This window comes from Salmo trutta, chromosome 4 (genome assembly GCF_901001165.1).
Source record: "Salmo trutta chromosome 4, fSalTru1.1, whole genome shotgun sequence".
NCBI lineage: Eukaryota > Metazoa > Chordata > Actinopteri > Salmoniformes > Salmonidae > Salmo > Salmo trutta.
In genome coordinates, this window is record NC_042960.1 from 63,402,957 (window position 1) to 63,533,345 (window position 130,389).

Here is a 130,389-nt window from a genome sequence, read left to right on the forward strand (position 1 = left end):
TAAACACATCCTTAAAGGAAAAAAACTCCACTCAAAAACGATTTGTTTCATTAGTCCATTGTTGATATAGTCCCAAAATGTTTTTGCATGTCAGCGATCAAGTTTTCAAGATATACTGAACAAAAATATAAACACAACATGCAACAATTTCAAAGATTTTACTGAGTTACAGTTCATATAAGGAAACCAGTCAATTGAAATAAATTCATTAGGCCCTAATCTATGGATTTGACACTACTGGTAATATAGCTATGCATCTGTTAGTCACAGACACCTTCAAGAAACGGGTGTGGATCAGAAAACCAGTCAGTATCTGGTGTAACTGCCATGTGCCTTATGCAGCTTATGCCTGCCCATACCATAACCCCACCGCCACCATGGGGCACTCTGTTCAATTAGTTGAAATCTGCAAACAGCTCGCCCACACGACGCCATACACGTGGTCTCTGGCAACAGCTCTGGTGGACATTCCTGCAGTCAGTATGCTAATCGCACGCTTCCTCGAAACTTAAGACATCTGTGGCATTGTGTTGTGTGACAAAACGGAACATTTTAGAGTGGCCTTTTATTGTCGTCAGCACAAGGTGCACCTGTGTAATGATCATGCTGTTTAATCAGCTTCTTGATATTCCACACCTGTCAGGTGGATGGATTATCTTGGCAAAGGATACATGCTCACTAACAAGGGTGTAAACTAATTTGAGAAAAATAAGCTTTTTGTGCATATGGCAAATTTCTGGGATCTTTTATTTCAGCTCATGAAACATGGGACCAACACTTTAAATGTTGCCTTTATATTTTTGTTCAGTGTATATAACTTTCAAAATACAGAAATACGAAATACAGAAATACAACCCATTTCATTTTTCTAGTCCCAAAATGTTTTGCATGTCAGCAATCAAGTTTTCAATATCGGAAGTATTTCTGTATTTTGACAGTTATATATATTGAAAACGTAATTGCTGACATGAAAAACATATTGAGACTATTAAAAACAATGGACTAATGAAACAAATACCAAAATATACTTTTTTGTGGAATTTTCCTTTAAGTAGAATAGAATTGAATAGTCAATTGAATAGTCAGAGTTAACTTGAATACTGTAACTGTGATTTGGGCCTGCTAATCTGTATTAGCCAATACCTATCGTCTCTGGGTTTTTCAACATTTCTATAATTTCTACCAACTATTTTGTGTCTATCTGTACAGGGGGCTCCCGAGTTGTGTAGCGGTCTAAGGCACTGCATCTCAGTGCTAGAGGCATCATTAGAGACCCTGGTTCCATTCCAGGCTGTATCACAACCAGCTGTGATTGGAAGTCCCATAGAGCTCTGCACAACTGGCCCAGCGTCATCCGGGTTTGGCCAGGGTAGGCCATCATTGTAAATAAGAATTTGTCCTTAACTGACTTGCCCTAGTTAAATACATTATTATTTTTAAATACACTTAGTATACAAAACATTAAGTAAAATCTACTTCAATCAGTATAGATGAAGGGGAGGAGACAGGTTAAAGAAGAACTTTTAAGCCTTGAGACAATTGAGACATGGATTGTGTATGTGTGCCATTCAGAGGGTGAATGGGCAAGACTAAAGATTTAAGGGCCTTTGAACGGGGTATAGTAGTAGGTGCCAGGCGCACCGGTTTGTGTCAAGAACTGCAACGCTGTTGGATTTTTCACACTCAACAGTTTCCCGTGTGTATCAAGAATGGTCCACAACCCAAAGGACATCCAGCCAACATGACACAACTGTGGGAAGCATTGGAGTCAACATGGGCCAGCATCCCTGTGGAACACTTTAGACACCTTGTAGAGTCCATGCCCCAATGAATTGAGGCTGTTCTGTGGGCAAAAGCCAGAGCAACTCAATATTAGTGACATGTTCCTAATGTTTGGTATACATACTGTATAGCTGTATAGCCTTCCCTGTAGCTCAGTTGGTAGAGCATGGTGTTTGCAACGCCAGGGTTGTGGGTTCGATTCCCACGGGGGGGCCAGCACAGAAAAAAATGTATGAAATTGTATGAAATGTATGCATTCACTACTGTAAGTCGCTCTGGATAAGAGCGTCTGCTAAATGACTAAAATGTAAAATGTAAAATGTAAAATGTATAATAGACACAATATATAAACTCAGCAAAAAAAGAAACATCCTCTCACTGTCAACTGCATTTATTTCAGAAAACTTAACATGTGTAAATATTTGTATGAACATAACAATATTCAACAACTGAGACATAAACTGAACAAGTTCCACAGACATGTGACTAACAGAAATTGAATAATGTGTCCCTGAACAAAGGGGGGGGGGTCAAAATCAAAAGTAACAGTCAGTATCTGGTGTGGCCATCAGCTGCATTAAGTACTGCAGTGCATCTCCTCCTCATGGACTGCACCAGATTTGCCAGTTCTTGCTGTGAGATGTTACCCCACTCTTCCACCAAGGCACCTGCAAGTTCCCGGACATTTCTGGAGGGAAGGGCCCTAGCCCTCACCCTCCAATCCAACAGGTCCCAGACGTGCTCAATGGGATTGAGATCCGGGCTTTTCGCTGGCCATGGCAGAACACTGACATTCCTGTCTTGCAGGAAATCACGCACAGAACGAGCAGTATGGCTGGTGGCATTGTCATGTTGGTGGGTCATGTCAAGATGAGTCTGCAGGAAGGGTACCACATGAGGGAGGAGGATGTCTTCCCTGTAACGCACATCGTTGAGATTGCCTGCAATGACAACAAGCTCAGTCCGATGATGCAGTGACACACCGCCCCAGACCATGACGGACCCTCCACCTCCAAATCGATCCCGCTCCAGAGTACAGGCCTCGCGAATCTGACCATCACCCCTGGTGAGACAAAACCGCGACTCGTCAGTGTCTAGTCCAGCGACGGTGGGTTTGTGCCCATAGGCGATGTTGTTGCCGGTGATGTCTGGTGAGGACCTGCCTTACAACAGGCCTACGAGCCCTCGGTCCAGCCTCTCTCAGCCTATTGCTGACAGTCTGAGCACTGATGGAGGGATTGTGCGTTCCTGGTGTAACTTGGGCAGTTGTTGTTGCCATCCTGTACCTGTCCCGCAGGAGTGATGTCCGGATATACCGAACCTTTGCAGGTTTTGTTACACATGGTCTGCCACTGCAAGGACGATCAGCTGTCCGTCCTGTCTCCCTGTAGCGCTGTCTTAGGCGTCTCACAGTACGGACATTGCAATTTATTGCCCTGGCCACATCTACAGTCCTCATGCCTCCTTGCAGCATGCCTAAGGCACGTTCACGCAGATGAGCAGGGACACTGGGCATCTTTCTTTTGGTATTTTTCAGAGTCAGTAGAAAGGCCTCTTTAGTGTCCTAAATTGTCATAATTGTTACCTTAATTGCCCACCGTCTGTAAGCTGTTAGTGTCTTAACGACCGTTCCACAAGTGCATGTTCATTAATTGTTTATGGTTCATTGAACAAGCATGGGAAACAGTGTTTAAACCCTTTACAATGAAGATCTGTGAAGTTATTTGGATTTTTACGAATGATCTTTGAACGACAGGGTCCTGAAAAAGTTTGTGTGGTTTGTATGTATTTATTTATCTGTATCCAGTGGTGTAAAATACTTAAGTACTTGAAAGTACTACTTAAGTTGTTTTTTGGGGTATCTTTACTTTACTATTTATATATTTGACAACCTTTACTTCACTATAGTCCTAAAGAAAATAATGTACTTTTTACTCCATCAATTTTCCCTGACACCCAAAAGTACTCATTACATTTTGAATTCTTAGGACAAGAAAATGGCCCAGTTGACACACTTATCAATAGAAAATCCCTGGCCACTACTGCCTCTGATCTGGTGGACTCATTAAACACACATGCTTCGTTTGTAAATGGTGGTGGAGTGTGCCCCTGGCTATCCATAAATTTAAAAAACAAGAAAATGATGTCTATTTAGCTTAATATATGGAATTTGAAATGATTTATACTTTCACTTTGATACTTAACTATATTTTAGCAATTACATTTACTTTTGATACATAAGAATATTTAAAACCAAATACTTTTAGACTTATTAACTAACTTTACTTTATCTCAAGTATGACAATTGGGTACTTTTTCCACCGCTGTGTGTATCTACTGTATCTATTTACCTCACATGCGGTTTACAGTACATTCACAGAGAACTCGTTATTTAATTATTTCTTGGCTTGACTCTCAGTAAAAATCAAAGATATTCCAGGTGCTTTTCCAGAAGTATCAGATGTTGTCTACCTACTTCAGGAAGATCTCTACTAAGAAGAGTGCCAGGATGATCCAGTCCAACATGTCCAGAACCAGCTTCTGGATCTCCAGCTTGGGGTCCATGTTGTCAAACAGAATAATCGGGTTGCCAGATCTACTTCTAGTCCAGAGAACAACAACCAAGCTAAAGCGAAGACATATCATATGCAGACCTGGCAAACAGGCTACTGAAAGTTGTGACAAAATATGTTGTAAAAATGAAACTGATTTAGAGAGTGAGATAAATACAGTAAGAATTTTGAAATGCAGGTAGGCATTCAAGCTAGGTCCCGTGTAGCTCAGTTGGTAGAGCATGCCACTTGCAACACCAGGGCTGTGGGTTCGATTCCTACAGGGTACCAGCACCATGCACTCACTACTGTAAGTCGCTCTGGACAAGTGCGTCAACTAAATGTAGTGCAAAAATCTTATGCCATTGAAAATTCCAGTCAATGTTCATCTGTTTGTTTTTACAAGAACTGCAGATAGACTCTGTTTTGGTAATATGCATTACAAAATGTTAACGATTAATTGACATTGAATTGATATGAGGTGAGAGACTTTGATATGTTTTACCTGCTTGTATCTCCAATAAAATGGTATTCAGAATGATGAGGATGACAATGATATTCATAAATATTTTACCTGAAGAATTATGTCAAGGATACCTATGTGTTCAACCTGTGTGTGTGTGCGTGCGTGCGTGTGTGCGTGCACGTTGGCACGTTTCCTGTAATTCTATTGGCTACCATAGTATATGGGTATTTAATATAGTGGGCATGCACCCGATGATTGTCAGTTATTTTTTCAGTTTTTTATTTGTTAAAAAAGTTTGAAATATCCAATAAATTTCGTTCCACTTCATAATTGTGTCCCACTTGTTGTTGATTCTTCACAAAAAATTACAGTTTTATATCTTTATGTTTGAAGCCTGAAATGTGGCAAAAGGTCGAAAAGTTCAAGGGGGCCGAATACTTTCGCAAGGCACTGTACATATCCCAACCAGAAGCCATGGATTACTGGCAACATCCGCATCAAGCTAAAGGCTAGAGCTGCCACTTTCAACTAATCCGGACGCCTATAAGAAATCCTCAGACGAACCATCAAACAAGCAAAGAGTCAATACAGGATTAAGATTGAATCCTACTACACTGGCTCTGACGCTCGTCGGATGTGGCAGGCTTGAAAACTATTACGGAATACAAAGGGAAACCCAGACGCGAGCTGCCCAGTGACGGAATCCTACCAGACGAGCTAAATGCCTTTTATGCTCGCTTCGAGGCAAGCAACACTAAAGCATGCACGAGAGCACCAGCTGTTCTGGATGACTGTGTGATAACTCTCTCGGTAGCCGATGTGAGCAAGACCTTTAAACAGGTCAACATTCACAAAGCCGCGGGGCCAGATGGATTACCAGGGCATATACTCAAAGCATGCGCAGACCAACTGGCAAGTGTCTTCACTGACATTTTCAACCTCTCCCTGACTGAGTCTGTAATATCTACATGTTTTAAGCAGACCACCATAGTCCCTGTGCCCAAGGAAGTGAAGGTAACCTGACTAAATGATTACCGCCCCGTAGCACTCATGTCAGTAGCCATGAAGTGCTTTGAAAGGCTGGCCATGGCTCACATGAACAGCATCCTCTCCGATACCCTAGACCCACTCCAATTCACATACCACCCCAACAGATCCACAGATGACGCAATCTTAATCGCACTCCACACTGTCCTTTCTCACCTGGACAAAAAGAACACCTATGTGAGAATGCTGTTCACTGACTACAGCTCAGCGTTCAACACCATAGTGCCCACAAAGCTCATCACTAAGCTAAGGACCCTGGGAATAAACACCTCCCTCTGCAATTGGATCCTGGACATCCTGACGGGCCGCACCCAGTTGGTAAGGTTAGACAACAACACGTCTGCCACGCTGATCCTAAACACTGGGGCCCCTCAGGAGTGTGTTCTTAGTCCCCTCCTGTACTCCCTGTTCACCCACGACTGCGTGGCCAAACACGACTCCAACACCATCATTAAATTTGCTGACGACACAACTGTGGTAGGCCTGATCACCGACAACGATGAGACAGCCTACAGGGAGGAGGTCGGAGAACTGTCAGTGTGGTGCCAGGACAACAACCTCTCCCTCAATGTGAGCAAGACAAAGGAGATGATTGTGGACTACAAGAAAAGGCGGGCTGAACAGGCCCCCATTAACATCAATGGGGCTGTAGTGGAGCGGGTCGAGAGTTTCAAGTTTCTTGGTGTCCACATCACCAACGATCTATCATGGTCCAAACACACCAAGACAGTCGTGAAGAGGGCACGACAAAACCTTTCCCCCTCAGGAGACTGAAAAGATTTGGCATGGGTCCTCAGATCCTCAAAAAGTTCTACAGCTGCACCATCGAGAGCATCCTGACCAGTTGCATCACCATCTGGTATGGCAACTGCTCGGCATCTGACCGGAAGGCGCTACAGAGGGTAGTGCGTACGGCCCAGTACATCACTGGGGCCGAGCTTCCTGCAATCCAGGACCTATATAGTAGGCGGTGTCAGAGGAAAGACCATAAAATTGTCAGAGACTCCAGTCACCCAAGTCATAGACTGTTTTCTCTGCTACCGCACAGCAAGAGGTACCGGAGGACCAAGTCTAGGACCAAAAGGCTCCTTATCAGCTTCTATCCTCAGAAGCCATAAGACTGCTGAACAATTAATCAAATGGCCACCGGACTATTACATTGACCCCCCCCCCCCCCCCCCCCCATTTGTTTAGTACACTGCTGCTACTTGCGGTTAATAGGGGTGAAGTGCATAGTCACTTTACCCCTACCTACTTGTAGAAATTACCTCTAACCTGTACCCCCGCACACTGACTCTGTACCGGAACCCCTTGTATATAGCCTTGTTATTGTTATGTTATTGTGTTACTTTTTATTATTTTTTACTTTAGTTTATTTGGTAAATATTTTCTTAATACTTCTTGAACTGCACTGTTGGTTAAGGGCTTGTAAGTAAGCATTTCACAGAAAAGTCTACACTTGTTGTATTCGGCGCATATGACAAATAAAGTTTCAAAGTATCTCAAAACACCTGAGGCCAGGCTTTCAGACCAGGAAGTTGCCTAAAATATCCTTGGTGCTGTTTTGGGGATTCCTCTCTGCTTCTCCTGTAACTGGTTGAGAAGATAGAAGCTGTGGATGAGTTTGGACCTGACCATCTCTGCTCTGGGAAGGAACTTCTCATCTGTTGACTTGTCCCCTCTCATTGTGGCTGTTGTTGGAAGGGGGATTATTGCTTACCTGCGTCCCCATTTTGTCTGTATGTATTTAGTTCAGCTAATCAAACCAAAGCAGTTTGACATGACTAAACTGTTCCTTTTTAACAGAACACAAAATTGTCATACATCGACATGTTCTTCTACTATGTGTGACGTCACAACAGTATAGCCATTCTAGAACGTCATCTCTCACATGTTATGCAACTATTAGATTTATTTATCTCACCTTTATTTAACCAGGTAGGCCAGTTGAGAACAAGTTCTCATTTATAACTGCGACCTGGCCAAGATAAAGCAAAGCAGTTCGACACAAACAACAACACAGAGTTACACATGGAATAAACAAACATACAGTCAATAATACAATAGAAAAACTCTATATACAGTGTGTGCAAATGAGGTAAGATTAGGGAGGTAAGGCAATAAATAGGCCATGGTGGTGAAATAATTACAATATAGCAATTAAACACTGGAGTGATAGATGTGCAGAAGATGAATGTGCAAGTAGAGATACTGGGGTGCAAAGGAGCAAAATAAATAAATAACAGTATGGGGATGAGGTAGTTGGATGGGCTGTTTACAGATGGGCTATGTACAGGTGCAGTGATCTGTGAGCTGCTCTGACAGCTGGTGCTTGAAGTTAGTGAGGGAGATATGAGTCTCCAACTTCAGTGATTTTTGCAATTCGTTCCAGTCATTGGCAGCAGAGAACTGGAAGGAAAGGCGGCCAAAGGAGGAATTGGCTTTGGGGGTGACCAGTGAAATATACCTGCTGGAGCGAGTGCTACGGGTGGGTGCTGCTATGGTTACCAGTGAGCTGAGATAAGGTGGGGCTTTACCTAGCAAAGACTTATAGATGACCTGGAGCCAGTGGGTCTGGCGACGAGTATGAAGCGAGGGCCAGCCAACGAGAGCATACAGGTCGCAGTGGTGGGTAGTATATGGGGCTTTGGTGACAAAACGGATGGCACTGTGATAGACTGCATCCAATTTGCTGAGTAGAGTGTTTGAGGCTATTTTGTAAATGACATCGCCGAAGTCAGGGATCAGAAGGATAGTCAGTTTTACGAGGGTATGTTTGGCAGCATGAGTGAAGGATGCTTTGTTGCGAAATAGGAAGCCGATTCTAGATTTAACTTTGGATTGGAGATGCTTAATGTGAGTCTGGAAGAAGAGTTTACAGTCTAACCAGACACATAGGTATTTGTAAATGTCCACATATTCTAAGTCAGAACTGTCCAGAGTAGTGATGCTGGACGGGCGGGCAGGTGCGGGCAGCGATCGGTTGAAGAGCATGCATTTAGTTTTACCTGCATTTCAGAGCAGTTGGAGGCCACGGAAGGACAGTTGTATGGCATTGAAGCTCGCCTGGAGGTTGGTTAACACAGTGTCCAAAGAAGGGCCAGAAGTATACAGAATGGTGTCGTCTGCGTAGAGGTGGATCAGAGAATCACCAGCAGCAAGAGCAACATCATTGATGTATACAGAGAAAAGAGTCGGCCCGAGAATTGAACCCTGTGGCACCCCCATAGAGACTGCCAGAGGTGCGGGCAACAGGCCCTCCGATTTGACACACTGAACTCTATCAGAGAAGTAGTTAGTGAACCAGGCGAGGCAGTCATTTGAGAAACCAAGGCTGTCGAGTCTGCCGATAAGAATTTGGTGACTGACAGAGTCGAAAGCCTTAACCAGGTCGATGAATACAGCTGCACAGTATTGTCTCTTATCGATGGTGGTTATGATATCGTTTAGGTTGATTTATTAAACTATTTATTAAAACGTGTTTGGTGGTGTCTGTACTTCATAAATCAATCAACCTTTCCGGAACTGCACTGTTGGTTAAGGGCTTGTAAGTAAGCATTTCATGGTAAGGTCTACACATGTATTCAGCGCATGTGACAAATAATGTTTGATTTGATTTGCTTTGTCAGGCTCTCAGTTTAAAATACTGTAGTGATTTTATTTTAAGCCAGTATTGTCTCATCTGATACAGGCAGTTTTTTGGGGAAAAAACACAAATTATGAACAGATATGAATAGGCAATGAACATAAAAATAAAGACAATTTTAAATATCTGTGATTGTATGTTATTTTTCAAACAAATAACGTTTGTTTTACTGTATTTTTGATGAATTGAGCTAAGTGATCAATATCAGTCAGAATTTTTTTTTCCTCTTCAATATAATTAATGACGATAAAGCCAAGGAGATGAATGGAGATTGGTCGTGAACAAGGAAATAATGTGTGCCGGACTCTTATTGGCTGATTAAGACAGTATGACGCTGTTCAAAACGCCAATGGTAAGATGCCACACTTGGGTTGCTTTGAGAAGCCCCGGTAAGACACATCCTCTCCGCTGACCCTTTCGAACAGTGCCTCCAACATTGGGCCTAGCGAGAAAGCCTTTGTACATTAGGAGGTTTTCCCCATTAAAAAAAAACAAGCTTTACATTTCAAATTGCTCCTCTTTTTCTGTTGTTGTAGGATTGAAGACGTTGGTGCGTTTTTACAATGTTGAAATTGTTTTTCTTTGTTGTTCTCGCCGGGGCTGCCCTGGCGAGTGATGTGATTGAATTCACGGATGACGATTTTGACAGTAAAATTGGAGACCACAGGATGATTCTCGTGGAATTTTTCGCTCCGTGGTAAGTTATACCGAAACGCATAGCTAGCTACAGGCTAGGTTAGCTACATCCTGAAGCTAAATGGTTACCATTTTTTTTTATCTCCAGTGAACAGACGCAGTTAGCTAGTTGACTATCGTTACTTTGTTTGTACTGTTCAGTTACTCACATAAGAGGAATAATATTGGCTTGTCCAAAAGGTTAATGCTCCTTTTGAGGATGTGTGTGTGTGTGTGTGTGTGTATATAAACGTGTATTAACGTTAGCAAATTGTTTCCCCAACTGTGCATCTAGCTAGCTAGGTACTGCTACCTAGCTGATAATGGTTAGCCTTGCAATTCCTAACTTGTTATGAGCTATCTAATTTGCCACAGCCTAGCCTCGTTACTCTTTTCTGCTCCCATTTGTTAAATGCACTTTGCTACGCGTTATTAAATGTGTTCGCTAACTAGTTAAGTTAGGTGTCTGGACATTGCTGGTTTGTTGGCTAACTAGATGGCTAACTAGTTGAGCCTGGCTATCCAGAACGTTTCATGTTTAATAATAAATGGCCTAATTCGTAGTTTATTTGATCATTAGTTTACTAAGTTATCTTGTCTACCACTCAAACTTGGCCTTAAGGCTAAATTACTAGCTATTACTATTGGAAATTACCTTACAAATGAAGTTAACAATAAGGACGTCGGGGGCTTGGCCTGCCACTGTTGTAACCCTGTATTTTGGGTTGTCACTAGTTAACGCAGCCACAAAGTAAAAATTGGCCATCTTAAAAATGGATGAAATCAAAACACGTAGGGTTAGGTTTATGATCAGATTTTAAAAAGATAAATTATAGAAATGGGCGGGGTTTAGCCATAATTATGACTGTGGCTGTAATGACGAGGGACGATCCCCCCTTAGCAGAGTTGCCACACTTCTGATGCATCCGGATTTCAAGGATACAACTAAACTAAATGTGGCTTCTGCTCAGGCATTTCTTTTTTACGCCTGCTACGTGGTCATTGCTAGAAGGATCCAGCGTTTGTCAAAATATATATTTTTTTGCATTTTATTTAAAGCTAGTCCTAACTTTATCCTAATTCTCCCAACCTCCTGCATAAGTTTTTCTAACCTGTCAAATCTGTTAATTTGGCAAAATGCTGGATCTCTTCTGGCTATGACCCTGCTAGGTTCTATACCTCATTGACAATATTTGTTTAGTTGTAACCTTATGATTGGCCAGTGAAGCTTGGGTGGCTACTCCCGATTGGTCCCCAAAACCTTTACATAGTTCAACAATGCTGTCAAACTCGTGCAGGGCTTCCTCAGATAATCAGAGCAATCTATCCTTTTCAAGATGGTTGATCAGATTTGATAACTTCATTCAGGTTTGTATTTTTCAAGCAATATGTGGATTTCCTTTTTTTCCATTTACACATCAATTTGATCTGTCACGGTGGTATCAAATTCCACCTGCTTTTAACTCCCACTCCTCTAGATTTCAAGCTAAGGGCCTGAAGGCTTCACTGCCTGGGAAGGCAACATAAGGGCCAAGATTTTATTGTTTTACAGATATCAGTTTACCACACTTGTTTGTCCTGTAGGTGTGGCCACTGTAAAAAACTAGCTCCGGAGTATGAGGTGGCAGCCACACGTCTGAAAGGCATCGTCGGATTGGCCAAGGTACTTCAGTCACTTAATGCACCTTACATTTTGACCTTTTGGTCTGAAAAGGTTGTGTGTGTGTGTGTGTGTGTGTGTGATACCTCACACTCATGTAAAGACAGCCATGTCCATAAGGTTTCTATAAACTGAGCTAGTTGCACAGTTTGTGCCCTTGGTCACACTAAGTAATGGCCACCTGACATCTTGCTTCAGGTCGACTGCACGGTCCACAACAATGTATGCCAGAAATACGGAGTCAGCGGTTACCCAACACTGAAGATCTTCAGAGACGGAGAGGATGCTGGTCCCTACGATGGACCCAGAACTGCAGGTATTTAGCCTTAACATTCAATGTCTTCTTGTCCTGATGGGCTGAGTCACTGCCTGGCATCCACCTATTGCATGTTTTTGACCCTGTATTTCAATGGTTTCTCTGTCAGATGGAATTGTCAGCCATCTTAAAAAGCAGGCCGGCCCAGCTTCCGTGGAGCTCAAGACCGAGGCAGATTTCACAAAGTATGTCGGAGACCGTGACGCAAGTGTTGTGGGTAGGTTTTGCCTTAAAGTTGAGTTCTGCATGAATAAACAAAACCAAATGACTAAAATGTCTACGTTTTGCCTTTGTCGTCTGATATGTGACTGTATGCTGTGTTTCCTGTGTCTGTCGTGTCCAGGTTTCTTTGCTGACGATGGAAGCCCAGCCAAAGCAGAGTTCCTGAAGTCGGCCAGTGCCCTCCGAGAGTCCTTCCGCTTTGCACACACCAACTCAGAGGAGCTTCTCCAGAAACACAGCGTAGAGGGAGAGTGAGTGAGCTCTGATTACTGGCTTGTTCATCCCTGTAAAGGGATGGTTCACTCAAAATACAAACATGATTTCTTCACTGTAGGTGTAAGGTAAGTGGAAAATCACATTAACTTGTATTTTAAGTGAACTGTCACTTTAATCAGGGACACAAACTAGTCACCTTTTGGTGAAATTCGCTGTTTTGAATCCAAAATAGGTGACGTACGTGAATCGTGTAAATCTGATGAGAAGTTTAGGGGGGGCTTTGGCTCACTACTGGCTGTAAGCGAACGAGTGATGCACATTTGGAGCAATACTTGCTGTATCCAAGGCTCAGCCAATCGTTCACATAACAGAATGCAGCATGCAACTGAAGAGACAACCAATTTGCTAGTTACAGAATCAGCGCGCGCTCTGGAAAGACAGCAGTAGGGTGCAAAGGCAGTTTGCCAGTTAATTTACAGCAGCGCATCCTCTAGACGATAACGAAGAGGTAGGTGAGAAGCCTGACCACGGACACTGGGGTGAATGAAGGTGATGAAACTTTCTTCATGCGCTGTAACTGAAAAACAACTGGCATTTGGAAAGTTTGAGATGAGGGAGAAAGTGTGGTGGAACAAGTATTAGCATTAAGTATCTTGTTAGCTGGATCGAATTCTCCGTAAGCTAGCCAGAGAAATGTTGAGCAACACTAGCTAACTTAGCTGATCAAATAATTGAGTCTATTGTTTGAAAATTAGCTGGCTAATGAAGTCAGACAGCTGGCTAGCTAACGTTACAACATCAGATGAGCTAACGTTAGTAACCTAACCAATTCGCTATATTATTAACTGGTATACGACTCCTTGCCTTTCCTCAAGTTATAACGCGGTAGCTGCTTACTGGACCCTGGCAATCTGTGTGAAATGTTAACTACTATCTGTGATCTAATGTTTTCCCTCTACAGTATGTGGCTAATTTTCATAATGAGAGAATTAGGTGAAAATGACTTGTTGCTTGTTAAACAAGTGGATTCAGGGATCAAGAGTAGTTGGAGCTGGGCCTGGCTTAAGCTGGATGTCAATAGAGGTAAAAGGAACACCACACACTTTCCCTCTTTCAATACAGTGGATTAAAAGGGGTATGCCAGGTGTACTCGCTGCCTGAAATAGATAAATTATGCCAACATAGCGTATCATGCTCTGCTGGCCCATTGTAGAACAGATGCCCACAGGCAGACAGTGTACAGTGTAATAACGTGCAGTGTAGCACACAGGTATTACTTTTGTGTGTGAGGGGGTGGTTATTTCATTTTTTACTCGGTGAACTTTAATTTTGCACACATGTAGCCTTCTGCACTTGATAGATGTCTACTATAGTGGCCACTATAATAGAGCAATTCTATTTCTACTTTAAGATTTTTAAAAATTCACAAGTGCAAAATTTGTGTGTGTGTGGGGTCACAAGCGTTCTATTATAAAGGCTGTCATGGCTAGCTGCAATATTAGTGTTGTTTTTTTTCTCAAGCCTTGAGTGTCATTTGCAGTAAAGTCTAGGCAACAAATACCATTGGATTTTTTTAGCTTTGAGTTCAGTTCACATGAACCACTTTTTATTTTACACACAGAGACTGATCATGTAGATTATAGTCTTTGTTGTTTAATTAGTTAAAACCTGCATTTATTTTGCATGTTTCAGTGCAAAAATGAAGTGTCACCTTTTTGGACCCTCACCAGTTTGCTTCCCTGTTTAATAATGCTCATTATGTTTGCATTTTCTTGTTTGATGTGTTATCTGACGCCAGTATCTTGTGTTGTGTTTTAATGCAGGGGAATCATTCTGTTCCGTCCATCACGCCTCAACAACAAATTTGAAGAGGGCAGTGTCAAGTTCAGCGAGGACACATTCACCAACGCCAAGATCAAGCAGTTCATCCAGGACAACATGTGAGTTTTACCTCAATATTTTCTCCCTTTTGGCAGTGATGAATCATTTAGGCAGTTTAAGGGATTCTTATTGAATTAATTCTTGGGAGACACATGGACCAGTTGAGACCAGTTTCTCTGTCAAGAGCAGCCTTTTTTTCTCTCTCTTTCCAGTCCCACGGTCTAGAATGAGGGGGTGGTGTTTTTTCTTGACAAGTTGTACCTCTAGTCTACTGCGTTTTGCATGCTGACATTTATGAAACAAGTTGTACCTCTAGTCTACTGTGTTTAGCATGCTGACATTTATGAAACAAGTTGTACCTCTAGTCTACTGTGTTTTGCATGCTGACATTTATGAAACAAGTTGTACCTCTTACACTGTTTTTCTCTTTCCCCGTCAGCTTTGGAATGTGCCCCCACATGACTGACGACAACAAGGACCAAATGAAGGGCAAGGATCTGCTGGTAGCCTACTATGATGTGGACTACGAGAAGAACCCCAAGGGCTCCAACTACTGGAGGAACCGGTAGGGTCCCTAATAAATAACACTTATTCCCAGGAGGGAACCCTCCTTTTGTCTCGTGTGCTATGTTTTGTTAAAGTGGAATCTCTCCAGCTGTCAGTCCCCAAGACTCAACTTGTACCTCATTTTGTGTACTCTGAAGGCTGGTTTCCTAGACACAGATGGTAAAGCATGTTCAATGGAGATTTGGAACAGATTTGCATTTCAGTGGCCTATTTGGGATGCAGGATAAATGTTCCAAGGCGTTGTTATATACATGAACCCAACTCACTCTCTCTCACTGTCTATAGGGTAATGAAGGTGGCCAAGGGTTTCCTGGATCAGGGGAACAAGCTGAACTTTGCCGTGGCCAGCAAGAACAGCTTTAGCCAAGACATTGCTGAGATGGGCCTGGATGCCAGCTCCGGGGAGCTGCCTGTGGTCGGTATCCGCACCGCCAAGGGAGACAAATACGTCATGACCGAGGAGTTCTCGTAAGTGTCATCACCACGTAACTCCAAATGGCACTTGGGACATGGTATCCCTTAGGATAGGGTGATGGACATTGGTTGAGAATTTACTGGTTAACAGTTTATTGATCATACAAGTGCTTCCTGTTATTTAACTAGGGCATTTTTTTATTTTTCCAGGCAAGTCGGTTAAGAACAAATTCTTATTTTCAATGACGGCCTAGGAAGAGTTCCTTGTTCAGGGGCAGAACGACAGATGTTTACCTTGCCAGCTCAGGGATTTGATCTTGCAACCTTTCGGTTACAAGTCCAACACTCTAACCACTAGGCTACCTGCCACCCCAATTCACTTACTGTTGTGCGTGTGCTTTCACTCAGTCTAATCTTCCATAGAACTCAAGTAAGACTTTCAAGCATCCCTTGAAAAATGTTAAACCTGGGGCTTTGTTGCCAAGTTTGACATTTTATCCTTTGTTGCAGAGTTTATCAGCCAAGACCACAATTTAGAAGCAGACAAAAATTGATACACATGTAATGTCTTAGTACCAGCAAGTTAAATGTACACTTTCCACTGAATATAGCAGCTCTAACGGGTCATGGTACCCTCCTAGAGGTAGAAACTTCCTGTGTCTGGTTTTTATTTCTCTACTGATTCAGTACAATGTCTTGGGTTTTTACACAGACGTGACGGCAAGGCCCTGGAGCGTTTCCTGCAGGACTACTTCGACGGCAAGCTGAAGCGTTACCTCAAGTCTGAGCCCATCCCTGAGAACAACGACGGTCCAGTCAAGGTGAGTCGGCGCATGAGACGGACGTTGCATGCGTTTGGGTGCTCTCAAATCGGACAAAATGTGTAATCGAAGCAGTAACTCGATGGTTTCCAATTGGAGCAGTGTGTTGGGGGAGGATCTATTTTTGTGTTGCGCTGTCCGACAGATGTCCCTGTTTCACTCGATGAAGAGGCATGGGTTCTTTCACGGTTTCTGTGTAAACAGTTCTCACCAAGGCCAACCCTTTCCATCCTTTGTTGTCCTCCAGACTGTGGTGGCTGAGAACTTTGACGCCGTTGTGAACGAGGAGGACAAGGACGTGCTGATTGAGTTCTACGCCCCCTGGTGTGGCCACTGCAAGAGCCTGGAGCCCAAGTGGAAAGAGCTGGGAGAGAAGGTAAGGGCTACTGACTTGAAATGATGTGATTATGGCCGTTCTACATTGGCATATGAAACTAACCCCCCCCCTCTACCTCGCAGCTGTCCAGTGATCCCAACATTGTTATCGCAAAGATGGACGCCACAGCCAATGACGTGCCATCCCAATACGAAGTCAGAGGGTGAGTGATGCATCTCCAACTGTCCTAACTATTTAGGAAGTGTTTGACGTGCAGGCGCTGTACATGTCATGTCTGTTGCACCCTAATCATCATCATCATGCTTTTAATTTCCCTCTTTCAGATTCCCTACCATCTTCTTCGCTCCAGCTGGACAGAAAATGAGCCCGAAGAAATACGAGGTTTGTCCCGAGTATACACACAACCCCAGATAGAACAATGACCCAGATATTTCACAGGATGTATAAGTGTGAACCATCCGCTTGGTGACGTAAGGAAGCCCATTGGTTGCCGGTGGGAGAAGATGGAACCAGATGGATCTTGGTTGACGCTCTGCTCATTTTCTCATCGATGAAACAACGTTGGATCTCAATACTGTTTTTTTCTGTTCCCAAAACTAGAATCTGCTATGAACAGGGTGGACTAAGTTTTTATTTAAAACATTTTTGTAGACTTCACTCTTTGCCAAAGTATAAAAAAAACAAAATCAAAAAAATGTAATTTGTTTAGGAGTGAAAAGGCAAATTGAGTTATTGCGCACATGCTCTTCACAGAGTAGGCGTTCCCTAACAGAAATATGCAAATGTAGAATACGCAAATAGGATCTCGCTCGCTGCTGCTTGTTCTCCCCACTACAACTCATTTGTTCCCATTTAAAACAACTGCTTTGGTCTAGCTTGGTTTAGTTGTGAAAAAAAATCTTTGATATAAATGCATGTGTTATAATTTCTTGCTCATAGAATATTCCAAAGATACTCACATGTAGGACTTATTGTGTCACATTGATGCTGCAGCTAACCTGGCTTGTCAATGTTTTTTTTTTCTTCTTTCAGGGAGGTCGCGAGGTCAGTGACTTCATCTCCTACCTGAAGAAGGAGGCCACCAACCCCCTGGTGGCTCAGGAAGAGGAGACATCCAAGAAGAAGAAGAAGAACGAGCTATAAAAGCTCAACTGGAGCCAACATTCCGAGGAGGGAAAACACTGACAACTAAATTATATTCCAATCTTTAGTGAACTACAGAATGCTCTGAGCCCAGTTGAGATGAGGGTCCTGCCGCTCTGCGAACACTGTGGAAAGTGGCGGTGGTGTCCAGGGCCTGCCTGAATTATTATTTTTTTTGTCTCAATGAAATTGAGGTTATTTCCCCTGGTCTGTCTGTACCTCTGATGCACTTTGGTACAAAACCAATTTCCAGTCATCTATTGGTTTATTATTTCTGGAAGAGGGGAGTTATGGTGAATTCCTTTTATTTTGTACCACGTCTTTGTTTTTGTACATTTGAAAGGATTGTGAAATAAAAAGGCCCACAAAACCAATATGTTTTGTTTGAATTTATGAATTGCGGCTCGTTTCTAAATTCCTTGAGGATTGTTGAGGGGGAGGCGTTGTGATCTAAAGAAACCATATTCTTCCTGATTGGTGCATCGGTCTAAGGCACTGCATCTCTGCTAGAGGCGACACTAAAGGCCCTGGTTCGATTCCAGGCTGTATCACAACCGGCAGTAATTGGGAGTCGCATAGGGCGGCACACAATTGTCGCAGCGTCGTTAGGGTTTGGCCGGGGTAGGCTGTCATTGTAAATACGAATTTAACTGACTTGCCTAATTAAAGGATAAATTAAATAACACAGGACCCATTCTATAAATGTAGTGTGTTGCACTTTTAACGGGACAGTTTCCTGGACACAGTAAGCTTACTCCTGGACTGAAATGCATGCTCAACAGAGCTACTGAAAGGATGTTTTTGTCCTGGTATAGGCTTGTTTCCAGGAAACTGGCATTGATTGTAAAGAGGCCACTTCCAGACACCAATGTGCTGTCTTTGTACTAAAGTAAAGTCATGGTTTATTTTCCTCTTGTGAATACTGCCTTGCAGCTCAAAGCAAGTGAATAGTTTACATTTTGTAGATGTTGCTGTATAATTTCATTGATCCCAGAGCAGAGGTGTGAAATTCTGCTGTGACCACTGATAATCCCTAATGAAGTGAATGGTGGGGCAGGGAAGAGACACTGGCTTACTGGCAAGACAGACAAAACACCCTTCCTACATTTGACAACTGATTATTCTGGAAGTCAAAATGGAATTGATCCAGCCATGATTACCTAACCCTGGGTTTTCCCACCTAGGACAAAGTTGTTGAAAAGATGACTATGCCTGACATCTACATTTGGTAATGTCAACATTTTATTTAACCTTTATTCAACTAGGCAAGTCATTTAAGAACACATTCTTATTTACCATGACGGCCTACACCAGCCAAACCCTAACCTGGACGATGTGCGCTGCCCTATGGGACTGGGATCGATACAACCTGGAATTGAACCAGGGTCTGTAGTGATACCTCAAGCACTGAGATGCAGTGCCTTAGACCGATGCGCCACTTGGGAGCCCAAACATGCTTGCATACTCATGGACACAGTATCAAAAATTGGTCTATGAACAATTTTATTAACCATCATACATCCCTCCAGTATTTAGAAACACATTTTTTTTTACAACATTCAAGAGCTAATTGTATTTCACTGCTGAAGAAGCATGACTCAAATCACCTGATATTTCAAACATCCAAAATACATTTATTATTCCATGCCTCGTTAAGCGAATTAATGCCAATACTTATTAACAAAGGGGTTTTCATTCGGTTTTGCTATTTCATATTTACATTTCATGTAACATTTAATCATTATTTATGCAACCAACAATTTATTTGTACAATTATATTGTTTACAAACAATGGAGTAAAACAAGTTTATATTTTTACTCTTAATCAATGGCATCAACATATTGATAAACCAATGAACAAATATGTGATAAACATAAATTCAGTATATATCTTCCACCTTGTCAAAATTATACTTGATATACACTTAGTGTACAAGACATAGACACCTGCTGTTTCCATGACAGACTGACCTGGTGAATCCAGGTGAAAATTATGATCCCTTATTGTGTCACTTGTTAAATCCACTTGAATCAGTGTAGATGAAGAGGAGGAGACCGGTTAAAGAAGGATTTTTAAGCCTTGAGACATGGATTTTTTGTGTGTGTGTGTGTGTGTGTGTGTGTGTGTGTGTGTGTGTGTGTGTGTGTGTGTGTGTGTGTGTGTGTGTGTGTGTGTGTGTGTGTGTGTGTGTGTGTGTGTGTGTGTGTGTGTGTGTGTGTGTGTGTGTGTGTGTGTGTGTGTGTGTCAAGACAAAATATTTCAGTGCCTATGAACGGGGTAGTAGGTGCACTCATTATTTGGAAGGTGTTCTTAATATTTTGTACACTCAGTAAATTTAGTATCACTTTTCAACAAATCCAGTGCATTTTTGTTAAATTAAAAATGGAGAAATCAACAATACGTCAAAGGATTTAACTAAACAACATAACCTTCACTCCAAACCTACAACCTGATTTTGGACGATATTACCTGGAATGCTTCTTACACCCAAGGATTATTCCCAAACTATACAGCAAATGTTCTGGAAAACAAACAGAAACCTGAAAACACCATCCAACCTGGAACTGAGTGAGTAATGCTTAGTCTGAAGCTATTTTTTTTACTTTCAAATGCCAAGAAGAAAAATACATTACAATGATATATTTTACTTTATAAGGACTGAAAGCTACCAATCTTGCTTGGGCAAAGAGATACAACTTCAATTAGCACTTACGTGAAGCGAGAGGTGTCGAAGCCTTTGAGCCCAACAAACAGCAGGCTACCCCACCCAGACCCAGCGGCCTTGAAGCTCCCTCCTGCTGTTCAGAGACTGGCATTTTCTACAAGAAATCTGCCTCCAGAAATAAAAGCTTCTCCCAAGTGGGTGTGACACCTACTCCCATTGCCTGCTGCACTGCTGCTTGGATTCCACCTGGCGATCTGTTTACCGTCTGCACTGGTTGTCTTCCCATGTCTGGTACAGGTACAGGTGTTCTCCCCCCCCCCATTACTGACTGTATGTTTGTTTATTCCATGTGTGTGTGGCTCAGTTGGTAGAGCATGGTGTTTGCAATGCCAGGGTTGTGGGTTCGATTCCCACGGGGGACCAGTACAAAAAAAAATGTATGAAATGTATGCATTCACTACTGTAAGTCACTCTGGATAAGAGCGTCTGCTAAAATGTAAATGTAACTCTGTTGTTGTTTGTGTCGCTTTGCTTTATCTTGGCCAGGTCGCAGTTGTAAATGAGAACTTGTTCTCAACTAGCCTGCCTGGTTAAATAAAGGTTCAATAAAATAAATATTGAAAACTGAAACAAACAAAGGCAAACAGATCAATCCCACTGTTCAAGACTGCTGAAGGTGTGGTTGCGTGGTAACCATCACTCCCGGCTTTACCAGGGGCACGCTTGAGGCGGTCTCCAACAGCTCTGCGTACAATATGTCATGTTCTGTGGCTTTGCCATTGCATTTCTTGACTGCCCCTGCAACACAGAAAGAAACATTTAGTTATAGTATATAAAACACTCAAAGTAATGGATATGTGGCATCTATGGCCTCGGTTATACCCGGGCACTTAAATGCAACTTCTGTCATCCGATCACTCCAAGCTGCATTAGTTCTGGATACACGAAAGTCACATTGTGTTCGTAATAGGTTATCTGCCAGGACGGGCATTGCGTTCGGAATTTAGTCTGGATGCAATCGGGCCACTGAATATGCACAAGCAATGTACAGAGATGTGGGGAAAAGCACATTCTACACAAATTACCTTCATAATAACAAAGAACATGTGTGTGTCTGATGGAAAATAAACTTTTATACAACCCAAAGGGGCAAGAAATCACATGAATATCGGTGGACAACTTGATTTAATGTAAATGAACATAGATGATGGAACATATTCCCTCTTTCTTACGAGATGAATTGCTATGGTGACAAATATTTACCATTTAAACCATGTGTGACCTCTCACCTCACTGGCTGTAGAAGTGTTCTTCCTAACCAGTCCCTCAACAGTTCATAGAATGAGCTCCACTCTCACTGGGTCCTCAGAGGAGAGGAAGGCTGGGGAGAGATGGAGCTTAAATATCCATCTCCCACCCATGGAGAGACCTATTTACTGTATCTTACCCTCCAGACAGCGGCGCAGCGGTCTAAGGCACTGCATCTCAGTACTAGAGATGTCACTACAGACCCTGGTTTGATTCCAGGCTGTATCACAACTGGCCGTGATTGGGAGTCCCATAGGGCAACGCACAATTGGCCCAGTGTGGTTTTGGTTTGGGCAGGGTAGGCCTTCATTGTAAATAAGAATTTGTTCTTAACTGACCTGGTCAGTAGGGGGTGAGCGACTCATCACTGGTTCATACAAACACAGGACAGGGGCAAAAATGTACTTTTTGTTTCACCAGCCACTGTGGCAGGCCACTCAGATTACGTTCCCTAAAAAAAACAAAAAACAGATGTACATTCTTTGTAATGTTTCTAAAACAAATGACCAGTGTTTTATGACCAGTGTCTTTTAACGAAAATATTAGATGAGACAAAATGTTCAGCTGCCCCTTTAAGGGCGGGTGGTTACCGTGGTAACGGGGCCACTCCAGTCGTGTGAGGTGTGTCTGTGAGATTTGGGATCTGACTGCTAGGGCATCTCTTCACTGTCAGTTGCAGCAGCAGACTCAAACTAACGTTGAAAAACAATCGAGCTTGTCGACAAAACAATGTAAAGAGCCAAGAAACACTCAAACGAAGTCTCACATTGTACACTTTAGAGTATATAAGACCAACTGTTATGTCTGTGCACAGCACCTCCAAAACATGAATCTATCAGCACTTCACTCAGAGCACATAGCTCTCCTGCCAGGCAGTGTTGTCACAGATAGCAATATCCTCTCATTGTTCTGCCTGAGGTGGGATATAGGATTCGTATTTATTTGTGCAATTAGCAGCAATGAAACAACACAGCAGAAATACTTTGCAGCATTTTTCTACAATAAATCACAACTCGCACATGGGCTCATTTTTGGCTGTTGACCATTTTTATTCGCAAATGTGATGCTCGCACTGTAGAGCCCTGCAAGTTGACCACCTGCCAACCTGGCTGGTAAATTAGACATTCTTACCCGCCAATAATTAAATATGCCTGCATTTGGCTGGTGTTAATGTGATGCCCTGGACATAGAGCCTACTACTATAGAGAGAAATAGAAATGGCATCTTTTTATAGGCACTATCCCCGCCAGGGTTCGTAGGACAAAGCCTACATGGAAACGAATGGCGGGTTGTTTTTTTTAAGGTTTTTGGATAAACGCGGAAAATAAGGTCTGCGGTAAACACAGGCTTAGGATATCTTATATGTTTTGTTCTATGAGATACTCTTCATCAGCCAATGTCACTTTTTGTGGTACTGCCTGGGATGGTACAGCCTGACATGGTACTTCCTGGTACCTGAGATGGTACAGCCTGGGATGGTACAGCCTGGAATGGTACAGCCTGAGATGGTACAGCCTGAGATGGTACAGCCTGGGATGGTACAGCCTGAGATGTTACAGCCTGAGATGGTACAGCCTGAGATGGTACAGCCTGGTGTCAGATATGGTACTTCCTGGTGCCAGAGATGGTACTTCCTGGTGCCAGAGATGGTACTGCCTGGTGCCAGAGATGGTACTTCCTTAGATGGTACAGCCTGAGATGGTACTTCCTGGTGCCTGAGATGGTACTTCCTTAGATGGTACAGCCTGAGATGGTACTTCCTGGTGCCAGAGATGGTACTGCCTGGTGCCTGAGATGGTACTTCCTTAGATGGTACAGCCTGAGATGGTACTTCCTGGGATGGTACTGCCTGGGATGGTACAGCCTGGGATGGTACTGCCTGGTGCCAGAGATGGTACTTCCTGGTGCCAGATATGGTACTTCCTGGTGCCAGAGATGGTACTGCCTGGTGCCAGAGATGGTACTTCCTTAGATGGTACAGCCTGAGATGGTACTTCCTTAGATGGTACAGCCTGAGATGGTACTTCCCGGTGCCAGAGATGGTACTGCCTGGTGCCTGAGATGGTACTTCCTTAGATGGTACAGCCTGAGATGGTACTTCCTGGTGCCTGAGGTGGTACTTCCTGGTGCCTGAGGTGGTACTTCCTGGTGCCTGAGATGGTACTTCCTGGTGCCTGAGGTGGTACTTCCCGGTGCCTGAGATGGTACTTCCTGGTGCCTGAGGTGGTACTTCCTGGTGCCTGAGATGGTACTTCCTGGTGCCTGAGGTGGTACTTCCTGGTGCCTGAGATGGTACTTCCTGGGATGGTACTGCCTGGGATCGTACAGCCTGGGATGGTACTGCCTGGTGCCAGAGATGGTACTTCCTGGTGCCAGAGATGGTACTTCCTGGTGCCAGAGATGGTACTGCCTGGTGCCAGAGATGGTACTTCCTTAGATGGTACAGCCTGAGATGGTACTTCCTTAGATGGTACAGCCTGAGATGGTACTTCCTGGTGCCAGAGATGGTACTGCCTGGTGCCTGAGATGGTACTTCCTTAGATGGTACAGCCTGAGATGGTACTTCCTGGTGCCTGAGATGGTACTTCCTGGTGCCTGAGGTGGTACTTCCTGGTGCCTGAGGTGGTACTTCCTGGTGCCTGAGATGGTACTTCCTGGTGCCTGAGATGGTACTTCCTGGTGCCTGAGGTGGTACTTCCTGGTGCCTGAGATGGTACTTCCTGGTGCCTGAGATGGTACTTCCTGGTGCCTGAGATGGTACTTCCTGGTGCCTGGGATGGTACTGCCTGAGATGGTACATCCTGGGATGGTACTGTAGCTGTGGTAGAAAGTTGATTTGCGATGTTCTGCATTTATCAGAGTGCCATCAGGTAGCCTGATTTCAGATGTGTCCATTTAAACAGGATGATTTAAGGAAATAGTTTTTATTTTTATTTATTTGTATTTAACATTTATTTAAGGTTAAGGTAATTACAACGCATGTAAACGTTTTAACCGAACTATTATATTAATCTGACTATCCACAATATTCACATTATTGTGTGCATGTAACAGTACTCAGTGTTTCAATCGGTTTGAATCAGATTTGAATGGTGGAGGATTATTGATAAAGTAACTAACTGTTCTTCCTCTCCAGTAGAGGGCAACATTGTTGCGGTTTTTCAATACATTTTGTTGGCGTGGATGTTTTTCCGTAAAATGACTGACAGCGGGTCAGGAGTCGGTATTCTTCTTTGATTGGTAGAAATACACGAAACGTATATTATATAATCCAATCAGAGTTGAGCGCGAACCCCAAAGGCGGGATTTACCAGCGTACGAGCCAATCAGTGCCAAGTTATTAACATTTGTTGAGTGTTCCGGCCGGGCGCACATGTCAGTAGAGGTAATGGTATGCTACCAATGTTTTAGGATATTATTTGTTTGCAAAGCGTTTTGGTTAGTCAATGTCTTTATCATGCTAGCTAAGCATGTATCGTATGGTTGTGGTTTGACGGCATTTTGATTGTTCATGTGATTTTTGCCACGTTGGTTACACGTGGTCAGAGCAGGCACGTTAGCTTAGCCTATGATGATGTTCGGGTCATGGTAAAACACACTTGTATATTTGGCATGTCTACTCTTAAAGGAAAATACCACTCAAACTATCTTTTTAATATTTGTTTTATTCGTTCACTGATACAGTCCCAAAATGTTTTGCTTATCAGCGTTCAAGTTTTCAAGATGTAGAACTTTCTAAATACAGTGAGGTGCAAACATTTTGGGACCGTTATCATCAGTGGACTAAAGAAACAAATACTCCAGTTTTGTTGTGGTGTTTTCCTTTTAAGTAACGATGTGAGGTAGAAGTTGCAGGTTCTCTACTTGCATATCTAGCGTTTTTTAAATTATATTTTATTAATGAGTTAGCAACATTTTCTTTTTTGCAGATATGATACTACATGGCAAGAACAATGTTTGAAGCAGGGACTTCAATTGGAAGTAAAACCCATCGCAATTATTGGGGACTGATCTACAAGTATAGATATTTATCCCGGAAAGCCATGCTCCTCCATACTGTAGAGAACGCCAAAACACGGAAGAAGCATCAAAAAAATAATAAAATCAACAATCCAAGGAAAGGGACAGAGGAAAACATTGAAACGCTGGACAAATTACCTGAGAGGCACACCTGTCTAGAAGTTGGTAGCACCCTAAAACCCACAGACTCATGGACTAGTTTAGCTAAATGTGGAGTAACCCCTATTGTACAGGGTTCTCTGATAGCTGCTTCTGGGGACAACAGCCAACCTGCAGACTTCAGTAGGCAAAAAGCTGGTTGCGGCTGCTTTGAGTGAACGATGGGAGGTGGACAGTGGGTTCTTGTCTGAGGCCAGCCCACCAGCTAGTGGACACCGTTCTTCCTGCCACAACATGTGCCCGACCAATGTGGTGGCTATAGACTGAGATGGTTGGCACTGGGCTAGGTGGGCGCACTAGTGAATTGGCACGCTGTAGCTTGGTGGATTACCATGGCAACGTCCTGTACGGTAAGTACATCTGTTCGTGCCAGCCTGTGACCGACCTCAGGACCCGCTGGAGTGGCATCCAGAGGCACCACTTCCAGAACGCTCTGCCCTTCCCAGAGGCTAGGACCGAGGTGAGCAATGACACCATAACCACCTGGCTTTGGCATTAACTCTTCTTTTGAGTCCTTTACTTTGTGGGAAATGAGCAGAGCAGTCTGTCTGCTAGAAAGCCCTACTGGACATAGGTTTCAACTGTTGGTTTCAAAGGAAAGGATGTGTGCAAAGGCAGCCATTTATGATTTAGCTGAATAATTTTGGTTATTTTGTGTGCATACTCTCGTTGGTAATTATTTAAATTGAACCGTTATTAAAATAGGCAAGTCAGTTAAGAACATTCTTATTTACAATGACTGCCTATGAAGAGTGGGTTAACTGCCTTGTTCAGGGGCAGAATTACAGATTTCTACCTTGTCAGCTTGGGGATTCGATCTAGCAACCTTTCAGTTACTGGCCCAACGCTCTAACCACTAGGCTACCTGCCACCTCTACACTCTAACCACTAGGCTACCCGCCGCCTCTACACTCTAACCACTAGGCTACCCGCCGCCTCTACACTCTAACCACTAGGCTACCCGCCGCCTCTACACTCTAACCACTAGGCTACCCGCCGCCTCTACACTCTAACCACTAGGCTACCCGCCGCCTCTACACTCTAACCACTAGGCTACCCGCCGCCTCTACACTCTAACCACTAGGCTACCCGCCGCCTCTACACTCTAACCACTAGGCTACCCGCCGCCTCTACACTCTAACCACTAGGCTACCCGCCGCCTCTACACTCTAACCACTAGGCTACCTGCCGCCTGTACACTCTAACCACTAGACTACCTGTCACCTCTACACTCTAACCACTAGACTACCTGCCGCCCCAATAGTAATGGACACCAATACTAACCAGTCTGCTTTCCTTGTCCAGATACTACGAATACTGGAGGGGAAAGTAGTGATCGGCCACGCTCTGTATAACGACTTCCAGGCCTTAGACTTGACACACCTAGGTCACATGATCAGGGACACCAGTGGCACGCGTCTGCTCAGATAACTGGCTGGCTTCCCCACAAAGCGCTGCGTCTCACGCAAGATCCTGACAGACGGCCTCCTAAACAGGAAAATCCAGGTGAGTGCTCCCTGCCCTCTAGGTGTTTTTTGGTGACCATTTTTAAAAGCATCTTCAGGTTAGAGATCAGAATAGATGGATAGATCATAACAGCCTTGACAGTGTTTGGGTTGGTCAGGGGGTGTCAAACTTTGTCGTTTGACTCTATGATGACCAATGATCTTTCTCTTCCCTAACAGGTTGGAAGAAAGGGCCACAGTTCAGTGGAGGATGCTCTGGCTTCTTTGGACCTGTATAAACTAGTGGAGAGGGATTGGGAACAGGACATGCGAGAGAGAATGAGGGACTGGGACATTGGCACTCTCCCAGACCCCACTACCTCAAACCACTACATGCAGGACCAATACTGGCCAGAGGACTTGACTGAGGACAGTCGGCGAGAAGGCTGGAGGACAGTCGGCGAGAAGGCTGGAGGACAGTCGGCGAGAAGGCTGGAGGACAGTCGGCGAGAAGGCTGGAGGACAGTCGGCGAGAAGGCTGGAGGACAGTCGGCGAGAAGGCTGGAGGACAGTCGGCGAGAAGGCTGGAGGTAATAAGTCAAATGATTAAAGTTGCCAAGCCTGGCAGTATGGTTTAGTCAGTAAGTGTTTTTCTGACTATGGTTATTAATTCAAAATCATCCAAGATGGGAGGGGTTGTCTCTTCATCCATTTGGTGTAGCCTGCAGTGTTCAGCCCGGCAGCCGCAGGGACAAGGTGTGTGTGTGTGTGTACCCTTTAGCAGACGCTTTTATCCAAAGCGACTTAGTCAAGTGTGTACATTTTTGTCTATGAGTGGCCATGGGAATCGAACCCACAATCCTGGCATTGCAAGCACCATGCTGTACCAAACCATACAGAACCAGTGGGTCATTGCAACAAAGGTCTGGGGTACAGTCAAGTGGTTCAACGTCAAGAATGGGTACGGTTCCATTGATTTTCAAAATGAGTGGCCTAACAATGCTCTACCTACATAGCCCCAGTCAAACTTGCAGCTGAATGAATTTTGCCGTGGGAATTTAAATGGACGGGCACACGTCGACTTTTATGCCCACAAAGGCACAACAACTCCTCCCAGTTTGAATGTGGGCAACGGACATGCAGGTGGTTGCACACCTTTTGCTAAAATGGATGTTATTGATGGTTTTTGCACTTGAAACTGAAATATGTTGGTATGTTGTAAGCTATGCATCTTATCCTTTCACGAGGTTGTCTATAGTAAATACATATATTAGAAAATTGGCTTTATGAGGAATTGTTAATCTCCCAGTGATTTGAACTGGGAAAGTAGGGGGGAAGGAATTAAGAAGTTGGCATGATGATAAATGGGATACAGCCTGTGTGTGTCGACGTTGACTTGCAGATACTAGTGCTGATCGGATATGAAACGTAACTTTATTTTTAACGGGGTTTGGAAGTATCAAACATAATATTGTGTTGTGAAAATATTTGCATGGAGTTTGAAGTTGTGATTTGAATAATCATGATGTTGCGAACACGATTGTGTTCATTTTGTGGAAAGAAATGTTGGAGTTGAATTTGAGTAAAAATGCTGCTGTTAAAGGCATTTAACTTTAAATCCACATGCAATGTTCTGGACTTAGGTTTTATGCAAGGTGAAATCATGGTTCTGTCTGGATGTACACTCAGTCTAAAACAATGGAGGCTGGTGAGGGGAGGACAGCTCATAATAATGGCTGGAATGGAGCCTTTGGAATGGCATCAAAACCATGGAAACCATGCGTTTTGATGTGTATTTGATACCATTCCACTCCAGCCATTACCACGAGCACGTCCTCCCCAATTAAGGTGCCACCAACCTCCTTGAAGAGGGTGTTAAGCAGAATGCCACCTCTTGTACTTTTAGAGTAAATGCTGTAATATTGAACTTATTAAAGTTGTTTGACTTCAATTACCAAATAGTGAACCATACTGCCACCTTGATGTTTTCTGCTGCTACTCCAGGAAGGTCCTGCTGTGCCCTAATTGAATATCAATATATTCAAATAAAATAATCTACTAAATGTATTGTGCACTGTCTGAACTGGTCTTAAACTTTAATTAATTTGTTTTTTATTTCTTTCATTTTCTCTTTTGGAATCTTGACCGACTAACACGTCTTCTGAATTTAGAATTGTAAATGATCCACAACTGAACACATACTTTGTCCCCAGTCTCGAAAGCCTTTGTTTCCTATTTAATACTGACTTCCTGACTCCCACTTGTTTTTTGTTTTTTACCCTCAAATATAAGCAGCTATGTGGGAGTGCAAGCTGTAAAAAAATGGTTTCTATCTTTTTGTTTCAAAACCCTTGGTGACATGTCAAATGTATGTCTTCTTGTCTTCCATATAATCAGCTTTCCTCTAGAAGCCCTATAGGTTGTTCAGGTGAAAGGCAAGACTGCAGATGCAGTCACTATGGGAAATCAAATATCCACTGATGTTAAACGGACGAGCAGACTGGTCTTGGGCAGGTGCTGCAGTGCCCATTCTTGCTGTATGCTGCAGCATGATTCGTCAGACCTACATTACCTGTCACAAGTTTGGACACCTACTCATTCAAGGGTTTTTCTGAATATTGTACTATTTTCTACATTGTAGATTAATAGTGAAGACAAACTATGAAACAACACATATGGAATCATGTAGTAACCAAAAAAGTGTTAAACAAATCAAAATATATTTGAGATTCTTCAAGTAGCCACCCTTTGCCTTGATAACAGCTTGGCACACTTGGCATTCTCTCAAACAGCTTAATGAGGAATGCTTTTCTAATGCTTCTCTTCAAGTTCCCACATATGCTGAGCACTTGTTGGCTACTTTTCCTTCACTCTGCGGTTCAACTCATCCCAAACCATCTCAATTGGGTTGAGGTCAGGTGATTGTGGAGGCCAGGTCATCTGATGCAGCACTCCATCACTCTCCTTGGTCAAATTGCCCTTACACAGCCTGGAGGTGTGTTTTGGTTCATAGTCCTGTTGAAAAACAAATGATAGTCCCACTAATCACAAACCAGATGAGATGCCGTATCGCTGCAGAATGCTGTAGTAGCCATGCTGATTAAGTGCCTTGAATTTTAAATAAATCACTGATAGTGTCACCAGCAAAGCACCATCACACCTCCGCCTCCATGCTTCACGGTGGGAACCATACATGCAGAGATTATCCGTTCACCTACTCTGCGTCTCACAAAGACACGGCGGTTGGAACCCAGAATCTCAAATTTGGACTCATCAGACCAAAGGACACATTTCCAAAAGTCTAATGTCCATTGCTCATGTTTCTTGGCCCAAATGAGTCTATTCTTATTGGTGTCCTTTAGTAGTGGTTTACTTTTTTTTTTACAGCAATTCGACCATGAAGGCCTGATTCACGCAGTCGTTGCATTATATAGGTGTATTATATAGTTGCATTATATACAGTAGGTGTATTATATAGTTGCATTATATACAGTAGGTGTGTTATATACTTCTCTGATAGACATCAGTGTGTCAAATCAGAGGGCCTGTTGTCCGGACCTCTGGCAGTCTCTATTGGTGTGCCACAGGGTTCAATTCTCAAGACGACTCTTTTCTCTGTATACATCAATGATGTCGCTCTTGCTGCTGGTGATTCTCTGATCCACCTCTACGCAGACGACACCATTCTGTATACTTCTGGCCCTTCTTTGGACACTGTGTTAACTACCCTCCAGACGAGCTTCAATGCCATACAACTCTCCTTCCGTGGCCTCCAACTGCTCTTAAATACAAGTAAAACTTGAAGCATGCTCTTCAACCGATTGCTGCCTGCACCTGCCCGCCCGTCCAGCATCACTACTCTGGACAGTTCTGACTTAGAATATGTGGACAACTACAAATACCTGGGTGTCTGGTTAGACTGTAAACTCTCCTTCCAGACTCACATCAAACATCTCCAATCCAAAGTTGAATCTAGAATTGGCTTCCTATTTTGCAACAAAGCATCTTTCCCTCATGCTGCCAAACATACCCTCGTAAAACTGACCATCCTACCGATCCTCGACTTCGGCGATGTCATTTACAAAATAGCCTCCAATACCCTACTCAATAAATTGGATGCAGTCTATCACACCACTGCGACCTGTACGCTCTCCTTGGCTGGCCCTCGCTTCATACTCGTCGCCAAACCCACTGGCTCCAGGTCATCTACAAGACCCTGCTAGGTAAAGTTCCCCCTTATCTCAGCTCGCTGGTCACCATAGCAGCACCCACCTGTAGCACACGCTCCAGCAGGTATATCTCTCTGGTCACCCCCAAAGCCAATTCCTCCTTCGGCCGCCTCTCCTTCCAGTTCTCTGCTGCCAATGACTGGAACTAACTACAAAAATCTCTTAAACTGGAAACACTTATCTCCCTCACTAGCTTTAAGCACCAGCTGTCAGAGCAGCTCACAGATCACTGCACCTGTACATAGCCCATCTATAATTTAGCCCAAACAACTACCTCTTCCCCTACTGTATTTATTTATTTATTTTGCTCCTTTGCACCCCATTATTTCTATTTTGCACCATCTTCCACTGCAAATCTACCATTCCAGTGTTTTACTTGCTATATTGTATTTACTTTGCCACCATGGCCTTTTTTGCCTTTACCTCCCTTATCTCACCTCATTTGCTCACTTTGTATATAGACTTATTTTTCTACTGTATTATTGACTGTATGTTTGTTTTACTCCATGTGTAACACTGTGTTGTTGTATGTGTCAAACTGCTTGCTTTATCTTGGCCAGGTCGCAATTGTAAATGAGAACTTGTTCTCAACTTGCCTACCTGGTTAAAAATAAAAAAAGAAATTATGTAGTTGTATTATATAGGTGTATTATGTACAGTAGGTGTATTATATAGGTGTATTATATACAGTAGGTGTATTATGTACAGTAGGTGTATTATATAGGTGTATTATATACAGTAGGTGTATTATGTACAGTAGGTGTATTATGTATAGTAGGTGTATTATATAGGTGTATTATGTACAGTAGGTGTATTATATAGGTGTATTATATACAGTAGGTGTATTATGTACAGTAGGTGTATTATATAGGTGTATTATATACAGTAGGTGTATTATATAGGTGTATTATATACTCAATATGTCCAGTCATGATGCTGGATGTCTTTCTTCGATCGTTTACTCATTTTACTGTACAAAATACTTTGAGACCTTTGACATTTACATTACATTTAAGTCATTTAGCATTTGACTATATATGGTGCCACTATCTGTGGTGCTGCCTGTTCGCACGCATGCACGTACACACACACCAGTCCTGAGTATGGGAATACGGAGCCTGGCATTGTGCTGCCATCTGGGTTGATTTCGTCACACAGACTCCCCCATTGAGCGGATCAGACCTGGTTTAAGAGATTACTCCTGCTCCACCATTGCATCAGTGACATTTTGGAGGTGAAGGGGCTCACTACCAAATATCCTTCATCTGCTTTATACTGTTACACACATGCTTTGACCTGTAGCTCTCTCCTTTACTTCCTAAGTCATTCATTTCCCCACCCACTGACTCACTCACTAATTGCATTGTCCCTCTGTTTCCCATGCTAAGAACCAAAGACCACAACTAATACCTAGATTTGTATTTAACTCTCTAGATTGCTGAATCACTCAATTCATTACACTTCTTAGTTCAATCACCCTTTCACTTTTTCTAACCCTCGTTCTTATCATGGTTAAAATATGGGACTATGTAACAAACTCTACATTATATAAACGCAACCCTATTCTACAGGCTTTGCATTGTGTCACCATAGAGCACGTGTGCAGCGTTTTGATCCTAATGGAAAAACCATGTCCATTTTTCACATGTGAAATCATGTGTTTTCGTAACACTTCACATGTCAAAGTTTTTCACATCGATTTCCACATGTGATGGCATAACCTTACACATGTGGATTCACATTTTCACATGAGATTTTACAAGTGATGTCCCCTCTATCATACACACAGTCCTTCTTACATAGCGTTTCCAAATTAACATATTTTACCCACTTTGACATATATGACTACACTGTGTGTATATTTTATAGAGTAATTATTATTACAACATGTCCTTATCTGGGATTTGAACTAACAACCTCTTGGGTTACTGCATTCCAATCTTCCCACTACACCACCATGTCTGTGTCAATAGCTACATTATATTACACTATATTCCTACACTTTGGACTTCAAAGCAAATAATGATTAGCTTTAGAAAACAATTATATTTATCATGGTGATTCAGGAGTAACATTAAAACAGAATAATTGAACACACCAACATTAGACAATTATACAGAAAACACTCAAATTGCTGAAATAATTCAATTAATCAATGATGAGGGTATAGCCAGAATAACTGATAACTAAAATAGCAGTAAAGATGGGTCACTCTTTTGCTAAATATTAAAAGAGTATATGTAATTAATATGATTGGGAACACTACAGACTTTATGGCGCAGCAGAAAGGTCAGTGTACTTCAAATCAAAAAGTTGTGAGTTAAAATATGACCGAACCTGGGATTTAAACTAAACGTGATCACATGTGAAGTTTCAAAAACACATATTTTCACATGTTAAATGTTCCAAAAACACATTTTCACATGTGAAATGTCACATGTAAAGTGTTCCAAAAACACGTTTTCAAATGTGAAATGTCATGTGAAGTGTTCCAAAAACACGTTTTCACATGATTTTCCATGTGAAATGCCACATTTTAAGTATAAAAAAAACACGGTTTTACAGTGATCATAGATGCATTTCCCACTAGTAATTACCAGTTGGAGGGTTGTTCAAGTGGATTGTTTTCCAGTTGTATGTGGTAAATTCCCACTTCCCACTTGGCTACAAATGCAGGATTCATTACAATCATTACTGCACTTTAAATGTAGTCGGGGGGCAATGCTAACAATTTAACAATGCTACAGAACTGACAGTATACAAGCTTAATGTTTATGAACAGAATACAACGTGGCACATTAACTGGGATAACATTCCCGCTCATGGGAGACTAAAAAAGCCACGCCTCAAATAAGCCACTCCTGCAATCTTCTGATAGGCTGACGCTGCTACAGTAGTTTCCACTTAAAAAAATGACAAATTCACAGAAACTTCTGTCAATAAGTTCAATTAAGGTTCTAGAAAATGCACAATATCCTCTTCACAGTACAGCTCATTACTGACCCATTCTCTTGCAAGATTTGCAGAAACAGTGTCAAAGGAGTTGCTCAACTTGCATTGGCATAAACATCAAACATTTAAACTGCTCCAACACTTCCACTGATGGTTGGCACAAATACACATATGGTTAAAAACACACCCAATATGCTAATAAGCCCTAACCAGTACATTGCCCCAGCTATATTTTAAAGCACAGTGTTGATCGTACCTTATATTCTAAATATTAGATAGAAAAATCTTCTATACCTACAAGGTACTGAACTGTACCCTGTGAGTTTATATGTGTAGCTGTGAAGTGTACCTTTGACCTTTTGAAAAACAGGTTTTGTCTATACATGAAGACACTTCCTTCTAGGCGTGCGACTTTAGCAAGTCCTCTCACTGCAAGTTCCCTTTCATTGTCAGTTATACAATATTGTCAACTCAAACTGGTTGAGAATGATTGATTTCTAATGCTCTACTATGAAGTCGTTTAATTAAAATAATTTATGAGAACTGAAAATATGCTGTTGCTTTATATCGGGGTGGCAGGGTAGCCTAGTGGTTAGAGTGTTGGACTAGTAATCGAAAGGTTGCAAGATCGAATCCCCGAGCTGACAAGCTACAAAACTGTCGTTCTGCCCCTGAACAAGGAGGTTAACCCAGTGTTCCTAGGCCGTCATTGAAAATAACAATTTGTTCTTAACTGACCTGCCTAGTAAAATATCAGGGTTCCCCAACTAGCAGGCTGTGGGCCGAATATGGCACTTGGGTGGTTTTATTTGGCCTTCCAGGTTTTCTGAGCCCCCCCCCCCCCAAAAAAAAATAGATTTGTAATTTTTATTGTTGGACATAATAGTGCAATCAACTACCCCTCACCTTCTAAATGCCATCCCTTTTTCAACTCTCCTAAAACCACCGCTTATGTAAAAGTGTATCCTCTCAATTACGTCTCATTTCACCTCACCCCCTACCTTCACCCACATGTCACTATAGTCCACCCTAACCCCTACCTTCACCCAGATGTCACTATAGTCCACCCTAACCCCTACCTTCACCCAGATGTCACTATAGTCCACCCTAACCCCTACCTTCACCCACATGTCACTATAGTCCACCCTAACCCCTACCTTCACCCACATGTCACTATAGTCCACCCTAACCCCTACCTTCACCCAGATGTCACTATAGTCCACCCTAACCCCAACCTTCACCCACATGTCACTATAGTCCACCCTAACCCCAACCTTCACCCACATGTCACTATAGTCCACCCTAACCCCTACCTTCACCCACATGTCACTATAGTCCACCCTAACCCCTACCTTCACCCAGATGTCACTATAGTCCACCCTAACCCCTACCTTCACCCACATGTCACTATAGTCCACCCTAACCCCTACCTTCACCCAGATGTCACTATAGTCCACCCTAACCCCTACCTTCACCCAGATGTCACTATAGTCCACCCTAACCCCTACCTTCACCCAGATGTCACTATAGTCCACCCTAACCCCTACCTTCACCCAGATGTCACTATAGTCCACCCTAACCCCTACCTCTACTATTGGCTCATCGTCATTGCCCTAACCCCTCCTTCACCTCTTCTATTGGCCAATCGTCATGGCCCTCCTTTCTTGTCCCTCCTTCCACTTTATGCTGATTATCAGAGAAATCTGATGGGCGTAATCCAGTGTGACGACACTAATCCCCAAGTTAACAATCATAGGGCCCCGCCGTCCTGCTCGACACACTGAGTCCTGTGACTTTCGGCAGCGCCCGGCCTCTTCCGTCCCCAGGTAAGGCTCAACCTCTTCCCCGATCAGGGAGCCTCCGATGTGGGGTACCCACTGTGATCCGTCTCCCTGACACCTAGGGGGTGGTGCATTCCAAACCCTGCTGGGGGTTTAGCAGTTCTGATGGACCCTGTGGAGTGTTGCCACCCAGTGGAGCCCAGATGAGGAAGTTTCTTTGCTCAAAGGAAGAAGTGAAAATTGATATATATATTGCATTAAATCTTGCTCTCATATTTTACAAGGCAGAACAGTCCCTTGTCTGCAGGTTCGATTGTTGAAAGCTGACGGTTAAATCTGATAAACAGTAGAGCTTTGAATACTTTGTGGTTGATAGTGCATATCTCAACGTGGACAGGTGGGAATGGTTTTAGCTTCCTTGTTGTGCCTGATTGAGGACTTGGGAATCCACTGCCTGTAGCTCTGACTAACGATGCATCTGAGTCCAGTGCTTTCAGAGCTTTGGTAGCGGAGCCCTCTAGTTGGCTCAGTCACAAATCCAGGGAAGCTTTGGCTACATCTGAAGCTCAGTCACAAATCCAGGGAAGCTTTGGCTACATCTGAAGCTCAGTCACAAATCCAGGGAAGCTTTGGCTGCATGTGAAGCTCAGTCACAAATCCAGGGAAGCTTTGGTTGCATGGGAAGCTCAGTCACAAATCCAGGGAAGCTTTGGCTGCATGTGAAGCTCAGTCACAAATCCAGGGAAGCTTTGGCTGCATGTGAAGCTCAGTCACAAATCCAGGGAAGCTTTGGCTGCCGGTGAAGCTCTGGATGATTTTAATGCTAGCTTTGTCTATCTTAATGCACTAGATCAATTGCACACTTTGACTGTTTTTCAGACTTTTTTGGTCTGACACTGTTCATACAACAACTGTGCTACAGAGTCAGTGATATCATGATTGAGTCTGGTATTGTATTAGATACAGCCTGCTATATAAAGAGTCTGGTGTTGTATTAGATACAGCCTGCTATATAAAGAGTCTGGTGTTGTATTAGATACTGCCTGCTATATAAAGAGTCTGGTATTGTATTAGATACAGCCTGCTATATAAAGAGTCTGGTGTTGTATTAGATACAGCCTGCTAGCTATATAAAGAGTCTGGTGTTGTATTAGATACAGCCTGCTATATAAAGAGTCTAGTGTTGTATTAGATACAGCCTGCTATATAAAGAGTCTGGTGTTGTATTAGATACAGCCTGCTAGCTATATAAAGAGTCTGGTGTTGTATTAGATACAGCCTGCTAGCTATATAAAGAGTCTGGTGTTGTATTAGATACAGCCTGCTAGCTATATAAAGAGTCTGGTGTTGTATTAGATACAGCCTGCTAGCTATATAAAGAGTCTGGTGTTGTATTAGATACAGCCAGCTATATAAAGAGTCTGGTGTTGTATTAGATACAGCCTGCTAGCTATATAAAGAGTCTGGTGTTGTATTAGATACAGCCTGCTAGCTATATAAAGAGTCTGGTGTTGTATTAGATACAGCCTGCTATATAAAGAGTCTGGTGTTGTATTAGATACAGCCTGCTATATAAAGAGTCTGGTGTTGTATTAGATACAGCCTGCTATATAAAAAGTCTGGTGTTGTATTAGATACAGCTTGCTATATAAAGAGTCTGGTGTTGTATTAGATACAGCCTGCTAGCTATATAAAGAGTCTGGTGTTGTATTAGATACAGCCTGCTAGCTATATAAAGAGTCTGGTGTTGTATTAGATACAGCCTGCTAGCTATATAAAGAGTCTGGTGTTGTATTAGATACAGCCTGCTAGCTATATAAAGAGTCTGGTGTTGTATTAGATACAGCCTGCTAGCTATATAAAGAGTCTGGTGTTGTATTAGATACAGCCTGCTATATAAAGAGTCTGGTGTTGTATTAGATACAGCCTGCTATATAAAGAGTCTGGTGTTGTATTAGATACAGCCTGCTATATAAAAAGTCTGGTGTTGTATTAGATACAGCCTGCTAGCTATATAAAGAGTCTGGTGTTGTATTAGATACAGCCTGCTATATAAAAAGTCTGGTGTTGTATTAGATACAGCTTGCTATATAAAGAGTCTGGTGTTGTATTAGATACAGCTTGCTATATAAAGAGTCTGGTGTTGTATTAGATACAGCCTGCTAGCTATATAAAGAGTCTGGTGTTGTATTAGATACAGCCTGCTATATAAAGAGTCTGGTGTTGTATTAGATACAGCCTGCTAACTATATAAAGAGTCTGGTGTTGTATTAGATACAGCCTGCTATATAAAGAGTCTGGTGTTGTATTAGATACAGCCTGCTAGCTATATAAAGAATACACAGAATTGTAAACAATGTAGTAAAACAGATAATGGACTGTATGAATGTCATCACTGTTTCAAACAGGCCTGGGTCTCAAGTTTGCAACCAATTCACTACGTAGTGAGCTATTTATGACCAAGTCCCATAAGGCTCTGGTCAAAAGTATTGCACTATATAGGGAATAGGGTCCCATAAGGCTCTGGTCAAAAGTAGTGCACTGTATAGGGAATAGGGTGCCGTTTGGGACACAGAATTAGAAAACCTAGATCCGTTTTGTTGGCAGCTGGATCAAAACATGTACTTCAGGGGAATAATCCTGAAATGGAGGTAACCTAAAAATAGGAGAATGAGATGGAAAAAAAAGGTGTAGGAGCTGAAGTGTAACAAATGCTGAGGGGGTTGAGATGGAGCGTAACCCTGGAGCACAATAAATTCATTGTTATATTTTTTCAGGTTTTCCTGGAATCCAATGTTCTCCAAGCGTGAATAATCAAATCCGTCTTATTTTCCAGTGAGTACGTAGCGGCTCTAAACAACTGAAGAAATGGCTGTCGTGGTAAGTACATCTAAGCTCCTCTCTTGGTGTGCAACAGGCTTACATGCCCCACTGCAATAATTCAGACACATTCAGTGGTGTTTGTATTGCAGATGAATGTCAAAAGTATCAAGTCTGATGAATGTAGAGACATGTTGAGCTTAAGAGTCAGTTCTGACATGTTCTGTTCAGGTGGTTACTTTTCATCCATTGCAGAGCAGAAACAATCTACCATCAAGGTCCTTAGGAGGATGCAATCCACAATAGATACTCTTAGTGCGTCATTATGTTCTTCCTTCGCGTTCCACATCATGGTTAGTCAAACAGCAGAAACAGAATGAAGCTCAATATGGCCGTCAGACAGTCCAGCCGTCAGGGAACGTTGACTTGAATGGGGATATCTGTTCTATAGATTGTGTTTCTAGGACTCCAACACCACATAACGTCCTATGCCATGGACAATGGCAGTTCCACATTTCTCAGGCACATTAGCACTGGATGCCGTCAATCGCTAGCATTAACCCCTAATCACAGATCTCAGTCACAGGTTTACCAGGCTTTGCTGCACTCATGTGAGGGAGATTAGCCAATGCTAACACTGAAGCCCATTGATACAGGCCTCCTTTTGGTTGAGTTTTTGGGCGTATGCCCTGGATTAAACTAGGTTTAAACCTCATTTTTGTAAGGTAGTCTTGTGAGCAAATGGTGATTTTGTTGGCAAGTCATGGTTGTCATTATCCACCCCCCTCTCTACCCAGAGTGGAACGTTCCGCATGGTGTCGGAGGAGGAGCAGGCTCTCAGGGCCAAGCTGGAGCGCCTCACGGTTAAGGACCACGGTCCCGTGTTCGGACCCTGCGCCAAGCTGCCTGACCACACAGTGCAGAAGGTCTGTGGTCACTCTCTCACACAAGCCTCACGCTGTAGATTCACTTAACATCTTAAGCCCTACCACAAACTGAAGTGCAACCACAAATCAAATCACATACAACTGTTGTAGACATTACCGTGAAATGCTTCCTTACGAGCCCTTCCCAACAATGCAGAGTTTAAAAATACAAATAAAAATATAATATAAAATTAAGTACAAAAGTAGCAGTGCCAGGTACTTGAGGTATATATGTACATGGAGACAGGGTAAAGTGACTAGACATCAGGATAGATAATAATGAGGTAGATATGTACATGAAGGCAGGGTAAAGTGACTAGGCATCAGGATAGATAATAATGAGGTAGATATGTACATGGAGGCAGGGTAAAGTGACTAGACATCAGGATAGATAATAATGAGGTATTTGAGGTAGATATGTACATGAAGGCAGGGTAAAGTGACTAGACATCAGGATAGATAATAATAAGGTATTAGAGGTAGATATGTACATGGAGGCAGGGTAAAGTGACTAGGCATCAGGATAGATAATAATGAGGTAGATATGTACATGGAGGCAGGGTAAAGTGACTAGGCATCAGGATAGATAATAATAAGGTATTTGAGGTAGATATGTATACAGTAAGGCAGGGTAAAGTGACTAGACATCAGGATAGATAATAATAAGGTATTAGAGGTAGATATGTACATGAAGGCGGGGTAAAGTGACTAGACATCAGGATAGATAATAATGAGGTAGATATGTACATGAAGGCAGGGTAAAGTGACTAAGCATCAGGATAGATAATAATGAGGTAGATATGTACATGGAGGCAGGGTAAAGTGACTAGGCATCAGGATAGATAATAATGAGGTAGATATGTACATGGAGGCAGGGTAAAGTGACTAGGCATCAGGATAGATAATAATAAGGTATTTGAGGTAGATATGTATACAGTAAGGCAGGGTAAAGTGACTAGACATCAGGATAGATAATAATAAGGTATTAGAGGTAGATATGTACATGAAGGCAGGGTAAAGTGACTAAGCATCAGGATAGATAATAATGAGGTAGATATGTACATGGAGGCAGGGTAAAGTGACTAGACATCAGGATAGATAATAATAAGAGTAAAATATAAACAGAGTAGCAGCAGTAAATGATGATAGTACCATTGATTGACTAGTTAGCAGTCTGGATATTTAGCAGTCTTAATGCTTGGTGGCTGGAGTCTTTCGCAATTTTTCGTGCCTTACTCTGACAACGCCTGATATAGAGGTATTGGATAGCAGGGACCTCGGCCCAATGATGTACTGGGCTGTCCGCACCACCCTCTGTAGCGCATTGCGGTCAAGGGAGATGTATTTGCCATACCAAGCGGTGATGCATCCAGTCACGATGCTCTCGATGGTGCAGCTGTAGAACTTTTTGAGGAGCCGAGGGGCCATGCAAAATCTTTTTAGCCTTCTGAGGGGGAAGAGGCACTGTCGTGCCCTCTTCACGACTGTGCAGGTGTGTGTGGACCATGTTAGGTCCTTAGTGATGTGGACACCAAGGAACTTAAAGCTCTTGACTCGCGCCACAACAGCCCTGTTGATGTGTATGGGGGCGTGCTCTGACCTCTTTCTCCTATAATCCACGATCAGCTCCTTTGTCTCACTGACCAAGGAGAGGTTGTTGAGAGGTTGTTGTCCCAGCACCACACTGCTAAGACTCTGACCTCCTCCCTGTAGACTGACTCATCGCCGTCGGTCATTAGGCCTAACACCGTCGTGTCGTAATGTTCAGCTGGAGTACAGACAATCTGTACAAACTCGCCCTCTCTGGTCTCCAAAAGAACAACACTTAATTGTGATTGAATTTTTCCCAAATTTTTTTTGCAAAGGGCATTGACAAGAACAGTCATGATAGCGTGCTGACAAGAACAGTCATGACAGCATAATGTGTAGATGCCACATGAACATGTAACACTATCCTCTGCACACAGTACAATGAATGTCCTAAAAATGGACGCTCTGGAAGCTGGAAGCTCTCCAGTTCTGAGGTTTTAGACCTCATCCGGTTCTGAGGTTGTAGACCTCATCCGGTTCTGGGGTTGTAGACCTCATCCGGTTCTGGGGTTGTAGACCTCATCCGGTTCTGGGGTTGTAGACCTCATCCGGTTCTGAGGTTGTAGACCTCATCCGGTTCTGAGGTTGACTGACTGATGCGTTGTTGGTTCTCTACAGGCCAAGGATGAGCTGAATGAGACAGACGAGAAGCGGGCGTTGGCGGTCAAGGAGCTGAGGGGAATAATCAAGGAGACGGCAGATGCTGGGGACGACCTGGCCAAGGGGGTGCTGGAAACCTTCGGAGAGAAGCCTGACGGCATGCTGGTCCGATTCATCCGCGCCAGGAAATACGACGTGCCCCGAGCCTTTGACCTCATGAAGGGTGGGTCCCTACAGAAAACGGTGCTGTATGTCAGTGCAGCTCAGTGGTGAAGTTTTCTGTCTATTTCATTAAAGCTGAGGTGATGTGTTAAAATTGCTTTATCTTTCAATGACAGGCCGCTATAGCCTGGCCCCAAATATGTTGCTGTATAGCCTAGAACTGTTGGAGTTGGCAAGGGAGCACAAAAATATTTGGGACCAGGCTAAGTCCGCTATGCACATGATCATTTTAAACATTGCCATTGGAAGGAAATGTACAGTTTGATTAAACCCAACCAAGCAACATATGCATGTGTTGAACTTCCTGTCTCTTTAACTCCTCCTGACTTGGCCAGAGTCTATCTGATGTTGATGACCCTGTGTCCGTGTTCAGGTTACGTGCGCTTCAGGAGAGACTACCCTGAGCTGTTCGAGAACCTGACCCCCGAGGCTGTCCGCAGCACCATCGAGGCCGGCTACCCAGGCATCCTGTCCAGCAGAGACAAGTACGGCCGCATCGTGCTACTCTTCAACATCGAGAACTGGGACTACGAAGAGATCACCTTCGACGAGGTGTCTAGCAGGGACCTGGGTCCCCACAAGGCACCCATTTGAGATACATTGGTGGTCCCCACAAGGCACCCATTTGAGATACATTGGTGGTCCCCACAATGCACCCATTTGAGATACATTGGTGGTCCCCACAATGCACCCATTTGAGATACATTGGTGGTCCCCACAAGGCACTAAAACATGACAGGAGCAATGTTTTCATAGACATACAACAATGGGAGTTATTGATAATTGTAATCAGGTGGACAAGACCTTGATAATAATAACTTGAATTAAATCAAGATATCTGTGGTTATCAAAGGGCCTCGTTCACGTTCAGTAAAGTGAGGGGAACATGCTAAAAATATTTTTTAAACTCTAAATACATTTGTGTAGATAAGTTAGAAGGGTGCTTGGAACCAAAAATAGATCACAAAAAACTGAAATTTAAAAAAAGAAAAGTCAGCAATCACTTGATTATGATTTTCAATAATAGAAGCTTTGTTCTAATTGTCTTTCTGGCCTGAAACGTATGCCCCAGTGTGTGGTCTATTAAGTCATGTTGCTATGAAAGAGAATTAAAACAAAGCTTCTAGTATTGAAAATCATAATCAAGAGAGTGGTTTCGTTTTTTTTTTATTCTTCTGAAATGTTGACAACTGTGTGTGTGTGTGTGTGTGTGTTCACCAGATCCTCCGTGCCTACTGTGTAATCCTGGAGAAGTTGCTAGAGAACGAGGAGACTCAGATCAATGGCTTCTGCATCATTGAGAACTTCAAGGGCTTCACCATGCAGCAGGCCTCCGGCATCAAACCCACTGAGCTCAAGAAGATGGTGGACATGTTGCAGGTCACTTTCACAAACACATTCCGAGGGAATACTGAACAGAACATTACCTTATTAGGATACAAAATAATGGATTTTTTATCCATTTAATAATTTTTAAACCAATGGATTGTCTTCCCAATGATGGCCTGAATTCTATTTTTATGGGCCTGAAAACTTTACCTGAGCCATTGGTGGTAGAGGTGGGATCTGATTCTACTCATGCAGCACATTCGTTTACATGCTTACCATTTTCCCTTCAGACATTCATTTAGTCTCTGGTAAAAGTGGTCGTTGCTGTTTTTAGAAACATCAGACAATCTGTTCGACCTACATGTGCTAAACTCTTTATGGCAAAGCTCAACAGGTCAACTTTCCCTTTCCGTTACTCGCGCAATGAGGATGCTTATGGGCATAGTGGTGATGAGATCTGTAACTAACTGACCCTCTGTTCCACTTGTGTGTTTCAGGACTCCTTCCCTGCCCGTTTCAAAGCGGTCCATTTCATCCACCAGCCCTGGTACTTCACCACCACCTACAACGTGGTCAAGCCACTCATGAAGGGCAAGCTGCTGGAGAGAGTGAGTGAAACAGGCCCTGAGAGAGAACATGAAAGAATGAATTAATCCTTTTTAGAGAGAGCGATGAAGGTGGTGATAAAAGAATGGGGAAAACATGGGATTTGATGGGGGAAATGTCTTATCTCATGAGTAACACGATAAAACTATATGAATCAACAACAAATAATGAAGGTGAATGGGTTCCTAATCAATCGGCAATGGTAAATACACATTTTTGGTTTTATTGTATCTTTATTTAACTAGGCAAGTCAGTTAAGAACAAATTCTTATTTACAATGACGGCCTAGGAACAGTGGGTTAACTGCGTTGTTCAGGGGCAGAACGACAGATTTTTACCTTGTCAGCTCGGGGATTCGATCTAGCAACCTTTCGGTTACTGGCTCAACGCTCTAGCCACTAGACTACCTGCCACCTCTACACTCTAACCACTAGGTTACCTGCCGCCTCTACACTCTAACCACTAGGTTACCTGCCGCCTCTACACTCTAACCACTAGGTTACCTGCCGCCTCTACACTCTAACCACTAGGTTACCTGCCGCCTCTACACTCTAACCACTAGGTTACCTGCCGCCTCTACACTCTAACCACTAGGTTACCTGCCGCCTCTACACTCTAACCACTAGGTTACCTGCCGCCTCTACACTCTAACCACTAGGTTACCTGCCGCCTCTACACTCTAACCACTAGGTTACCTGCCGCCTCTACACTCTAACCACTAGGTTACCTGCCATCTCTACACTCTAACCACTAGACTACCTGTCACCTCTACACTCTAACCACTAGACTACCTGTCACCTCTACACTCTAACCACTAGGTTACCTGCCGCCTCTACACTCTAACCACTAGGCTACCTGCCTTATGTAACTAAATAACAAGATGAATGGGTTCTTAATCAACCGGTAATATACAGGTAACGGTAAATACATGAATACAAATAACAAATCATATTTGGTGAGAACATTTTAGTTCAGAGGTCCAACATTCTGTCTGCCAATCAGGTGTTTGTCCACGGAGACGAGCTGGACAACTACTACAAGGAGTTTGACGCCGACATCCTGCCTTCCGAGTTCAACGGCAAGAACTCCAAGTACGACGGCAAAGCCATAGCAGCCAAGCTGTTCGACTGAACACCCCCTCCTCATCATTCGCCACTCCTCCAACCAGACTGGGACCCCCACACAAACACAGACAGAATATATGAAAAACACAGGAGTGTGGCTTTATTAGAAAATAATGTAAAAGATGGGTGTGGTATTGTACTGTTGTTGTTTTCCAAGAGTTATTAAGTATTAAACACCCAACAAAGCACTCCCAACAGCACAGAGAGGACTATATAGCCTTGGCTCAGGCCTTACCTGAGTTACTTAACAGCTCTAACCATGGAGCTTTTCTCTGTGTAACCCATCTCTGCAACCTGGACTCAGGGGTAGAGGTAACATATAGTAAATGTAAAAACGGGACACTCCAATTCGTAAGGTATGGTATGTATTCATTTGTGGATGTCCATCATACATTTCGTACAACGAATTACAATTTGTATGATATGTTACGAATTTTCTAAACATGATATCTTTCTAATTCCAATTTGTTGTGGCTATCGTTAGCTAGGTGGCGAACACTAACGTTAGCCAGGCTAGCGGTTAAGGTTAGGAGTTAGGTTAAAGGGTTAAGGTTAGGGTTAGGGTTAGCTAATATGCTGAGTAGTTGCAAAGTAGCTAAAAAGGGGTAAGTAGCTGCAAACATGCTAATTAGCTAAAATGCTAAAGTTGTCCGTGATGAGATTGGAACACACAACCTTTGGGTTGCTAGACGTTCACGTCATACGCCACCCATCCACTCTGACCAATCACCCTACGATAACCTTCTGTCTTATGTAACCATACCAAACTTAACATATCATACAAATCTGAGTGTCACGGATTTACATTTACTATGTTACATCTAATCTATGAGACCAGGCTGATCTTTGACACATACAGCTAGCACTAGTTAAACCTGACAGGACCCAGTTCTCTATCCACCTCCCTTTTCTCCTCAGGGCGATACAAGGCCATGAATCAAACAAGTGCCTGTCTCTATTTGTTTGTTTTTGACCGTGCTTAGAGATGAATATCAGCAGTTTTATCCTCTGTGGATCAATGCAGAGGCATGAGCATGTCACCACAATGTGGACAATAAACTGTATGGAAAGAACGATGAAGGATGACCATTTTTGTTCACCTTGGTTTGCAGGATATTTGCACACAAACACAGGTTAGCAAGGAATACACAATAAAGGCCCCCCCACCCATAACTGTATTGTGTTGTGCTCACCCTAATTTAACCCTAACCAAAAAACACACGTGATGACTTTGTACATCATGCCAAGTTGGGATTCTACACTCTAACGACATCATTGTACATCTATAAGGGTTGTAAACAAAACAAAGGAAGAAGTCAAACAAAGAAAGAATTACATAGGGAACGATGAGAGGGCGGGGCTAGTAATGTTGTGACCTTAGTTCTCTCATCAAGGCTCTCAGGCCCGCAACTCTTCCCTCACCAACCCAATAAACACACAGGTACTTGTGGTCCATTTTCTACCATCGAATAGAATACAGACAAGCAAAATATTGTAATTTTTATTTATTTAACCTTTATTTAACTAGGCGTGCCAGTTAAGAACAAATTCTTATTTACAATGACGGCCAAACCCTAACCCGGACGACGCTGGGCCAATTGTGCGCCGCCCTATGGGACTCCCAATCACGGCCGGTTGTGATACAGCCTGGAATCGAACCAGGGTCTGTAGTGACAATATAAAAAGAAGACAGAGACCGGAATTCAATCAAAGGCGCATTGTCGTAAAAACGCACTGCACTGGTCGACAGTACGCCTTTTAAAATGCAATTCCCTGACACGTGCGGAGATCACATTCACGTTAAACGCTGCGGATGTCTGCTCATGCGCAAAATACCTTTAAAAGTAAAGTGCAGTTCGTTTGTTTACAATGCACCTTTGATTGAATAGTGCATTTGGGCTGAAGCTTCTAGGAATGAGATAACTTTCTAATCAATACAATTTGACCACTGGGAGGCAACATTTACTAAAGTAGGATATTCACTCAATGTGAGAATTCATCCATTGCTTTTGAAAACAAGGGCATCCAACATCTGCTGCAGCAAATAAAAAGTCAGAAATACTGTAACCATGATAAATATTTGAACCTTAAAGGGACATTTCACCCTGGCTCTGCCATGGCCTTCCCTGTAGCTCAGATGGTAGAGCATGGTGTTTGCAACACAATGGTGTTTGCAACGCCAGGGTTGTGGGTTCGATTCCCACGGGGGGAATCTTAATTGATAAATATTTGTATAATAAATACAAGTTTTTGAAAATATTGCTAAACAAATTATAATTATTTTCTCTGCACATCAGGGGTCTGGAGAAAATACTTTAAAAGTTTTACACAGATAGGAAATACTATGATATAATACTATTTACATGAACTATTTCCATTTACATCCAGACACAAGATTATTATCTCAGACATTACAATAAAGCTTTACTTCTCATTCATTTAAACCCACCAAGATTAGACTGGACCAAGGAATCAGGAATTATCATAGATATTTGTTTGGTGAACCAATTAAGCCCAATTAACCCAAAATCTGCCAGGGCATTTCTTACACACCGCCCCAAGATTAAAATAGAATAATGTAAAAGAGAACTAATGTAAAATATACTGTGTCTGTAAAATGTATATAGTATGTATAAACTGGAAGTAGAAGTCTAAGTATTGTTGTCCATTAGTTTACTCCAATTAAGGGGAGGGTTAGGGGGAAAATGACCTCCAGCAGGCCACAAATGTGCATGTGTCTGCTCAAACGGTCAGAAACAGACTCCATGAGGGTGGTATGAGGGCCCGACGTCCACAGGTGGGGGTTGTGCTTACAGCCCAACACCGTGCAGGACGTTTGGCATTTGCCAGAGAACACCAAGATTGGCAAATTCGCCACTGACGCCCTGTGCTCTTCACAGATGAAAGCAGGTTCACACTGAGCACATGTGACAGACGTGACAGAGTCTGGAGACGCCGTGGAGAACGTTCTGCTGCCTGCAACATCCTCCAGCATGACCGGTTTGGCGGTGGGTCAGTCATGGTGTGGGGTGGCATTTCTTTGGGGGGCCGCACAGCCCTCCATGTGCTCGCCAGAGGTAGCCTGACTGCCATTAGGTACCGAGATGAGATCCTCAGACCCCTTGTGAGACCATATGCAGGTGCGGTTGGCCCTGGGTTCCTCCTAATGCAAGACAATGCTAGACCGAAAGGTGGCTGGAGTGTGTCAGCAATTCCTGCAAGAGGAAGGTATTGATGCTATGGACTGGCCCGCCCGTTCCCCAGACCTGAATCCAATTGAGCACATCTGGGACATCATGTCTCGCTCCATCCACCAACGCCACGTTGCACCACAGACTGTCCAGGAGTTGGCGGATGCTTTAGTCCAGGTCTGGGAGGAGATCCCTCAGGAGACCATCCACCACCTCATCAGGAGCATGCCCAGGCGTTGTAGGGAGGTCATACAGGCACGTGGAGGCCACACACACTACTGAGCCTCATTTTGACTTGTTTTAAGGACATTACATCAAAGTTGGATCAGCCTGTAGTGTGGTTTTCCACTTTAATTTGGAGTGTGACTCCAAATCCAGACCTCCATGGGTTGATAAATTGGATTTCCATTGATTATTTTGTGTGATTTTGTTGTCAGCACATTCAACTATGTAAAGAAAAAAGTATTTAATAAGATTATTTCTTTCATTCAGATCTAGGATGTGTTGTCTAAGTGTTCCCTTTATTTTTTTGAGCAGTATATATTAAAATAAAGTAAAAATAAATAAATAGTTGAATACAATGACAGTAGGGAACTTCAGTATAATGATAAACACAGTAGGCTATGGTGACAGATATAATAAGGGTTTATCATTTGAAAAACTCTTCACTTCTCAGTTAGAAACAGTAGTCATTACAGATGACTCATGCAGTAAACATACTGACCCTCTCCCTCACCTGCTGCGTATTGTACACTAATGAGGAGCATATGGAGCTTTGAGGTCATCAAAGAGCTTTACTGGAGAGCTCCCTACTGGAAGATCCCTTCTGGAGAGCTCCCTACTGGAAAATCCCTTCTGGAGAGCTCCCTAATGGAAGATCCCTTCTGGAGAGCTCCCTACTGGAAGATCCCTTCTGGAGAGCTCCCTACTGGAAGATCCCTTCTGGAGAGCTCCCTACTGGAAGATCCCTTCTGGAGAGCTCCCTACTGGAAAATCCCTTCTGGAGAGCTCCCTAATGGAAGATCCCTTCTGGAGAGCTCCCTACTGGAAGATCCCTTCTGGAGAGCTCCCTACTGGAAGATCCTTTCTGGAGAGCTCCCTACTGGAAGATCCTTTCTGGAGAGCTCCCTACTGGAAGATCCCTTCTGGAGAGCTCCCTACTGGAAGATCCCTTCTGGAGAGCTCCCTACTGGAAGATCCTTTCTGGAGAGCTCCCTACTGGAAGATTCTTTCTGGATAGCTCCCTACTGGAAGATCCCTTCTGGAGAGCTCCCTACTGGAAGATCCTTTCTGGAGAGCTCCCTACTGGAAGATACCTTCTGAAGAGCTCCCTACTGGAAGATCCATTCTGGAGAGCTCCCTACTGGAAGATCCCTTCTGGAGAGCTCCCTACTGGAAAATGCACTGTATCCCTTCCACAGTGGTCACATTCCAGAGATCCATTTGTAGATCCTAACACCACCAGTTACTAAGTTACAGTAAATGGTGACGTCCTTCGATGTGACGTCGGTAAATGTGGTGACAGTGAATATCATGTATGTGTCCGTCAATCAAAAGGACTATTTAATTAATGGCTACAGTGGGTTATTGCTTATAACCACCTAGCCTCACCAACATTGTTTTTAGAATGAGTTTATCTGAGAGTCCTAAAGCTGGTATGGACTCTCATGTACAGTACCAGTCAGAAGTTTGGACACACCTACTCATTCAAGGGTTTTTCTTTATTTTGAGTATTTTCTACATTGTAGAATAATAGTGAAGACATCAGAACTATGAAATAACACATATGGAATCATGTAGTAACCAAAAAAGTGTTAACCAAATCAAAATATATTTGATATTTGACATTCTTCAAAGTAGCCACCCTTGGCCTTGATGACAGTTTTCCACACTCTTGGTATTCTCTCAACCAACTTCAGTAGGTAGTCACTTGGAATGCCCTTAAAGCTAGAATGGACTCTCATGTATCTCAAAGTGTCATAATATTAGAACAGAGCAGAACACAGCCTTTAAGTTGACCTAAAACACTTTTTTAAAGAGAGATCATAGTGATTTCCATGTACTTACTTACTTACTCACTCTATCAACACAAATCACCTCTGGCACCACGGATAGATCTCAGCCCGTACAACACCCACACTCAGTCTTATAGTGCATCTTAACGAGAGAGAGAGAGAGAGAGAGAGAGAGTACAGTAGTTAGTTATCCAGTTCATCCGGTGGCAATGTTAAGCCACATACCTGGCTTATCAGGTACAAAACACATTCAAAAAGCTTTACATAAACACTAGTTTAAACAAAAAAATGTAATAATGAAAATATGATCACTTTTCCATACGTTTTTCCTGTTCTAACCAGGTGGACATTAAAGTATCTAAGTATCTTATTCTGTTCTGTTCCATCCATCCCATGCTATTATATTATCTCCTATTCGTTCTATTCTAACATGTGAGGTGAAATATAATTCCACCAAATCTCCAGTAACCCCCCCCCCCCCTTACTATAGACACAGATTGTGTAAGATGTTTTTATTTAACTAGTCAGTTTATTTATTTATTTAGTCAGTTAAGAACAAAGTATTATTTTACAATGATGGCCTACCCGGCCAAACCCTCCTCTAACCCGGACAACGCTGGGCCAATTGTGCACCGCCATATGGGAGATCACGGCCAGTTGTAATACAGCCCGGGATCGAACAAGGGTCTGTAGTGAAACCTCTAGCACCGACATGCAGTGACTTAGGAGCGCTCACTCAGGAGATCTTCCAAACGAAACTGTTTGATAGGATACATAATTATTCATCAACAATACATTACAATCAATTTACCATTCTCACTCTGACAGTTTCTACCCACGCCTTTTCACAGCACTATATTTACATTCAACCGTTTTTTAAAATCACACCCCAGGGGAGAGCTTACAATTATAAAACATAATGTAATTGGATGGAAGCAGAGATGCACGTGCTCACTCTGACGCCTGATAGCTTTCATTGGGCGATTTGGTTTTCCATGGCCCGGTGCCCCGGGTGAGCGGTCCAGAGCCCTTAAATAAATTAGCCACCTACCCCGAGCACCGGGCAATGCAAAACGAACTTGCCCAATCTCAACACAAGCAACACTACACGGAGCAGCTGTGTTTTTGTCAGAGCCGAGGAGTCGTCCAAACGTCCACAAGAGTTAAAAGAAAGAGTGAAAGAGGCCACAATGAAGACCCAAACTACATTCGCCTTCTCCGTACAACTATTTGCTCATTGTTTTCTGGTTGGTGCCATTTACACAGTGAATGGTAAGTCTTTTTTTTGTTTGTTTATAGTAAACCTTTATAATGCGTTTAGCACGCCGTGTGTCGGTTGACGGTAGATATCAGTCGTTGGTGTCATGAGTGTTTTTCTTCGGAAAGTGGTGCAATTTATATATATTCGACAGTGTGTGGGTAAGAGGTAGACATTCCAAGCCTGGCATAAGTGGCAATACCGATTTAGTTCATTCCCCAAAGTAACAACCGCGCATTCCTGTGTTGGGAATTTGAGAGTTATGAGTGAGTCATTGGAACACATTGCCGCATGGAATCGAGCACGTTTTGCTTTGAATCTGTAGAAAAATATATATATTTTGCTTTATTTGCTCTAACAATATGCAATGGACAGTTTAACACACTTATCTACAGTGGTGGTTGGTTAAGTCTGACGTGGCTAATCTAATTTGTATCACTCCCGCGGTAGCAATTGTGCTTAAACTACTATCAACCAACTACTATTCAATGTAGGTTTAAAGATAACATAAACCGTTAATGGTTACAGTGCCTCACAAACCAGGAAACCTATTCTGAATAACTATTCCAAAAATCTTAAGGCATAAGTAGTTAAGTATAAAAACCTCCTAATGAAAGAACTCGCACCTAAGGACATTCTGTTCAAAGTGGTGTCCATTATGTTTGTCCAACTCTCATCCGCATGTCGTTGGCACTGCTTTGTTTGCGCCCAGGAAATGTGGACGAATAGAAAGAACATACAAGACTGTTGCCTTCATCCTCAACTGTCGTCAGAAAAGTGGACATTTTGTGACCAGCAGTAGCCTACTTTTCAGTTTGATATGCCTAAGCATGTGGGCAATTCCACAGTAATGGCAATTCCACAGTAATGGCAATTCCACAGTAATGGCAATTCCACAGTAATGGAATTGCCCCGAGACTCCGATTTTCAAAGTTTAGCTCACCATACAACTCTAGGCACAAGGACACATTTTAACAATTTACACTGAACATTTTACAAAAACACATTTTACTGGAAGAACTGCAGATGGAATTTCGGTAAAATCTCCCAGTTTTCTTTAATTTGTCCACGTTTCCCTAAAACTCTGTTAAATATCTGCTCTTAATTAAGATTCAAGATGTCTGCCGAAAGAATGGGGCGTCAGCGATGACATGACACCCTGACTTTGAAAAATCTCTTTTGGTTATTGAACTACAGTGAGTGAGGTGGATTTACACCCGATAACTGAATTTCATCATGGCTCCCTGATCTGTACTACACAGGAATGCATCATAATGGATATGAATGTCATTCTCTTCATGGTGATGTTTCCTAAATAGGTTCAGCAGGTATACATATGCAATATCCTCTTTTGTATATTTGGGTATTACTCTACACACTGACTAGGCTTGGGCGGTATACCGTATCCTGGGGTATTTGGTAAAAGCCAAGGGATGTTTATTTTTAAATGCCATCAACTAATTATTTTAAGATTTTCAATGAATGTGAATATTTGTAGCTACTTTTTAAGTTAATACCTGCAGTCAACTTGTGCAATACATTAGGAGATAAAGCAGATTGACTTCTTCATTTCACCTGACACATTATTTTACATTTATAATGCTTACTGTAGTCCTCCAGAACAGTTGAGCCAGTCACGTGTTTGTTTGTAAATAGCACAATGGGAGAAAGTGGGAGCTGGTGAGTCCATAGCGTTGTGTGTGTATATATATCAGTGTGTGTGTGGCCCATGGGAGGTGAGGAAGTTACACACGTATACAATTCACTACTAAATGTTTGCCATCAGATAACTTACAATGGCTTTAATGCCAGAAGTCAAAGAGCTCTGGTTGAGTTCTGTACAGTTGCCATTTTTTCCCTGTGCGTCCTGCTAGCATTTTGTTCCCCCTCATCCGTTGTTCTCCCATCTGCTCCGTGTGCTGCTGTTTCTTTAGGAAAAACACAGCTACTGAACTTTGCACAATTTCTCTCGTTCACTTTCGCTCGTAAATGTCCACACTCATCGAAAATGACATTCAGTAGCTACTAGCTACGCTTGCATAACTTTATGAGCTGGATTTGCCTGTCTTTGCAATTAGTTTGTTAGTTTTCGCTCGTTAGCATTTAGCTAACAGCATCTGTGATTTCATTGTTACTTTGTGCTAATTTTGTTAGCATTCTGGTAAGAGGCCAAATGGACTTGTCTTGTATTTTAGCGCCCCCTTGTGTGCTATGTTGGTAATACCGTAAATCCCAGGATGAGAGAAGGACGGTATGACAATATTAAAATCTGGATACCGCCCAAGCCTAACACTGACTATTCTTTTAATGACCTTTGCCCTCAAGCAAGACCAAATTGTTCCAGACCGGATCAAATCTGAACCAATCATAGATGTACGTCTGTTTCACAAGTTTGGACAACAAAGTACAGTAGAGTACATTATAGTGTTTTCAACTCGTGTACTGTGCTGTCCAAACTTGTGAACTCAACTGTGGTTTGTGACTACTATGATTTCCCCTTGTAGCCAATTCAATTGCAGAAATTACATTACCAATTTCCTAACATAATTTACAGTTTTAATCACTTAATAATTCAATAACAAAATTGATATCAGTAAAAGCACTAACCAATTGATAAATCTACCTTTTACATGTTACTTCTGTGAACTTTTATTATCAGATTCCTCCTCATGAGGAAAAATATCTTAGATATGTGTTTTTTTTTGGTACCATAATTTCAAAGCAATGTTTCTTAACCTCTATGGGCTAGGTGGGACGCTCCTACTCAACAGCCAGTGTAATCCCATGGCGCGATAGTCAAATACCTTAGAAATGCTATTACTTCAATTTCTCAAACATATGACTATTTTACACCATTTTAAAGACAAGACTCTCGTTAATCTAACCACACTGTCCGATTTCAAAAAGGCTTTACAACGAAAGCAAAACATTAGATTATGTCAGCAGAGTACCCAGCCAGAAATAATCAGACACCCATTTTTCAAGCTAGCATATAATGTCACATAAACCCAAAACACAGCTAAATGCAGCACTAACCTTTGATCTTCATCAGATGACAATCCTAGGACATTATGTTATACAATACATGCATGTTTTGTTCAATCAAGTTCAAATTTATATCAAAAAACAGCTTTTTACATTAGCATGTGACTAGCATGTGACTAGCATTCCCACCGAACACTTCCGGTGAATTTACTAAATTACTCACGATAAACGTTCACAAAAAACATAATTATTTTAAGAATTATAGATACAGATCTCCTATATGCACTCCGATTTTAAAATAGCTTTTCGGTGAAAGCACATTTTGCAATATTCTGAGTAGATAGCCCGGCCATCACAGGCTAGCTATTTTGACACCCACCAAGTGTGGTACTCACCAAACTCCGATTTACTATTAGAAAAGTTTGATTTCCTTTGCTGTCTTCGTCAGAATGCACTCCCAGGACTTCTACTTCAATAACAAATGTTGGTTTGGTTCAAAATAATCCATAGTTATATCCAAATAGCGGCGTTTTGTTTGTGCGTTCAAGACACTATCCGAAGTGTAAAGAAGGGTGACGAAACGCGCCCGACGCGTTTCGTGACAAAAAATTTCAAAATATTCCATTACCGTACTTCGAAGCATGTCAACCTCAGCATAAAAATTGATTTTAAACAATCTTTCTCATAAAAAAGCGATAATATTCTGACCGGGAGTGGTTGTTTTCGTTCAAAGAGAGAGAAAGTAAACATGGTGTCGGCTCGGGCACGCGCCTCCAGTCTCATTGTTCTCAGATCGACCACTTACAAAATGCGCTAATGTTTTTCAGCCAGGGCCTGCAAAGCCACCATTCAGCTTTCTGGCGCCTTCTGAGAGCCAATGGGAGCGTTAGAAAATGTCACGTCATGCCAGAGATCCCCTGTTTTGGTTAGAGATGATCAAGAAGGCCATGAAATGGTCAGAGAGAGCGCTTCCTGTTTGGAATCTTCTCAGATTTTGGCCTGCCAAATGAGTTCTGTTATACTCACAGACACCATTCAAACAGTTTTAGAAACTTTAGGGTGTTTTCTATCCAAATCAAACAATTATATGCATATTCTAGTTACTGGGCAGGAGTAGTAACCAGATTAAATCGGGTACGTTTTTTAATCCGGCGGTGCAAATACTGCCCCCTAGCCCCAACAGGTTAACTTGCAGAACAATTCCTCCAAAATAAAGTATGTGTTGATATTAGTTGACAGGGGTCTTTACTTTGTGTTTTGCTGTATTTTGAATACTTTTTAAGACTTTCTTTCTGCTAGATGTTTTCTAAGACCCATTTCCCATCTGTTTGACCAGAAATCAAAACCTTTCCTTATTCCTAATATTTAAGATGGGAAATGTTTAGTGTGTGTGTGTGTGCTTTAATTTCTCAAAAATATAGACACCTAGCTTTCATTTGACACCAATTTGACATGCTTCTATGTACTTTACATGTTGGTGCTCATGGGTCCTTTTACATGGAAATGACCATATGTGACCCACCACCTCAATTCGTTCTTATGTAGCAACATTTGAAGTGTGTTTTAAAAAAAAAAAAAATGTTTTTACATCGGATAAGTATAGACTCAGAGCTACAAAATGGTAGCAGTTGAAGAACAATGGGAAAGTAATTCTGCTTTGAAAGTTGATAAACTTGTAAACCCACTTTTGAGAAAATGTCCCTTGAATGTTTTGGTACACCTACTGGAGAGCTATTTGTTTACACCTATTCAGCATTGTTCACACCCTCTTAAGCCTTAGCCCCACCCATCTCTAAGGATTCACATGTGAGGCCATGTGCTAAACAGAGTGAGTAAGGTAGTGTAGTAAACAACCAAAGATTTCAAGGCTAAAAGTGCTGAAACTAGTAGCCTACAATAAGGACAAATTCCAGGTAAAAATGCACTTTATTTAGTCCTTGGCCTATATCCTAATCTGACTTTGAAAGTGTACAGATTTTTTTTATATATATATATATATATATTTTCAATTCATTATTAGATGATGCTTACCCAGACACTTGTCTAAATTGATGTCATGTGAAATAAATGCTGTAACCACCCCCCCAGCCACATCTAGCTAAGTGGATGGGTCACTATTGTCTAGACATGTACACATGTTCATGAAATACAATAGATGGTCATAATCATCCCCAGACACACCTGGCTAACTTGATGAATTATGTAATCATTCTCTTGTGGAGTCTTTTGTTTAGACAGCTAGCTAGCTAAACAATGAACCATAATCCCAACCCATAGCTACAGTACAAATGGATTGTCATAGCTAGTCACTATGCATGAAATGCTGTAGTATGAATCTGCAGGTAGCTAAAGCTAACCAACTAGGTTTGTAGTACTCTGCTGTATTATTGTGCATGCAATGATGGTCCATGGTGGTCAATAATGGGGGGGGGGGAACTTAGTTGTGTGAAGTAATATCACAAACGGACGTGGCAGTTTCACCGCTACGGATTGCAGCTTTAAAGGAGAAAATCCCTGCCCTAAAATACAGTCAAACTAAATTTTCTTCTCAAGGGCATTAGACTAGTCATGGTAAATAGGTGTGGCGGCTGCAGCAACCCAACATTGAGTCACTTCTCTGGATGTTGCCGGCGGAGGTAGAATTCAGAGTTCAGCCAAAAGTTCTGGGAACTTCCTGCCATTAATGACCACTCCAAGCCATGCAGAAAGTATTCATCATACCTCTTGTCCTATTCCACATTTCTGTTGTGTTACAGCCTGAATTCAAATCAATTACATTTTTGCACATTTTTTGAAAAATGAAATACAGAAATGTAATTTTACATAAGTACAGCAGTGAGTGTTTCTGGGTAAGTCTTTAAGAGCTTTCCACACCTGGATTGTGCAACATTTTCCCATTTATTGTTTCCTAAGTTCTTCAAGCTGTGGTTGTTGATCATTGCTAGACAACCATTTTCAGGTCTTGCTGTAGATTTAAGTCAAAACTGAGCCAATCTGGAACATTCAATGTATTCTTAGTAATAACTCCAGTGTATATTTGGCCTTGTGTTTTAGGTTATTGTAAGGTGAATTCATCTTGTCTGGTTGCAAGCTTACTGACTCAGCTTTTGCTCATGGATTTTGCCAGTGCTTAGCTCTGTTTTTTTTTATCCTGAAACTCCAGTCCTTAACGATTACAAGCAAACCCATAACATGATGCATCCACCACTGCTTGAAAACATGGAGAGTGGTACTCATATGATTGGGGCAAATCCAATACAACTAACACTTTGTATTCAGGACAAAAAGTGAATTGCTTTGCCACATTTTTTGCAGTATTACTTTAGTGGCTTATGGCAAACAGGATACGTGTTTTGGAATATTTGCATTCTGTACAGGCTTCCTTCTTTTGACTCTGGCATTTAGGTTAGTATTGTGGTGTAATTACACTGTTGATCCATCCTCAGTTTTCTCCTATCACAGCCATTTAACTCTGTAACTGGTTTAAAGTCGTCATTGGCTTCATGGTGAAATCCCTGAGCGGTTTCCTTCCTCTCTGGCAACTGAATTAGGAAGGACGCCTGCATCGCTGTAGTGACTGGGTGTATTCATACACCATCCAAAGCGTAATTAATCAAGGGCATATTCAGTTTCGTTTATCTTTACCCATCCACCGATAGGTGCCCTTCTTTGCGAGGCATTGGAAAACCTCCCTGGTCTTTGTGGTTGAATCTGTGTTTTTGAAATTCACTGCTTGACCAAGAGACCTTATAGACACTTACAGACCTTACATACACTTGTATGTGTGGGGTACAGAGATGAGGTAGACACTTATTGCACACAGTGAGTCCATGAAACTTATTATGTGACTTGTTAAGATCATTTTTATTCCTGAACTTATTTATGCTTGCCATAACAAAGGGGTTGAATACTTATTGACTCATTTCAGGTTTTTATTTTCAATAGAATTGTAAACATTTCTGAAAACATTATTCCACCTTGACATTGTGTGTAGGCCAGTGTAATAAAAATAAAAAGTCAGCCTGTAACAAAATGTGTAAAGTCAAGGGGTGTGAATTCTTTCTGAAAGCACTGTACCTGTCCGTATACTTTCCTCACTGAACCCTTTCAATGTTACTGAACCACCAGCAGCCCTGCTGCACCAGGGAGGCAAGGAAAGGCCACTGTTTTGGTCTTCATCCTGCCCTAGCAGTGTCATATATAAAATGTTTACAAGACCAGGGAAGAACCAAAGGGTCTAGGAATGAAGGCAGGGGGTTTGTTATGGGTAGCTTTGACTGGGAAGGCTCAGAGTAAGATTCAGTGCCTGATTTGACAGGAGCTGAGCTTTACTGGGCTGGCCTGGTTATGCATCCACAATAGTTGCTGCAAAGGACAATATCAGAGCCAGTATAGTTTGGGTTGGTTCTATGGTAGGAATCAGGGTCACTGGTCCCCTGTGTTCGGACTTGTGGGGAGGGAAGTGCAAAGCCATGTTTTAGGTCATGCTGAGGCGTAGTTCTTCTCACAACAAGACCACTCCAGTCAGCTGAGAGAGACGAGGCTAAATATAGCTGGACTGCAGGGCCAATTGCTCGATTTCTAGTGTGTGTTTGTCCTATGAACCATTCAAATGGCTGCTGCCTGCCATAGCACTTGCCATCTGCAGTGCCAGTAGGGTCCAGCCTTTGGGGACCTGTCTTATTTTGTTCTGATGACTTTACTTTTAATGTCAACCGATTGGGGTCTCATATTAATTTTAAATAACGACCGGCTAATGAATCTTTCATCGCAGTATGGAACATTCTAATTCGGGCTTCAATCATTGTCGCTCGTCCCACATTCCAATCTGCTGTGTTAAATATTTTAAACGCCATCCCATGATCTGATACATGTAGCCAAACTCCATTCAAACTTCGCAGCGTTATTTTGTGGCCACCAAAGAGACTCACTTGATTTAAAACCTTCCACAGTTTTACAAGATACGTTTCTGCTCATTATACACCACCTGAAGTGTAACACAGAAAAATGGAGTCATTCAGACACCAAAAGGTTGCTAGATCGAATCCCCGAGCTGACAAGGTAAAAATCTGTTGTTCTGCCCCTAAACAAGGCAGTTAACCCACTGTTACTAGGCAGTCGTTGTAAATAAGACTTACCTAGTTAAAATAATAATATACTCGTGTATAGCATGAAATTCATAGAAGCTACTGTAGCCTATGTGAGTTAGCATACCTCTGAGATTAATTTCAGGTATATTCCCTTCGTTTCAGTGTGCTTTCATCTTCTTTGGTGCTTAATGAATATCGACCTTGAAGGGAGATTTTCCCCCCCCCCCCCCCCCCCCCCCCGTTCCCATTTGGCGCCTATGGCAGTAAGTCAATGGACTTCGGCTGGTGCTCTACAGGTCTCAGACCCTGACAAATATCCTACAAATCATCTGTAAATTATCAACTGTGTCCAGTAGAAGCTCCTGCTAGCAAACTTGCAACATTCTATAAAATATTCTGGGCACACAGTCACTTGCTCCAGTGAACTCGGGACAGACACAGCTGTAGGCTATTTGTGCAAGCGATAAGAAGTAGGGGCGGCAGGTAGCTTAGTGGTTAAGAGCTTTAGGCCAGTTACCAAAAGGTCACTGGTTCGAATCCCCGAGCTGACAAGGTGAAAAAATCTCTGTGCCCTTGAGTTAAGCACTTAACCCTAATTGCTCCTGTAAGTCACTCTGGATAAGAGCTTCTGCTAAATTACTCAAATGTGAAAAAGTAATCAGGTATTTATTACGCATTACAAATATTTGTCCAATACATTGAGGAAATATTGTCATTCTCAATGGATTCTAACAGACTTTGTTACTTGCTGTTTTGAGGTGAAGAGAAATTACTTTTGAGAAGCTCCACAGCTCGTTAGTGGTAGTGCGTTTTAAGACAATCAGAAATACTATCAGACATCCCTAAATGGGCACATTTTTAGACCTACATTTATAGACCTTTATAGCCTAGGCCTACTTCTAGATGCGTAATTAGGTGTGCACCCTTACTCAACAGTCACCCTTGTCGGTGTGTGCCTGTTGGTCCAAGCAGCCTGAGATTCTCAGCAGCAGATTAATCTGGAGTGACTCCTCATTTCCTGGAACTCCGAAACCCAAAACCTCAGATGGTCTCTATACAGGGAAATGTATTTCCTCCGACTATACTGGAGGAGGCGTATACTTACGTGGTCAACTCATGTCCTAACTCAAATCCAATCTCTGTCTGTGGACCTCCTGGTTAGATGGTGAGTCATGTGGCTGAAGACTTTCTGTGGTATTTGGACAAGCAGGGATCTGGGACATGGCAAAGGCAGGTTTTCTTTTTGGATCAAAAAGGGGCTTAGATGGTGGCAGGGTGCATGGTAATGACTGCGTTCAGCTCGTTGGCACGGCAACATTTTAGAGAGTTTGAGGCCCCGATCTTGCTGGTAGAGAACTGTTTGCATTTTTAAGCCAATTTAATGCGTCCTACATATTCTGCCATGAAGCTGAGAGAACTTTGCAGTTTTAAAGGTCATTTCCTTCGAATTTATGCATTTTGACATGTCATTTTGCTCAAACATAAGAACAAAATGAATATTGCTATATTCATTGTTTTTGTATATTTCAATTCTCCCTTGACTGTCTATTTTATTTTGGTGATTGTTAGTTCTCAAAGATTATATTATTTATAATTCTAAACTGGGTGGTTCGAGCCCTGAAAGCTGATTGGCTAACAGCCGTGGTATATTAGGCCGTATATCATGGGTATGACAACATTTATTTTTGCTGCTCTAATTATGTTGGTAACCAGTTTATAATAGCAGTAAGGCACCTCTGTTTTGTGAATGGCCAATATACTACGGCTAAGGATTGTATCCATGCACTTCGTGTTGCGTCGTGCTTAAGAACAGACCTTAGCTTTGTTATATTGGCCACATACCACAAGCCCCCTCGGGCCTTATTGCTTAAATATATATCGGTCCATTATCTTTTCTGATTCTAAATGTTTTAAGTTTACACTCCATCCCAAATGTTTAAAAAATATATACATTTTGTAAAAAATGTTTACACTGTTTGGACTTAGGCGACCCGAAAATACGCTTAGGCGACCCGCCCAATGATTACAATGGCATAAAAATACCTGAAAGGCCTGGGCTGTTACTCACTAGAATTTTATAATGACTGTAACAAACTGCCATGTGGGCCTGGCTGCCACACTGAGCTGAATGACTCTCTGGTTGGCTTATAATGAGGGAACATGCCTTCTCATACACCAGTATACCAAACATTAGGAACACCTTCGCAATATTGAGTTGCACCTCGCCTTTTGCCCTCAGAACAGATTCAATTTGTCGGGTCATGGACTCTACAAGGTGTCAAGCGTTCCACAGGGATGCTGGCCCATGTTGATTCCCACAGTTGTGTCAAGTTGGCTGGATGTCTTTTGGGTGGTGGACCATTTCTTGATACACACGGGAAACTCTTGTGTGAAAAACCCAGCAGCATTGCAGTTCTTGAAACAAAGCTTAACTTACTACCATACCCCGTTCAAAGGCACTTCAATGTTTTCATGGCCTTTCACCCTCTCAATGGCACACATACACAATCCATGTCTCAATAGTCTTGAGGCTTAAAAATCCTTCTTTAACCTGTCTCCTCCCCTTCATCTACACTGATTCAAGTGGATTTAACAGGTGACATCAATTAGGGATCGTAGCTTTCACTTGAATTCACATGGTCAGTCTGTCATGGAAAGACATTCTTAATGTTTTGTCCACTCGGAGTATATCAAGTACACAATAGTTACATTTGGTGGCAGTAGTGGGGTCCTGTTGGTGTTAATGTGAGCAGAGGTCAACACTTAACCGTCCACTGTAGACACTTATCAGGGCATGTTTATTCATCTGCTATTAACTCTTAATCATTGACCTCTTTTATATTCTCTCGCAGAGACGGAATATTAATCGGTGAGGGTGATACAAGTGTCTCTAGCCTACTCTCCTCAGACTTAACACTTGACTCAAATTTCAGCTGTTGAGAAAGGAGACTAATCAACCAGATCAGCTGATCAAACATGTCGATACCCCCACTGCTGCCAATGAGTCAGCAAAGTCTTTCTAACCTCCACCCTGTGCTCCTTCTCCATTCCCATTTAATACTGAGGATAGAAAGAGGATGCATTTCTGTGGCTGGACTCCCCATGCCTCCCTATGAGTTGGGGCCAATTTCATTTCTTGTCAATTCAGGAAGTATACGGAAATTCCAATTCCATGACCAACTGCCAATGAGTCAGAAAATCCCTTTATAAACTCCACCCTGTCTAAACTTCTTCTCCGTTCCTATTCAATACTGAGGATGGGAAGATGGTTACTTGCTGTGGCTGGACTCCTCATGCCTAAATAAAGGCTAAATACAAATAAATGTTGAATACTTTTTGAATAGAGATAAATTAGTGCACCACTATATATATATATATATATATATATTTTAATGGCCGAAACTATTTGTAGAAGCGAAACGATTTCTCAATAAATGAAAGTGAAACTTTGGCTATAAGGAAAGCCACAGGTTATCACTGAAATGTATTGACAACAGAATGTAATAAACTACTTCCCTATGGTCACGAGATGTTTGTTAGGTAGCTTCTGCTGAACAGCAATACTGAATGAGCTGTTTTTAATTGGAGAAGAAAATTAGTGAAGTACCTATTTGTTTTATGTCCCAGTGCTTATTTAGGCAATTTCTAGGGAGACGTGGTGGTTAGACCACTGTTTTTAAGCTGCAACCACCTTGACAAATGTGTCTCTAATTGAATTTACTCACAGAAATCCAGTAAGTAGCACATGATCCACATTTCAGTTCCGAAGACCAGGGCTGTGTTCAGTAGGGCACGAAATGGAAGAGAACTCCAACTCCATTTTTATTTTTCATTGCAAAACATTTTGCTACGGTGTACCCTAATGAGTTAGGTCATTGTTCTGACAGTCATTGTTCTGACAGTCAATCTTTCAACATGGGCTACATTTTGCTTGGCACTCAAGTTTTGTCTGCTGCGTAGTAGGAAGTAGGGCTGTGAATTGCCAGGCACCTCACGATACAGTAATATCACAATACTTAGGTGCCAATTTTTGTGTATTGCGATTTGATATTCCAAACATATTGCTCACCATCTGTCTGCTGCAGAGGGACGAGAGCCATGAGAAAACAAGTTTTGATCAGTCATGGAAATAAAACTGCTGAAAACGAATTGGCTAGCTATTTAAAAAGATGACAAACAAGCTATGAAGGAAACAATTTTGGTACAGCCAATCAGCGCAAAAATAATATTGCCGATTTTGATGTTTTATCAAAACTAATATCCTGATATGTAACTATAGATTTTCACTAGTGGAAAGAGGGCGGTTTCATTCCTCCCTAAAGATAAACAAACAGATATTGAGATAAGGATGTGTGGGTGCTGCCAAAGCTTTGCCCCCAGAGACTGAGACTCCGCTCTCAAGGCCCTGACACTAGGAAAAACATGTTGATGACTCGGTTTTGGGTTACATCGCATAACAGGATGTTGGTGAAATGGATCGTGCACAGGTGCACATCTTTTTGTGTCTATTTCTATTAGCAGGTTCTTGCCAAATAGCGAAAGGCTACATTGTGAAAAAGAAGATGGATGTCCTGTGTAAATTCCCTCTTAAAAAATGATCTGACAAGGAAGACCAAAAGGTCTTGAATGATGGCCACAATGATGTACAGTGCCTTCGGAAAGTTTTCAGACACCTCGACTTTTTCCACATTTTGTTAAGTTATAGCCTTATTCTAAAATTGTTTTATATATTTTTTATTAATCATTCTCAGCAATGTACACACACTACCCCATAATGACAAAGTAAAAACAGGTTTTTAGAATTTGCTAATTAATTAAACAATAAGGCATTTATTAGTTAATAAGGTAAGTATTTAGACCCTTTGCTATGAGACTCGAAATTGAGCTCAGGTGCATCCTGTTTCCATTGATCATCCTTGATGTATCTACAACTTGATTGGAGTCCACCTGTGGTAAATTTAAATTGATTGGACATGATTTAGGTATGTGCGTGCCTTTCTATCTATATAAAGTCCCATAGTTGATGGTGCATGTCAGAGCAAAATCCAAGCCATGAGGTCGAAGGAATTGTCTGTAGAGCTCCGAGACAGGATTGTGTCAAGGCATAGATCTGGGGAAGGGTACCAAAACATTTCTGCAGCATTGAAGATCCCCAAGAACACAGTGGCCTCCATCATTCTTAAATGGAAGATGTTTAGAGCTCCAGAGTTCCTCTGTGGAGATGGAAGAACCTTGCAGAAGGACAACCTTCCAGAAGGATAACCATCTCTGCAGCTCTCCACCAATCAGGCCTTTATGGTAGTGGCCAGATGGAGGCCACACTCCTCTGTAAAAGGCACATGACAGCCTACTTGGAGGCACCTAAAGGACTCTCAGACCATGAGAAAGCAGATTCTCTGATCTGATGAAACCAAGATTGAATTCCTTTGACCTGAATGCCAAGTGTCACATCTGGAGGAAACCTGGTACCATTCCTTCGGTGAAGCATGGTGGTGGCAGCATCATGCTATAAGTGTTTTTCAGCGGCAGGGACTGGGAGACTAGTCAGGATCTAGGCAAAGATGAATGGAGCAAAGTACAGAGATCCTTAACCTGCTCCAGAGCCTTCAGGACCTCAAACCAGGGTGAAAATTCACCTTCCAATAGGACAATGACCCTAAGCACACAGCCAAGCCAATGCAGGAGTGGCTTCGGGACAAGCTTCTGAATGTCCTTGAGTGGCCCAGCCAGAGCCTAGACTTGAACCCGATCAAACATATCTGGAGAGACCTGAAAAATAGCTGTGCTGCCACACTCCCCATCCAACCTGACAGCTTGAGAGGATCTGCAGAGAACAATGAAACTCCCCAAATACAGGTGTGCCAAGCTTGTAGTGTCATACCCAAGAAGACTGGATGCTGTTATCGCTGCCAAAGGTGCTTTCACAAAGTACTGAGTAAAGGGTCTGAATACTTATGTAAATGTAATTTTTATTTTTTTATAAATTGGCAAATTCAAAAACTTTTGGCTTTATCATTATGGGGTATTGTGTGTAGATTGAGGGGGAAAAACGATTTAATCCGTTTTAGAATAAGGATGTAACGTAACAAAGTGGAAAAAGTCGAGGGGTCTGAATACTTTCCGAAGGCACTGTATATAAACCCTGGATTGCTGATGCTATGTATTGGCCAATGAGAGGCTTTGAAGCCAACGGTCAACCATATTGTCACTCCCCAGAATAAGCAGTCCTTCATAGGAATTAATGGAATTCTACCGTTTTTTTTCTCCATTTTAAATGTTTTTCAAGGACAAAATTATATGGATTTAAAAGTTTTTGTTTGTAGTGGGGACAGTAGTACTTTCTAAAACATATTTTAAGGAATTATTTGTGTGTATATTTTGTAATTTTTATGTTTAGCACACATTAAGTATTCATCAATGTCTGAAACAGAATAAATGTGGCAAAAACAAATGTAGATATTTTTTTTTATAGCTTTTTTTGTTTTACAATGGCGGCATGGTGGATTCAAAACGGCACCCCCTGTTTATCATCTAGTGTGTGTGTGTGTGTGTGTGTGTGTGTGTGTGTGTGTGTATATGTATATATCTATATCTTAATCATTGGATGGCCCTCTTTGAGTACTTTGAAAAGGCACCCTTCCTTCCTTCAAGTAATCAGATCTAAATTGGTTGGTTTGGGGAAAGCAATTAGGTGGCAGGTTCTTTATCCGATGGAAATCAAACACTTGTAATCTGTTATTGGCTCGAGGGAACTGTACTGAAACCACCTTTTTATAGTATGTTCCCAAAACAGGATATGAAGACGTGAGCTCCACTGGCACATGTTGGAGCCATGTTCACCCTGGATAAACTTTGCCCAGAGGTTGTGGTGTGTTTGGATGCCTGAGGGGGAGAAAGAGGGGAAACGCTGTGAGACAGAAAGCTTTGAGTATCACCAACGTGCCATCATATTTCACCATGACCTTGTGGGGTCCGCTGAACCCCTAATTCAAAGCATTCGGTTCACATCTATTGTTCCCCACTTCCTTCACAAATAATAACTCTTCAACCTGTCAGTTCGTTCTAAATTAAGACTTTGCACGTTCTCCAGTCTAATCTACCATCAGCATTAAGTACAAATTCCCCCGCATGGCTTCCTTTTTCCCTAGTAGCATTGTATTTCCTCTTGGAGAAATATAGGCTACAGGGAGTTTCCACCATGTCTACACCAATCCAATGGTTTCTGTGGGGGGAGCAGTGTACAAGTGCACACTTCAGGAGAAGGTAGAGATTATTGGGAGGCACGGTCTGAATTCCCCCTGTGAGCCTCATGCCAAAAGCTTGAAACACTGTGGACTAACTGACCGGGGTGGAGCCAGACGCACTAGTGACTGAACCTCCAGTATCTGTGTGTCTAGAAACGCTGTGTCAGCAGGCTAACGCAATCAGACAAGCCACTCATCACAGTCAGTGCTGTGTCATCTCTTGTCCTGTCCAAATCAAGTCCACTGGCCTAATAGGAGTAGACAGTGTGGTAGGTGTCAAAGTGTGTTGTTAACTCTATTACTGAGTCAACAGGAAATGCCAGGCGTCTTTGTAGGAATTACAAGGCTACAAAACATCAGTCAATGCTGATCTGTATGCCACTACTGAACAAACGATTGACTACGTTGAAGAACCAATTGCCTTTCTACCTTTTTGGAAAGATGGTCTTCTGACTCAGGCTTCCTGGTTAAATATTGGTCACTGTTCCTCTCTCCCAGGTGACTACTGTGAGATAAATGTCTGCAGTAATGGGGGGAGCTGTGTGACCGGCCCCAGATCTTCCTTCATCTGTATCTGCCCTGATGGCTATACTGGAGACACATGCAATGACACCGAGACTGGTAAGGACAACAGAGCAATATTTCTGCACAAAACCATAATTTAAATGTTTTTCTTTAACTAGGCAAGTCAGTTAACAACAAATTCATATTTACAATGATGGCCTACCAGGGAACAGTGGGTTAACTGCCTTGTTCAGGGGCAGAACGACAGATCTTTACCTTGTCAACTCAGGGATTCGATCCAGCAACCTTTCGGTTACTGGCCCAACGCTCTAACCACTAGGCTACCTGCCGCCCCATTATAGCTAGGTATTTTAATTAGTATCATGTATAGTTATTACATTGTAAAGTTATTTGTAGGCCAGTTATAAGGAGTCCCAAGCTGTTATGAATGCCTATAGCAAGTCTTTCTAAAGCACTATGGGTGTGTTGTGAGGGTTCGTTAAGGTGTTACTCCGACAGTTGGTACATGGACAGTGTTAGAGGAAGATTCTGAGAGGCTGTCTCTGTACTACAAGGTATTGGCCTAATGCTATTCTTCCCTATCCTCCTCCCCTCCCTCTCTCTGACCCAAGTCGTTGCTGTAGAAAGAGAATGTGATCGCGGTCCCACCTACCTGGTACAACGGTAGTACAATGAGTTAATAATAAGTTATATTTGCTTCCCAGGGCCCTGCAATCCAAACCCATGCAAGAACGACGCCTTCTGCGACGTGACTGGCCAGAAACGCAGAGGGGACGTCTTCAGCGAGTACATCTGCAAGTGCCAGGATGGCTTTGACGGAGTCCACTGCCAGAACAGTAAGAGTCCGCTGCCAGGGCAGTAAGAGCCGCTCAACGTTTACATTCAAATAGAATCTATTGGCCAAGCTGTTGAGTATGGAAGCATATGGTTGAATTTATTAACTTTGCAATGTTATCTATTCTAGGCAGAATGGTGGGTTATCTATATTGATATACAATCCAATTTGAAACCTATCAAACTTTGATTTAAAAAGTGGATTAAAACTGACATGTCAACACACTCAAACTGAACAACACATTGACCACATCATTGTGGTACATTCAACAAGAACTAGTGGATCTCATTGGCCGACCGGGCCAGTCACTTTTCAGTGCATTTTTGCGTTTCAGTTCCACATTTACCTGCTCTGTCGCAGTCTACCATTGAAGAATACACGCATGAAAACTCATGCTATTTGTATTTGAGCAATATGATTGGCCGTTCAAACACCACCACGCTCCTGCAAGTCATAACTTCTGGAGCAGTAGCCTACATGAGTTGATGCCTTCACACAACACACGCGAGCTGTCCGAAGCAAAAAGAAGTGCCCATCAATCTACTATTTTATTTTTCGGGAAAGTGATTTACAAAAGTAAACCTTCAATAGTGAAAAAACTAGCAATATGCTGGCTACTGTTGATAGTCTGCTAAAAGATGGCTACAAAAAGACACCGAGCATTTGTCTTTGTCTTCTCTAGCCTACTGTAGCCATGACGATCTATCTTTTGGAACGTTTGTCTTAAAGGGGCAGCGTCCTATTTTGAGAAATCTTAGCAAGAAACAAATGTATGCAATTAATACAATGTAATTCTAAAGAATAGACTAATGACTTACATTGCTAAATTATATTACACAGCTTTTAATACATATCATAATTACCAAATGTAGCCTATTTAATAGCTGAATATAGAGAGAAAGAATGGCAACCCATAGGGCCTCTGTCCGGACCAGTAGAAATTATGTTCGGGCCTGTAGATTTTTGGCTAACTGGGCCGGTGAGAAACAAAGTTAACATTGGACCATGCCCTGTGTTAGATACAATGAGCTAGAGAGGTTAGGGGTGTGTTGTTCATTGGAATAGATTAGACCTAGAGAAACACAGGAAGCTTAATTCTGAGATTTTTCCACAAGTTGGTGTTTTGACCAATCAGATCAGCTCTTTGCAAATAATTGGGCAAAAGGTCAGACTTGGGATGCCTGTGTAAACACAACATGTAATACAAGACAACGCGGATGCTACGCTACAGGACTGTTTTGTTAGCACAGACTGGAATATGTTCCCGGATTTATCCAATGGCATTGAGGAGTACACCACCTCAGTCATCGGCTTCATCAATAAGTGCATCGACACGACGTCGTCCCCACAGTGACTGTACGTACATTTTCCAACCCGAAGCCATGGACTACAGGCAACATCCACATCGAGCTAAAGGCTAGAGCTGCCACTTTCAAGGAGCGGGAGACTAATCCAGACGCTTATAAGAAATCCCGCTATGCCCTCAGATGAACCATCAAACAAGCAAATCGTCAATACCGGATTAAGTTTGAATCCTACTACACCGGCTCTGACACTCGTCGGATGTGGCAGGGTTTGAAAACTATTACGGACTACAAAAGGAAGACACCCAGATGTGAGCTGCCCAGTGACTCAAGCCTACCAGACGAGCTAAATGCCTTTTTTTTTATGCTCGCTTCGAAGCAAGCAACACTGAAGCATGCACGGGAGCACCAGCTGTTCTGGATGACTGTGATAATGCTGTCAGTAGCAGATGTGAACAAAACCTTTAAACAGGTCAACATTCACAAAGCCGCTGGGCCAGACGGATTACCAGGACATGTACTCAGAGCATGCGCGGACCAACTGGCAACTGTCTTCACTGATATTTTCAACCTCTCCCTGACTGAGTCTGTAATACCTACATGTTTCAAACAGACCACCATAGTCCCTGTGCCCAAGGAAGGGAAGGTAACCTGACTAAATGATTACCGCCCCGTGGCACTCACGTCGGTAGCCATGAAGTGCTTTGAAAGGATGGTCATGGCTCAAGTCTAGGACCAAAAGGCTCCTCAATAGCTTCTACCCCAAGCCGTAAGACTGCTGAACAATTAATAAAATCGCCACCGGACAATTTACGTTGACCCCCCCCCCCCCCTTGTACACTGCTGCTACTCACTGTTAATTATCTATGCATGGTTACTTCACCCCTACCAACATGTACAAATTACCTCAACCTGTACCCCCGCACACTGACACGTTACCGGTGCCTCCTGTGTATAGCCTCGTTATTCTTATTGTGTTACTTTTTATTATTATTTTTATTTTAGTCTACTTGGTAGTTATTTTCTTAACTCTTCTTGAACTGCACTGTTGGTTAAGGGCTTGTAAGTAAGCATTTCACGGTAAAGTCTACACTTGTTGTATTCGGCGCATGTGAAAAAGTTTTGATTTGAAGAAAACCAGTTCTTCTGACATGGCGTTGATACAGAGGCACAGGAGGCTGAGGCAGCACTAAGTGGGTTTTTCAAACCAAGCAGCTGTTGTCCTTACGGAAGCATCTCTCCGCATATGGCAAGGTTCAACTCCCAACTGGCAGCATACGCTTGGCCTCCGAGCAGCCTAAAGCACTGCACATAAGAGACAGGTGGTGACTGTGCTGCTATGTAACAGAAAAATGGAGCAACCAAAAATATGTAAAAAGCTAATTTTAGTTTGGAAGGAATCGTATACATGCACATTCCCAAATGTATGGCTCAAAAAACACATCAAGGTACATTTTGTTTTAAATTATGCATGGTGAACATTATTAGGTCTACAGATTAAAAAGTGGTTGACTATGACAAACACAATGATGCAATGTGTTGATCTATCCATGGTTTGTCGGTAATTAGGGGTTTGTGTGAGAGAATGTGAGTGGCAGGCAGATTTCTGGTTGTTTTTAGGAGGTGCCTCAACCACACAGGATATGGCTAGTCTGAAGTGGACAGGTTAAGCTCTGCGCCCCCATTTCTGTGACTCAAATGCTCTGTTTACAGTAGTTTCTGCTAGCCACACTTGCTCTGTTTACAGTAGTTTCTAGTAGCCACGTGTCTGTACTGGTCCCCCGTGGGAATCGAACCCACAACCCTGGCGCTGCAAGTGCCATGCTCTATCAATTACACGGGGCCTTATGAATGTTCTACAGGTGCCGCAGCCATCCATATTTGTGCCCAAAAGTTTGCCATCAAAATCATGTCGTCAAATTTACTTTAGACAGACGGCAATGTTGTCATTAGCCAGCATAGTTGGCTAACGAAAAGTCAGATTTGAGGGGAGACCATACTAACGTTAGCCAACTATGCTGGCTAATGACAACATTGCCGTCTGTCTAAAGTGTGTGTATACGTATGTATATGTAGTCAACCTGGTGACATCAAAAATAATGCCAAAAGGTTTTCTTGCTTATTATTTATCTCCATTTTATAAATGTCCTTTTATTTCCAAGCCACTGTAATGCACTTTTTATGGAATCTTCATCAGCGCACATTTGACAAAGCATTGAGTAGAATGTTCCATGGGCATTGTGACATAACGTGCAACCCATGAAATAGTCCCCTTCAGGCAGGGAATGGACTTTTTCCTCTTGTTCTCGGTTTGGACCCATGTGCTTTTCTCCTACGTGTTCAGTCCTTCTGCTAGCTGATGCTACCCGTGGGGCAGAGGGACACGCACAGAGAGGACTGGCGTTGTCAGCACTATTTAACCCTTTTATCTGCGGTCGTCGTCCACAGCAGTGTGTCACAGAAACTAGAAACAGTCCGATCATGTCAACAACCCCCTCCCTCCCCACACCAAAGTCAATCTTCTGTGGTACTGCCTACTGGGCAATATGCAGTTCAATCTGTCAGTTCTGATTTCTTCTTCGTTTTTCAGCCAGGGACACTTATATTCATGCTCCTAAATGTTCATGCCCCTATTTATGCCATAAATAATTTTAATATGACTTTAAAAGTTCACGGCAATGCTTATCCATGTGCACCACAAAAGAGTACTTAACCAAGCTCTGACTCCTTAGTGCATTACCTACCTCCCAGAAAAGACAAGCTGAAGCGCTAGCTAGCTTTTTATGCTAATTAAATAATGTTTTTGTGAGGACTGTAAAGATCATTCATTTGGTTGCAGGTGTATGTGAGGTTCCTTGGGCTGGTCTTTCTCTGCCTCAACTTCTCATTTAGAACTTCTGATGCCTGTTATTAAAAAAAAAAAAAAAAAAAAAAAAATTCAATACATTTTGTATTGCTCAGTAATTTAGTGTGTGTATTGGAGGGAGGGTGTTTTGTGTGTGCGAGAGAGGGCGTGTGTGTGTGGGCAGTGAGTGAGGCGCATCCTCGGCAGCTCCTGCAGGCTGTAGTCAGTGTGTGGTGGGAGCAAGGCGACCGAGGCTCTGTGAAGGTAACTCTTCGAAAGCAGCCAACTCGGATGCGTACAGTAGTAGCAAAATCTTCCCTGCTGTTAAACAGGTTGACATACACACACACACATTCACACTTGAATTCTAAAACACACTGGCATACACAAACATGGCAAACCCATTATACACGCAAACCGGACTCTCTCATGCTCATCCAGCCAATGGAAAGTGGTCACGAACGCAGCACTCCCAAGACGTCAGCTGCCCTGTTGCCGGGGTAAAGAGGGAAGTGGAGGCAGAAAAGTGAATGAAGTCTGCCTTGACAATGTCACAGCCTCTGCTCAGGTCTGACGCCAGCACTTCTACCGGTCGTGTGAAATTGGCCTGAAAGCTTCAATGGGGAGGCAGTGACCAATACTGAAAGCCGTGTCTGATGCTGTTTACTCACTTTATCAGCACCTAAATCAGATCAGACGACTGCAGCTGAGACTGAAGTGTTCTCGGAGCTTAGATGTTAAACTGGTGATCGCCTCTGATTTTATTCTGTGTTGGTTATTTTGAGTTGTTTGTCAACAGATTATTGTGTGGGTCGGTAATTAGGGGTTTGGATTTGTGTGTGAGAATATGTGTGAGAGTGAGTGGCAGGCATATTTCTGGTTGTTTTAGGAGGTGCCTCAACCACACACGGTATGTGGCTAGTCTAAAGTGGACAGATTAAGCTCTGCACCCCCCTGGGGAAGTGTGTGATTGTGTGCATCCATTTCTGTTTATGTGGGTGTTTGCATTTTTGTGACTCAAATGCTTTGTTTACAGTAGTTTCTGCTAGCCACACTGCTCTGTTTCTGGTAGCCTTTAAGCAGGGGAGGCCATTTTCCTAAATTGGTCATAGAAAGGAATTTGCTCACACCAGGTCAGTTGCACTAAGCATCGACACAATTACTTTTCAGTTGCTTTAATGTTATTGTAGCGCTCTGTCACACGGTGTTGTCTATGGTCAGACCACCTACAATACTACGGTCATATAATTACTTCTGTAACCCTGAATTATAGGATCTCTGTGACCTACAATATACTGTCAAATCTCAATGTTTAATTGTAGGACATTTTTAAAACGCTCAGTCATAACACAACACATGGCCCCACACCACGGTCTGGCAAGGTCTGGAACCAGGGCTATTCTAGGACTTGAGGTCTTCTGTCAGTTCCCAAAAGGCTTTCACAAAGCAAATTACAACTTCATATACTTTAATTTAGCGGTTGTGTGGCTAGACTTGGCTGTGCATACTACCAGCGGGGCACCCCCTAGCTGTGCCCCCATGCCAGGAACTTTTCGGACCTGGATTTATTGGGATTGGATAAAGCACTGTCCCTGTCATTTGTTTTGGTAAACAGCTAAGGGATGGTGCTGGAGAATTGAGCACACTCAGTTGATCTGAGCTCATGAGGAATTTATAAGTTTGATTCTTGAAGAAAATATGGCTTATATATCATGAATTTTAAGTCACAAAATGGATGTACAAATCCCAGATTTCCCCTTTAAATACAGGTGGATGGCACTGCCAGTTTAACTCGTTATCAGCGGGCATAGGATCACATAAGCAAGCCATGACTCAGGGGCCTAGTGCATAAAAGCAGGTTTTCTGTTGAGTCCGAGGACAATACCTGCACTGTACACCTTATCCCGCTAACGCTGGCGGCCTGGTACTGCCTACTGGCTTTGATGCTTAGGCTGTGTTGTCACATGCTGGCCTGGATCTGCGCTGATCTCAGCTCTGCCAGCTGGCCTGGCTCCTGCACTGATCTCAGCTCTGCCAGCTGGCCTGGCTCCTGCACTGATCTCAGCTCTGCCAGCTGGCCTGGCTCCTGCACTGATCTCAGCTCTGCCAGCTGGCCTGGCTCCTGCACTGATCTCAGCTCTGCCAGCTGAGATCAGTATTGGTTTTCGCTTTGTGCACAGACAAAGCCTGTGTATTGATGTTCATTACAAGGTGTGTGTGTGTGTGTGTGTGTGATGGTGCTAAGTCTGATAGGACTTAACATCAAAGGAATAGACCTACACAACCCTAAAGGAATAGACCTCATGACACTAAAGGAATAGACCTCCATGACACTAAAGGAATAGACCTGTGCTCCTCCATGACACTAAAGGAATAGACCTCGTAACACTAAAGGAATAGACCTCGTAACACTAAAGGAATAGACCTCGTAACACTAAAGGAATAGACCTCGTAACACTAAAGGAATAGACCTGTGCTCCTCCATGACACTAAAGGAATAGACCTCCATGACACTAAAGGAATAGACCTCCATGACACTAAAGGAATAGACCTCCATGACACTAAAGGAATAGACCTGTGCTCCTCCATGACACTAAAGGAATAGACCTGTCACCCTATCATTTTCAAATCAAACAATACATTTCACTGGTAAAAAGTTTCACTACATAACAACAAAATGAGAATAAACTGGGTCAATTTAAGATTGCATAGGTCTACTCTCAATACAGGTGAATGCGTAGGTCTACTCTCAATACAGGTGAATGCGTATTCAATAGGGGAGTGTGTGTGTGTGTGTGTGTGTGTGTGTGTGTGTGTGTATTTGTTGTATTACTGAGCTTGTTTTGGCTAGTTTGAGAAATGAGAATGCATGCTGATCTATGGCTTTCTCAGTCCATAAGCATGCAGGAAGCTATGTGGCTAAACCTATTGCCAACCTTTTTATTTAAGCATTTTAAAGCACTTCCTACTTTCCCTATTACGACAATCATCTAATCTGACTATCAACTGTCAATTTCTGGACACGATTGCTGCTGGTCAGATCAGCGCTCCAGTAAATGGCTAATGTTACTCCACAAGTCAGATGGCTCGTTGATGGAAAAATGGTGCATGTTCAAAATGATAACTAGCTAACTACGTTGGCTATTTTAGCTCCTATCTAATATCTTAGCACTGTGTTTATCTAGCCAGCTAGCTAGTATAGGAGCTAATGTAGCGAGCTCGCTAACACCACAGATGAAAGGGTTAGTTATTGTAATCTTTGCTCCAGTTTCTGCTTTTCTGCCTGCGGCCATTGAACCCTTTCCTGTTCACCGGATGTGCTCTCTCCCTCTAACTCCCTCTTTACCTGACATGACCCTCCTGCATGACAATGCCATCAGCCATACTGCTCGTTCTGTGCGTGATTTCCTGCAAGAAAGGAATGTCAGTGTTCTGCCATGGCCAGCGACGAGCCCGGATCTCAATCCCATTGAGCATGTCTGGGACCTGTTGGATTGGAGGGTGAGGGCTAGGGCCGTTCCCCCCAGAAATGTCCGGGAACTTGCAGGTGCCTTGGTGGAAGAGTGGGGTAACATCTCACAGCAAGAACTGGCAAATCTGGTGCAGTCCATGAGGAGGAGATGCACTGCAGTACTTAATGCAGCTGATGGCCACACCAGATACTGACTGTTACCTTTGAATTTGCGCCCCCCCCCCTTTGTTCAGGGACACATTATTCCATTTCTGTTAGTCACATGTCTGTGGAACTTGTTCAGTTTGTCTCAGTTGTTGAATCTTATGTTGATACAAATATTTACACATGTTGTGTTTGCTGAAAATAAACGCAGTTGCCAGTGAGAGGACGTTTCTTTCTTTTTGCTGAGTTTATAAGCAAACCAAGCATGACAGTTGCGTACTTTTTCCACCACTGTACTTAAATGCATCTTAAACCAGATACTTTTACTCAAGTAGTATTTTACTGGGTAGCTTTCACTGTTACTGGAGTCATTTTCTATTAAGATATCGAGACTTTTACTGAAGTATGACAACTTTTTTTCACCCTTGGTTATCAGTAACTGTATTTATTATGGATCCCCACACTTCCTGGGGTCTGGCAAAATTGAGGCTGTGTGTGTGTGTGTGTGTGTGCCTCACTCGTGGGTGACTGCCTGCCTGCCTGGCTGGCACAGAATCACACATCACACTCTTCACTGACGGCTACTAGTGAGATTTGTCTCATATTCTACACCGATGGTAAACGTGTTGTGTCTATTCCCCTATGGGAAATAGGGTGCTATGTAGTGCACTACTTTTGACCAGAGTCCTATGGGGAATAGGGTGCTATGTAGTGCACTACTTTTGATCAGAGCCCATGGGGAATATGCTACCATTTCGGGGACACACACACACACTGTCAATCTAGAGCTGTGTTCAAAGGAACTTTAATCAAATCTTGCAGGCGAGAGATTAAAAGTGTGTATTCTCATTCCATTCTTCTGAATACACGCTGTCCTCCTAGGGTGCTGCCGTTGCCAAGCATCCTCTCTAAAACATACACTTCCGGTTGTATACTGTTGGAAAGTGCGCCATCTAGGGGTATTTCAGGGAGTTGCAGAGAATTGGACCAATCAACTGCTCATCTGAGCCAATTCGGCCGTTGTTCAGATAGGTCTTTGCTGTTATTAGATTTATCAGGTTTAGAACAGATTTTTTTTTTCTTCCATCTAACGACTGCATCTCAGTGCTAGAGGCGTCACTACAGACCCTGGTTCGATTCCAGGCTGTATCAAAACCGGCCATGATTGGGAGTCCCATAGGGTGGCGCACAATTGGCCCAGCGTCGTCCGGTTTAGGGTTTGGTAGGCCGTCATTGTCAATAAGAATTTGTTCTCAACTGACTTGCCGAGTTAAATAAATATATTTTAGATTCAGGAAAAGCGTATGTTGGAATAGGAGTATTTAGTCTGTCCGTATAATCTTACTCATACTTTATTCTGTTCTGTACATATGGAATGTCAGTGACTGATGGTGATCATGATGTCTCTCTCCAGATGTGAATGACTGTGCCAACCAGCCGTGCCAAAACGGTGGCTCCTGTAGGGACCTGAATGGAGACTTCAACTGCCGCTGTCCGTCCCCATACGTGGGCAAGCACTGCCAACTGCGTGAGTCCCATTTCTTTCTCTCACACACACACACACACACACACACACACACACACACACTGGCTCTCTATTAGCTGTAATCTGCCATGTTATTTTTAAGTGCAATAAAATGCATTAGCCTGAATGTGATTAAGTACGTTACATTAATGGAATAATGTAATTTGGGGGACCGTCCAAAGCTGGCCCAGGTTTTTTTTATTAAGTTAAATTGATGTTCTTAAGGAAAAGAGTTGGTATGCTTTTAGATAGATGGTGAATATTTTTGTCTGTGAGCCTGAATCATGGCTGTGTAAGACAGCGGTAGGAGCTGCTGTAGTTCAGTCAGTGGACAACACATGGGTTGGAAGCCGTCTCCCAGATTTTATGGGGCGTGTATGTGTCCATACTGTATGAAATAATAAACCAGACTATCTTAACCCCATGTTACCTTTTAGTTTCTCTTTCTATTGCATCTGAGTGCATCTGTCTTGTCTGTATGTGTGTTTTTCTGACGTCTGTCTGTCTGTCTGTCCCTCAGGTTGTATCTCTCTGTTGGGAATGGAGGGCGGAGGCATTGCCGAGTCTCAGATCTCGGCCTCGTCGGTGCGCTACGGATTCCTGGGCCTGCAGCGCTGGGGGTCTGAGCTGGCACGCCTCAACAACAAGGGCCTGGTTAACGCCTGGACCTCAGCCTCCTATGACAGGAGCCCCTGGATAGAGGTCAGTACGGTACAACAGTCAGGCTCCAATACCACTGTCTGGATCGTGTTCTTTAAGCAGAAAAACTGAAGAAATCTGACTGAAACCAAGAGACTACCTGGTGTTGTCTCATGAGAGGCTTTTTCTCTGCTTTGCAAATCGAGATAATAATCTGGTGCAGTTCCTAATGAACATACCCTGCTAGACTAGATCAGGGTCATCTCGCTTATCTACTGATCTAGTCTAGCAGGGTATCTCCCTTATCTACTGATCTAGTCTAGCAGGGTAGCTCCCTTATCTACTGATCTAGTCTAGCAGGGTATCTCCATAGTAAAGTATCTCTCGCTTATCTACTGCTCTAGTCTAGCAGGGTATCTACTGATCTAGTCTAGCAGGGCAAGGGAGAGACTTTATGGAGGATAGGTCCAACATCATTATGGGGAATAGGTCAAAGCAATATATTGTGGCTGCCTACAAGGGAATAACTTTCACAGGTCTTTTTTTTTTCTCTTCTTCTTCATATCAGTGCAGATAAGACTGGGACATAATTCAATTCTGACAATGTAAAAGGTGTTTTATTCTCTGAGACTCATTGCATTGATGAATGTTTTTGGCGTTGACTTAGTCACATTTCTGGCCCTTTTTACCCAGATTGCACGCTGTCGTTCCCCTCCGTGTGCAGGGAAAGTTTCATGACTTTCTAGGATCAGTCATTCGAAACATTATCTTTGTTAATAATGTTGACTAGTATATGGTAGCACATCTGACAGTAAACCATGTTGACTAGTATATGGTAGCACATCTGACAGTAAACCATGTTGACTAGTATATGGTAGCACATCTGACAGTAAACCATGTTGACTAGTATATGGCAGCACATCTGACAGTAAACCATGTTGACTAGTATATGGCAGCACATCTGACAGTAAACCATGTTGACTAGTATATGGCAGCACATCTGACAGTAAACCATGTTGACTAGTATATGGCAGCACATCTGACTGTAAACCATGTTGACTAGTACAGTTGAAGTGGGAAGTTAACATACACCTTAGCCAAATACATTTAAACTCAGTTTTTCACAATTCCTGACATTTAATCCTAGCAAAAATTCCCTGTCTTAGGTCAGTTAGGATCACCACTTTATTTTAAGAATGTGAAATGTCAGAATAATAGCAGAGAGAATGATTTATTTCAGCTTTTATTTCTTTCATCACATTCCCAGTGGGTCAGAAGTTTATATACACTCAATTAGTATTTGGTAGCATTGGCTTTAAATTGTTTAACGGGTGAAACGTGTCGGGTAGCCTTCCACAAGCTTCCCACAATAAGTTGGGTGAATATTGGCCCATTTCTCCTGACAGAGCTGGTGTAACTGAGTCTGGTTTGTAGGCCTCCATGCTCACACACGCTTTTTCAGTTTTACCCACAGGTTTTCTATAGGATTGAGGTCAGGGCTTTGTGATGGCCACTCCAGTACCTTGACTTTGTTGTCCTTAAGCCATTTTGCCACAACTTTGGAGGTATGCCTGGGGTCATTGTCCATTTGGAAGACCCATTTGCGACCAAGCTTTAACTTCCTGACTGATGTCTTGAGATGTTGCGTCTATATATGCACATATTTTCCTGCCTCATGATGCCATCTATTTTGTGAAGTGTACCAGTCCTTCCTGCAGCAAAGCACCCCCACAACATGATGCTGCCTCCCCCGTGCTTCATGGTTGGGATGCTGTTCTTCGGCTTGCAAGCCTCCCCCTTTTTCCTCCAAACATAACGATGGTCATTATGGCCAAACAGTTCTATTTTTGTTTAATCAGACCAGAGGACATTTCTCCATGTGCAGTTGCAAACCGTAGTCTGGTTTTTTTATGGCGGTTTTGGAGCAGTGGCTTCTTCCTTGCTGAGCGGCCTTTCAGGTTATGACGATATAGGACTTGCTTTACTGTGGATATAGATACTTTTGTACCTGTTTCTTCCAGCATCTTCACAAGGTCTTTTGCTGCTGTTCTAGGATTGATTTTCACTTTTTGCACCAAAGTACATTCATCTCTAGGAGACAGAACGCGCCTCCTTCCTGAGCGGTATGACGGCTAAGTGGTCCCATGGTGTTTATACTTGCGTACTATTGTTTGTACAGATGAATGTGGTACCTTCAGGCGTTTGGAAATTGCTCCCAAGGATGAACCAGACTTGTGGAGGTCTACAACTTTTTTTTGTGAGGTATTGGCTGATTTCTTTTGATTTTCCCATGATGTCAAGCAAAGAGGCACTGAGTTTGAAGGTAGGCCTTGAAATACAGCCACAGGTTCACCTCCAATTGACTCAAATGATGTCAATTAGCCTGTCAGAAGCTTCTAAAGCCATGATGTCATTTTCTGGAATTTCCCAAGCTGTTTAAAGAAACAGTCAACTTAGTGTATGTAAACTTCTGACCCACTGGAATTGTGATACAGTGAATTATAAGTGAAATAATCTGTCTGTAAACTTTTGTTGGAAAAATTACTTGTCATGCACAAAGTAGATGTCCTAACCGACTTGCCAAAACTATAGTTTGTTAACAAGAAATTTGTGGAGTGGTTGAAAAACAAGTTTTAATGACTCCAACTTAAGTGTATGTAAACTTCCGACTTCAACTGTATATAGTGATCTGACAGTGAAACATGTTGACTAGTATATAGTGATCTGACAGTGAACCATGTTGACTAGTATATAGTGATCTGACAGTGAACCATGTTGACTAGTGTATATAGTGATCTGACAGTGAACCATGTTGACTAGTATATAGTGATCTGACAGTGAACCATGTTGACTAGTGTGTATATAGTGATCTGACAGTGAACCATGTTGACTAGTGTGTGTGTGTATATAGTGATCTGACAGTGAACCATGTTGACTAGTGTGTGTGTATATAGTGATCTGACAGTGAACCATGTTGACTAGTATATAGTGATCTGACAGTGAACCATGTTGACTAGTATATAGTGATTTGACAGTGAACCATGTTGACTAGTATATAGTGATCTGACAGTGAACCATGTGTGTTTGTCCCTTGTGCAGATTAACATGCAGAGGAAGATGCGTTTCACGGGCATCGTGACGCAGGGCGCCAGCCGCATGGGGTCAGCAGAGTTCATCAAGGCCTTTAAAGTGGCGTCCAGTCTGGACGGGAGAACCTACACTATGTACCGCCTGGACAGACAGACAAAGGACACTGTGAGTGAAAACACACACTCACATCTTCTGATGTGTACACACACACACTATGGCAGATTTCTGCATTTGCACGTTCTACATTTAGTGCATGTTTTGAGTGTTCTATTTAGGGTCTAGAGCAGGGGTCTTGAACTCTGACCCTACGAGGTCCGGAGCCTCCTGGGTTTCTGTTCTGCCTGATTATTAATTTCACCCACCTGGTGTCCCAGGTCTAAGTCAGTCCCTGATTAGAGGGGGAACAGTGAAAATACGTAGTGGAACTGGCTTCGACATCCATGATTTGAGTTTGATGGGAGTAGGTTATACATTCTATTCAGGAAATGGGGTGCCATTTCCCTGGATATGAATGAAAGGCATAGATTTGTTTGGGTTGGTGAACTCTGCCTTTTACAGTGTCACGCCGGGGCCACCCGTATGAAAAATGTATGCACGCATGACTAAGTCACGCGAGATCAAATATCATATTCTTCATTTCTTTTACTTCTCCAGGTGTTTGTGGGGAACGTGGACAACGACAGCACCAAGACCAACCTGTTTGACCCTCCAATCATCAGCCAGTACTTCCGCATCATCCCCGTGGTCTGTCGCAAGGCCTGCACCCTGCGCATTGAGCTGGTGGGCTGTGAGCTCAATGGTAAACACAGAGACGTGCATGCTTACTTACACACAGACGCACGCGCACACACACACTCTCAGACGCATGCGGACACCGATAACAATGTCAACAAACTCAAACTGAATGGGGTTTGGTTTCAGTGTGTCGGATGGTTCTATGGTACAGATGGTTTTGAGTTTTACCAGAAGGTTTTTGGTTGACGGCTGACTGAAATGATACTGTGGGAAATAAGTCTGATCCAGTCTGACTCAGTACCTGTCCAGATACTGATACATACTGCCCAGTTTGCATGAGTTCTGTCTGGTTGAAAAACTAAAATCATCTAAAAAGTGATTTATCAACAACATATGGACATTTTTACAGTGGAAACATTGGCAATGACATCTATCGTGTAAATACATCAGTTTTTTTGGGGGGGGGGGGATTGTAACCAAGTCATCACAACCTTGTATCTGCGCTAGTAGAACTAGCAAGATATTTTGGACTGCCTTTATGTCCTCTGCTGCATTTATCCTGATGCCATGGGTCGTCTGGCTTGGTTGTATCCTGATGCCATGGGTTATCTGGCTTGGTTGTATCATGATGCCATGGGTCGTCTGGCTTGGTTGTATCCTGATGCCATGGGTCGTCTGGCTTGGTTGTATCCTGATGCCATGGGTCGTCTGGCTTGGTTGTATCCTGATGGCTTGGTTGTATCCTGATGGCTTGGTTGTATCCTGATGGCTTGGTTGTATCCTGATGGCTTGGTTGTATCCTGATGGCTTGGTTGTATCCTGATGCCATGGGTCGTCTGGCTTGGTTTAATTTACTGAGGGGGGGAAAAAGTGTTGGTTTTAAGTGGTCAGAAATGTCCATCTTTGACTCTGTCAAAGCATGCTATGCAGTTTCTTCTTGGTTATGTTTCCACGTGTACCTCGTACTACACTCACCACCACACACATGCACGCTACAAACAACATCCTGCAACACACACTGACGAAGTGTACGACTCACTGTCTCAGTCCAACGAACCTACATGCTCCACTAGTTGGCTGCCGTATGTTGTCTCTCTACTCTACTCTAGCATTTTCCAAACTCTGTCCTGGGGATTCCAAGGTGTGCACATTTCTTTCCCCCCCCTAGCACGACACAGCTAAATCAAATAACCAACTCGTCATCAAGCTTTGATTATTTGAAACGGCTGTGTATTTCTAGGGCCAAAAACCAAAAGGTGCACCGCTTAGGGTCACCAGGACCGAGTTCAGGAAACCCTTCATCAAAGTCATAACATGGGCTGTACAAAGTTCGGCCAACTCGGTTTGAAAATGTAGCATTTTAAATGACCGCCAAAAAGCTCCCTAGACAATTTTATTCTATCATCAGAGAGCCAATGAGGAGGATAAGTTGGGCAAACTCTGTGTCCCGTTTGGCTATGTGCTCTCACTACTCCGTCCACCTCACCACAACTCTGGTCGTTACTGGCTGTCGTCATCCATGTGCTTTCAGTGTGCTGTTCACCGGCTGGCTGGCTTGGGCCTTTCCTGTCCGTCTCTTGTCTATCATACTTCTCTCTCTCTCGCTCTCTCTTTCCCTCCCGTTGCTTGTCGGTCTCACTTCACAGTGTATTCAAACACGGCAGGTTGCTCCGAGCCCCTGGGCATGAAGTCGCGCCTGCTCGCCGACCGGCAGATCTCGGCCTCCAGCGTCTACCGCACCTGGGGCATTGAGGCATTCGCCTGGCAGCCACACTACGCTCGGCTGGACAAGCAGGGCAAGACCAACGCCTGGACGGCGGACACCACCAAACGCTCTGAGTGGCTGCAGGTAACTGCAGGGGGTTCAGAGGGGATTTTGGGAAGTGATGTGGGTGGTGTGGTCACTTAGTGGGCAGCAGATATCCTAGAGGTTATAGCATTGGGCCAGTTTGCTGGTTCGAATACCCGAGCCAACAATGTGAAACATCTGTCGTTGAGCCCCTTGAGCAAGGCACTTAACCCTTATTTACTCCAGAGGTGTCGTACTCCTGTGTGTCACCCTGTAAAACAACACATTTCACTGCACTTATCTGGTGTGTGTGACAATAACACTTATATTTCTATTTTGGGGGGGAGGGGGGGGCTATAGTTCAGGGTGATTTGTGTTGGTGAGAGAGAATCTTCCCAAACTTTCCCTGTTTACTTTAACAACAAATTACTGACAATTTTTGAATTTGATTTATCTAGGTTAGCCCTTCGTAAACATTCTCTCTCACTGTTTACCAACAAATTACTGACAATTAGTTTTGAACTTGATTTCTCTAGGTTAGCCCAAGATGCTTATTTTTCATGGTGGAAGTGTGGTGGGTAGACCTGGATTCCTGCTTGTTCTCACACGTTCTCCTTCTGTAACAGGTAGACCTGGATTCCTGCTTGTTCTCACACGTTCTCCTTCTGTAACAGGTAGACCTGGATTCCTGCTTGTTCTCACACGTTCTCCTTCTGTAACAGGTAGACCTGGATTCCTGCTTGTTCTCACACGTTCTCCTTCTGTAACAGGTAGACCTGGATTCCTGCTTGTTCTCACACGTTCTCCTTCTGTAACAGGTAGACCTGGATTCCTGCTTGTTCTCACACGTTCTCCTTCTGTAACAGGTAGACCTGGATTCCTGCTTGTTCTCACACGTTCTCCTTCTGTAACAGGTAGACCTGGATTCCTGCTTGTTCTCACACGTTCTCCTTCTGTAACAGGTAGACCTGGATTCCTGCTTGTTCTTACACGTTCTCCTTCTGTAACAGGTAGACCTGGATTCCTGCTTGTTCTCACACGTTCTGCTTCTGTAACAGGTAGACCTGGATTCCTGCTTGTTCTCACACGTTCTGCTTCTGTAACAGGTAGACCTGGAGTCCTGCTTGTTCTCCTTCTGTGACAGGTAGACCTGGAGTCCTGCTTGTTCTCCTTCTGTGACAGGTAGACCTGGAGTCCTGCTTGTTCTCCTTCTGTGACAGGTAGACCTGGAGTCCTGCTTGTTCTCCTTCTGTGACAGGTAGACCTGGAGTCCTGCTTGTTCTCCTTCTGTGACAGGTAGACCTGGAGTCCTGCTTGTTCTCCTTCTGTGACAGGTAGACCTGGAGTCCTGCTTGTTCTCCTTCTGTAACAGGTAGACCTGGAGTCCTGCTTGTTCTCCTTCTGTAACAGGTAGACCTGGAGTCCTGCTTGTTCTCACACGTTCTCCTTCTGTAACAGGTAGACCTGGAGTCCCCTAAGAAAATCACAGGTATCGTCACCCAGGGGGCCAAGGACTTTGGGGCGGTCCAGTTTGTCTCTGCCTTCAAGGTGTCCTACAGTGACGATGGGCAGTTCTGGAGCACAGTCAAGGATGATGTCACCAGCACAGACAAGGTCAGTTTTTTTGCATCTTGACATCCAAAGAAGTGAGCCCAACATGAATTTACCCAATGTGTGGCTGTGTAGGAATATGGACCAATTAAAGTACTTCTTGGTTTTGTTGTTGATATTCACACAATAAACAGAACCTCAAACAACAGTTGCCGTGAGATACAGACACTTCAACATATGTCATAGATTTAATGATGTTCTATAGATTCTGTGATGGATGTTCAGTCTAGCTAGCTAACTAACTAAGTAGCTAGCTAAGTAGCTAATTAACTAACTCCCATCTGTCTCTGTGCGTGTAATTCGACTCTCCAACCTCCAGATCTTCCCCGGCAACAGCGATAACAACGTCCACAAGAAGAACCTGTTCGAGCCGCCGTTTTATGCCCGATTCGTCCGCGTCCTGCCGTGGGCGTGGCACGGGCGCATCACCTTGCGAATGGAGCTGCTGGGCTGCGACGAGTAGCCCCGCCCAAGCCCCCCCCACCCCTCTTCCTTTTTCCCAAAACCTCCTGAGCCGCACCTGCACTGCCTTGCTCAGATCTGTAGAGGGCAGCAAAACACCACGCCACCAACACAACCCTGCCCCGACTGAGGAGGTACAAAACCACCTAATGGTTACTGCTAGAATTGGGTAATCTGATCCTAGATCTGTGCTTAAGGTCAACTTGTACCATCGAGCACACCGACTACTGCTGTGTCAGCCGGAACTGCATGGACTCTGAAACTGTCCTTCCTAGATCGGGCCTTTGTTGTGTTCAGAGTTTCAGAGTAGGAGTGCTGATCTTATTCATTATTATGATTTAGCACTGCTACTGTATACGGGCCGAAGGCTGAACCTGAAACCCATTGACGATGTACAATAATAGCTCATTTAGCTGAGATGTTTTTCCCAATAGAGGGTTTTCACCTGACCGTCCTGAAGTGAGTAGTAGCATTATCCAACACACTCGTGTGTAGTGTTAGCTTCCAAGCTGTGACTCTGCAGTGCTTTGGAAGATGTTTTTGCACAACTTTTTTGTTGTTTGTGTTTGCTTAATGAAGACTTAATGTAACCATAGACTTGATGCGAATTGTTTTTATTTTTTTTAAAGAAATGTATACCAAATGTATTTTGCTTTGTTGCCATGTGTATAGTCTTAGTTAACTAGTCCTAAATGCATTATGGTTCATTATTATTCACGTTTTTACTAAATTAACATTTTCATGTAAGTATACTGAACAAAAATATAAACGCAACGTGCAACAATTTCTAAGATTTTAATGAGGAAATCACTCATCTATGGATTTCACATGTCTGGCAGTACAGATATTTTATCTGTTGGTCACAGATACCTTAAACATAAAATGGGCCTCAGCATCTCGTCACGGTATTTTTTGTGCATTCAAATTGCCATCGATAAAATGAAATTGTGTTCGTTCTCCGTAGCTTATGCCTGCCCATACCGTAACCCCACCTCTACCATGGGGCACTCTGTTCACAATGTTGACATCAGTAAACCGCTCGCCCACACGACGCCATACACATGGTCTGCGGTTGTGAGGCCGGTTGGATGTACTGGCAAACTCTATAAAATTATGTTGGAGGCGGCTTATGGTAGATCATTTAAATGTTAATTTATCTGGCAACACCTCTGGTGGGCATTCCTGCATGCAGCTTGCCAATTGCACGCTCCCTCAGAACTTGAGACATCCGTGGCATTGTGTTGTGTGACAAAACTGCATATTTTAGAGGGGCCTTTTATTGTCCCCAGCACAAGGTCCACATGTGTAAGGATCATGCTGTTTAATCAGCTTCTTGATATGCCACTCCTGTCAGGTGGATGGATTATCACTAACGGGGATGTAAAGACATTTGTGCTCAAAATGTTAAAGAAATAAGCTTTTTAAGCGTATGGAAAATTTCTGGGATCTGTTATTTCAGTTCATGAAACATGGGACCAACACTTTACATGTTGCCTTTTATATTTTTGTTCAGCGTAGTAGCAGACATAACATTTAGAAAGCATAGACTCTTGTTCTGTAATCTTGTGACATTCCAAAACCCCAAAGTCGTTGAATTGTATTTTAGTTGATTATTTTTTGCCAAAGAGAATCTAAAAGTGCAGAAATACTACCTTACAGTATGTGGTGTTATAATACACCACGTACTTTAGTTATAACTCAATGTACTTTGATTGTGATGTCTGTCCTATAAGAATTGTTTTATCACAACTCGCAGTGCATAATCAATGTAATGCATTTATTACTAATTGAGAAATATTATAAAGTAAAAAAAAAAAAAAAAAAAAAAGAAAATATTGAGTTAGCAAGTTCATGACGCTGCCGAATGTCTTTCTCAGGTCAAGGCAGATCCATTCTAGCCTGATCCCAGATCTGTTTGTGCTGTCTTGCTAAACACAACCATAAGAGTTGTCAAGACAGCACAACTGATCTGGGACAAGGTAAATCTATTCATTTTGTATGTGCTACTGATGTCGTTATAACACTCCATGATACACAGCTCCACTCAATACCACTCAGCCATGTTTTCATTTTTATTTTTTTTATTTTATGATATTGTTTTTTTTTTTTTGTATTATATTTTTTAAGGCACTTTCAGAGTCAGTTTGATTATTCTTTGCTGAGGTGTGGAAAATTGTGAAACCCAAAGTTTTCTACATTGAAGAAATACAGTATACATATTGACCCTACATGTAGATTGAGTGTTGAAAAACAAAGATTTGTAATACTAGGCATCTGTCGTTTCACTGCATAGGAGAACGTTATATATGGCTTCCATAAGTTATCAGGAAGCAATATAGATTTCTCTGTAGATTTCTGACCAGCAATAGCAGCCAAAAACCGCATGTCCATCAGTTTTATTTCTGAGCTGGTTATCCTACCTAGTGTAAATACTTGTTGTTATAAATTGTTCCTAGAAGATGGAATGTTTTGCAGCAGACTAATCAAATGCCATCCATTTCTCACGAGGGCCAAAATGATGCGTAGAAATCGAAGGCTGTGGCCACGCTGATAAGATAGAAAATGAAAAAATGTCATTAAAACAGATTTATACGGTTGCGCTGAACGTATGACATGACCGGCATATTGCTACTAGGTCATAGCTAACATTGTAAAGATCCCTCTTAAATTATGGGCTTGTGCAATAAGTTATTAGTTTTGATATGAATGAATCTGAATCAAACACAAACAGCTGGAAACATGTGGGCGATAGATATACACGCGGACAGCGACGCATTTTCAAGGCTATGGATGGATGGTAGTGTTAAACACTGTCCAAATATTTATGATCTTTTGCAGACTGTTTCAAAACAGTTATCTGATGTCTGCATGCATTGTATTGACTATGATTTCTCAGTTCCAACAGAGAAGTTTTGATTTATATTGTTTTTTCTGTACACTTTAAAAAGAAAATAATCGTTCTTCAGACTAGTTATTTCCGGTTCTTTCATTCCACAATGTCCTGGTTTTATGAGTCATGAAAAAATTGATGTGTTTCTATGCAATATTATTAGTTACACATACTTTACATCTTACAGTATTCTGACTGGATCTGATTCATTTTGTTCATGTTTGTGTTAAGAGAATTCCCTTATGTTTGGCCTTTTGTAACTCTCAAGACATAAATAATAAAGGACTTAAATGCAGATAGCTTGTATATCATACAGTAAATGAACTGGTTTAAATGTCAGACTTTCTCCATTTCACCTGTATTGGGTTAAAGGTGCAATCTGGGATATTTGCTGCTATTTTTGGTCAATCCTCATGGGTAGAAACACAAATCCCATTTTGTAGATTTAACCCTACAGTAACCTGAATCCATTAGACCTGAATCCATTTCAGACATTTTCATTTCAAAAGGAGAAGATTAAAAGGGCTGAAATCTTTGGGTCAATCTGCCTGTTTAGCATTTTTTTTTACGCCCTGAAGGCTAATCTCTCCCTCCTATATGACGGCGTTATCTAAGTCATTACCCACAGCACCTTTCAAAAACCTTCCAATGTTGTCCTCTGTAGAATCCTTTAGTCTGGATGGACACACATTGACTATAATACAGTGAGATTCACACCACTATCCCCATCCAGGATAGTTTCATGGCAATATCACAGCTGTGATTCCATAAACGCCTCTTATTCCAAGATGCTCAAATTGTAGCATTTATTGTCCTGTTTAACCTTTTTAATTAAAAAAAAATGACTTATTTTATAAGGGATATTTTTGATTGGTTGCTTTAAATGTAACACAATTGGTAACTACACGGTACCAAATGGTATGTAATGGCGCTTGTTTAAATGAACCCCAAAGAAATGAGTAATTATTAGGTAATTAACATGTAATTACCATTCACCCAACTAACTGGAGTAAATACAGGGTAAATGAAACACTGTGGTGGTTGTGGAGTCCGTTTTCAGCTGTGTTGAGAGAAGGTCTAATGACTTCTCTCTTGGCCTCCAGCCCTCCACCACACCTCTTCTAAACTTGTGATTCACGTCTTCCTCGCCTTAATTGTGCCTATGGCTGTCTCTGTGTTTACAGCCCGGACTACAAAGTGATATCACATGGATGGAGCCACCAGATAAAGGAAGACTGTGGGTGTGGTGTTTTGATCTTGTCTAAAAGTGTGCCCGTCAACTTTGCCTGCACTATTTGGGCTAAAGGTTGTCAGGTTGGTGTCTTTGTGTACTCATAGGCTCAGTTTCCATTTGCCTTTAAAAATTCATCCTTACCTCCTCACCTCCGCTGCTCTAATCTGATAGAAGTGACCAGGTGATAGCCAGCCTAATGATTTAAGCTTCCGTCGTACGGTTTTCATCTGTCAAGTCTCCAATCAAAACAGATGAAGGGGAGGAGAGGACGGAGTTTTAAAAACGATGGAGACCGATCCCTAATAGAGCACCCCCAGGGGTCTCTTCAGGAGGATGTCGTTTGAATATTCAGAGAGAAATCTATTGTGTAGAACACATCTGAATGTCTGTCAGATGGGAAATCCACGTCCTCTCTATTCATTCTATTTGCAACATTTAGAATGTCTCACATCAATGACTACACCCCTGGGGCGAGAGGTTCTTACCTTCCCGGCCCCAGAAGTTTGCCAGGTCCTAATTTGGTAAATACAGCCCCTCCACCAAGAGGTTTTACTGTACTACCTGGTGCCCCAGCCATACGCCAAGAGGTTTTACTGTACTACCTGGTGCCCCAGCCATACGCCAAGAGGTTTTACTACCTGGTGCCCAAGTGTGAGGCTGGAGAGAGAGTGAGGAATGCAGGGCCAAAGAATGGCAGGAAGAGTGAGGGGTGGAATGGGGGGGGCTCTTCAGGAAGGAATTTCTCCTGGAAAAACAGCTATTTCTGACCACTTCTGCCACCAAATAACTTTTTTTTTTGTCTCTCGAAGAATGATCCTGGAGTCATTTTTGGCAGTTGTTATATACAGTCATTTTTTTTCCCGGTAGAGGGTTTAATAATTATTTTTTAAACTGCTGATTTGAGTGGATATTTTTGTACCGTCTGATTATCATATTTGTGATATTAAACTGATTTACTCTACTGAAGGATATGGCTATATAGCATTGGATGCTTCTGAGGGGAGGACGGCTCATAATGACTTGAACGGCCAAACGGAACGCCATCCAATACATGGAAACCATGTATTTGATACTATTTCCTCTATTCCGCTCCAGCCATTACCACGAGCCCGTCCTCCCCAATTAAAATGCCACCAACCTCCTGTGTAGTTGCGTGTATAACTTCATGTTGTAATCATCCATAACCATGTATAACAGTGCAAGTCACCCTCAAATATGTGAGGAAAGCAAGGAAAGTAGGTCACAAGTAAGGTTTTCAGTTCTGAGGAGCTAAAGGTGTATCTGATTATGTGGTGTTATTGCTAAAGACTTTACCCTTGATAGAAATAACTCATTCTATTCTCTATAGTTTAGGTCGACCTGGAAGAAATCCAGCTCCTTCGTCTTTATCTTCACGTCTTTTATGCGTTTTTAATATTGGCTTTCTCACCGTTGCCGTCCCATGTCGCTATCAGCCTTCAAACTCAAACCCTCGAACTCAACACTCACATCCTTTTGTGACCAACCCTGCCGTCTGAGTGTCTCCTCTTAGTGTCAACAAATGTGACAGCAGAGCTACTTATGTCATTGTCAAACCACACATTTGGGCTCTGTGTGTGTGTGCGTGCGTACGTCTTTGTGACTGCCTGTATGTGTCATCTCATCCAACACAAACTGGCTTTGCTGTTGACGGTATAGATTATACCCCTGGATCCAGTCACCCCCTGCAGTTCACAGGGACCTGGTATTCAGAGCCCCAGGCATAGGCTTTCATCTGGGCTTTGAGAATAGCAGCGACTAGGGCTCTTCAAACGCAGCAGTAATGGCTGTGTCAGTGAGAAGGTGAAAGGGTGTCTCCCAGGCAAGCACAGAGGGGGATGGTTGTAAGGGTGTCTCCCAGGCAAGCACAGAGGGGGATGGTTGTGGGTTGTAAGGGTGTCTCCCAGGCAAGCACAGAGGGGGATGGTTGTAAGGGTGTCTCCCAGGCAAGCACAGAGGGGGATGGTTGTGGGTTGTAAGGGTGTCTCCCAGGCAAGCACAGAGGGGGATGGTTGTAAGGGTGTCTCCCAGGCAAGCACAGAGGGGGATGGTTGTGGGTTGTAAGGGTGTCTCCCAGGCAAGCACAGAGGGGGATGGTTGTGGGTTGTAAGGGTGTCTCCCAGGCAAGCACAGAGGGGGATGGTTGTGGGTTGTAAGGGTGTCTCCCAGGCAAGCACAGAGGGGGATGGTTGTGGGTTGTAAGGGTGTCTCCCAGGCAAGCACAGAGGGGGATGGTTGTGGGTTGTAAGGGTGTCTCCCAGGCAAGCACAGAGGGGGATGGTTGTGGGTTGTAAGGGTGTCTCCCAGGCAAGCACAGAGGGGGATGGTTGTGGGTTGTAAGGGTGTCTCCCAGGCAAGCACAGAGGGGGATGGTTGTGGGTTGTAAGGGTGTCTCCCAGGCAAGCACAGAGGGGGATGGTTGTGGGTTGTAAGGGTGTCTCCCAGGCAAGCACAGAGGGGGATGGTTGTGGGTTGTAAGGGTGTCTCCCAGGCAAGCACAGAGGGGGATGGTTGTGGGTTGTAAGGGTGTCTCCCAGGCAAGCACAGAGGGGGATGGTTGTGGGTTGTAAGGGTGTCTCCCAGGCAAGCACAGAGGGGGATGGTTGTGGGTTGTAAGGGTGTCTCCCAGGCAAGCACAGAGGGGGATGGTTGTGGGTTGTAAGGGTGTCTCCCAGGCAAGCACAGAGGGGGATGGTTGTGGGTTGTAAGGGTGTCTCCCAGGCAAGCACAGAGGGGGATGGTTGTGGGTTGTAAGGGGGGGGGGGGCAGTCTAGGATGGGTTGTGTTTGTGTGTGCATGTCTCTGCGTGTGTGTGTGTGTGTGTGTGCGCGCGCGCATGTCTATGTGTGTGGTGGGGGTCTAGGATGTAGATGGTCAGGGGTTTGTCTATAGGGATGGAGGGGGGGGGGGGGGGGGGGTTTGGTGGTAGTCTGACATCCTGTTGGTTTCAAAGGGCTCAGAGCAGCTTTTTCCTCCTGTATAGTGTTTCAGGCACCAGGAATTCTAAAATAACAGCTGAATGTAGACAGGGTTTTCTCCAGAGGGTGGCGTGTGTAGGGTATTGCGCTTGACTTTGTGTGTGTGTGTGTGTGTGTGTGCGTTCATACCTGCGTGCGTGCATTTGTTTTATAGGTTGAGGATGGTTTGAGGGCATACCCTCTAATTCCCTATGGGGCTTAGCATGTGAATCAAGTAGAGGGGGGGGACGACCCACATCGTCACAGTGATACATAGACTTCACTCAACTATTTCCAGAATCAACAAGTTCCAGAGGTCTCTGAACTGGAGGTATCTTTGTTTTCCACGGCGGCTGCTGTTATTTCAGGCCTTCACTGAAATGAGTCCTCGTGATACTGTTGTCAGTGTTATTCAAGGTTGAGGAAAAATGTGAATCAAGGAATATGCTTCATCACCCTTACCATTCCCAAAATACAGGATCGCTAACCACTTCAACATCAGGGAATACCCATGAACCAAAGCCTCATTGAGAGAACACGTGATGCAGATACTGTAGCTCATGTTATATTTGCGTAGGTCTAATATTTACTCTAATCTGGAAGTTAATTCATTTAGGAAATTTTTTTTTTTTATGAATAGGCATATAGTGTTTCAAAGTAATGAAACAAGGTTGGTTCATTTCAACAGATAAAATACTTAATATGAATATTCATGTACAGGCTCAGTCACCAGGAACATATCCTCATTGATGTTGCCCTGATGTTTTAAAATAAATATGGGAAAAGAAAGCAAGAATCAAAATTGCATAACAATGCAGCTGTAATGTAAGCTACTAAGTAAATATTATAAAGATCATTAAGTACATTTAATTGTTGTCGGTTTGTATCCGTATGACTGCAAACGCAATAGTAGGCAAAACGTCTTGCAGCTTTTATGGTCTTATGGGCGTTTTATTTTATTTTTACGATGAGGTCCCTTTCGTTCGTTTTCAAGAGGATTGCTCTGGATGACGTCAGATCTCTTATTCTCCCTAAAAATGGCAATGGGAAGAATTGGGACCAGGCGTGTAGCTGTCTCACAAAGACACATCAGGGGAACATGAACTGACACGACGTTACATCTGTAAGTAGTCTTATTTTTACGACTTTGGGATATTGGAATGTGCCCTGTGAATGGTTCGAGATAAAACGAAACTTAACTGTTTTTGAGTGATTCCAAATAGATAATTGAATAAAAATGACTTTGCCACCGACAACTTGAAAGTGATAAAACAATCAAAGTAACTGGACGATTAGAGCAGATTTGTTAGAGAGAATTAGACAACCATAGGCTACTGCACGGCCTAGTTTAATATTTACAACAACAAAAAATTATATTCTGACTGAACAATGGCCTGTATTTCGGTTCCTTTTCATTATAAGACCGTTTTTAATTCATAGCACTTGATTTGTCCTTTGGTTAAACTGTGCAAAATTACATTTTCTGAAAGCAAATACTTCAAAATAAAAGGACAATTTATTTCGTGGTTGCGTGACTTTTTTTGTCATGTGCTGTACTTATTCTGTTTTACCGCATCAATTTATTGTTTTGACATTTATTTGACACATTTATGATTTGTGAGTGATACTAGATGTATATTAAACCTTTTAATAGTAAATCGTTTTAACTTATACATTTTATTTAGTAAATATTATACTTTGTTGTTCTGAGTTATGAATGTCATAAACCTCCAAGTACAGATTAAAGTATATTTGACAAAGAGACCAAGAGTGCTTCGGCGACTCAATTTCACATAATTAATTTATAATATAATAAGGTTTCAGTGACCTCTACTGATGATTATATAAATTATTTTAACACAGTTGTTAAACTAATAACAGGTCACATCTAGTTTCATCAAAATAAATTTGAGATTAATTTACAACAGCATATACATCTCTGGGATATAATCAAATCTGCATTAAATCCCCTATGAATTAAGGAAATGTATACAAACTTTACAAAGGTGATTTGATAGGGAACAATTGAGTGGAATGACATATCATAAATGGTATTTTTGATGCCTGTATGACAAGAATCCCTCATAGAAGAAATCAGATCCGGTGTTCCGCGGTGAGGATGTTGACCCTACTCCGCCCCCTACTGGTCGTCTGGATGTACCTCCTCGTCTCCAGCCACGCCGCCACAAGATACAGCAACGGCTTTTTCTACCACGACATCATGAACGGCGATGGCAACGGAGAGAGTAGGTCCTACAGCCATAAATAAAGAGAGAACGTTGTTATACATTTTTCACACTACTGAGCCAAGCCGTGCAGCGCTGTACGGGGCTGGCCTGAATTAGCATCCACCAAAGTTGCTGAAACCCGAACAGAGAATGTGAGGGGGAAAAAATGATTAGCACAGTATGGTTTGGATTGGCGCTGTAGTGTGAACATGGTATAATGTTCTTGAGGGGGGGCCCCCATCCACATGTAATATCAAATGCCATTCCATTGTCAACGTCAGAAGAATGCGGGCAGTCTGACCTAACCCTGACCCTAAAGGTGTAGCAGACAGCACACAGTCTGGAGTGGTATTAACTTATACAATATTGGCTGCACAGTTTGTTGCAGTGCCTTCAGAAAGAAGATACATCTTTTGACTTTTTCCACATTTTGTTGTGTTACAGCCTGACATTAAAATGGATTAGATTGAGGTTTTGTTTCACTGGCCTACACACAATACCCTATAAGGGTCAAAGTCGAGTTATGTTTTTTTTTTTTTTTACAAATGTAATTAAAAATGTAAAGCTGATATGTCTTGAGTCAATAAGTATTCAACTCCTTTGTTATCACAAGCCTAAATAAGCCTAAATAAGTTTTGCTTAAGTTACATAAGTTGCATGGACTCTGTGTGCAGTAATAGTGTTTAACGTGATTTTTGAATGACTACTTCATCTCTGTAACCCACACACACAATTATCTGTAGTGGTTCCTCAGTCTTGTAATGAATTTCAAACACAGATTCAACCACAAAGACCAGGGGGTTTTCCGATGCCTCGCAAAGAAGGGCACCTATTGGTAGATGGGTAAAAAAATATCAGAAAAAGCAGACATTGAATATCCCTTTGTGCATGGTGAAGTTATTCATTACATGTTGGATGGTGTATTTAAACACCCAGTCACTACAAAGATACAGGCGTCCTTTCCAGCTCAGTTGCCGGAGAGGATGGAAACCACTTCACCATGAGGTTAATGGTGATTTTAAAACAGTTACAGAGTTTGATGGCTGTGATAGGAGAAAACAGAGGAAGGATCAACAACATGGTAGTTACTCCACAATACTAACCTAAATGACAGAGTGAAAAGAAGGAAGTCTGTACAAAATACAAATACTCCAAAACATGCATCATGTTTGCATTAAGGCACTAAAGTAAAACTGCAAAAAATGTGGCAAGGAAATTAACTTTATGTCCTGAAAACAAAATGTTATGTTTGGGGCAAATCCAACACAACACATCACTGAGTACCACTCTTCATATTTTCAAGCATGATGGTGGCTGCATCATGCAATGGGTATGCTTGTCATCAGCAAGGACTAGGGAGTTTTTTAGGATAAAAATAAATGGAACAGAGTTAAGCACAGGCAGAATCCTAGCGGAAAACCTGGTTCAGTCTGCTTTCCAACAGACACTGGGAGATGAATTCACCTTTCAGCAGGACAATAACCTAAAACACAAGGCCAAATATACACTGGAGTTATTACCAAGACAACAGTGAATGTTACTGAGTGGGCTAGTTACAGTTTTGACTTAAATCAGCTTGAAAATCTATCGCAAGACCAGAAAATGGCTGTGTAGCAATAATCATCAACCAACTTGACAGAGTTTGAAGAATTAAAAATATAATAATATGCAAATGTTGTACAATCCAGGTGTACAAATCTCCTAGAGACTTACCCAGAAATCCTGTAATCGCTGCCAAAGATGATTCTAGCATGTATTGACTAGGGGTGTGAGTACTTATGTAAAATTAGATATTTCTGCGTTTCTTTTTCAATAAATTAGCAAAAATGAAACATGTTTTCACTTTGTCATTATGGGATATTGTGTGTAGATGGGTGAGAGAGGGAAAACCCCCCGATGTAATCAATTTTTAATTCTGACTGCAACGTAACAAAATGTGAAATAAGTCAAGGGGTATGAATACTTACTGAAGGCACTGTATGTACATAAACCTGCACAACATTCACAAGGGCTCCATATAAGGTCTGGTAACCTGGTAACCTGGTAAGACCCAAATACTCTGGGGGCAGACCCAGGTGTATTTGGGGCTCTGGTCTAATCACATGGTCAGGAAAAATACTTGGTCCCTATACACTATCTACTATATGATATAACTCTTATCTATCCTGTTTCTACTGTATAACTTATCTATCCTGTTTCTACTGTATAACTCTTATCTATCCTGTGTCCTTGTCTCTACTGTGTCTTCTCCAGTCTATTTCAACGGGGTGCGTCTCCACGTGGAGTCCCCCCAGCCCTCGGTGTCGGCGGCCAGGGGTAGTAATGTTACCCTGCCCTGTCACTACCGCTACGAACCCGAGATCAACGGCCCCCGTCGGACCCGGGTCAAATGGTCTTGGCTGCCCACCAACGGCGCCAGCGAGACCACCCGTGAGACCGACGTGATGGTCGCCATGGGCAACCGTCACCGTAGCTACGGCAGCTTCCAGGGGAGGGTGCGCCTGCGTCGGGCTGCTCCAGGGGACATGTCGCTGGTGATCAAGGAGCTGCATCTGAACGACACGGGCCGCTACCGCTGTGAGGTCATCGACGGGCTGGAGGACGAAAGCGTGACAGTGGAGCTGGAGCTGCGAGGTGTGTGTGTGTGTGTGTGTGCGTGTCTAGACAGCCCCCTCAGCTCTGAACAGAACACAGTCCACTCCGTTCAATCTGTTTTTGAAATGACCTTGAACATATTGTCCTTACAAGTGTCTATACTGGCATTAGTCACTGCAAGGACAGTTGGTGGATTTAACCCCTATAGCAATTTAACCCCTATAGAACATTTCAAACTTTTTCCCCATTATAGGAGTGGTATTTCCCTACCACTCCCAGAAGGGCCGCTACCATTTCAACTTCCTGGGGGCCCAGCGTGCATGTGAGGAGCAGGATTCGACCCTGGCCACCTTCGACCAGCTCTTTGCCGCCTGGGAGGAGGGGCTCGACTGGTGCAACGCCGGCTGGTTGGCTGATGGGACGGCTCAGTACCCAATCACCACACCGCGGGAGCCCTGTGGGGGCGTGGACTTAGCCCCTGGTCTCCGTAGTTACGGACAACGCCACCGCCACCTCCACCACTTTGATGCCTTCTGTTTCTCAGCTGCCCCCAAGGGTCAGTGTGTGTGTGTGTATATGTCAACATTGGTCTCCAAAAACACATACAAAACACTTCAGCAAAATAAAAGTGTTACACGACAATTGAGAAATGTGAATGAATGGACATGAATGCAGTTATGTGGTCCCCTCCTTACACGTGTTTTAGTGGTCCCCTCCTTAAACATGTTTTAGTGGTCCCCTCCTTTAATGTGTTTTAGTGGTCCCCTCCTTAAACGTGTTTTAGTGGTCCCCTCCTTTAACGTGTTTTAGTGGTCCCCTCCTTTAACGTGTTTTAGTGGTCCCCTCCTTTAACGTGTTTTAGTGGTCCCCTCCTTTAACGTGTTTTAGTGGTCCCCTCCTTAAACATGTTTTAGTGGTCCCCTCCTTTAACGTGTTTTAGTGGTCCCCTCCTTTAACATGTTTTAGTGGTCCCCTCCTTTAACGTGTTTTAGTGGTCCCCTCCTTTAACGTGTTTTAGTGGTCCCCTCCTTAAACGTGTTTTAGTGGTCCCCTCCTTTAACGTGTTTTAGTGGTCCCCTCCTTAAACGTGTTTTAGTGGTCCCCTCCTTTAACGTGTTTTAGTGGTCCCCTCCTTAAACGTGTTTTAGTGGTCCCCTCCTTTAACGTGTTTTAGTGGTCCCCTCCTTACATGTTTAAATGGTCCCCTCCTTACACGTGTTTTAGTGGTCCCCTCCTTAAACGTGTTTTAAGCGGTCCTCTACTTAAACGTGTTTTAAGCGGTCCTCTACTTAAACGTGTTTTAAGCGTTCCTCTACTTAAACGTGTTTTAAGCGGTCCTCTACTTAAACGTGTTTTAAGCGTTCCTCTACTTAAACATGTTTTAGTGGTCCCCTCCTTACACGTGTTTTAAGCGGTCCTCTACTTACACATGCTTAGTACTACTATCTCCTGTTCTGTCTCTTCTGTCACAGGGACAGTATACTTCCTGAAACAACCCCAGAAGTTCAACTTCACCGAGGCGGTGGCGGCGTGCGTTGACGACGGCGGTCACATCGCCAAGGTGGGCCAACTCTACGCTGCCTGGAGGTTCATGGGATTGGACCTCTGCGACGCGGGCTGGTTGGCCGATGGGAGCGTCCGTTACCCCATCACCAAGGTCCACCCTAACTGCGGCCCATCAGAGCCAGGGGTACGTCATTTTGGATTCCCCCCTCAGCAGCAGAAATACAGTGTCTACTGCTACCGGTAAAGCCCCCCTCAACAAAAACCATCATTTATCAGTATGAAGCAGTCCTACAGTATGACAGATAGCCTATACTAGTCAACTTCTCTATTCACCACTGACCCACTGTCACACAACACTAGCCTGCATGCTACTTAGCATTAGCTAGTTCTGCTCTCACAGCGTCCGCTGTATAGTCATAGTGAACTGTCTTAATCTCCTTATATTGAACACACTATCAGTCATTCTCCCCGCTGAGACTCCAACCAGTACTGATACACATACTGTATACTGGCTATTTAGGGTTGTGTTGTCAGGTTGGACTCACAGTAAACTCAGGGAAGGTGTTCAACCCACAGCATTGCCTTCGTGATGCTTTGCCAGTGATTTTGTTGTCCAACCAAGATCTTTCCCTTGGTGTTTTGTTGAACTGTGTATTGCTATCTCACTGTTCCTGAAGTCATTTCAGTTCAATGTATGTCATTCATAGTCTTAGGCACATTTCTGGATGATCCTCTTTATGTTAGAATATCTTTTCATGTCTTGTTTTTATAAGGGTTGGAATGGAATGATGAACTTAATGACGATGAATACTTTGTCTTTTTATACATTTACAATTTGTTTTCTAAAAACCCTGTTTTTGCTTTTGTCGTTATGAGGTTTTGTGTGTAGATTGATGAGGGGGAAAATAAGGAATATGTTTAACGTTGTAACGTAAAACAAAATGTGGAAAAAGTCAAGGTTTCTGAATACTTTGCGAATGCACTGTAGACTATGTCATGTTGGAAGGGGATTTGACAGCATGTTATGACCTTGTAGAGGAGCTCAGTGTTAAAAGGCTTCCATCTGTATCGTGCTACTTTAAATCAGGTTGTCTGACTTTAATTAAATCGTGCTACTTTAAATCAGGTTGTCTGACTTTATTTAAATCATGCTACTTTAAATCAGGTTGTATGACTTTAATTAAATCGTGCTACTTTAAATCAGGTTGTCTGACTTTATTTAAATCATGCTACTTTAAATCAGGTTGTATGACTTTAATTAAATCATGCTACTTTAAATCAGGTTGTATGACTTTAATTAAATCATGCTACTTTAAATCAGGTTGTATGACTTTAATTAAGTGTTCTACCAAATGAATAAAATAATGTCATTGGTCAAGTCTTTACTGAAGATTTTTTCTTAGTCGTCCATTACTGACACAAAACTGCTTTCAACATTTTAACAGACGTTGTAATCGCTGAAGTTGACCCAGACGCCATGTATAGAAACATATTAAACACTTCTGTGTGCCTGCTTTTAACATTTTATTTAATTAGGTCAATTATGCGCCGCCTTATGGGACTCCCAATCACGACCGGCTGTGATACTGCCTGGAATCGAACCAGGGTCTGTAGTGACACCTCTAGCACTGAGATGCAGTGTCGTAGACCGCTTTGCCACTCGGGAGCTAGGTCCTGTTCATTAGGTCACACAATGAAAAAACATTTTTTTTAAGCGCTTTGCAACGGGAAAATAAAAATGTGTGTTTATTGTCCAGGTAGTATCTCCCTGTTTCAGTTGCCTTTCCCCTTCTCTTCTGTATTGTGCCTTGAACACAACCCTGCTGAAAGCTAAAATAAATCCTCCTGCTGATTCATATAATCACCATTAGAGAGCGGTGGTGTCACAGGTGCGTTGTTGGGCACACAGTAGGGTACTTACTACCTGATGGCAGAGGGATCCTGGGAAAGAGAGGTGAAAGGGGTCATGCTGACCCATACAAACAGGGCACTGTGTGTGTGTGTGTGTGCGCACGCATGACCACTGTCTGGGAGTTGAGTTGAACTATAGCATTTTGAATGGAGGGAGAGAGAGTTGAACTATAGCATTTTGAATGGAGGGAGAGAGAGTTGAACTATAGCATTTTGAATGGAGGGAGAGAGAGTTGAACCATAGCATTTTGAATGGAGGGAGAGAGAGTTGAACTATAGCACTTTGAATGGAGGGAGAGAGAGTTGAACTATAGCATTTTGAATGAAGGGAGAGAGAGTTGAACAATAGCATTTTGAATGGAGGGAGAGAGAGTTGAACTATAGCACTTTGAATGGAGGGAGAGAGAGTTGAACTATAGCATTTTGAATGGAGGGAGAGAGAGTTGAACTATAGCACTTTGAATGGAGGGAGAGAGAGTTGAACTATAGCATTTTGAATGGAGGGAGAGAGAGTTGAACTATAGCACTTTGAATGGAGGGAGAGAGAGTTGAACTATAGCACTTTGAATGGAGGGAGAGAGAGTTGAACTATAGCACTTTGAATGGAGGGAGAGAGAGTTGAACTATAGCACTTTGAATGGAGGGAGAGAGAGTTGAACTATAGCACTTTGAATGGAGGGAGAGAGAGTTGAACTATAGCATTTTGAATGAAGGGAGAGAGAGTTGAACTATAGCATTTTGAATGAAGGGGGAGAGAGTTGAACCATAGCATTTTGAATGGAGGGAGAGAGAGTTGAACTATAGCATTTTGAATGAAGGGGGAGAGAGTTGAACTATAGCATTTTGAATGGAGGGAGAGAGAGTTGAACTATAGCATTTTGAATGGAGGGAGAGAGAGTTGAACAGAGTGAAAGGCAGTAGGAAGTACTACACCGGTAACCTCGCTCCCTCTCTTGAGTAGCAAACAGAGGTCCCTGTAATTGTGTGATTCCTGGGGCCTCAAAAAAGGCATGTTTTATTTACACCAGCTGCCAAAATATGAGTGGAACACAAACACACACACAAACATACACACACACCACACACACACCACACACACACCACACACACACACACACACACACACACACACACACACACACACACACACACACACACAGGCCATGCTTGTTTGGCGAGCCTGCAGGCGATGAAGGTATGCACTGTAGAGACCTAAGAGAGATATTGACTTGCTTCTTTTTTCACTTTGCGATTCCAGGAGGGGGTACAAATATACTCAATAGGGAGTTTGTACACACACTGTCAATGTTGCTAAATGTTGGATTAAGGTTGTTGATACCTGAACCCCTCGTCAATGTTGCTAAATGTTGGATTAAGGTTGTTGATACCTGGACCCCTCGTCAATGTTGCTAAATGTTGGATTAAGGTTTTTGATACCTGGACCCCTCGTCAATGTTGCTAGTTGTTGGATTAAGGTTTTTGATATCTGAACCACTCGTCAATGTTGCTAAGTGTTGGATTAAGGTTTTTGCAATATTGCCATATGATCTACCCAGTATAATACTGTGTAAAATGTAATAAATATAAAATACAATACCTAAAAGATAGCTTGGATTCATTCAATCACAATTGCAGGACATATACTTTCTTAATCTCTAGTATAACTACTGAGCAGACAAAGAGGCGTTCAGATTTTATTTGATATTTGTTGGCGTCAGAATCCGTCATCAGAACGTTGCCATACGCTGCGTGAAACTTTATCACATGTACGGTAGCTGTTGTTTGTGCTCAAACACTCATCAAACACACAAAGTTTATACTCACGTGCATGGACATTATGTCACACACACACACACACACACACACACACACACACACACACACTACACACACAATTATGTGATATTTGTGTCAGTCTTGTTTATTTTAAAGGTGTCGTTGGTGTACTGTAAGTGTGTGAGTGTGTGTGTGTGCGAGTGTGTGTGTGTGTGTGTGTGAGACTTCCCTCTATACCGAGACACCCATTAACCAGTCAACCATTCACCAGACGTTGACATCCCTTTGTAATGTGAGAGCGTTGTGTTGTTCTGTGAGTGTGTTTTGTTGAATGAGTCGGGTGGGAGGGGAGCTTGAGCGTAGGACCCTGCTCCCCAAACGGTGAACATGTCTCGGCCCAAAAGGATCCTCGTCAACCTATCACATCGTCTTACTCCTACTTCTCTTTTTGCCTTCACAGCTTGTTGTGCTACTGGTGTCAATTAATTTCCAAGTTCTCCAGTACCCCTCATAATTCCCTTCCTGAACACAAAAGGACTTGGGGTTGTTAATAAGATAATTCCCTTCCTGAACAAGATAATTCCCGTCTTGAACACAAAGGGACTTGGGGTTTTGAATAAGATAATTCCCTTCCTGAACACAAAGGGACTTCGGTTTATGAATAAGATAATTCCCTTCCTACACACAAAGGGACTTGGGGTTGTGAATAAGATAATTCCCTTCCTGAACACAAAGGGACTTAGGGTTATGAATAAAATAAATTGATGTTTATTTTCAATCTGATAGGACTCATGAATCATGAATCAGAAGCGTAGTTTGAGAGAATTCAGTGAGAAATAGACAAACAAACCCAGAATCTATCGGCAAATTAATTCACTAAGAGTAGCACTCAAGGATTGGCCCCAAAGTGACTGGTCGTCTGTGTACTAGCGGATGGATTGTAAGGTCACATGGCTTGTAGGACATTAGCCTCTTCCCACACTGCATGTGCTGCCGTCAACTCTTCTATTGCTGTCATTCCATACATAAATCCTCAGCTATAGTCTTACACCAGATAATGCAATTTTGTATAGAAATGGCGCCACCTGTGGGAATAAAATGCATTGTGTTCATGGCATTCTCACCTCTTGATTATTCTGAAGCATAGAGATGGAAAGAGAGCACACGTCCTATCTTAGCCACTGATCGCTTCTGTGACAGCATGGGCATCGATGATGAGAAATATTTCCTCTTCGTCATGCTAAAAAAGGCTTAGTTGGTGGTGTAAAGTACTTAAGTAAAATTACTTTAAAGTACTACTTAAGTCGTTTTTTGGTGTATCTGTACTTTACTATTTTTTACAACTTCTACTTTTACTTCACTACATCCCTAAAGAAAAGTATGTACTTTTTACTCCATAAATTGTCTCTGACACCCATTTTCCTTAAATTATTTATGCTTAGCAGGACAGGAAAATGGTCAAATTCACGCACTAAATCAAGAGAACATCCCTGGTCACCCCTACTGCCTCTTATCTGGCGGACTCACGAAACATGAATGCTTAATTTGTAAATTATGTCTGAGTGTTGGAGCATGCCCCTGGCTATCCTTAAAATAAAATAAAAACATGAAAATTGTGCCATCTGGTTTGCTTAATATAAGGAATTTGAAAGGATTTATACCTTTACGTTTGATACTTAAGTATATTTTAGCAATTGCATTTATTTTGATACTTAAGTATATTTAAAACCAAACACTTTTAGACTTTTACTCAAGTATTATTTTACTGGGTGACTTTCACTTTTACTTGAGTCATTTTCTATTAAGGTATCTTAACTTTTACTCAAGTAGGACAATTGGGCTTAATGAGCCCTCTATCTATCTCTATTTTGTGAATTCTTTGGGGGAAAATATCCATGATGACAGCACAATACTGTGCCATTATGATATAGAGCTGGAGGAACTCTGTTGGACATTCAGAAATAGGCAAATGTTGCTCTTCTTTACAGACAGGAGTTGTTCCCTATTTGGTCATAAGATCCAACACTAAGGGGAAAAAAGCTAATTAACAAACATTAACAACAACAGAAAAAATACCCTAATTATCATAAAAACGATATTTAACAATGTGCTTGACTTCAGAGTATCCAGCTGCAATCCCAAACACTTTTTTGCTCTGCCCAATGTCTCAATCAGACCTACACGAGTCTTCCCAAGGCACAGTGACACTCCGAGATCAACATTGTCAGTCGGACCAAAAAATCATGTCGAATGCGCTTTGGTGTTTATATATACACTACCGGTCAAACATTTTAGAACACCTACTCATTCAAGGGTTTTTCTTTATTTTGACTATTTTCTACGTTGTAGAATAATAGTGAAGAAATCAAAACTATGAAATAACACATATGGAATCATGTAGTAACAAAAAAGTGTTCAACAAATCAAAATATATTTTATATCTGCGATTCTTCAAATAGCCACCCTTTGCCTTGATGACAGCTTTGCACACTCTTGGCATTCTCTCAACCAGCTTCATGAGGTAGTCACCTGGAATTCATTTCAATTAACAGGTGTGCTTTGTTAAAAGTAAATTTGTGGAATTTCATTCCTTCTTAATGGGTTTGAGCCAATCAGTTGTGTTGTGACAAGGTAGGGGGGGGGGGGGTATACAGAAGATAGCCCTATTTGATAAAAGACCAAGTCCATATTATGGCAAGAACAGCTCAAATAAGCAAAGAGAAACAACAGTCCATCATTACTTTAAGACATGAAGGTCAGTCAATACGGACAATTTCAAGAACTTTGAAAGTTTCTTCAAGTGCAGTCGCAAAAACCATCAAGCGCTCTGATGAAAATGGCTCTAATGAGGACCGCCACAGGAAAGGAAGAGCCAGAGTTACCTCTGCTGCAGAGGATAAGTTCATTAGAGTTACCAGTCTCAGAAATTGCAGCCCAAATAAATGCTTCACATAGTTCAAGTAACAGACACATCTCAACATCAACTGTTCAGAGGAGACGTGTGAATCAGGCCTTCATGGTCGAATTGCTGCCAAGAAACCACTACTAAAGGACACCAATAAAGAGGAAGAGACTTGCTTGGGCCAAGAAACATGATGGACATTAGACCGGTGGAAATCTGTCCTTTGGTTTGATGAGTCCAAATTTGGGATTTTTGATTCCAATAGCCATGTCTTTGTGAGATGCAGAGTAAGTGAATGGATGATCTCCGCATATGTGGTTCCCACCGTGAAGCATGGAGGAGGAGGTGTGATGGTGTGGGGGTGCTTTGCTGGTGACACTGTCAGTGATTTATTTAGAATTCAAGGCACACTTAACCAGCATGGCTACCACAGCATTCTGCAGCGATACGCCATCCCATCTGGTTTGCCCTTAGTGGGACTATCATTTGTTTTTCAACAGGACAATGACCCAAAACACACCTCCAGGCTGTGTAAGGGCTATTTGACCAAGAAGGAGAGTGATGGAGTGCTGTATCAGATAACCTGGCCTCCACAATCACCCGAGCTCAACCCAGTTGAGATGGTTTGGGATGAGTTGGACCACAGAGTGAAGCAAAAACAGCCAACAAGTGCTCAGCATATGAACTCCTTCAAGACTGTTGGAAAAGCATTCCTCACGAAGCTGGTTAAGAGTGTGCACAGACGTCATCAAGGCAAAGGGTGGCTATTTGAAGAATCTAAAATATATTTTGATTTGTTTGACATTTTTTTGGTTACTACATGATTCCTTGTGCTATTTCATAGTTTTGATGTCTTCACTACTATTCTACAATGTAGAAAATAGTAAAAATAAAGAAAACCTTTGAATGAGTAGGTGTGTCCAAACTTTTGACTGGTACTATATATATATATATATATATATATATACACACACACGTGGCGGGAATCAGGGGTGGAAATGGTGGAATGAAATCATTTTGATATGTAAAAAATTAGCTTTAGGTGATTTCAAGGATTTTTTGGGTTCCCAAATTAACTTGTTTTCCATTTCCATCCCTGGTGGGAACGTTGTGTTTTTTTTTGGTCAGGCAAAATGGCGTTGAGTATCAACGTTTATCTACAAGAGTGCTCCATTTGGTTCTCTTTTAGTGTGTCCCTTCAGTCCTGCTTAGAGACGCTTCCTCCATGACTGACTGTTGGCTGCTTTAGACCGTCTCCTGATGGACCTCTTGTGTAGTCTGTTGCTGGGTGTGGCACCGGCTGAGGGAGAGAGAGGTGCATGTTGATGACATCATGAAAATATTGCTGAATAACCATAAAAGAGAAATGAATAAGGAAATTCCATAGTGCATGGGGTATTCAGTTTCTCACAACTCACCTACTTTACTGTAATGTTATTGACTTGTTTCCCTAGAGATGTTTGTAATTTCTCAGGATGTCTATATTTCTCACGCGTGTGAATGTTGTGTCTCCTGTGTTGTTACTCCGTTAGTATGTGTGATGTCATCTGCATGGTTATTAGACGCGGATCTCGGATGGAAGTGGACAAGACACCGGTGACATAACAAGGAGCAGGTCAGACTCACGTTCTATACACTCCACCTGGGGCTCCTCCCACCGCCCGTCGGGACGGCAGCGTACAACAGGCGGGTGGCGCTGTGTGAAGCCTGCGTCACACTGGTAGCGGACTATAGAGTTGACAGGGTAACGGTCTTTTCTGCTGCCCATCGGCCTGGCATTGGCCACCTCTGGGGGCGAGTGGCACATGACTGTGAAGAAAAGGGGAAACCATAAAAATTTGCCAAGATCCCTATCATGTGTTTCCTACAAATAGTCAGTGGGCCAACAATAAGGTTTAACACACAGTTTTAACACGTTTAAAGGTGCAATATGCAGAAATTGCTATGCCATTTCCTGGTTGCAATTTTACTTATGGTTCTCCTAATTTCAGTTTATATGACAAACAAGCAATGTATAGTGTAGAGAATCACTGTACCATCCAAACCGCTGTGAAATATATTTTCAGTAACAAAATATTGTATTTCCAACATTTTGAAGCTGGTGTACAAAACCAAAAGAAAAAGATGCAAAAACGAAACTTAAGAACGAGAAGCATAGAAATATAGCACATAGAACAGATCTACCGCTTCTTAGACTTATAATTTGGTTATATTGCAGCTATAACACTTCATTTAACACTTGATTAATCCTGATTGGTGCATAGTGATGACTAGCACCTGCGGACATCCCTATATTTAAAAAAAGCATCAAGGCTAGTGCTATTTCTCTGTCCTGTTGGCTCAGTGACTGACAGCTGACCCAATGAATGTGCTGTGCCCTCTGAACCTCAACCTCTAATCCCTGCTCCTACCAGGTCCACTCTTGCAGGTGAAGGGCAGGTGGTAGTTGCAGGGCACGTCGTTCCACTGGCCGTTCTCGTGCCAGATCATCACCACACAGTCCTCCCAAGAGTTAAAGTAGTTATCCGGCTGGTTGGGCCTCCAGTTCTCAAATTCCTGCATGTGAACACATCAAAATAGGACTGTTTGATTAGAAAGTAGGATCAAATGGAATTAACAAGTCAAATGCTAATTAAAATGCTTCTTCTTCTTGTTGTTCTTCTATTTCATTTGCAGAGAGCATTTCCCATTTCAATGCACATAAAATCAAAGTAAAGTAGGAGATAAGAGCAGCGTGATAACTGAACTGGACTAAAGAAAAACTTACCAATGGACTGCCATCTGTCCAGCGGAACTCATTCTGCACGTCCTTGTCATTGAGTCCAATCCACTGATAGTCCTGAGCGTTAGCTAGATGGAGAAGAGAGCAGTGAACTGTCATGTATGTATCAGATATGTTAATGTCTGTGCTTAAAATAACTGAAACACACACACACACACACACACACACACACACAGGACCGGCCCTAGCCTTTTGGGGGCCCTAATCGAGATTGGTAGGCAAAACATTTTAGTGGCCCATCTTGACGGAGGAGAGTTTTGACGTTTTTACGTACATTTCCAGCAATTCTACACATTTTGCTATGCATGAGCGTAGAGAAAATGTTGCAGTTTTGAAGACCCTTTTCTACAAATTTTGCCAAGATGTAGAGAGAACATTTTGCAATTGTATAACTAACTTCATGCAATTCGACACATTTTGCCATGACTTCCTGCAATTCTATACATTATGCCCTGACTTATGTCATGTTAATATGATATCTGAGTGAGAGTGACTAACAAAATCAATGGTGGTCCCCTGGAGGTCATGGCCCCTGGAGGTCAGGGCCCCTGGAGGTCAGGGCCCCTTGGCATGTGCCTTGCATGCCCGGTCGGTAGATTTTTCTAGACTAACTTACTAATGTTAAAATGTTAGCCAACATGGCTAATTGAGTGACTGACATAAGAGGGGAAACTGCTGAGGCACAAACACATTTCCACATTGTTGTATTCTACTATTCTAACTCTCAACAGTACCCCCCCCTGCACACATCCTATCTCTTTACTCACAGTTGACAAACTCCTGCTCCTGTTGGGAGGTGATGCTGACCAGGTGGGCGTTAAGCTCTTGGCAGCGCTGCTCAGCGTCAGGCCAGGTGTCTCTCTCAGCAAAGTGCAGGTAGCAGCTCCCCATGAATTCCACCCAGCCCTCGGCGCAGCCCTGCACTGCTGCACACACGGACAGAAAGATCGACGCATTAACAAATTGACTTTAGAATGTTCGATATTTGTTGATTTTCATACAACTCCCCTACCCCTCACCTCTAACGGTATACGTTGTGGGACATGGCAACTTTAATTTGCATGTAAACACTGAAAAAATAATAAGATTGAGATCATCTTTAATAGATATGTGGGCTTACAATCATGTCAATACATCTGTTAACACATGGCGGTGGCACTCACGTGTGCTGCAGTTTTCCTCTCTAGCGAATCCATGTGGGCATTGGCACAAAGCGACGCCATCCTCCACAGAGCAGGTGCCTGCTCCACACGGGTTAGGCTCACAAGGTTCAGTAGTAGCTAGAAAGAGGGCAAGGGTCAAACAATGAATGGGTTGATTTAGATAAATATGCTAATCACGGGGGATGTAGTTTACTAGCTGTTAGCATGAGGTGGATAAAGCAAAGTAAACAATGGCTTATAGCTAAGTAGTGTTATACAGCCACTGGCCAGTCAGTCTCAGCAGCCAGCCACTGTCACAGTATCCACAGAAAATGGTGCCCCTCCTTGGCCGGGCGGCACACGGCACTACTGGACTACGTCTCCTGCGTTTGACTCCTTTCCTCCTGCCTTAAGGAATCGTGACAGCCACTCTCCCTGTCTTCTTGTTAAAGGAGTTTACTGAGACACAGGATACAGCAGGTATCAACGGTACAATGAAATGCCTACCTGCAAGCTCTCCTCAACAATGCAGAATATATATTCATAATAAATAAATGTCAAATCAAAAAATAGAACAAGTAATGTAAAAGGACTATCATAGTAATAAGACTAATAACTGGTTGTGATAGAATATGTAGACTACATGATATATTATACACATTAGGACTGTGCTATTTCAGGTACCCTGAACAAAAATATAAACACATGTAAAGTGTTGGTCCCATGTTTCATGAACTGAAATTTTGTGCAGAAATTTGTTTACATCCCTGTTAGTGAGCATTTCTCCTTTGCCAAGATAATCCATCCACCTGACTGGTTGTGGCATATCAAGACGCTGATTCAACTGCACGATCATTACACATGTGCACCTTGTGCTGGGGACAATAAAAGGCCACTCTAAAATGTGCAGTTTTGTCACACAACACAATGTCACAGATGTCACAAGATTTGAGGGAGCATGCAGTTGGCATGCTGACTGCAGGAATGTCCACCAGAGCTATTGCCAGATGATTTCATGTTCATTTCTCTACCATAAACTGCCTCCAACATCGTTTTAGAGAATTTGGCAGTATGTGCAACCGGCCTCACAACCGGAGACCATGTGTCACCACTCCAGCTCAGGTCCTCCACATCCGGCTTCTTCAACTGCGGGATCGTCTGAGGAGGGGTGCTGAGGAGTATTTCTGTCTGTAATAAAGCCCTTTTGTGGGGAAAAACCTTTCTGATTGGCTTGGCCTGGCTCCCCAGTGGGTGGGCCTATGCCCTCCCAGGCCCACCCATGGCTGAGCCCCTGCCCAGTCATGTGAAATCCATAGATTAGGGCCTAATTCATTTATTTCAGTTGACTTCTTTCCTTATATGAACTGTAACTCAGTAAAGATTTTGTAATTGTTGCATGTCGCATTTATTTTTTTTAGTATACATGCTGTAACTACTGACCTATAGAACACCTCTAAAGTAAGATATGCCCAAGTGATAAAATATTGCTGTACTATCCCTTTAAGCAACATACCGTACACTGCAGCAGGCTCCTCCACCACAGCAGGGTTCACCATCGAGACGGCGGGTGCTGTCGTCATGCTAGGGAAGACTGCCGATGGTGCCGTGACATAGATTGTCTCCGTGGAACCTCCCAGCCCTTTCTGCTCTTGGCCTTCCTCCACCAGATCCAGGTCATCCCCTCTGTCTGTGTTTCCAAGACTGCCGATATTCTCTGGGTAAGTCATGGTTGAACCAGGCGGCAGCACCACAGACAGGCCCTCTGCAAATGGTGACTCCCCCAGGGAGAGCCCACTGGCCGAGGTGCTCCCTTCATGTTGGCTACTGCTGTCTCCACTGACCTCTACGTAACCCCGTCCTTGCTCTGGACGCTGCTCCCCTTGACGTGCCGTCACTTCCATCATCCCATCATCTGTCAGGAAGATGACCTCGTGGCCTGAATGGGATTTGTCCCTGCTGGATGGGAATCCAGAGCCACTGTGAAAACCGGAGGGGAAACCGCTTGGAAAACCAGTAGAGAAGGTCTGGTAGCCGGAGACTTCCTGCTCTCCCGTGGGCTGATCGGTCAGGTCGATGAGACCTGAATGCGTGAAAGATATGTCAGGACTTCCGGAACCAGAGGTGCTGGTAACATCCCCGCTGAAGAGGCCATACAATCCAGACATTCCTCCGGAGCCACTGATGTCCACACCTCCTTGTCCAAACTCCTGTCCGGTGGGCTGCCGTTTGGAGATGTCCACCATCTCTCCGTCCACAATGATGATGACAGAGTCCCCGCTACCACTCAGGTCCCCAGGTACTCCGCTGCCACTACCCGAGTGGGGAAGGACACTGGACGGTAGCCCACCACTGAACTCTCCCACCCCAGATCCACTATCCCCAGACCCACTGAACTCTCCCACCCCAGACCCACTATCCCCAGACCCACTATCCCCAGACCCACTGAACTCTCCCACCCCAGACCCACTATCCCCAGACCCACTGAACTCTCCCACCCCAGACCCACTATCCCCAGACCCACTGAACTCTCCCACCCCAGACCCACTATCCCCAGACCCACTGAACTCTCCCACCCCGGATCCACTATCCCCAGACCCACTGAACTCTCCCACCCCCACCCCGGATCCACTATCCCCAGACCCACTGAACTCTCCCACCCCCACCCCAGATCCACTATCCCCAGACCCGCTGAACTCTCCCACCCCAGATCCACTATCCCCAGACCCGCTGAACTCTCCCACCCCAGACCCACTATCCCCAGACCCGCTGAACTCTCCCACCCCGGATCCACTATCCCCAGACCCGCTGAACTCTCCCACCCCGGATCCACTATCCCCAGATCCACTGAACTCTCCCACCCCAGACCCACTGAACTCTCCCACCCCAGACCCACTGAACTCTCCCACCCCAGATCCACTATCCCCGGACCCGACTTTCGGGGGGTTGGTGACAGTGGTACTCCCCTCTCCCGCCTCCTGAGGATCTCCAGAGCCAGAGCCCTCTCCAGACAAGACGGGTCCACTGCCCTCGAAAGTGACTTGGAAGCCAGACCCTGAGCCCTCGCCGCTTGCCCTACCAGATGTGTATCCACTATGGCCAGGAGTTCCACTGCCACTACCACTGGATGAATGATCAGCTGAGGCTGAACCAGACACATCCACAGAGACAGGTGGCTCGATGGGGCTCACTGAGAAACCACAGAGGAAGAAGAACATGTAATAGTAACACACAGACTACAATACAGCTTGTGCATTCTGATTGAAATAGAGGCAAAAGGAAAGGAAAGGGGGATACCTAGTCAGTTGTACAACTGAATGGCCTTCAACTGAAATGTGTCTTCCACATTTAACCCAACCCCTCTGAATCAGAGAGGTGGGGGGGGGGGGGCTGCTGCCTTAATCTACATCCACGTCTTCAGCGCCCACATCCACGTCTTCAGGCTACCACTAGTCTACCACTAGGCTACCACTAGTCTACCACTAGGCTACCACTAGTCTACCACTAGGCTACCACTGGGCTACCACTAGTCTACCACTAGGCTACCACTAGTCTACCACTAGGCTACCACTAGGCTACCACTAGTCTACCACTAGGCTACCACTGGGCTACCACTAGTCTACCACTAGTCTACCAAAACTGTTACATTTGCTGTAGTCGGCAGGATACATGTACAGGAAATACTAGTGGGGATATAGCAATACTGTAGACCTCTTAATAAAAATATATATTACCAGGCGTCAATTGGTCTGTTCTGGTTGTCATGTTGATAATTTCCTCCTCGACAACTAGAGTAACGTTGAGTCTGGTTTCAGTGTGAATAATCACACGTTCAGCTACAAAACAAAGAAAACCAACACAATATAATTTTCACACTTTTAACAGTGGCTGTATTTGTCATTATTAAAGCTTATGGCTCAATGGTTGTCTCTATTATTTCTCAATGGATTGACACAGAGCCTTATAGAAATGTATGCTTAATCAGTTGAGATTTAACAGGAACCATTTTGGTAACAAGAGTTCCACGGAAATTACACAACCTGGTAAGAATTCCTCTAACTGTCACAGATTGTAATTATCACAACCTTTGGTGGTTTCGCAACTCTCTCCATGACTCTGAACAGATCCAAACTCATACCTCTGAAGCAGTATGCATCGTATCTGGAGTGCTGGTCTGGGTTTTCTGTCTGGTTGGGGAAGGCGTAGATGGTGTGTACCCCGGCCTTGCCGCCTCCACAGTGGGGCCTTGGGGCATGGATGGGGTAGCGGACGCTGCGATCCTGCAGCCAGCCTGGACGACACTTGTCGAAGCCCTGTCTCCAGGCGGCATAGAGCTGCCCTGTGGTGGCTAGTGTGGTGTTGAGCTTCTGGCAGTGGGCTACAGCCTCCTCATAGGAGAAGCTGTCATAGTCACTGGAATAGAACAGCTCCCCTGGGAAGTGAGGGAGAAGAGAGAGCAGGTGGTTTTACTCAGGAGTGATGGTTCACTTTACATCTTCTGCTAAAGTCTGTAGAAGAAGACAAAATCCCTTTACATCTTCTGCTAAGGTCTGTAGAAGAAGAAGTCACTTTACATCTGAAGCTAAGGTCTGTAGAAGAAGAAGAAATCACTTTACATCTGAAGCTAAGGTCTGTAGAAGAAGAAGAAATCACTTTACATCTGCAGCTAAGGTCTGTAGAAGAAGAAGAAATCACTTTACATCTGCAGCTAAGGTCTGTAGAAGAAGAAGAAGACGAAGAAGCAGAAGAAGCAGCAGAATAAGGGTCCATGGGCCATGTCTCTCACCCTTGAGGCGGTCCACATAGCAGTAGACGTCATATTGCTCAGTAGCAGGTCTCAGGCCATAGGACCTCACCCCTGGGACATTCTCCAGGTTTCCTGAACACTTATCTCTGGGAGACAGGATGGGGTACCTGAAGGTCAGGGTTGGTGGTAAATGTGTGGTTAGAAAACAGTCACACTTCTGTCCTCTTTAAGAAAAGCAGTCTTGGAAGTAGAGTTTAAACATTCAGGAAATGTTCCCAAAGTTCCAACATTTCTCAGATATCCCAGTCGGAGGATTTCTGGAATCATAAGGGAATACCCAGGAATCCTCCAACAGGGATTTCTGAAAAACCCAGGAACATGAATAAAGTTTGCAGAATTTTGTAACCCTACTGAGAGGGCCACCTTTTGACTACTGAGATTCACACTATCTATCTCACCTGACGGTCTGGTCCCTGAGCCAGCCTGCATCACAGTGGTGGAGCCCTGCCTCGTAGGCTGCCTGTAGCTGCTGGGAGCTGGCGATGACTGCACCCACACTCTGACAGGCCATCTGGGCCTCCACGAAGGACAGGGCATAGCGACTTGAGTCAGCACGGTAGTGGAACACCACACCTATAGAGAGGGAAGGAGGGAGGGAGGAGTACGGAGGGGGGGAAGAGACAGACAGAACCAAAGACAGAAATTAAGTTATTACACTTGAAAATGAAAATGGCAACTACTGCTGGCAGGTAGCCTAGTGGTTAAGAGCGTTAGGCCAATAACCAAAAGGTTGCTGGTTTGAATCCCAGAGCTGACTAGGTGCCCTTGAGCAAGGCACTAATTGTAATTGTACTTAGAAATTGCTCTGGATAAGAGTGTCTGCTAAATCAGGGTTTCCCAAACTCGGTCCTGGGGCCTGTTTTGGTTTTTGCAATAGAACTACACAGCTGATTCAAATGATCAAAGCTTGATGATGAGTTGGTTATTTGAATCAGCTGTGTAGTGCTAGGGGAAAAAGCCCGAACGTGCACCTGGGGGGCACAATCCACTAACCTGTAGGAGCCATGGCAGTGTCATCGTCAAGAGGGAACTCGAAGCCCACATCAGGTTTAGCTGTCACCCTGCTAATGATCTCTTCCCCCACGACCGGGGTAACCTTCGTAACCGTGTCAGTCACACTGGGTGGGATGGGTAAGGTCGGTGGCATGGTGATGGTGTCCAGGGGGGCTTGGGTCAGCACCTCCCCCCTTGCCTCAGTTTCAGGGGTGGTGGTTAGCCCTGGATAGACCATAGGACTGTCTGTGATGGTGGCCACCTCTGGGAACGGGGTGGTCTTGACTGCACCGTCGTCCTCTAATGAATTAGATCATTGGTAAAGTTCCAATCAGCAGGTAAAGTTAAAGCCACACTCTGTCATACTGGAAATCACTCTGTTTTTTTAACACATCACATGTAATCCACAGTGCCTTTATGCTGTATAAGGATGTGATTCCTTTTTTAACACTATAACAATTTACTTGTGACCTCTTTTTTAAACTATTTTTGGTGCCTTGACCAAGTACAGTAGTTCAAGCTTGAAGAGATCGACAGCAACAGTGGTGCATTATGGGATAGGTGCTTCTACACCTGCATTGCTTGCTGTTTGGGGTTTTAGGCTGGGTTTCTGTACAGCACTTTGAGATATCAGCTGATGTAAGAAGGGCTATATAAATTAGATTTTATTTTATTTGATATGCAGTCTTCAGATATAATCTGGTGTCTGGGTTACCTTGGTAGCAGATAGCATCATAGTGGGAGTCCGGGTAGGGGTAGCCTGTCTGGTTAGGGAACAGGTACACGGTCCTCACTCCAAGTAGTCCTCCACCACACTGGGGCCTGACAATGTTGATGGGGTAGCGGACGCTTCCGTCTGCCAGCCAGCCCGCATTACACACGTCCATGCCAGACTTCCAGGCCAGGTACAGCTGCCCTGTGGTGGCCAGCTTGGCCCCTAGTTTGGCACACTGGTCCATTGCCTGGTAGAAGGTGAACTTCTCCACGGACATGGAGTAGAACACTCTGCCTGGGGAAGGCAAAGATTGAGAAACAGACGCAGGCGGTCAAACAGATAGATATGAAAATGCAGCAATTGTCCTTGCGGTAACTAATGCCAGTAAAAATACTTGTTTTAGGGGAAGAGGTTAAAATCTGGCAATGTGCCCTTGAGCAAGGCACTTAATTCTAATTGCTCCTGTAAATCGCTCTGGATAAGAGCATATGCAAATGGAATAACATGTAAATGTAAGATAATTTCAGAAACAGATAACTAATTGAGGAGAGTAGACTATGTACTCTGTTCTTCAAAGCTGAGGGAGCTGTCTTGACACTGAGCAGACACAAAATGCATCCCCATTTAACTGCAGAGTCATCCACAGCACAGCACACACAGCAACTATACTGAACAAAAATATAAACGCAACATGCAACACTTTCAAGGATTTTACTGTTTCAGTTCTTATTAGGAATTCAGTCAATTGAAATAAATTCAATAAAATAAAGTCAAATGACTGGGCAGGGACGCAGCCATGGGTGGGACTGGGAGGGCATAGGCCCACCCACTTGGGAGCCAGGCCCACCCACTGGGGGGCCAGACCAGCCAATCAGAATGAGTTTTTCCCCACAAAAGGGCTTTATTAGCTGTCCGGGTGGCTGGTCTCCGACGATGCTGGATGTGGAGGTCCTGCGCTGGCGTGGTTACATGTGGTCTGCGGTTGTGAGGCCGGTTGGACTTACTGCCAAATTCTCTAAAACGACTTTGAAGGCGGCTTATGATAGAGAAATTAACATTCAATTCTCTGGCAAGACCTCTGGTGGACATTCCTGCAGTCCGCATGCGAATGTAATGATCATGCTGTTTAACCAGCTTCTTGACATGCCACACCTATCAGGTGGATGGATTATGCTCACTAACAGGGATGTAAACAAATTTGTGCACAAAATTTGAGCGAAATGAGCTTTTTGTGCGTATGGACAATTTCTAGGATTTTTTATTTCAGTTCATGAAACACGGGATCAACACTTTACATGTTGCATTTATATTTTTGTTCAGTATATATGAAACAGTCCTATTGTTTTAGTATTTTAGTATTTTTCTCGTATTGACCCTGTTGTGGGTACGGAGCCGGACTGCGGTCCACCTATTGAATATAGCTGTTATAAATCCCTTAAAGTGGAACTGAGAGGGTTTTAACTACTTTGCACATATGAAACAATCAGTTATTCATAATATCAGTAAAAAATAGCAAATTCCCAGTTTATTCTTCAAAACCAACTTTTAAGAGGTTTTAAAAATTGGTTATCTTTGGCAACAAATCCTGTGATTGTTGGCAGAATAGATGGATGCAGTTCAATGCATGATTAATATAATTCACCAATAGATTTCTTCATAGTCCAAACATATTGCTATCAGGTTGTAAATCACTGTCACGTCCTGACCATAGAAAGATGTTATTTTCTATGGTAGAGTAGGTCAGGGCGTGACAGGGTTTTTCCCCCCTATGTTTTCTATTTCTATGTTCAGGTTCTAGTTTTGTATTTCTATGTTGGGGTTTTGTTTGGGATGATCTCCAATTAGAGGCAGCTGGTCCTCGTTGTCTCTAATTGGAGATCATACTTAAGAAAGGTGTTTTTTTCCACCTGGGTTTGTGGGAGATTATCTTTGAGTCAGTGTATGTTTCACCTCTGCGTCACGGTTTGTTGTTTTTGTCATTCAGTTTATTTATGTATTGCCCAGTTTCACAGTGTAAATAAAATGTGGAACAACACACACGCTGCACTTTGGTCCGCTTCTCCTTACGACAACCGTGACAGTCACAGCTGGCCTGGAACATTGTTTGCTGCCACAACCCATTCGGGATGCACAGTTTCAGTTTCAATGACTCAATATTTTGAACAAAAACGGACAACTTTTTCATTAAGGCTGGGAATGACAATACAATCAAACTAGCAAGGTCAGTCATAACGTGGCTAATAGGCTAGCTTACGTAATAATAGGTTAGTCATAACGTGGCTAATAGGCTAGCTTACGTAATAATAGGTTAGTCATAACGTGGCTAATAGGCTAGCTTACGTAATAATAGGTTAGTCATAACGTGGCTAATAGGCTAGCTTACGTAATAATAGGCTAGTCATAACGTGGCTAATAGGCTATGTGTCAAACAAGGACACACAAAGGAGCATAAATGAGTCAACACTTGAGTCATCCACTTTATGAAAGGACAGTCTGATGCGCTTGCATCAGTGAATTCAACTTCAATTGCGCTGCCTTCACAGCGCGTTTACAGCGCACAGTGGAGGGAAAGTTTACAGACACATGCCATAGTCCTAGCTAGGCTACTAAAATGTTGCAGTCTAGCTTCGGTTTTTAAAGCTTGACAATTAATTCACAATTTATCAAATAAAATAAAACCTGCAACAGAGAAACATGTAGGCCTTTAATAATGGCTAATTTGAATATAGGCCTACTAGCTCCGATTGGCTATGGCACACCGGTCTGCGTAGACACCGGTCCTGGACAAGACAGATGTTTTTATTCGGTTTTATCTACTGCAGTGTCTATTAATTGTCCAAACGCACGGCCGCTTTCCCACACTATATTGCGCTAGAATTTTCACAAATGCCTTACTCTGTCATTGGCAAGCATTCTATGAAAGTATGAAAAATGACTAAGTGCTTGCTTGTTAGATTCACTTTTTTGAAGGTGTCATATCCTTCCTGGAGGTGTATAGGAACATATTTTAATAAGATCTCATGTTGCTGAAATGCTGTCAGTTCTACTTTAACAGTGATGTTTATCTATGTGCACCACATAACAGCTTGTATAATGACCATGACCAGCTACAGTGTAGCGTACTGTACCTGACATCTTCTGTGCAAAGCAGTACACGTCATAAGTCTCGTTGACCTCTCTCAAGCCGTAGGTTCGCACTCCTGGGAACTCCTCCTTGTCTCCGAAGCAACCCTCACGAGGCTCATGGATGGGGTACCTTGAGTAGATCACGTAAGATGGCAAAGAAGAAAAAAATGCATACACGTCACGCCGTCAATAAGTTTATTTTTAATCCCAAATGGTTGTAACATGTCTTTGCTTAATGCCAACCCATGCTCTAGAATAACATTCCCCACAAAACCCTTCAGGGCTGTACTAATTTCATAATTTTTACTGTACTGGATATCCCCACTGTGTGCCAACACATCAAAGATGGTTTCCCTAAAACAGTAACGACAGTACAAAGTTTAGTATATCACAATTACCTGACTGTTTGGTCAGAGAGCCACCCGGCGTCACATTGGTGGAAGCCATCGTCAAAGGCAGCCTGTAGTTGTGCTGGGGTGGCGATGGTGGCACTGTTCTGGATACAGGCAGCCTTGGCCCTCTCAAAGTTCAGAGTGTAGCGCGTGGAGACTCGGTAGTGGAACACAATGCCTGGAGAGGAGAGAACACATCGCCCTCACCGTCATATTATACTGAGTATTATTCCATTTCAGAGGATTGGCTTGTGTTTAATAGGATGAGTACGAGGATGTTTGACACGGTTGGGGTCAATTCCATTTTGATTCAATCAATTCTGAAAGTAAACTGAAATTCAAATTCAAATTTTTCTCAATGATTTGGAATTGGAATCAGTTTACTTCCTGAATGGATTGAATCGAAATTGACCCCAACCATGTCAAAATCCTTTTCTACTGATTTACATAAGATATGTACTCACTGTGGAGGAGTTTCATACACGTTCATAGCACATTATACACTTGGTGGTTCGAGCCCTAAATGCTTATTGGCTGACAGCCGTATATCACACCTCCTCATGCCTTATTGCTTAATTATACAATACTCTTCCCCATATAATATAATATTAAAAATGATAATAATTAAGCAAACCACGGAATTTGAATTTCTGTTTACTTCCAGAAGATACTGAATCGAAAGAGAATTGACCCCAATAACCCTGATATTTGGTTTAGGTGCATACCTTGAACCTGGATGTCCACCCAGTCATAGTTATTCTCGATGCCGTGCATGACCTCACAGCGATAAGTGCCCGAGTCCTTGGCACGCAGTTCTGTGATCTCCATGGTGACGTCGGTGGGCACCAGCGGGTAGTTGACCATGGTGACCCGGTCTAGGTACTCCGTCTCCACGTGAACTTTGCCCTCTGACGCCAGCAGTATGAGGGTGGCCTTGCCCTTGGTGACGTAGGTCCACTTGATGCGGTGGGACAGGGGAGTGACAGTGGATGCGCCGGGGTCGTTGACCATGTTGTCCTGGAAGTAGCAGGGCACCACCACCTTGGTGCCCATCAGAGGGCGCAGCGCCACCTCCACGGGAATGCTGACACTCAGGTTACTGTCGAGATCTGGAGTGGACAGTTTGAGATACCTTTTTTTTTACAACATATTTGCATCTACTTGGATGGAAGACACTTTCTAACTGTCACACTGCTCATGAGTAGAACACGCAGGAAGATGTTTGCGCGAAGTGAAGTAATATGGTGGATGTAGTGGCTGCTTCGTTTCAGTAAAGTGGAGTCATGTCATCTGCCTGCATTATTCCAAACCCTATCCGGAGAGACTAAGAACCTTTCTACTTTTACATTTGTCGTCGGCGGTGGCCAGTAGACGTACACATACAGTATATAACAGGAGCTCCGCTTGAATAGCTAGAACTGCAACCTTCCCCTGTTTGAATGCAACGCATCCTTCCATTGGTCCTTCCTGGATGTGGATTGGATCTGATTGGATGAAAGCAGTGGGAGTGCGAAAGCTTTCTTCCACCCATCTATCTGTGTTTGATCAGTGATCAATAATAGTGATGTAAGATTACACATACCGCCGGGGTCTTCAAATGATATAGTTGAGGTGATGAAGGGAAGACACACACACAGTAGGAGCAAGGTCATCATGGTTGACCTGTTATGGAAGAAAGAACTGTCAGTAAAACAAATGGTAGACTGAAATGAAATGTAAAAAAAATTAATGAAGCAAATGAATGAAAACATTTTTGGTTGTCTTGTCAGATTTGGTGAGGTGCTGTAAGTTAGTCTGATCAGACTGAGTTCTCCTCTAGGGAGTTTTTCCTGGAGTTTTTCCTGTGCTTCTACATCTGCGTTGCTTGCTATTTGGAGTTTTAGGCTGAGTTTCTGTATAAACACTTTGTGACATCAGCTGATGTCACTGATGTAAAAAAGGGCTTTATCAATACATTTGATTTGATTTGATTTGATTCTGACCAAATGACACAACCTTACACATTTACTATAATGACTTGTGAATGAAAATATTATTGATTGGCCAATGGCTAGATTTTTTTTGATGGGTTTCGAAGGTGTGTAAAAAACCTTAATTAGACAACAAACGCTTGCTGTTCTGTGTTTGAATGATTCCAACTGGTCTGGTGGGAAAAGTTTAAGCAGAGAGTTTATTCATTCTCCCATACACCACAGCTCCTATTCTCCTTAGGCCCACCATATTCACACAGGCAAAAGTCTCCTGTATATCAGTATAGGCTGGATGTGTACTGTGTGATACCAGCCCTTGTATATCAGTATAGGCTGGTTGTGTACTGTGTGATACCAAACCCTTGTATATCAGTATAGGCTGGTTGTGTACTGTGTGATACCAGCCCTTGTATATCAGTATAGGCTGGATGTGTACTGTGTGATACCAGCCCTTGTATATCAGTATAGGCTGGTTGTGTACTGTGTGATACCAGCCCTTGGGCAAAGTGGAAACATGATGTCAAAAGTCACTCTCCCATTCTCAAATATCACACACATGTTCATCAATGAATAAAACCCCTCTGTCCCTGGCACAGGAAAGGTTCTCAATGCAAAAATATATATTTTTCTTGAATTTATACATCATACGAGGTCTTCATATGTGACCCTGCCTATTGTATGTCCAGGGTGGAGATAGGATAGAGGACAACCTTCCCCAAAATGTGCGGGCTGAGGGTGGATTCTAAATAGGTTTCAACTCCCGAGCTACTTTCTGAATCTTTTGTGCCATTTACGTCCATTATCCTTACTGCTGCCATGTCCATTATCCTTACTGCTGTCATGTCCATTATCCTTACTGCTGTTACGACCATTATCCTTACTGCTGTCATGCCCATTATCCTTACTGCTCTTACGACCATTATCCTTACTGCTGTCATGTCCATTATCCTTACTGCTGTTACGACCATTATCCTTACTGCTGTTACGACCAGTATCCTTACTGCTGTTACAACCCTGGGGATAATGACTACCACCCTGAGGATAATGACCGCGACCCTGAGGATAATAACGATGACCCTGAGGATAATGACCACAACCCTGAGGATAATATTCACGACCCTGAGGATAATGACCGCGACCCTGAGGATAATAACGATGACCCTGAGGATAATGACCACAACCCTGAGGATAATATTCACGACCCTGAGGATAATGACCGCGACCCTGAGGATAATAACGATGACCCTGAGGATAATGCCACGACTGAAGGATAATAACCACAACCTTGAGGATAATGCCACGACCCTGAGTATAATAACCACAACCCTGAAGATAATTAAAGTCTACAGGGAGGTCAGAGTAAATTCAAAGGTCATTCCACCCAATCAAATCAAATTGTATTGGTCACATACACATATTTAGCAGATGTTATTGAGGGTGTAGCGAAATGCTTGTGTTTTCGACTCTGTAGACACAACAGCAAACAATGTTGATGTCTAGAGGTCACATACCCACATATATACATCCACACCGCATCACACTCCTAGACAAGCTCACACACACACGCAAAGTTTTATTAGAGATCTGACTGGGTTTTAATAGAGATCTGACTGGGTTTTATTAGAGATCTGACTGGGTTTAATAGAGATCAGACTGGGTTTAATAGAGATCTGACTGGGTTTAATAGAGATCTGACTGGGTTTAATAGAGATCTGACTGGGTTTTATTAGAGATCTGACTGGGTTTTAATAGAGATCAGACTGGGTTATAATAGAGATCTGACTGGGTTTATTTAGAGATCTGACTGGGTTTTATTAGAGATCTGACAGGGTTTTATTAGAGATCTGACTGGGTTTTCTTAGAGATCTGACTGGGTTATAATAGAGATCTGACTGGGTTTTATTAAAGATCTGACTGGGTTTTATTAGAGATCTGACTGGGTTTTATTAGAGATCTGACTGGGTTTTATTAGAGATCAGACTGGGTTTTGAACTGACCGAGTTTTATTAGAGATCTGACTGGGTTTTCTTAGAGATCTGACTGGGTTTTATTAAAGATCTGACTGGGTTTTATTAGAGATCTGACTGGGTTTTATTAGAGATCTGACTGGGTTTTCTTAGAGATCTGACTGGGTTATAATAGAGATCTGACTGGGTTTATTTAGAGATCTGACTGGGTTTTATTAGAGATCTGACTGGGTTTTATTAGAGATCTGACTGGGTTTTATTAGAGATCTGACTGGGTTTTATTAGAGATCTGACTGGGTTTTGAACTGACCGAGTTTTATTGGAGATCTGACTGGGTTTTATTAGAGATCTTACTGGGTTTTATTAGAGTTCAGACTGGGTTTTATTAGAGAGGAAACAATAAATGGTACATGACATGGCATATCACCAGAGCCCTAGGACAGAGATAAACCTCCAGTTAAATCCTAAAATGAGCTATATTCTTTATAACTCCTCTTATTTAGGACAGTGACTTTCTCTGGAATTCTGAAAATGTCCTATCGCTCTAGGACCTAGAAGGAGAGGGGCTTTGTCTTCCTGATACAGACGGACACGTTCAGATTCAAGATACGTAAGTGTAGACTTAGATGTCTGAAATGATGATTGATGGATTCAACCATCCAATGATTTGATACTAGCTTTCCAATTGATCTAGATGCAGTTCTGAACGTCTGAGTCATTGTAGTTCTGAACATCTGAGTAGATGTAGTTCTGAACATCTGAGTCGATGTAGTTCTGAACATCTGAGTAGATGTAGTCCTGAACGTCAGAGTAGATGTAGTTCTGAACATCTGAGTAGATGTAGTTCTGAACATCTGAGTCGATGTAGTTCTGAACGTCTGAGTAGATGTAGTTCTGAACGTCAGAGTAGATGTAATTCTGAACATCTGAGTAGATGTAGTTCTGAACGTCTGAGTCGTTGTAGTTCTGAACGTCTGAGTAGATGTAGTTCTGAACATCTGAGTAGATGTAGTTCTGAACAACTACAAGCCAAGGAAACTTAGACCCTAACGCTAATTTCACAAAAGGGAGGCCTCAAAGAATGTGATGAAAATCCCTCCCTGAAGAGAACTAGCTGCTCCCTAACACAGTTGTCATACACAGACACTCAACCATGGCCAAGCAAAACCTTATCCTTGGGTTTACTGTAGCCAACTAATATGCCTCTCTACAGGGAACCAATACATCTGTTTCAAGCCAAAATCTCACCACTCAGAATGGCCAACCAAAACTCTACTGTTTCTCTCGACAGAGTAGCCTACCAATGAATTCACATGCCTTTAAGGCCATCCTCCAACCTTCCTGATGTAAGCTCCCACTGTGAGCCAGCCAGGCCTGGAGAGGCGGCCGTATAGGCCTTCTAACCCTTCTACAGTATCTCCATTCAGCCAGTGTGGTATGTTCCGTTCCCCAATGAAGTGGAGGCCAATAAGGCCCAGGTTTGCTCCTGCTGTGGTTGAGCCCTGTGAGGACACTACGGTTCTAAGATGAACTTAGCCTTAGCGTTTGGGAAACCAAGCCCTAGTCTGTTCCTGCTGTGCTGGGAGTGTGGATGAATGCAGTGCCCTGGGAGTGAGTTATGAATGCAGTGCCCTGGGAGTATGGATGAATGCAGTGCCCTGGGAGTATGGATGAATGCAGGGCCCTGGGAGTGAGTTATGAATGCAGTGCCCTGGGAATATGGATGAATGCAGTGCCCTGGGAGTATGGATGAATGCAGGGCCCTGGGAGTGAGTTATGAATGCCGTGCCCTGGGAGTATGGATGAATGCAGGGCCCTGGGAGTGAGTTATGAATGCAGTGCTCTGGGAGTATGGATGAATGCAGGGCCCTGGGTGTATGGATGAATGCAGTGCCCTGGGAGTATGGATGAATGCAGGGCCCTGGGTGTATGGATGAATGCAGTGCCCTGGGAGTATGGATGAATGCAGGGCCCTGGGAGTGAGTTATGAATGCAGTGCCCTGGGAGTATGGATGAATGCAGGGCCCTGGGAGTGAGTTATGAATGCAGTGCCCTGGGAGATGAATGAATGCAGTGCCCTGGGAGTATGGATGAATGCAGGGAGCTGGGAGTGTGGGTGAATGCAGGGCCCTGGGAGTGTGGGTGAATGCAGGGCCCTGGGAGTATGGATGAATGAAGGGCCCTGGGAGTATGGATGAATGCAGGGCCCTGAGAGTATGGATGAATGCAGGGCCCTGAGAGTATGGATGAATGCAGGGCCTTGAGAGTATGGATGAATGCAGGGAGCTGGAAGTATGGATGAATGCAGGGCCCTGGGAGTATGGATGAATGCAGGGCCCTGGGAGTGTGGGTGAATGCAGGGCCCTGGGAGTGTGCTGGAAGCCAAGGTAAATACCGGGCTGTTGGGGGCTGTATTCCTGAGGAGGCTCCAACACCCGCCTGGGTCTCTGGAGACCCCAGGCTTCAGAACAGAGTGGACATTGACAAGAGACCCTCAGAGATGTGAGGAAGCAGAGAGGAACATGGGAGCAAGCACACTGCCCAATGATAGGCCTGTTTGAATGTATATGGCGGTTGGTGGGTAAATATGTATTTGTGTTGACACACATGCCGGGGTGAACATGTAAGTGGATGTGCACACTATTGGGGTGTGTACGTACACACAGATGGACGCTTGTACATAGATGTATACGTTCATGAGCAAACACACACACACACACACACACACACACACACACACACACACACACGTGCACGGTAGGCGCACACACACATTCAGTTTACAGTATACTGATAAAATAATTTATCTGTTTAAGGTTTTGACTAAAGTATTCCACTCTGAAACCATATAACTTTGTGAAATGTATTAGAATTATAAGGCTATAATAATGTCTTAAAGACTATAATCCAATACTGTGTGTGAGTAGACTTTTTAAGACTAGGACACTGTTACTATTTCAAAATGAGCAGGGCATAGTTGATAAGACGACGTTGTGAAAGTAACAGGAAAAGGGACCTCCCTGAGTTAGGGAGAGGAACAACTGCCCGAAAACGGCTAGGTGGGCAGAAGATTAGGAGACAGGTTGCAGAAGTGTGATGAAGAATGTATGTGTACTGTGGGAAAAAACAGCCGCCTATAGCGGGGTGGAGTTCTCTACTGATGTGAGTTCATTTTTGTGTGTGTGTGTGTGTGTGTGTGTGTGTGTGTGTGTGTGTGTGTGTGTGTGTGTGTGTGTGTGTGTGTGTGTGTGTGCGTGCGTGCGTGCGTGCGTGCGTGCGTGCGTGCGTGTGTGTGTGTACATATAAAAATACTGTGTCCTCATTTTTAAGCAGAGCTCTGGTAAATAAACATTCTGACCATTGTAAGCTGGGTCTCTGTCTGCTTCATTCAACCAGAATCTTACACCCTCTGGGGGGCAGACTGAGTAGTTTAATTGAAGTTCGGTTTAAGAACATTGATAACTTAATTCACGTAACACATACATATTTTCTGACTTCATGGTGAGGAACAATAGATCATTCACGCTGTGTCTTAACAAAGCATTAGTTTCAGGAATGTTTCTCTGTTCTTATGGTAAGGAAAAAGAAACTGTCCATAGTCCTGACACAGTGCATTCTAAAACGGTTCAAACTACGACACAGTGCATTCTAAAACTGTTCAAACTACGACACAGTGCATTCTAAAACTGTTCAAACTACGACACAGTGCATTCTAAAATGGTTCAAACTACGACACAGTGCATTCTAAAACTGTTCAAACTATGACACAGTGCATTCTAAAACTGTTCAAACTACGACACAGTGCATTCCAAAACTGTTCAAACTACGACACAGTGCATTCCAAAACTGTTCAAACTACGAGACAGTGCATTCTAAAACAGTTCAAACTACGACACAGTGTCACGGTTGTCGTCGGTGAAGGAGGACCAAAACGCAGCAGGTATGTGTATGCTCATCTTGAGTTTTATTAACTACAAAAAATGAACGTACAAAATAACAAAACAAAAAGAACGAACGAACGAACGAACGAACGAACGAACGAACGAACGAACGACTACTAACAGTCTGGCTAGCATAGGCTCAACACAGAACAATCACCCACAAATAACAACCACAAACACACCCTAATATATGGGACTCTCAATCAAAGGCAGATAGACAACACCTGCCTTCAACTGAGAGTCCCAACCCCAATCAACACAACATAGAAACACACTCACCAGACTACACATAGAAATACATAAACATAGACTATAAACCAAAACCCCGGAAATACTAAATCAAACACCCTTTAACCAAGCACACACCACCCTGAACCACATAAAACAAATACCCTCTGCCACGCCCTGACCAAACTACAAAAACAATTAACCTTATACTGGCCAGGACGTGACACACAGTGCATTCTAAAACTGTTCAAATTGACCTGAGAACAGTTATCTATACAATACCATGTCCTCTAACTCCAGCTGATATACTGACCTGAGAACAGTTATCCAACCAGTGGCATCATGCCCATTGTCATGCCTATTTCCACATACCATGTGCCCCCTCAGTTTTATCCATTTACACACTGAAAATCCAGACGATATTGCCTCGTTTGTACATGATAATCCAAAGAAATCGTATTTCGCCAGTGGCTCTGACACTGACTATGTGAGTCACAGCAGGGTCAGTCAAGTCAGGTGTAAAATCTCGCCATGTGCAGTATCATCCATAAAATAGTTTGAACTGCAGGAAGACCTTTTGATTCTGAAAAGCTATGTACAACTTTTTTTTTACGTTAGTTAAAAAAAAAGATTCAATTTTTTTTTACTGTCTAAAAGCTTTTAAACATTTTAAGAAAATAGTAAAAATAGGAATACAACTATTTTCCAAAGTGCTCACAATAAACCTTTCAAAATGCTTTTGTGTTCTTATTTTATAGGTGTTACTGAGGACCAAGTCAGTCCTCTCTTCTCTGACCATCCCTCTCATCCATTCTTACTAGCAGCACGTACAGCAGTACTGTACTTAGGAAGCTGCCCAGTACCGATGATACTGAAAACTACACTTTACCTTGCCACACTCCTCCAAGCCAAGGATAAATTCAAGTTATCAACAGTCCAAATTGTACCTCTTGAAAAGGATATTCTTTTTTCCTGCAGTATTCTTGTCCCTTGTTGGATTGATACTGTATATTCTCTCCTGTAGTAAGTAGTAAAGTACTGTTGTGACTCCAACCCGTCAGCCAAATCCTTATGTGTTCTGACTCGGTGCTGCTCCCAGATGTGTTGGGAAGAAGCTTTATTCAAACAGAGTACCAAGTTTAGCAGTATAGAGAAAGAGAGAGAGGAGAGAGAGGAGAGAGAGAGTGAGAGAGAGAGAGGTGGGGAGAGAGAGAGGGACAGAGATAGAGAGAGAAAGAGAGAGGAGGAGAGAGAGATAGGGGAGAGGGAGAGAGAGAGTGGGACAGAGAGAGAGAGGGACAGAGAGAGAGAGAGAGTGGGACAGAGCGAGAGAGAGAGAGGGACAGAGAGAGAGAGAGAGAGAGAGAGAGAGAGAGAGAGATAGAGAGAGAGAGAGAGAAAGAAAGAGAAAGAGAGAGAGGGGAAGAGAGAGAGAGAGGGACAGAGAGGGACAGAGAGAGAGAGAAAAGTGGAGGGGAAGAGAGAGAGAGAGGGACAGAGAGAGAGAGAGAGAAAGAGAGAGAGGGGGAAGAGTGAGAGAGGGACAGAGAGAGGGGGGGGAGAGAGAGAGAGAGAGGGACAGAGAGAGAGGGGGGGAGAGAGAGAGAGAGAGAGGGGGGGAGAGAGAGAGGAGAGAGGGAGGAAGAGAGAGAGACGGGTGAAAGAGGAGAGGAGAAAGAGAGAGAGGGGGAAGAGAGGAGAAGACCGGGCACATGAGAGAGGGGGGGAGAGAGAGAGAGAGAGGGGGAAGAGAGAGGAGCAGAAGAGAGAGAGAGGGGTGAAGAGAGAAGAGAGAAGGGGGGGGGAGAGAGAGAGAGAGAGAGAGAGAGAGCAGATAGTGAGGGGGGGGGGAAGAGAGAGAATGAGGGAAGAGAGAGGAGGGGGGAGAGAGGAGAAGCGGGAAGAGAGAGAGAGAAAGAGAGAAGAGTGGGGGAAAAAAGATAGAGAGAGGGGAAGATAGAGAGAAGAAGGGGGGAGCAGAGAGGAGAGGGGTGAAGAGAGAGAGAGAAAGAGAGAGAGGGGGAGAAGGAA

General features: G+C 43.1%; 5 protein-coding genes and 1 pseudogene across 9 annotated transcripts; 5 read left to right on the plus strand and 1 right to left on the minus strand.

Annotated features, from left to right (window-relative positions):
- The first annotated feature begins 9,859 nt into the window (after positions 1-9,859).
- LOC115192843 (protein disulfide-isomerase A3) lies at positions 9,860-18,119 on the plus strand. Its single transcript, XM_029751734.1, has 13 exons — positions 9,860-10,190; positions 11,753-11,831; positions 12,027-12,144; positions 12,254-12,361; positions 12,488-12,617; positions 14,406-14,522; positions 14,903-15,028; positions 15,316-15,498; positions 16,157-16,265; positions 16,513-16,641; positions 16,725-16,804; positions 16,926-16,983; positions 17,635-18,119. The coding sequence occupies exons 1-13, from the start codon at positions 10,057-10,059 to the stop codon at positions 17,743-17,745; spliced, it is 1,482 nt and encodes a 493-aa protein (XP_029607594.1). The 5' UTR covers positions 9,860-10,056; the 3' UTR covers positions 17,746-18,119.
- Positions 18,120-25,119: 7,000 nt separating this feature from the next.
- On the plus strand, positions 25,120-29,410 carry LOC115192844 (apoptosis-enhancing nuclease-like; annotated as a pseudogene).
- On the plus strand, positions 27,845-46,111 carry LOC115192845 (retinaldehyde-binding protein 1). 2 transcript variants are annotated; one of them, XM_029751737.1, is made up of 8 exons: positions 27,845-27,933; positions 39,142-39,185; positions 39,923-40,051; positions 42,260-42,464; positions 42,837-43,015; positions 43,685-43,843; positions 44,290-44,400; positions 45,401-46,111. In XM_029751737.1, the coding sequence occupies exons 2-8, from the start codon at positions 39,174-39,176 to the stop codon at positions 45,527-45,529; spliced, it is 924 nt and encodes a 307-aa protein (XP_029607597.1). In that variant the 5' UTR covers positions 27,845-27,933; positions 39,142-39,173; the 3' UTR covers positions 45,530-46,111. The 2 variants fall into 2 exon arrangements, with proteins under 2 accessions (XP_029607597.1, XP_029607595.1); XM_029751735.1 differs by lacking the exon at positions 27,845-27,933 and adding an exon at positions 36,254-36,350.
- Positions 46,112-51,631: 5,520 nt separating this feature from the next.
- Positions 51,632-87,067, plus strand: LOC115192846 (EGF-like repeat and discoidin I-like domain-containing protein 3). 3 transcript variants are annotated; one of them, XM_029751738.1, is made up of 10 exons: positions 51,635-52,000; positions 67,804-67,926; positions 68,535-68,666; positions 77,845-77,958; positions 78,476-78,657; positions 81,694-81,849; positions 82,339-82,483; positions 84,066-84,268; positions 85,667-85,822; positions 86,139-87,067. In XM_029751738.1, the coding sequence occupies exons 1-10, from the start codon at positions 51,919-51,921 to the stop codon at positions 86,280-86,282; spliced, it is 1,437 nt and encodes a 478-aa protein (XP_029607598.1). In that variant the 5' UTR covers positions 51,635-51,918; the 3' UTR covers positions 86,283-87,067. The 3 variants fall into 3 exon arrangements, with proteins under 3 accessions (XP_029607600.1, XP_029607598.1, XP_029607599.1); XM_029751739.1 differs by having other exon boundaries at positions 51,636-52,000; positions 84,084-84,268; XM_029751740.1 differs by lacking the exon at positions 67,804-67,926 and having other exon boundaries at positions 51,632-52,000.
- Positions 87,068-93,359: 6,292 nt separating this feature from the next.
- Positions 93,360-100,909, plus strand: LOC115192847 (hyaluronan and proteoglycan link protein 3). 2 transcript variants are annotated; one of them, XM_029751742.1, is made up of 5 exons: positions 93,360-94,503; positions 95,469-95,626; positions 97,862-98,242; positions 98,457-98,759; positions 99,676-100,909. In XM_029751742.1, the coding sequence occupies exons 2-5, from the start codon at positions 95,500-95,502 to the stop codon at positions 99,951-99,953; spliced, it is 1,089 nt and encodes a 362-aa protein (XP_029607602.1). In that variant the 5' UTR covers positions 93,360-94,503; positions 95,469-95,499; the 3' UTR covers positions 99,954-100,909. The 2 variants fall into 2 exon arrangements, with proteins under 2 accessions (XP_029607602.1, XP_029607601.1); XM_029751741.1 differs by having other exon boundaries at positions 93,496-94,503; positions 95,457-95,626.
- A 6,366-nt stretch (positions 100,910-107,275) lies between these two features.
- On the minus strand, positions 107,276-129,448 carry LOC115192848 (aggrecan core protein-like). Its single transcript, XM_029751743.1, has 19 exons — positions 129,306-129,448; positions 121,835-121,914; positions 120,978-121,361; positions 120,259-120,430; positions 119,863-119,990; positions 116,735-117,028; positions 116,020-116,319; positions 115,425-115,599; positions 115,006-115,133; positions 114,358-114,651; positions 113,954-114,055; positions 113,121-113,409; positions 111,736-112,595; positions 110,244-110,360; positions 109,848-110,006; positions 109,066-109,148; positions 108,710-108,854; positions 107,925-108,107; positions 107,276-107,598 (listed from the first exon to the last, which is right to left on the minus strand). The coding sequence occupies exons 2-19, from the start codon at positions 121,905-121,907 to the stop codon at positions 107,507-107,509; spliced, it is 3,978 nt and encodes a 1,325-aa protein (XP_029607603.1). The 5' UTR covers positions 121,908-121,914; positions 129,306-129,448; the 3' UTR covers positions 107,276-107,506.
- Positions 129,449-130,389: the final 941 nt, after the last annotated feature.

What these genes read in the sequence shown, in the direction of transcription:
- LOC115192843 (XM_029751734.1), top strand. Translation starts at nt 10,057, where the DNA reads ATGTTGAAATTGTTTTTCTTTGTTGTTCTCGCCGGGGCTGCCCTGGCG. An exon ending in GTGGAATTTTTCGCTCCGTG is followed by an intron (nt 10,191 to 11,752) that starts GTAAGTTATACC and finishes TTTGTCCTGTAG; the next exon opens with GTGTGGCCACTGTAAAAAAC. An exon ending in CCGTGACGCAAGTGTTGTGG is followed by an intron (nt 12,362 to 12,487) that starts GTAGGTTTTGCC and finishes TGTCGTGTCCAG; the next exon opens with GTTTCTTTGCTGACGATGGA.
- LOC115192845 (XM_029751737.1), top strand. An exon ending in AGATGGTGGACATGTTGCAG is followed by an intron (nt 43,844 to 44,289) that starts GTCACTTTCACA and finishes TGTGTGTTTCAG; the next exon opens with GACTCCTTCCCTGCCCGTTT. An exon ending in AGGGCAAGCTGCTGGAGAGA is followed by an intron (nt 44,401 to 45,400) that starts GTGAGTGAAACA and finishes TCTGCCAATCAG; the next exon opens with GTGTTTGTCCACGGAGACGA.
- LOC115192846 (XM_029751738.1), top strand. Translation starts at nt 51,919, where the DNA reads ATGAAGACCCAAACTACATTCGCCTTCTCCGTACAACTATTTGCTCAT. An exon ending in CGGAGTCCACTGCCAGAACA is followed by an intron (nt 68,667 to 77,844) that starts GTAAGAGTCCGC and finishes GTCTCTCTCCAG; the next exon opens with ATGTGAATGACTGTGCCAAC. An exon ending in ATGTCACCAGCACAGACAAG is followed by an intron (nt 85,823 to 86,138) that starts GTCAGTTTTTTT and finishes TCCAACCTCCAG; the next exon opens with ATCTTCCCCGGCAACAGCGA.
- LOC115192847 (XM_029751742.1), top strand. Translation starts at nt 95,500, where the DNA reads ATGTTGACCCTACTCCGCCCCCTACTGGTCGTCTGGATGTACCTCCTC. An exon ending in CGGCGATGGCAACGGAGAGA is followed by an intron (nt 95,627 to 97,861) that starts GTAGGTCCTACA and finishes TGTCTTCTCCAG; the next exon opens with TCTATTTCAACGGGGTGCGT. An exon ending in AGTGGAGCTGGAGCTGCGAG is followed by an intron (nt 98,243 to 98,456) that starts GTGTGTGTGTGT and finishes TCCCCATTATAG; the next exon opens with GAGTGGTATTTCCCTACCAC.
- LOC115192848 (XM_029751743.1), bottom strand. Translation starts at nt 121,907, where the DNA reads ATGATGACCTTGCTCCTACTGTGTGTGTGTCTTCCCTTCATCACCTCA. An exon ending in GGTGGACATCCAGGTTCAAG is followed by an intron (nt 120,431 to 120,977) that starts GTATGCACCTAA and finishes TCTCCTCTCCAG; the next exon opens with GCATTGTGTTCCACTACCGA. An exon ending in GGAGCAGGAGTTTGTCAACT is followed by an intron (nt 109,149 to 109,847) that starts GTGAGTAAAGAG and finishes TTCTCCATCTAG; the next exon opens with CTAACGCTCAGGACTATCAG.